We start from the raw sequence: 117,485 nt of genomic DNA on the forward strand, positions 1-117,485 counted from the left end.
ACTGCATGACGACGGGAGTGTTTTCCATCGGTTTACCTTTCACAGTGCTCAGGACAGACATATCAGAGCTGGTGCAAGGAAGGGAATATGACCATCCTTTCATTATGCCACTCACAGTTTTGGGACAGCTGTGACAGTTCAGACCAACACTGAAAAATCTTGAATTTCTGTGTGTCAAAAGCAGTATCAACTACTCTTACACCATGACCCCAGAAAAGTTCTTTTTTTTTTTTCTTATAACTGCCTTATACCAAAAGATAAAAGACCAGACTTGACAATTTGTCTGGAAATGTGGAACAAGGGAGACTAAGAAGGTCAGGGTCTGATGCATCACTGGCTTTTGATTAGGCAGGTGCACAGTGTGACAGGCAACCTTTTCCATGCAAAGCTCAGGTATAGCATCTTGTTCCATCCTGACTAGTAGCCCCTCAATGCAAGCCCTCAGAAAGAGTCAGAATATCTACAAGAAGTAGTCCTTCCTCATGGGACTTCTCACTCCTGATTAGTTCTAGCCCTGAGTTGCTGTATGTCACCTTTATTCTCTACTTTTACTGTTCCATCACTGTGGGAAATCGCTTGAATGCTACGTGGCAAATAGGTAGTGTAATAATAATGTAGTGGATTAACAGAACATGCTAAGACACTCTGGAACACCCTTTCCAAATCCTTCCACAAAGATTTTTCACTCTCAGAACTTTTAGTGGTTTTCACTTCCAGCCCAACTCTTTTTTATATGTGGAGGCTCCTCTCTTCTTCTTTCCACTTTCCCAGATCAGTATGTTTGGTTCTGTAGTAAATGGATCATCTCTGAAGCTGATGAACAATCATCAGCTGATGACATTTTGCTACTGGATATGGAGGACTGACACAACTGATTCCGTAACCATACATCAACTGAACCTGATATACCACGCTAAACAATTCAACATCTTATCTGAAACCACTCCTTCATGGTGATCACAATGTTCTTGGAGTCAAAACCCCCGTGGAAGCAACAAGAGTCAAAACATCTGCTAAAATGGATCAAATGGAAAACCACATTTAAAAAAAGAAGCTTTTTAATCTGTTAAGAGATGTGACCAAAAAAGTGAAACATTTCCAGAAGACATGGAGGTTACTGAAGGACACCATATTGGTATCTACAGAGAACAGGTCCACACAAAAAGGCCTCAGCCCTTCTTTAGTCTGCTTCAGATCCTTGACATGAGTGCTGTCCTCTGCCAGGATGCGGGTGATATACTTATGATCTGGTTTGAGGGTGTACCAGGAATCCTTTAGGGAGTGCTGACCTCCTGTCTTCTCAATGATATCTGCCTCTTATTTCCAATGCAGCTCTGTAAGAAAAATTCAAAGCTGGGTCCAGACCCTCCTGTGGACTGCAGACTGAAGAGGAAGACATCTTGATAAAAATGACATTTCAGACCTGGTATCAGAACACAGATATTAAAGACGTTAATGCACTCCTAAGCAGATCTGAATACTCAGCTGCTGATTCAGGGCAATGATCATGTTCCCCAGCATACAAGACTATAGGTCAAGAGAGGACAGGACTGTAAAGATCAGTGTGGCAAAACTCAATATGAAATTGTACAGATAGACATGTCTGTCCAAGTGGTCCTACCACAAAGTACAGTTAGATTGGTGAAGATCTCCTGCAGGAAGACAATGGAGAACCCTCCTGCTAAAAGCAAGGAGAATATTCTGCCTGTACAGAGACCTCAACTCTATCCCATGGGATTTAATGACGGCATTTGGAGCAGTTTTATTTAGAGGGAGAAGAAAGGGGGGTAAGGAACCTGTTGACTGGCAGTGGCAGTGGTATTTGTACCAGCTGAGCTTTCTACCAGCAAGTTCTGTAGCCAGAGCTGTGGTCCCCGTGGTACAGGGAAGCACCAAAGCAACACCCTTTGCATGCTTTTCCTCCTTGATGAAGATGAGGTTGAAAGCTGCCATGGCAAGTGTCAGCTGCACCTTCTTCTTGGAGCAATGAGTCTTCAGCAAGCAGCATAGCTTGTCCCTCAGCATGATGGGTCTGAGGAGCCTGCAGACTTGTGTGAGCTCGTGGTCCTCATGGTGCCCAAAAACCAGTGGTCTGGGGGATTTCTGTCCTTCTCCTCCTAAGTAAAGGTCCCCAGCCCAGCCAGTGCACCTGCAAGAGAGCAACTCTCTTCCTGATGCAAGAAAAAGCAGCAGAGTGAGTGGAATTTGAAATATTTCACAAAGACTATCTCTGCTTTTTTTTTTTTTCTTTTCTGACTCATTCCTGTGAAAATACACTATAGACATAATGTGGAATAGAATCTTGCTCTGCTATAGACAAGAAAAAGTTGATATACACCCCAGACCAAGGGCAGTGCTTGAACCAGATACAACAAGTGCTCCTAGGCATTATTGCTGATTCTGAACACCTAATAATGGAAGAGCAGGACTGTGAGCAATGCTCTTGAACAATCACAGCATCCAAAAATCTGTAATTTCTCACAAACAGTCTGAGTTTAGCAGCTCATAGAACTAATTTCAGTTCCCAACTTAAGTGAAAGTCAGAATAGTTTCCACCATTTATTCTCAGCACCTTCTTTTTCACTGACCTATTCTCTCTCCACCATTCCTGTCCTTGGTCAATAGTTTCCAGTCCCTTCCTGGACTCCTGTTCCAGGTTTAATATTTTTAGATGGCACAGACATTAAATGCCAGCCCTGGGACACAATGTCGTTTATGGGGAGCTTCCTGCAGTTTCTTCTGCTGCTTTATCTTGTCCTAGGATTAATATACTAAGCTACCTGTCTCTTTGGCATCTGGAGATTGTTTCCCCTCATGGTATGAGGTACTTCTTGCACCTTTTTCCCTTGTGACAATCAAAACTGGCTCTTGCTAGTAGGTGTGTAGCAGCTCTAGTTTAAAAAGTTTGAGAGAGAAAAGACTTTTTGCAGTCTTCATGGCAAAGAGTGGCCCAGTACTTCAGCCTGGATGCACATGCTTGATGCAATTTTTCTTCCCTCCCCCCAACACTTTCCTACAAGTCAAAGCAAGGGGCTGATAGAAGAGGGAGGGAGTCCAGTGTATGTCATGCTGACTCTCACTATCATCCCTGTATCAGGAGGCAGTGATAACAGCAAAGGTTATTGCTGCAGGGGAATTTCTTTGCCCTCATTTGTGATGGATTTATTATTCAGGCTGCCAAGAGAAACACTATCTTCCCTCTGTTTACCTTAGTCTTTATCTCATATTACGAACAGGGATTGTTTTATGGAAAACAGGCAAGACCCCAGCTATGCTGGAGCGTTAGGTGTTTTTGTATGGGTATTTGCATTTAGATGGGGAAAGGAGAAGGAAAACAGGAAGCTTAGTCAAAACTTTTCTGGATTTACTAGTATAACTGTCCTGGTAAATAAGCTATGTAAAAAATCTTCAATGGTAGTGATAACACATCTGTGCTACAGCCCTTCTATTGACATCCTGTATCTCAGTTATCTGAGACAGGATGGGACAAACCAGCACTGCCAACAACTAGTACTTAGCAACCATGGTTCATGCAAGCAGGTCGTAGCATTTGCTCTAATCGTGACAAAAGTCTGAAATGTAAACAAGACCCTAGTGTTGCTGAGAAAAGGTTTATGGTGGATTATATCTCTGCTGCAATCAGAAAACACAGTCCCTTTCCTCATTTCTAGGTGTGTTCCTGATCCCTTCTTTACTGACATTCACATGGTCATCCATCAGCAGGAATGGAGACCTGAGCTGGCTGAAAATTACTTTTTTTCCTTGCATCAAGCTTCTTGATCACTAGTTCCAGTACACAAAAAATTAGGACTGTCCTTTTCAACCAGTCTGCTCCTCAAGAGCTCTAAATTAGGTAATGTGATCACTCTTTCATAGAGATCTATAGGTCATAGGGCTTCAGAGAAATTACTTTCCAGGCATTTGAAAGTTGACCATATATCAGGAAAATGAAATCATTTTTCTTGCATACATCTAATCCTAGCCATGGTCTCCTGGAGATACTCTGTCCATAGTCATGGTTCCTTCTTCTTGACCAACCCCAGCTCAAGCACACCACAAACATGTCCTCGAAACTTTCCCAAATAATTTCATTTGCAAGCCAGTTCCTCCTCCTAAACCTTTCGGCTATGACCACACGTCTTCACAGTTGGCCACGTTTTACGTAAGAATCATCATTCTCCACTTGAAATTAGCCAAATACAGTTCAAGCCCAGGAGCCTGTGGCAGGCCAGCTCTGCAGAGCTCATCACTGCACTTTCTTTCCACCCTCATGTTGTTGGTCAGGCTCTTTGTCATGGCATGATTGACAGATCTAATGAGCAATTATTCATTTTACCTGTGCAACAAGCAATCTACAGGGAGAAGGGGAAGAAAGGCACAAGCTGCAGATTCTCTGTGCTGGAATAATAACAAATTCACTGTTTTAGAGGCATCCTTAATAAGTTTTGATCATTAGAAGTAGGTTTGTATTTCCTAGATGTTCCTTGGTCCTCTCTGCTAAAAATGTCTTCAAGCTGACTACATCAGAGAATGTTTGTGATGCAAAATTATTCTCCTAGAAAATAAGAAATCCACAAATTCACTTCAGTTAATTTTTGTGTTTGCTAGCTCTCACTGAATTTAGCTGCTTTTGGATGCACAATCCAGTTAGAAAATGTTTTCTCCTTCTCAGCAGTCTAATACTACTTTTTTGTAATTACTTTTTTTCTTCTTTTGGTACTTGTATACACACTGCCTGTTTGACTTTTTTATCCTAAGACAAGACATTCACTTTTCTACCCCACCAGTGATACACTTCTTCATTTGGAAAGCCTTTCAGCAGATGAAAAGAAGAAATTATTTAATAGAAGCTATGGGGTGCTGTAGGGTAAAGAATCACCAAGGGAATTGAGGGCTGCAATTTAAGAAGAGGGGCAGCTGTAGGGGAGGAGGCATCCAAGCTGTGGAGATATGGAAACAATCTCCTAGGCAATAGAGTGTAAGCACAAAATTTTAGCAGCTCAGAAGGTCATCAACTTAATTGCAACCAAGGTCACAGTGGGTGAGGGAGAGTTGTGTATAGACTATATATTTATTTCTGTGCTTCCTGACTTACATGCTGGGAAGCTTTCTCTATTTAAAAGAATCAAATAATCTTATTTTTATTCTACTAAGGGCTCTTCTGTTTTGAGTTTTGAAGCCTGATGGTCTTTACCTGAGAGCTCACCAGGATAATCAGATCCACTTTAAAGCTCTGAATGTTTGGATCCATTTATAAAACCTAATTTTGCTGTCTTCTCTTTCATCTGTGAAATCTGTGATTTTCTGTGTCTTACTCTTGTTGCTGGGTTTGTTTAAGTTCTCTCTGCTTGTTATTTTTGCTCTCAGGTCTAACCTGTGACCACACTGTGGTGTAGGACAAGAGAACCTCAAGTTAACAAGTAATTTACCTTAGGTGGCATAATCGACATGGATATGGTGCTCTGTGCAGACTGACACAGTTGGGTTGTTTCTGCAACTGGGACATAACCCTGCCCCTTTAAAGCTCATTTGGTTTTTGACAAGTCATGGCATATCACATTGTCATATCATGTCATACTGCACTGCCATCATCCCCTACCCTGCCCTCTTCAAGTTTCCTTCCAAATGCATCTATTCCAACATCTACTTCAATGGCACCTTCAGGTCCTTGTGTTCCTGTAAGTATTTATCTGATCTCAGTTGTGAGATTTTTTTTTCCCCATTCTGCCTCTTTCTACTTGAGTTATCAAAAGCTGATGATTCTCAAAATCTGCCCTGTTTCTGTCAATTCTGCTTCACTCAGTCTAGTATTAGTCAGTACATGTCCACTTGAATATCATCATATTATCTTGTTATTTCTCCATGATGAAAGCCCTTAAACTTTCTGGTCTTTTTCTTTTACTTTTTACTGTGAACTCAACCCTTTTTTCAAGTGTCCTCTGAGAGTTCTCTGTCATTGTGTCTCCATATTCAGCCTGACTTACTATGTGCCCCTGCACAGCTTAAATTTCTATCTTTTGCTACTGGTAAAGCATCAATCCATGATCTGTTTCTTTTTTTTTTTTTACTATAAAAGCTGTCTTTTCTTCCAGCCTCCCTCCGTCTTCCTAACCCTTTCCACAGCATTCTTTCTCTCCCAAAGCTCTAATTGCCTCCTGTAGCTCTTTGAAGCCTCCATGGGTATCTTGTCTAATAAAATGTCCTAGTCAAGAGCTTTGTTCTCATCTAGAAGCCACTGCCTTATCTGACATCTACTGAAGTATTTTTCCTGCCTTTTCACTCTTTTTTGCTCCATCTAAAGGTATTGCTTGAAGCAAAATATGCTTGCTGTATCTTTTTCCTTTCCAGATTCCTATCCCCTCATGCCCTTCAGTGCTTTTCTTATTGCTTCTCTGTTTCTCTCTTGGAGACTGTGTTACTGTTAAGTAGTCATCCTTTTGTCACCTTTCTCTTCTTCCTCCTTTAAAACTCCCTTTTCCACCTTCACAGTTCCTTTTGTCCCATAGACTATCTTTTATATTATCTTCTTTGCAGACATGTGGACCTCTTGGGCTGGACGTTCTTAAGCACAGAACATTATTTTTACTTTGTTCTTAAAATGACTGTTTCCCTATTCTGCATGCAGGGTTCTAAGTAACAATAACTCTGCCTCAGCAAATTCCACTCCTGTCAGTCTGGGGTGGCAGAGGGCTCTGCATGATCATCTGCTGTAATGTCGGCATATGCAGTATTGGGGGCAGCTGAAAAATAGATGTGGTGCTTTGCTCCAGAGGAGCCTGAAATCTGCTGGTGTGCCGTAAGGCTTGTATACAGTGAGGTCATGAAGTGGTCTAGATGTTTCAGGATGAACCTGTTACAGAACAAACCAAAAAAAGCTCTAGCATAAGCAGAAGTCCCAGAAGTTAATATGGTGTCTGGTAATTGTGTGGGCAGGGCATAGGGAACATTGAGATTGTCACTGTTGATTAATAGCACTGGGATTTCAGGTGATAAATCTCCTGGGACCAGACCATGGGGGGAAATGTGAGTCTTCAGTTATCCTTACCCCCCTCCCTGCCAGCCTCTCAGAGCTTTCACTATAAAGGCAGTAGGATGGGAAGGCTAGGAATTATATTTCTGCATCCTGAAAAGCATTCAGGAGAAATAAATAAATGCTAATAAAGGGAGACCTGAGAGAAAACTGGGAAGAGGAGGGAGAAAAATAGATGGCTGACTGGAGGAGAACCCATCTTGGGTGACAGTTCTTCCAACTTCTGTTCTTTCCTTTACTGTCACTTAGTAACCTAATTTGGACTATAGCTGTATTTGCATCTATCACAAACATGTCCTTCTTGGAACACAACTTTGGAGTCGCTCTAGGGCCTGTAATATGCAAAGGAAAAAGAAAAGGTGTATGAGCAGGTGGCCTACCTTTCCTCTTGCATGCCATGGGGGAGCCTAGAAACTTTTGTGAGCTTTTAGAAGAGGCTTAGGTGCATCTGAGGAGTGAAGCCATGTGTACAACTCATCTGTGTTTGTGGCTAGTGCAAGATGGTTACGACATCTTCCTCTTATTTTCACATCTTCCTCCAGCTCTGTGCTAATCTCCCGAGTCTGCTGGTAACCTCTGAAGCAACAGCAGTACTCCATTGATGAGTCCTGGTGGAAGTGCAAAGCAAGGAAATGGTAAGCAAGACAGAGAGGCAATAAAGAAAATATAGAAAGAAGAGCTGTGGCAGGAAATTACAGCAAGAGTGATAGGGGAGATTTGACAGCAGTTACTGGGCAGCAGCAGTGCAGAAAGGCAGATTTTTTTTTCAGGGTGTGCTCTGTATTCTGTGTTTATGGGACTCTGCAGATCTGAAAACATGGAAAAGACGATGAGCAGAGCCAGAAATTCACCTTTCATTAGGTCAGCTGTGCCAGCTGGAAAAAGTGGACAAGCTGTTGGTTCTACAAGTTCTTCTTTGAGTGTGAAATAGAAGTAGCAGATCTCAGAGCAAGTACAAGTTGAGCATAGCTGCTTTGAATTTAACTAGAGTAGTGTTAGTGAGGCTGGAGGCCGTGACAGAGATTATTGGTACATTATGAAATAGCAAGGATTGTTAATAATTTCCAGAGAGCTCACAAAGCACTTTCACCTCCTAGGGGAATGAGGGAGACAGATGATTTATGAGCTGAGTAGCACAGTAAGATTAGTGTTCAGGACACATGAAATACTGTGACATAAATCCAGTATCTCTACAGATTGCATATATTTCGTCATGCACTGAAATGATGAATTTCAGTTCTCAGTCTTTTCCCTGGTAGACAATATCTGGGTATAGAGACTAGAGGCAGAGATATTGTTTGATGAGAAGTGGGAATTAGTTGAATACTAGGTCCTTAGCTAGAGATGAGCTAGGTCTTTCCTAGTGCATAGGTACCACCACGCACACAGTGATTGTTCAGGTTCAGCTGTGTAGTTATCACTCTACCATCCCATGCACTGGCTGAAGTGTATTACACTGTGGGAAGCAGGAGTGAGGCCTCAGAGGGTTTGTAGGATGTCTTGATAATGAGGATAGTAAAGGTGTCTTGTTCAAGTAGCATCTGGAGTCGCTTGGTGAATGTTAGCCTTGGGGTCCTTCGTGCTTTTATTGATAAGGTGAGTGAGGCTGGGGCCAGTTTGGAAGCTGAGAGGGATAGTTCTTGGAAAAAGCCTTTCAGGGTAGAATCATCCTATTTTAGGCTATTATTTTACCATTATTTCCCATTGAAATTCCACAACAGTATCACGCAAGACAGACAGTAGTGTTTGATTAGCTGGCAGTAGAGGGTTCATTTTCATACTGCAGCAATTTCTAATGTGCCATTCTTTTGCCTCTTGAAAAACAAGAGCTAGAAGAAGAGTGCACTTTCAGATAAAGGTTCTCATTAGTTTTCTGCAGTGGCTGTGATGAGTGTTCTCCTCAGTACATATAATAGTGACTGAAGATCTGGTGCTGTATTACAGCTTTGATGTTTGCTGGGCCATACTGTGTTCAGTCTTTAGGCTTCCTATACATGATGTACCTTACATTTTAGACAGTTTTTTATATTTTATACACTATATAGTATGAGCAATGCATCATTTTTTACATAAGCCATAGTGGCAATGGTCTTTCAAAAGCATCTCAATAGGTTGGGAGCAATTAATGCCTGTGTGATGGTAACCTGTGAGGGTATCCAAATTTTTTTTCTGATTTCATAGGCACAGTCACTTAGAAACTCTTCTTTAAGGTGATTCATTACAAGTTTTGTCCTACCTCTGGGGCACAGTCTTCCTCCAGAAAATAGTCCTTGTTGACAGTAAAGTGAGTGCTGCTGAGAATGAAACAGGGGAGCTGGTAAATTTTGGGGCAGCACTGATGTTGCTTTCGTAAATATTCAGTGCTTGCTTGGCCTGATACCAGTTGTGGGTTGTACAGACTAACATTATCCACATGGATATTACTGCTAATGGATATCCATATCTTAGCAGGAACATTGGAGAAGGTGGTTTGTGGAAGAAATTAAGTGTATCTTCTTCTTGGACACTTTCTTTCTACCTTACTCTCAGGTTTCACACAGACTAAAAAAAGCAAAAGAAGAAATGTTTTACAAGGGTCTGCAAAATGAAATAAGGAGACTGCTATTCTGGACCCAAAAAAGGGTGTTTTGCCCTTCTCTCCACCCCATCCTGCCTGCAAATCTCTTACTCAGTATGAGTAGCTTGGCATGTGAGTTCTTTTTTCTTGTATACAGTTTCTGGGATCTTGAACTCTCTGCTCCTCCTTAATTAATAGCCCTCAGAAGACATATAGTTACAGGCAGCACACTGACAGTACTGGGAGGTGTCTCTAGGCCAAGTTGCTGTAACGTGCTTCTCATTCCTGTTGCTGGCTGGTAGCTCACTGGTGTTGGCTGAGCTCATTGCTTCTCTCCCTGGCTGAGAAACAAGTGGCAGAGTGGAGAGGAGAAGCTGTTGAATGCTCTAGTCTTGGAAAAGTGAGCATCAAGAAGAATTATGTTTCTGCATACACCTATAATTGAGTACCCACAGAGTTGTTTGGTGACATTCTTCAAAGTGCAAAGTGTTCCACATAAGGACACATGGGAAAGCTGAGATTAGACTGCAACATTCAGCAGTTCACAGGGATGCCTGACTTCTCCATTGGGGCTTGCTGATGTGGACTGTGGACTTGGAAAAATTGTCTTGGGACACTAAGTGAACGTCCATGTCATTCCATCTCACCATAGCTGCTGGCATTTTTATGATTGTTGCTCAGTCTTTCGGACACCTGGTATCTGGGGAGAAAATGAGGAAGCCCACTGACCTTTGTTCTCATTGCAAACAGGGTGTGTGTGGGATGGGGAGCTGTGAAAGAAGAGATATCCTGGATAATAATTTCTGCTTCCTCCTGTCTGCTTTCTGTCTCTGTGCTTGTAGCTCTGTCTGTCATACCACCTTCTTCCCCCTGCCCCCTCCCTCTCCTTCAGGAGTTCCCCTGTTGCTCACACCTGATATTCAATCCCAGCAGAGTTATTGCCTTTTGCTGAGATCAAACACGGCACTGGGGAATCATGTGGCAGGGGAAGGTTGCTATAAATATAGTTGAACCCTTTGGGCAGGAAGGGAAGAAAGTGAGAGAGGCACAAGGACAAGGAGGAGGGGCAGAGAGAAAGAGAGTACAGGAACAGGACAAGTTGGAGTGGTCTGAGGAGAGAGAGAAAGGAAGGCTCAGCAGAGAATGCGGAGGCCGTGCTCTCTGCCAGAACACGAGGTGGTTCTAGGTAAGGCCCAGAGCAGCAGCTCAGTTTCAGATGAGCGTGAGGAGGAGTAGAGGAATGGAGAGCTCAGAGAGCAGGACACAGGAGCGCAGCTCGAAGCCAGCTTTGTGGGGGGGCACACCGCAATACGACTATGTCTGCTTTGAGAGATGCTCCCGGTACGGGATACCTGTGGAGGCAGGACACGAGGCCGGGGCGACAGGGGACGACCTGCGCTCCCCGGAGAACTCCCTCAGCTACCCACAGGTAGGGCTGGACAACGGGATATTTGTGGCAAGAAAGGTCTCCCTGGGATCACACAGGCTCTGGGAATCTCAGAGCAGCACTGGCAGAGCACACATCCCTGTCCATCCCCAGTCCTACCAGCTCTCCCCTTCTCTTGCTGACTCCCAGGTCAGGCTTTGACATTCATGGCTGTACTTATACCTAGGAGCCTACCAGTAATTCAAGTCAGAGCTTATTGTCACCTGCCATGGATGCAATGAGACTTGGAATGGGCAAGCTGGGATGGGGAAAATTAACCAGAGCATTAATGTGTTTGTAACAGCAAGGAGCAGCTGCAGCTGCCTTTGGCTGCACAGTGATATTAAGTAGAGCAGAAGAGTGAGTAAAATCAAAGAGAACAGTGAGGTATATAGATGGGTATCTATCTGCACAGCTGTATAGATGAAGTAAAGCTCTCTTGTGACTTTTCTCTGACCATAAAGCACTTCATGGTCATAGACCCATACATGTATATTGGTATTTTTGGTAACTCTTAGTGGAGCTGTAAGTGAGGGATTTCCTAATCCTTAAACTTGACCTGGCTCTTGCTCTGGTTTGTATAAGCACTGGTTCAGAAAAATGTCTGGGACATAGATGTACTCTGGTTATGGCTTTTTGTTCCACTATGCTCTGTATCTCCCTTACCTCTTCTTTTGGGACAGCCTCCTGTAAAGGAGAGGGTTTACAGCCGAGTCCTGGTGTCTTATTTCCTACAACTCTGTCCTGACTAAGCTGACCTAAGAGAGCTGTGGTGTAATGAAGGATCCAGTCAAATTATGAGGAAGAGAGCATGTGAATGTGAAATTCATAAAGTGGATGTTTCTCCTTAAATGAATACAAATCCTCTTACCTGGATGGTGAATGAAGGAGATTGCATTGTCTCCTAAAGATTACGTGATGTAGTGATAGGCAAAAAACCGTATTTGCCACCAATTCAATCTCTTCCAGTAGATAAGCATCCCAATGAGGATTGTTATGTGTCACACTGCAAAAGATCAGAGAATCAGTTCCTTGGCCATATTCAGGGGTTTCTCTTCTGAAACTGCCTAAAATATATGAGAGTTTGCATGTCTCCTACACTAAAGTCTTCCAACACCACCCCACTGGCAGGTTTGAAAGCAGCAGCCCAGATGGACAGAGGTCTGACTGGAGCAGTTTAGGCTTTGTCTGCACTAATGCAGGCAGTGCTTTGGCTGCAGCAGCCACGCCAAGAGGGTGAGCACGGGGGTGGGATGGGGTGGAGAGGTATGTGTGCCCACCTGGGGCTGAGCTCCACTGGGGTCACACCTGTCCCATGGGGTGCAAATAGGGCTGGAGAGCTGAGGTGGGTGAAGGAAATGCACCTTTGTGCATGTGCCATGAACCAGTAGGGATCTGGGGTGTGGGGAGCTGCGAGATGCAAACCCTTTCTCCAGTAGAGCACATCCATGCACAGAACCATCCCAGTTCACACATATCCACCAGATATGCCAGTCCCACACACCTAAAACCACTCTCCAGCAGGCACAGATGACACAGTGAGGCAACACCATCAGCTCTGTGCTTGTGGTTCCTGACACCAGAGTGTCTCTGTGCTCAGTTCCAGAGGCGTGGTGGTCAGTGCATGTAGATAGATGACCTCACATACAAACAAGAAGGCCATCAAACCCATTCCCATGCATATCTTCAGGCAGAAACATCCCAAAGAAAGCAAGCAAGCATCTGTGAAGGCAATTTGCAATCTAAAAATCAGACAGCTGTATTTATAGTTTTACTGAAAAATATGTCCTAGAAATATTTTATATAAACATTGGTGTACACATGTGCATGTACATTTATCATGGAACTTTGCATGCAGACATATTCTGGCTAAGCTAGGCTTGCTGTGGATGTGTATATTTTGCTAGTCATTCATGCACATGCAGGTAAATCATAAATATGCATGCCTGCTTTGTACAAACATGCACACTTATTAGCATGTTATTAGCATGAAGAACGACCTGTTGCACATGTTTTCATCCACTTCCAAGCAGAGTAATCATTAAGATTTCTTTCCCCACTGTCACGTGAAAAAACATTTGACAGAGATTCTGATTCTGTTGTGCTCTTTTCTTTTGCTAGGTGTTGCCTTCTGTTGTACACGGGATTTGGTTTGGTTTACACAGGCCCCAGAATAGTGAAATCTTGGTCTTTGGCCTGGGACCCTCAGATAATTGATAGTCAAAAAACATATAGTCGTTAATAGATAATAACATAATAGTAGTAGGATAATAATAATAATATACTTTTTTTTTGCAATTAATATAACAGATAGTAGACATATGAGAGATGATGTAATATACCTTGATAAAAATATGCATTATCATACACTCTAGGATTTTGTATTGTTTTCTTTCTGCATGAGAAAGAAGCTACAGCTGGTGAAGTATTTAAAAGCTGTGCTATTTGTGACTATAGAAAGGGTGCTCCTGACAGGGAGCTCACTCAGCAATACACAGATGGGTGTAGTGGGAGGGATGTGCAGTAAGAAGTCAGGCAATGCAGGAATACAGAAGAGCAGGCTCACTGAGAGAGGTAGGTGGGAGGGCCTCTGGAGCTTTCCAGCCCAAGCCCCTGCTCACAGCAGGGCTGGCTCCAAAGGAAGGTCACCTTGTCCAGAGCTTTTTCTGTTCTGAACATCTGCAAGACTGAGGATTCCCCAGTCCCACTGGGCACCTGCTTCTGTGCTGAACTACCCTCAAGTGGGGTTGGATGAGGATGTTTTCCTTTGCATGGGCTTTCCTTTCTTGCAAGTCGTGCTTTTTCCCTTTTGTCTGTCACTGTGCCCCTCCAAGATATCTCACTCTGATGTTTCCCTCCAAGCCCTCTCTCCCTTCAGGTAGCAGAAATTGTTAAATTTCCCCTTTGCCACCTTTTCTTCAGGAACAACTATTATTTTGTTGCTGTCCCCTGTCCCTTACTTGAGCCTCATTGGCTTTATGTCTAAGCTGTTGACCAAGACATTTCACTGGCATTTAAATTTACTTTATTATTTACTATTTAAATTTAAATAGAGTGCATTTTGGGAGGTTTCACCTTTGAGGTCAAATATGGCTTCTCTTTGGTGATCCATCAGAAAAAAAAAATCACCTAAGGAAGATAATTTCAGGAATAGCAAGACATCTACAAGGCAGGAGTGAGAGGGATGAGAAGTACATGCCAAGGTGGCCTCAATGGCCAGGAGCAGCAGATCATAAACAGGATGCACTGGCAGAGCTGGGAATGGGGATTTAAGGACTGGAGTGTTCTGTAGGGAATGTATTGTTCAGTCTGAATGGCATGGGAAATATCCTAGGCTTTGGACTGTGGGAAGAGGGCAGTCTCATACAGGTGCTGACTCCTCAGAAAATACCTCCCAGAAACGTCTTGAGATTGTGGTGTATTTTTTCCCCTGAGATTCTGTGCAGCTTTTCCTCTGTTACTCAAACAATGAAATTTCCCCAATTTTTGGAAAGACAAACTCTGCATTGATAAATGCTTCTCTGAAAATGAGCTTTACCTGGTTGTGCTTTCTCCCTGGATGGTTTGGTTGTTTTTTTGGTGGGTTTTTTTTGTTGGTTTTTCTGGGTTTTTTGGGGGATTGGGGGGGGGGGAGGGGGATGACACGATAATTATATGTTCCTCCCGTCTATCCTCAGTGGCATTTATACCTTCAGCTGTTTTTGCACTATTTTGATGCTCTCTCTCATCATTTAGCCAAGTAGGCATGACAGTACCTTTTCTGGTTCAATCCTTAGGTGGTAACTGAGAACTTATAAAATTGCCTTCATTTTTTCTGGTGCTCAGAAATCCTATGTTCCTTGTGTTAGAGAGGGAGCAGCAGAAGAAGGAACAGTCAGAGTCCTACTGTGTTATATTTTTAGTTTTACATCTTCTAGTGGAGCGGATATTTCTTGCCTAACCTAATTTTGCCACAAGGTCATCCGCTGATTTCTGGATTCTTTCTGTCCCACAATCTCCTACCATTTTAGATACTTCCAGAATCCTGGAGAAGCAAAGCACACGTGTGAAGAATTCTTTAAATGATTTGAGACTACCTGGTTTGCCAGGACAGCAACTTCTTTTTTATGTCTGTGGACTAACTCCTTTTTTACTCCTCCCATATCCTGAATGCACCATTTTCCAGCCAGGCAGAAGCAGTGAACTAGGATACCATATGAGGGCTTTCAACATTCATGCTATTATACTGTCACACTGTTCTATCTGGCAGATGGAAGATTCTAATTTGAATCTCATACTTGACATGGGTTTAAGCTGTATTTGACATAAACCCATCCATCATGACCATTTAACAGCAATGAAACACTGGCTAAGGTGATGTGAAGGTGTATTTGTCTAAAATCTGCTAGTACTTGGCATTTTTGTCTGAAAGACACAGGAAAAGAAGAAATGAGCAGTTTGCTGGGTAGGAGTGCATTCTGTATGTGGCAGCTTACCCTGTAGATTAAATTCTTCAGCCTGATGTTTCTCTGTCCTGTCTGTTTTAAGGGGGTCAGAGCATGGCCATTATTCACTGCAAAGAGTCTGCACTGCTTAATTCACCTAGAATGTATTGGTAATCATGTGGTTAACAATTGCATTAAATTTGTGTAGCTTCCCAATACAGTGATGAATGGAAGAATACTTTCAGCTGTTCAGATAGGGTCAATCTGTTTAAGAGGCAGCAGGTGAGCCATCTTTAGAACAGGATGATTTTAAAAAGCACAGATGTGTGTTCTGTGGGAAAAAAAAAATCACTAGGATTTCCAAAGGGAGCTATGTCACATGGCTCAGGTGTCTCTTGAGGAATATGTGCAAATAAATAAAATACTTAGGACCTTCAGTCATATTTGTTATGCTGAAATATTAATTGGTAGAGCACTGAAATAGGTGCTCAGAGAAGCTGGGTAATTTCTACCCCCTGGAGACGTTTAGGAGTTGCCTGGACAAGGTCTTGAGTAGCCTAATCTGGCTTACCTGGCTTTGGAGTTTGCATGCTGTAGGCAGAGGCTTGGACTAGAAACTTCCAGAGGTGCCTTCCAGTGTAAATCTTTCTGTGGGTCTCTGTATCTATTTTATCTCAAGGGAACGGGAACATCACTTTTGCTACCTTGAAAGGTGGAGGCAGGAACTGTCAAATAGAAATGTCTCCTAAGCGTGTGGTAGTGCTTTATCTGTCATGCATCCCGTCATTCTCCAGCTAAAGTGTCTGATTTTGCTGATCTAAACGTGGCTCATTCTCCTCCTGCCACTCAGAAAATCTCAGAGAAGCAGATGTTGTACTGCAGAGGGAGCAAAGGGTCACCTTCTCACAGGTGGGAAGGGCATCAGGTGGTAACCTGGTCTGAAGTAAAGCCAAAACTGGTTCACTGAAGGACATGCAAGGAGGAGAGGCTTATTCTCTGCTTCTCAAATGCACACCTTCCTCACCTACACTCTGAAAGAGTGAGGTGGGATAGCTGCTCTTAAGGGAATCTGGTAAACAAACATGGGGCACAGTCAGGGTTCTTCAAACTCCCTTAAGATGTTGACAAGACAGCACAACTGCCCAGTTTACTGCAGACCCATGTAAGAAATGTCCTTGGTAAGCATGTGCAGCTGGTTGTGAATTGCATATAACCAACTGTGTTTAGTAACTGAAGAAAAAGACTAGATTAAGCAATTAGGAAATTCAGAGGAATTGGAGATACATGAGGGCTTAAAATGCTGGTTTGGGTAAATAATGGTTGGAGGTGTGCAGCAGCCTGTGATATTTCTGAGATGATGCTGCTTCTTTTCCTCCACAGGCACCATCAGTGGCTGTGTGCCCAGTTAAGCATTCCTTGGCAGCAGGAGGAACAGATGCAGGACATTCCTGCAGCCTGTTTGAGAGTGTAATGCCTCTCAAAACCTTCAGAGATGTTTTACAGTGCTGCTGAAATCTGTGAGACAGCCCTGAGGATGGTGGCCTCATGTGAACTACTTTGACCTTCTTTTGTACCTCCAGAGAACTGTCTCTTAATGTTCAAATGCTGTCTCTTAATGTTCAATCTCCCTTTTTTTTCCCAGGACATTAGAAAATAATGAATATTCTGTGGTCATATCTTGTACTCCCAAAAAGGAGGTGAAAAGGTTTTGGGGAGATTGGAAAGAAGGAACTAGAAAGAAAAAATAAATGAGCTGCATCTGTCTGAGATTTTCTGTGTCTCAAGCTCCCTGCTTGGGTACATTTGGGTCTGTACCTCGGACTGTTGGTAGATCTGCCTTGTCATCCTTAATGCTGTTTGTGAAGGAGCATTTGCCTTACCTTTTCCTTGTGATCCCTCTTGTTTTCTGCTCCTCCAGCTTTATGGCCGATACACGGACCAGATAACGGATAACATTTCAGAGAAGGAAGCAGCAAAACTACTGGAGAAACAGGCCCAAAGGAACAATGGAAGAGCCCTGAAACGTGACAGTCAAGTCCAGATCAAAGAAGAGCACTATTCCAAATGTCAAGGTATGGACAATTCATCTTTCATTACCCTATGACAAGATATTGGGCAGGCCAGCAAGAGAGTGGGAATTTAAGCAGTTGTGACTGGGGAGATGCAGAGAGGGAAGCAAAAGGAATCAAACCTCATTGGGTTGAAAAATCTTTTCTAAATGAACTTTCATCCTAGAAAGAGAAAAGATATGTTTGGAATAAAAAACAACCCCAAGTAAATAATTTTTTCCACAACAGATCTCTGTAATGGGAGGAAAAGGACCTCCTTATGTCAGACTTTTGCTGCTAGTGTACAAGATGTTGAATTCCACCCTGTGTGTCCTGCACACACACACAACCCCTTTTTAAAATGTTTTCTAAACTACAGAAGATGTTACAGAACTGTGTAAGAGAGGGATGGGTACCAAGCCTTCAACATGAAGCCCATGATGCTTCCAAATAAATCCTTTTTGTAGTCAGTCCTCAGCATAGGAGAGACAGACACAACTTTATCTATGCTCACTCCATTTTTCTGTTCCACTCTTCCCTCCACAGACTGTGCTAAACGCATCCAGAAATATGTTACCAAGAAGCTTGGAGAGGACTGGATTTTCTTGGTTCTGTTGGGTCTGGTCATGGCGTTGGTGAGCTGGGGAGTGGATTATGCCAGTGCAAAGACCGTACAGGGTGGGTCCCATTCAGATGTTGCAAAAGCAGCCAGTAAATGATACAAATGTTTTACAAAGCCCAGTGACCAGTGTTGCTCATCCTTTAAGATCAGCGTCCCATCCTCAACCCTTACTGCTTGGGAAGTTTGAAGTTCTGGCAACACAGGAGAGTAAAGGTTAGCTAGGGAGAGGTTCTTTAAAGGGATGGCAAGGGAAAATTTAGAAATAAGTGGGCAGAAACAAGGGATGTATGTATGATGAGTCAAAGGCAAACAATTATTTTGAATCCCTTTCCTTTCTTCTCCCTTGAATATACAGGAGCACAGGGAAATTATACTGTGGCCTTTCCTGTTATATTGCTTCCCTTTCTCCCCAGGAATACTGAGAACATGGGGGATGGGGAGAGGAAGGGGCTCTTACATGCCCTCCTGACACTGTTTCTACTTTTTACCTCATTTTTTCTTTTCCAATTTTTACTTATACAGTGCCCTGAATTTTTCTGCTACCTGGGCACATAGTGCTCTTTCTTTTTGCCCTTTTCACAAAGATCTCCTATTCCCTGTCTTATATCCCTTCCCTGCATTTTTCCTGTGATCTGTCTCCCTTTGCCAGCTATAAAAATTACAAGATCTTTCATTCCCCCATCCTGGCGTGCACACATACACCCCCCACTGCCACATCCTCTTAACTGCACTGTTCCCCTGTCCTTACCCTCAGTGTCCCAATCATGACTGGCACACACATACACCAACCTTTTCCTCTTGGCTGCTGATGTCCACCAGACACTGCAATTCCTCACAGCTCCCAGCATTCCTTCAGCCCAGCACTCCTCCCTCTAGAGCTTCCCCATCTACCAGTCTACTGGCATAATCTACTCTGAGGTTTCCTGTCCTTTATACTCCCTGCAGCTGAGTCCTTTGGGATTTTTTTCCTTTTCCTCTGCCAAGTCTCAGCCTCTGCTGAGGCTGTGTGGGGAGCCAGCCCAGGCAGGGAAGATGCACTTGCAGAGGAGCTGCAGCTCAGTTTGGATTCTTAGCAGCTCGTGCTGTTGTACCTGTCTGAGCAATGGTATCACTGCTGTTTTAAAAGCTGCTGGCACAGCTCCCTTCATGCTGCTGCTCTAGAGGGGAAATCACAATCAGAGCTTTTAAACTAGTTTTTATGAAGAAATGTTTGGTGGACCACTTTATTGTCCTCCAGGACCCACACAAGACACTCAGACTGCCAAATGAAAAGACACTGCGCAGTGATTTGTCCTCACAAGTGCATGTAACACACCTCTTTTTATGCCACACTTGTGCACAGGTATTAGTAGTGTCTTCTATCCATTCCTGCAGAATGCCTGCTTTACTGGGGGACTCGTATTCAAAAACGTAACAAGGGCTGTCTTAGGAAAGGAGCATTAGGGTAGCATTTCTGAAGGAGATTTAGCATGGGCACCTTTAGCAAGTGTGTGATTCTCTGATGTCTACCAGCCAGTTTGGAGCAGCTGTGGTTCCTGACAAGTTCTTTGTTCATATGTTTACAGCCTACAAGTGGACATACAGAGAGCTGCACCCGAATGTCCCTCTGCAGTACGTGGTGTGGGTTGCATTCCCTCTTGGTCTTATTCTGTTTGCGGCCAGTTTCTGCCACTTCGTCTCTCCACAGGCTGTTGGTGAGGGCTGAAGGCATGGCAAGATCTGTTTCTGTCTGTCTCGTTTTTCTTGTTCCATTTGCCTGCGGGTTTTGTTCATCCCCGGCTCTGCTGTTGTTTTCAGGGTCTGGGATCCCAGAGCTCAAGACCATTATGAGGGGAGTGGTCCTCAAGGAGTATCTCACTCTCAAAGCTTTTGTGGCCAAAGTTGTGGCCCTTACAGCTGGGCTTGGAAGTGGCATGCCTGTGGGGAAAGAGGTAAATATTGCTGATTCCATGTGCAGTAGTGACCAGGCTCTGGAAGGTGGGAGTTGTCTGTGGAAGAAGAATCTATAAATATTTTCTTACTTTCATCACCATTCCTCTTCTCAAAACTCTGCTCTTTCCAGCAATACCTATCTTTCACTGGCCATTTTCCTTCCACTTTCAAAGACATGATATAGGAAACATCAAAGAACTCAAGTCAGGTAGTCTTTGAGAGGGGAAAAAATTAAATGGAGATCAGAGAACTGAGGAAGATTGGAGGGTTTGGAGCACAAGTCTTAGGAGATGCAGCTGAGGGAAAAAGGGTGGTTTAGTCTGGAAAAAAGGAGGCTCAGGGGAGACCTTTTCACTCTCTACAACTTCCTGACAGGAGGTTGTAGCCAGGTGGGAATTAGTCAGTTCTCCCAGGTAACCAGGGACAAGACAAGAGGAAATGGCCTCAAGTTGCACCTAGGGAGGTTTAGATTGGATATTAGGAAAAATTTCTTGAATGGTCAGGTTGGTGGTCAGGTTCCAAGACACAGGTATTGGAACAGGCAAGTGGTGGAATCGCTATCCCTGGAAGCGTTCAAAAGGTGTGTGGTTGTGGCACCTGGGGACCTGGTTTAGTGGTGAACACGGTGATGCTGCATTAAAGATTTGACCCAATGATCTCAGAGGTCTTTTCCAGTCTTAATGATTCTATTACCAACTGAGATGGCCAAAGAGAAATTATGAGGCCTGCAGTAGCTAAATGGTTGTCAGTAACCAGCAGGCAACCCTCTCTGATTTTCTCCTCCTCTTCTCTTGCAGGGTCCTTTTGTGCATATTGCCAGTATCTGTGCTGTGGTACTCAGCAAGTTCATGTCAATCTTCTGTGGGGTGTATGAGGTAAAGGCACATGTCTCTGCACACAGCTCTTCCACAGGCTGAGCTCCTAAGACACACAGGATAGTATGGATAGGCCACAGAACACAGAGGAAACACATGGTTTGAAGTTCACTGTACTGCTATAGGGCAGTAAAATACAAGCTGAACAAAAGTAGTGCAAGGCCAGACATACAGTCCAAATAACTGGTCAGGACCACCAGTGTTACCCAGCAAGTTCACAGAGACTGGTTAGGAGTATGTGTTTGACAAGTTTTCAATCTTGTGATTGGTACCTTTGCACTGTGATCATTGACTGTATAAAAAAATAGCTGCAGACAAAGATCAATTTGTCTTTAAGCCAAGTTTATACAGCATTGCTAATTATAGACACTGACGCCTACGCTCTTGCTATCGCAGAACAGCCTCTGCAGGCTGATCACCGTATTGACTGGTTGTATAAAAAAATCTATTAACTGCACACATAGATAAATGTAGGAACTCCTTCATGTGCAGGCTCTTAGCAGAAAGTGACTGTGTAATACAACTGAAGGGGCTGTTTTACTTGAGGGGATCCTGTCTGTGCACAAGGACCGGATGTCACTGCTGAAGACCAGCTGACAGTACTAAAGACTGCACTAAAGTGTCTAGAGCCTGCTATTTGTAATAGCAATGGCTGACTGTGCTGCTGGCTGTTGCTTATTTTCATTGTTCTGGGTCCTAACCCCCTGGCTTTGCTCCCTCTAACCCCAGCATGCCCGGCGCTGGCTGCACTCCCTGTTCCAGAATATGCATAGGCAGCTCGACCTCCTGGTGCCGGCTTGCGCAGTTGGAGTCGGATGTTGCTTCAAGGCCCCTCTTGGAGGCAAGTGTCTTCCTATATGTGACATTCAATGTACAGTTCCTTTAGCCTCTTGCTGGGAGACTTCCTGCTGCCAAGGAAGGTTCTCCACAGATACCTCTCCACTTTAGCAACATGAGTTCTTTCTTTTCACGTGTAACTGGTGGCAGCGAAAGGAAGGGAAGGTTACAGGAAAAGTGACACCTATTGAAGGGCTGGTTTCTAATGATGCAGCTTGTTCATCCCTGCCAGCCATGAACATTGTTCCTCCTGGAGAGTACCAAAGGCTGTCCACAAAGTCAATAAGGATCAAGTAGAGAACAGAAGTAAAAAACAAACCTTGCAAGAGGCAACAGGAACAGATTGCAACAAGGGAAATTTTGACTCTGTTCAAAGAAATTATGTTCTTCTCTCCCAAGGGTGGTCCAGAAGTGGCATAGGTGTTCAGTGTCCAGAGAATTTCCACCCTTGGAAATGTGCAAGACTCACCTGGACAAGAACCTGATCTAGCCTTGGAATTAGCAGAATTAACAGCTCTCTGAGCAAGGAGACAACTTCAGTGGTTCCTTCGCAACTTTCCATGATCCCACTTGGAGGAGGAATCTGGAAATTTATGTGTCCCCTATGCATTTATACTAGTCTTGTGATTCACAGAATTTCTTTAAGCAAGGGCACATGATAACTTCTTCCTAAAGCAGTGGAAATATATTCATAATTAATTTGTCTTTCATTTCACTTCCCTCTCTTCCCATGTGCTGCCCTGAACCTCTTTGCATGGTTATTGTGCCCAAAAGTGTAAGGAGTTTTTCAATTCTATGGGGTTTTTTCTAAGCTGGCTTTAGTTCTTCCATGCCCTGCTGTCCTGTTAGCCTTCAAATGGATGAGTTAGCTGACAACTGTAACATGGTCTTGCATCAACAGTAATACTGATCTTTGTTGTGGGTGACTATTAAAAAAAAACAAGGAAGGAACATAGTTTGTCAGCTACAGATTAGAGGTTCTTCAGCTGGTAACTTGAGAAAAGATGCCAGGAAGAAAATCAGACTAAGCAAGAGAGAGGCTGAGAACTGTGTGTATGTGGGCAGTCTAGCAAGATGTAGACAGCCTGAGCTGAAGCCTGAGGCTTCAAGGCAAAATTTGTCAGTCTGCCAAAAGCCTTGAGAGAAAGCAGTTTCAGAACCAACGATGAGACCAGAGTCAGGTGGAACCATTGGTAGTATACAGGAGAACGGTATCTATTTTAATGGTAAAAAATTAAAGCAAAAAAACCCCAAACCCAAAGACCTCTGTGTAAGTCTGTGCTTGTTGTTTCTTTCTCTGTACCTGGAATTAACATAGTCTCAGAGACTGCAGGATTCATCATACACAGTTCACTGGGAGATGCTAGAGAAGAAAAGAGAAGGGTAAACAGGGAGTGATCTAGCTGCTGCCTTTGGGAGCTAAAGGAGATGTCAGACAAAATAGCCAAAGTCTTCTCAGAGAACAGTGAAAGCACAAAGAGACAACAGCCACAACTTGAAACGAGAAATTCTGTCTATGCGTGAAAAGAATTTCTCCCCTTGTCCCAAAAGTGGTTCAGGGTGGCACAGGTGTCAGGAGAGGTTGGGGAATCTTTGCCCTTGGAAGTGTTCAGGGCTTCCTTAGTACCCTGATCCTGAGCACTCTGATCCTTCTGCCCTTGATCTAACCTTGGATTTAGCCCAGCTCTGAACAGAGAGATAGAGAAGCATTCAGAGACACAGGACTAAAACTTGCTGTGAGTCTGTGATAACATTGTAGTGTGGGAACAGAAAATTATCATCGTTTCTGTAGCCCTAGTTCCTCTATTGGATTTACACCAAATTGCCAAATGTGGTTTCCATTACCTGGAAGTCTTGTGATCTTCAGCTGACCTTGGTGGCAGATATAGCTCACAGTTTCACATCATATTGCCCTGGTGCATAACTTCTGGGTGTTGTTGCAGGTAAACACCACCCTGTGTATTAAGAAGGATGGATTTGAAAAGCCAGTTTAGCCCTTGACAAGGAAATGGTGCCCAGCCTCTGAGAAAGACTCTCACTTTTATACCTTCCAATTACTTTTATAATGATGACAGTTTTCACCAGGACAGCACAATGCTTTACTGGGTGATCTGTCACCCACTCACCCACCCAGCGTGGAAAGACCTTCAGGACCAGTCCACACTCTGCTCTGGACGTGCATGTGCCTTGTGCACACTGACTCACGGGGAGGTTTTTGGAGGCATTCTGTGGCACATGTGCATCCTGAGATTCCCTGCCAAAGTAAAAGAGATGGAGCAAAACCTACTTATGCTCCTTCCACCCACTGCAGGAATTTCCATGAGACATTTCATTTACAGTGACAGGAATGTGTATGTTTCAAAGGAAAATGAGATGCTGCCTTCTTCACATGTCTTGAATGTGTGATTCCAGGTATATGCCTGTCCTGTGCCAGGTCTTGCCTTTTCAATATTTTGAAGCCATCCAGAAGTAAGATAAACCTAGCTATAACTCTGAGACTGGTGACAGAGCTGGGTGACATCATGCAGTCTTACATGCCAATTTTGTTACTCACTCTCTGCTTTCTTTCCTTCTTTCTTCTGTTTGTCTGTCTCTCTTTGTCTCTTTCACCAGTAGCAGCCCTATTATTACACGGATGTCCTGACTGTGGGGTGCGCTGTGGGTGTTGGCTGCTGCTTTGGGACACCACTTGGAGGCAAGTGGCTGTTCTATTTCCTTTTCCCCAGGTATCTAAATCCTCTCCTGCCTAGTCCTCTTCTCCTCTCCCACTCTCCTGCACCACATTTTTGATGTGACATTTACTTTGGACAGAGACACCTACCTCTAGCGTTTTCAATCTCCCCAGCATCTCTGACAGTCTTTTTTCCACATGTTGTCCACTTTCTGGAGGCAAGAGGAGAAGGCTCTCTAGAGCAGTGGTCTCCAAACTGGGGTGTGCATACCCCATGGGATACACAAGGTGATTTATTTGGTGTGGGAAGGAAATACTTTTTTTCTATTTTTTTTAATATAAATTTCTAATTTTTTTTAAATATAAAAAGTAAATAAATTGAACTTCACTAGTTTTAAGTATATGTATTGGCAGTGGGGCCCTAATATGTCACATGGCCACTTGTCACATACAGTGCATGAGGTGTAGAGGTGCTCCCAATGAAGAGGGTTGACCATGGTGCCCTCAATCATTTCCTCTCTTTCAGCATATTCCAAAGAATTGCAATCAATCACACTGGATCAAGTGGATTTATGGATTATATTATCTAGTGTTAACTACACTAATCCTCACAAATAGGAAAAGTGGCTTAAAAAGGTTCCTGCAAAGAGGCTATGGATTGAAGATAATACTAATAATGTGAGCAGAGAGAAATGACAAGAAAGTGGCAGAGCTGACACTTCTAGTACAGACCCTTATTCAGTCCCATTACAAATAATACAGTACAAATAATGGCCAGCTAATGAGATCTGAGAAGAAGCTGGACAAAAAAAAAATTAAAACTATCAAAGGCTATTTTAAATATGGATCTATATCTGCTATCATTAACAATGAACCTCACCCTATGTGTGTATCATGCTTTGAGAAGTTAAGTAATGATGGTATTAAGCCATCAGAATTTAAAGACATTTAAAAAAAAGACATTTAAAATCTAGGCACCCAGAACATGAAGACAAACCTCTACATTTTTTCAGCGATGTTTCAAGCCATGTGACATTCAGTTCAGTACTTTACAAAATTTCACTGGACCTAATGACAAACGTGTAGAAGCCTCCTTTGAGGTTTCTTGCTTCACAGCAAAAGAGAAAATGCCACATCCCACAGGAGAAACACTTGTTCTTCCTGCCATAAAACATAAAGCACAGAAAGCAAGAGAGCAGCAAATTAAAATGTGTTCCTTCATCAGTAAACACTGCTGGAAGACACCTAGCAGACATTGCTTAAGGTTTGAAGAAACCAGCATCTGTACAAATTACACAGTGGGAGAGGCTTCCTGTGCAGCTGGATTAAGTACAGATGTTTCTAAAATGCCTCAGATGATGGTATTTTCCAGATTCTGTTTCAATAGTGAAAGGCAGAACTTCTTTCTGTGAGACACTGAAAGGAAGATCTATCACAGAAGCTGTATTCTCAACAGTAAATTACTTCTTCAATAAAAAATGTTTTGTGGAAGAGCTGTGCAAGTGTAACAACTGGTGGAGCAGAATAAGAGAAGAACTGGGTGGTAAGGTTACCTAGACAAAACTACACCTGGGATTCGTGCACTGCAGTGTTCACAGACGAGCTATCGCAGCAAAGAAGTGGGAGCCAGACATGCACAAAGTGCTACAGGATGTCATTGGTGTGGTTCATTTCGTAAAAACAACACCCTGAAACAGTAGAATCTTTACAATACTTCATAATGAGATGGGAAGTGACCAAGAAAATCCTACAGGCATATGATGGTTATCTCATAGCCACTGAATTTAATGTCCAGTTGCACATTTTTCTTTTACAAAAATACAAGTGTTCTGAATTTGCTGGTTTTTTTCTGTGATGAAAAGTCTCTGTCAGTAGATTGCTACCTAGTAGTTATTTCTGAAAAAGTAAACATACTTGATGTACTTCAAGGTGAAAGTGATGTTCTAGCAGTGGGTGAGAAACTGCTTTTCAAAAGAAACTTGTGGAGGTTTTGTGAATCTGTTGCCAAATACAATGTAAGTGTCTTAGCTACAAAACGCTCTCATTATAGATATACTCAAGAAACTTGAAAACAGGAATTTCTACCTGTTTAAAAATCGTCAAGATTATGATTTTCAGTGGGTTTTGAACCCACTAGTTAAGAATATAAAAATTCAACATCTTCTGATTATTTTGCAAGAACAACTGATTGGCATCAGGGAGGATGAAAATTTACTATCCAACTTTCACAAAATTCTTTGCATAGGTGGTGGGTGGGATTGAAAAAATAGTATCATGATTTAGCCAGCACAGCCAGTGATACATTTCTTGCATTTGGATCTATGTGTCTTTGTGAGATACTCTTTTTAGATATGACAGCCATTAAGACCAAGCATCAAAATAAATTGAACATAAAACCAGACCTTTGAATCACCGTGTCACAAAGCGTTAAACCCAGATTTTAAAAAATAAAGTATATTACTATTTCAGTGAGAACAATTTTTTTTGTTCCATGAATAAATAAAACAAATAATCTTTAAAATTACGTTTATTTCATCTTTATCTCATCCTTGTTTAATTTCTATTTTTGTGCATGTTTTATATTGTACACAATATTTTAGTACAGTAGTACATGCGTATTATATTTAAATAAATACACATAGAGGGGAGAGGGTGCATGCTCAAAAACCTTTTATGGGTAGGGGTGCATGATCAAAGAAGTGTGGGGACCACTGCTCTAGAAAGCTAGGTAGAATCCTCTCTCATGCTTCTAACATTACACTTCTTATTTTAACTTTGCTCCCTTTCCAACTCTTTCTAGGGGTTCTTTTCAGCATCGAGGTCACCTCTACCTACTTTGCTGTGCGCAATTATTGGAGAGGCTTCTTTGCAGCTACCTTTAGTGCCTTCGTGTTCCGAGTCCTTGCTGTCTGGAACAAGGATGCAGGTAAGCTAAGAGCTGTTCCTCCTCTCTTTGTACAAAAGTTCCTCTGTTAATGCATTTTTTTCCATCTTCCTCAAAACCACGGTATTTTTATGATGTTTGAAACGTCTGCCACAACATGTGACTTCCAGCAGCACAGAAGGAAGGAGAAAGGGGAGTGTCTTGTCATCTTGTCTAGCCCAACCTATTCCTAGGAGTTGTGGGATGTATCTAACTGACAAATGACAGAATATGAGTCCTCAGCAAGCAAAAGGGACCCTGAGGTGGGATTTTTTTGCTTCTGCTCAGAATAGTGTCCAGGCTGCAAACACAGAGATATCCTATCACAGAGGATGTAGTCCTTGCTGGAAAAGCCATGGTCTGCTTTGGTCACCTCTTGACTGAAAATGTTAAAACAGATAGTCAAGAAAATTGAGATGATTAAATGATTAGGAAGCTACAGGTTTGGTAGGATCTGACTGAAGGTCCTGAAAAAATAAAGTGTCTCAAGTGACTGAAAAGCATAAGAGTGACATTTGTGCAGACAGAAAGAGCACAAGTCAGGCTTGTTCAGTAGAGCATCTCAAACACTCTGGGAATAGAATTCTGGTGCAGAAGGCTGCCATTTCTTTGTAAACTTCTTCCTTATAATACCTTTATCTTTTATTCTTGCATCTATTTTATTGAGCTCCATGTGAGCAGTTTACTTACTTAAAACTGCTATAACATGTCTCGACTTCAGAGGGATGGATTTTTTGGGGGGTTGAATATTCTCTGGAATATAGAAAATGACTACACCTTCTACCTGAATGTAGAAAGTGGCTACATTTTTCTTTACATAGCACTGCCTAAAAGTAAATCTGGGGTATTTAACCATTAGGTCTGTCACAAAAAACCCAAACCCCATATCTGTCCTTTCCAGAGAAAAATATAAGAAACTCAAAGACATAACAGGAGATAAATTCCTTCACTTTGTCTTTTCTGACTCCCTTGTTGATCTCTCAAATCACTAGAAATCACTAGAAATTAGTTTAATTTCAAATGACTAGAAATTAGCTTAATCCTGAAACCTCTTGACTCCTGTCCCTTCTTCAAAATCATCCAGACAGCTTTAATACCGATATTAATGGCTCCTCAAGTTCTTCTTCATTGACTGTCTAGGTTAAAAACTTCCATGATTCAATTGGCTATGAAAAATTGTTCCTTTTCACAGTTCTGTATTTTCTGTGTGTTGTCAGTCTCCTTGTCCTTGCATTAAGGAACTAGAAACGTTTATCTAGCTAAGTCATTCATTATTTTATGATCTTTTATCATTTCTGCTCTAACTTGTCTTTCATGTCTTTTCTTGTTCATTTATTTCCCTTGGAAAGTTACACACCCGGTCTTCTCAGTCTTTTTTCATGCAAGGTTTTTCTATTATTGCCTGCTACCAGGAAGAAGCAGGTAGGGAAGTGATCACATCAGAGTGACAGATGCAAATAAGTTGTGTAGTATCTCACCAAAATTTTTTTATTTCTTAGACCCACAGAATCTTTGCTGGCTTCTCGATACTCATGGCTTTGTCAGCTGGCTTTACACCATTATCTGTACTTTCCAAATAACATCTGGTTATTTGCCAAACCACTCTGGTTGGTTGCTGCAGCTTGAGCCCTTCTTTGCCAGTCATGGAAGGCTGGAGTTCTGCAATTTGCAGGATTCCTGTTTTACCATGTCCTGGACTTTCATCTTATTTGCCATAGGGTTTAATGCCTTGCCTTCCTCCTGCTCCTTCTGATCTCTCCTACACATGGCTCATTGTTATCTTAAAGTTCAAATCTATTTTTAAGTAGACTTCCCCATTAAGTAGACTTTCCCATTCCTTTCTACTGCTAACCTTTTAAGAATTGGACAGATACTCTAGTACAGTTTGTAGCCAATGGAGAGAAAAGGGCTTAGACATTCATTTTCAGAATGGCTTAGTCACTGGGGAAAGAGGATGAAGATAGGTGGGATGAATCTTTCTGTGGCAATCTTTTTCTGTCCTGTGGGAGTAGAGGGGGAACCTAGAAAGTCTCAGACTAAGCGCTATGACTGTTTCCCTTTGCTCTGGTCATCTCTGACGCCCTGTGGCAAAACTCTTTGAAAATGGGCCCTACTATACTTTTTTAATGCTCTGCTATTTAGTGGCTTGGACTATCTGTTTCCTTAAACTAAATTGAGGTGATCCCTTTCTTGGGCTGGTCTAACAAAAAAGAGGACATCCTGCTTTTCATCATCTTCCATCCCTGACTGTTCTTCTACCCCTGCCTTGTACCATCTCTGCGTTTGTTGTTCCCCTTGATTCAACTCACTTCCTTGGCAGAGGAGTAACGCAGGGAAAGAGCAGATAGGTTTTCTGGCAGGTTTTAATGAGGCAAAGGAACTCAGAGAAGGCTGTGATGTGCCAGAGTGGGCCCAATGGGAGAGGAGAACAATAGTACAGCCAGGAGGGAAGAAACAGGGGGAAGAGACAGGGAGCAAGATCATCCCAATTTGGATAGTAGAATGCAGTTTTAGGCTTAGTTATCTTAGGTAATGCAACCCACTGAGACCTCATTAAATCATTACTCTAAACCTAGTTCTGTATGACCAAATAACGAGTAGTCAATGCCTCCTGTTATTATCGTATAATGCTAGATTTTCACTGCTTCTTTTATTTCCTCATTGAACAAATAATTCCTTCATCAAGGGCAACTTGGGATTTATATCCATCCTCATCCAGCTGCACTTCCACCCTGTATTAAATTGCTAATTTATCCTTCACCTGTTGGCATACAGGTGTTTACTGTTTCCACACAATAATGCACCTACAGAGAAAAGCAGGACAGGTTTTAACATTTCATTGTAGCAGGGCAGCACTACCAGGAGAGGTCAGGTGGAGAAGATGGGACTTAGCTGATCTTTTCCATCTCTGATTTCTAAGCCTTTCATTGTTTTGGTACCAGTCAAAATTTTGAAGCTGTAACTCCAGAGAGGATCTGCATTTTGTTTCTGGAAGGCAATCACAACTATGAGAAGTGACACAGCTTCTTCAGATGTGCAGGCACTGCCTGCCTCGGCAAAGAGACCTCTCATTCAGTAAGGATACCAGGGAGAGTTTTTTTTTTAATAGGGAATGGATGGTAGAAGACAAGAAAGAAAAGAAAATCCTTTAAAAAATCAGGGATGGTAGCTAAAGAAAAAAATGCATACATTTTCTGAAAATAAACCTAGGCCATCTAGAGTGCCAGGATTGCAAGTGCTCAAAAATAGGACCTACTAAATCAAAGCAATCTGCTAATCTGTAATAATGTATATAATGTCAGGAAACCACACAGGAGCATGTATAAACTAGTTTCCTTGTCCCTACCCCTAGCTTTTATTACCTTTAACTTCTCAACTCATTATTTTCTTTCCTACTCTACCTTTCTTCTCTCACAGTTACCATCACCGCGCTGTTCAGAACAAACTTCCGTATGGATTTCCCCTTTGATCTGCAAGAGCTGCCAGCATTTGCTATAATAGGGTAAGTTCCCAGGAAACTGACTCCTTGCTCTACAAAGGTTATAGTATGATCTCTGTTAGGAATTCTTCTGCCAAAAAGTTTCATACATCACTTTTAGTCACTTTGGTTGTAACAAAGTGGGTTTCTGTTTGTTGGAATTCTTCCTTCAGAAATGGTGCCCGTGTATCACAACAGCTAAGGAAGGAAATACAGGTATTATCAAGCTGTTTGTTATTTCCTTGCCATGTATCTTTTTCAGAAATTAAGCTTGGAGGTAAAAAAAAAAGTAAGTCTAAGTTGGTCAAACTACTGGGAATAGACTTACTGAATGGCTCTTTAACTGTTTTGACATTATCCCCAAATGAACAGATCCAACAGGTACCCTTTTCACATGACCAAAATGGGACAAAAGATTTAACCTGAAGTTTCCTTTTCACAAGGTCAGAATGATTATCCTTTTTGAGAGAGGTTGGTATACCTGACATGGTGACAAGGGTAGCCAACCGTAATTGGACTCAGTGAGAACAATGGTTAATTTGGAGGAAATGAAAGAATGAACTTTAAAAAAAATGAAAATTGGGAAATACTAGAGAAAAGATGAGTATGGAATTACTGTGAGGAAACATCTTTGGTTAGAGCTTGAGAGAGGCTCCAGGGAAGTCACTGCAGAGCATAATGAAAGGAAAACACTATAGGAACAAAAGCCTGTGCTGGTGTTGTGAACATACTCTGTTGCAAGACCTGCATTCAAGACCAGAAAAATATTTGTGGTTTTCTAGCTTCTTTTAGTAGGCTGCCCTCCTATTAATTTACTTGACTATGAACTCAAGTGGGATTTTTGAAGACATCAGATATATTGAAAAATCTATGAATACACAGGAGTTTTTGCTAGTAACAAGTATTCACTTAGTTCTTCCCCTTAAACAGACTTGCCTAATGAACTTGGCGGAATCTATTGGTTTAGATTGGCAAGGAAAAATTGTAATCCTTGTGATTTACAGCTGGTTGTTAGAATGCAAAACTTCTTGTCACCGTGTTTTGGACAGAGTTGACAGAGCTGGCTTTTTTCAGCCCTGCTCATAGGCTGGGAAAGGAATATATGACAACTGCAAAATGCTTTCAAATGCCTGGGTGTCCAACGTGGTATTTAAAATAAAAAACAACCCTAAAGACTTGGATAGTCTTGGGTAAAGTCCCGATGCCAACTTGGAATGCTCCAAATTCTCCTAACATTAAGTCTCAAAGCTGAACTCTGTTTCTACCCAACATATTTTTTCACTTTCAGGTAGGGCAAGCACTGCCAATAGGTAGATCTTGTTTTTCTGTGTCAGCAAATGTTAATTTGCATAATCTATACAAGAGGAGCACTTCCACTTTATTGATAAATTGATAGACATGAATGGAGAGATCTATATTTTAATATAAAGTATTACAAAGCAATTCAGTTCACTGTGGAGTCTTTAGGCTTATATTGCCTAAGGGACTGGTCTATTTTAAACACTGTTCTAATCAGTGTTGGCTTAAAATACTTAAGAGTAATTCATTGGACATGTTTTTTTGTGAAAATCTTTCTATTTAGTTTAAGCGTGTTTCTCTGCAATTTTTAAATTATAAAGCAGGATTATTTTCAACATACAATGTTTTAAGTACACTAAATTAATCATTGAATGAGATTTGGCAAAAACATGCATGACATATAACAAAGCAAAAGTCCATTAATTTTAGAAATTAATAGAATGAAAACATTAACAGTTTATCCTCTGTATTATGTGGGTTAATTACTTGCCACATATAATAAGGCTTCCCCTTACCAATTCTAAATGCAGTCTTTTTTTATTCTTCCTTTTTTTTATTTCACATTCGAGTATTAGGCCCTATTTATCCAAGTCTTATTAAGCTACAGAGCCTAAGGATCATGCCAATTCTTAGACAACTACACTTTTTTTCTTACTTTATTAAGATCAGGAACATAAGCCCCAGTGATTAGGATCATAGAGATTATATACTTTGCTTTAGGCACAAGAATTCCTATTACTATTAGTATTTGTTGTAGGCATATAATTTTACTGAATCAGACTTATAACCTCTTCATTTTTACTATTTGCTCTTCCAACCTGATGTTTAAGTACTGACAATACTGGTCTTTGCCCAGTCGCTCTTCACAACCCCCCACTGAGAACTGTCAGTCTCTTTTTATGGATTTTTTTAATAGATTTTTATAGATGAGATTCCCCCTCTCAGCAAGAGAAAATTGGTAAAATGGTAGTGTGTATGACAAAGAGGTCCAAAATAATTTCTCCCCTTTCATCAGATAGGGAGTATCTTCAAAGGAGCTGCGGTAGGAGTAATCCTCTAGGTGACATTTTAAAGGCTTCACAAACAGCTGAAGATTAAACCACTTAAACTCATTTTCTTGGTTGATGCTTTGTGTATTATCTGTTGTTTGTCATGCTTTTATTCCTTTTTCTCCATTTTAGCATATGTTCTGGATTCCTTGGAGCCTTTTTTGTTTATCTCAATCGCCAAGTGGTCCTGGGCATCCGACGTCATAAAGCTCTGAGCCAGTTTCTCACCAAATAGTGAGTGCTTGTGAAGATACTCTCTTTAGAGACCAGATTCTTACACTCCACTGGTGCTGCATAGTAGCAAATGTTTTCTGGGAGATAGTAGAACTATTTCAAGTGTAAGATTGTAAAAGTATGAGAAACTGCTCCTATATGAGAGTAAGATCTCTGCAACCATCAAGAGAATTTTTCTCACACTGTATTTTCTTTTTGATCAGCCTCAATAGTTTCAAATGGCTTCTTGATTTAGAAGGAATACTCTGCAATATTTGTTAGGAGGACAAGGGAAACTATTCATTGGACAGAAGATGTTTTTAATTAGAAAGTCAATGATCATGCTTCTTAAAATCATGCTGTTTATGGTTTGTTTGGGTTTTTTAGGATCTGTGAACAATTCTACATCATTTATGTTTCAGGAAAATTAATTACAGCTGAAATCTAACTATGTATTTAAAATATATATTTTTTTTTTTCATCAAAGTCTTGGCAAAAATGTAAGGAATGTGCTGCATACTTATGAACCAAAAGCTGAAACTGATAGTAACCAAATGGTGTGAAATGCAGCATGGAAGAGAAATGCAAAATAAAGTCTTGACAATGAAGTTTTCACAGGACACTTGAAGATACTGTTTTCCCCTCTCTAATAAAGTCCTAACCTCCAAACTTTATAACCTGAAGTGCTGGATAGCTGTAAATGTCTTCAGTCTCTTTACAGAAAAAGATCTGATGCTATAAGAATTTTTGAAGTTGAGAGGTGTGGAGGACCTTATTTCTTATCAAGTTGCAGACCTGAGCAGAAGAAAACCACTAGATAAATAGAAGTTCAAACTAACTTAGTTTCTTATGTGGAAGAAAAATTGTCTTTCTTCATCATGTAGCCTTACCCACAAGCATCAGCAGTGCTATCAAATCCATTTAATAGAGAAGTGGAGCAAAGCCTAAAAAGTGGGAATTTACTTTTCACTTATTTCTCAGAATTTTTTAAGTCCTTAGACTGAAACAAATTAAAGATTATATTTTGTCTTCCTTTGTCAGCCAACACTTCCTGTAGGAAACAGTAACTTGCCAAGGGACACATGACGGGATTTAGCCCAGCATGTGGAAGCAGTTTAGGCTCATGTTGTCTTAGTGCTTGTGAAGTGTCACAGTTTACCCAGAAACCCATCCCACGACTGGACACAGCAGCAGGAAAACACAGATGGCTTCAGCCTCTGTCCAGCTGTGCCCCACTGGCCTGGCACTGCTAGAATCACTGGCTACCAAGGACACCTCCCCCAAAATTGTGACAGCCAGAAATTCAGTGGGAAGAGAAGCAGTTTTTCCCATAAGAATTAATGCAACAGGGGGTGCCTGCAGAAATGTATGAAAAATCCCTACATTTAAATCCACTAGGACAGGATACATTGCATGGGGGGTGAAGACTGTCATAATCAGGACAACTGGGGAAAGTAGAGGCTTTTGGCAATAGGTGAACACATCACTGCAAACACACATTCCTCCCACATATTCAAGTTTGTGCATGTTGTACATCCCTCTCTTCCTCCATCCCTCCCATTATATTCATTCTGATGGGAAAGAGGGCTTTGCTGACAGGTGAACTTTATGAATTATGATGATCAGTGGAGCAGGGCATTAAAACGCCAGGAACAGCACTCCAAAGCAATGGATACAGAGAGGCTTCACAGTGATAGCATTCCTAGTCCTGGATTGATGGTGCTACAAGAACAGAACGTGAGGCCATATTGACATAACTTTTTCCTTCTTTACAGCCGACTGATTTACCCTGCGGTTATAACCTTCTGTATAGCATCTGTGACATTTCCTCATGGATTTGGGCAGTTCATGGCAGGAGAGGTGAGACTGGAAAGTGTATTACCAACTCTTTTCAGTTCTGTGGAACATTATCTCCTTATCCTGAACCCCAATAACCTTGTGTCATGGAAAAGGGAAGAATGAGATGGAAGGAGGTTGGATTGAGGGGGCACTATATGATCTCTGCTACCTCCTTCATAGAAAACTTCAAAAAAGATCCACTCTTCTAAGAAAATAATAAGGAAGGTGTTACCCATGTGTAAAAGTAATTATCTTTTCACCTGTTTGAGTAAAGTTCTGTCTTTCTTCCTGAAGATTTAAAATGTAAATTAATCTCATAGTCATGAATTACCACAGTAAAAATCTCCTCCGCTTCCTTGTAACAGAGGTAGAATATTTACTCCATCTATCTTATGACTCATACCTGTTTTTTTACTGTTTAGTTGATGCCACGGGAAGCCATCAGCACTCTCTTTGATAACTACACCTGGATCAAACACAGAGGGGACACAGAGATCCTAGGGAAATCTGCTGCCTGGATCCATCCTAAAGTCAGCGTCTTAGTCACCATCCTGCTCTTCTTTCTTGTGAAGGTAGGAAGCCCAGCTCACCATAGCCCTTCTTCACTCAGACTGAATGTTCTTGCCCCTTTGTAAAACAGTTTGTGAAGTGCCAATGAGGAGTTGCTGGGTATTGAATGAAGCACTACAGCTGCAATGGATTCCTACATCTTTTGATGTGATGCTCGTCCACCTTCAATGCAACATTACCAAAATTATTAGGGAATAGCTTCCTTAATTTAGTGGCCTCCTTTTCTGCTCCCGAGGTCATCCTCCTCAAGCCTCCTGCTGAATGACCTTTGGTATCCACAGTATAGTAGCTGGTAGGGAGAACTAAATTGGGAAAGATTTCTCAAGTTCCACAAAAACAAATACTTGACTAAAAAGCTCTCCGATAATTTATGTTTGATCTAAATGAAGTCTGATACAGTTTATTTGATATTCCTGACTTCAGATAGGAGAGAAATAGGAATATGCAAGCACAATCTATAGTTGTGTGATGCTTAAGGATTTGCTAGCAGTACATCAAAACTTGATGGAGAAATGCAGCTGGAAACAGTTTTGCTCACTTCTCAGAAAGCAACAGCAGATTAAAAGTTCTGATCTGACATGGTCTATGGGAGTTCATGGTCTGTGCCACTGCTCAGCCTCTGAAAGGATCAGCTGTGTAACTGACACAGGACAGAGAAAAAAAAAAAAGACATTTGAAAGAAAAAAACCCATCAAATTCCATGTAGCAAGAAAGAGGTTTTCCTAAGATGAAAAAAATCTATATCTAAAAGGATAAAAATATCATAGAATAGGTGCTAATTCTTTTATTATTTATTTATTGCAAGGGAGCAGAAGAGCTGATGCAAGGTCAGTTGAACATTTCAGTAGATGAAGAATGGCTGCCAGTGACTGATTGACACAACTATTTCCACCTAAAGTAAAACACTATCAAATTTCTGACAGGTAGTTAAGGGTTCTCCTTCTGTGATAATTCTTATTACAGTGTACCAAGCAGAAAAGGTCTTGTTTACTTGAAGGGAAGAGGGGTGGACTAGATGTTGTGTCTGGCCTGAGTCCATCTGTTTGCCTTTGGGAGAGCTGTATCCTCAGTCACTAGATTCATTGGCATTGTCCTAACTAAAGGCATTCCCTACTCACTAGATAACTGCTAGGAGCAGTCAGTTTTCTTCAGGATATATTCAGCATTGGGATAGACCACATCAACAAGAAACTGCTGTTTTTACTCTGGGCAAAGGCTTGGCTTGATTCTCCAATGCAGTATAGTCAGTTTTCAGCTGTATTTGGCCAGGTTTGGTACTGCAGAGACAGAGCTTGGTTAGCAGCACTATGCCTCTGCAGCTTTCTGGTATCTGTAGCCAGGCTGGGCACAGAGTGGGGCAGCAGGAAATGCTATTGCTGTTCAGTAACAACTGCACCCTCTGCCTCTGTTCTAGTTCTGCATGGCTGTTATTGCCACCACGATGCCAATCCCCTGTGGAGGCTTCATGCCTGTTTTTGTACTAGGTGAGTTTCAGTTTTGCATTGCAGCATATCCATCTGGCAGGTGGAGAGAACAGGAGAGACACTGCCTACACACCCAGTAGGGTTCATCTGGTGTATGAGGAGTCATCACTTGATGTCTGTGAAAACCTGATTAGCAGTCAACAGACCAGCCTCTGGGTCTCTGCTTTTAACATCTCCCCAACCCCCCATAACCAAATGCCAAGTAGGAAATCCCTATCCTTTTACATAAGGAAAGCCACACCTGGGGAGACAGTACACAGTCTGAAAATATGTCTTCCAGCCTGGGAATCACACGTACTGCTGTGCCTGGTGGTCCCAAGTGAATGAATGAGGGGTCAACTGTATTTACCTTAGTACCCTTTCTTCCTCTTGGAGTCTAACTCCTGTATTTTGTAACTGAGAACTACTCTTTAGTCCCCAGTGTCATTTTAACGTAAGTTTTGGCTTTGTTTCTATAAGAAAATATCCAAGTGATTGCCCAGCACATCTGCACAGCACAGACTGGATGTTCCTTAAATGTTGACTCTGTAACTGTCAGTGATATTTTTCAGGTGCTGCATTTGGACGTCTCATCGGGGAGATCATGGCATTGCTTTTTCCCAACGGGATCCTTTTTGATGATATTCTTTATCAAATCTTACCTGGAGGATATGCTGTCATAGGTGAGCCTCCATGTCTTCCTTTTTCTTCACCTGGTCCCACTGCTGTAATTGTCCTGGTTGACATGACATGCTGTTTCTATATGACAGTCTCCTTCTCTCCCTATTCCTTCTCCTACCTGGGAAAGGTGCAGCGGCTTTGACAGGAGCGGTGAGCCACACTGTCTCCACTGCTGTTATCTGCTTCGAGCTGACGGGTCAGATCTCTCACATCCTGCCCATGATGGTGGCTGTCATTCTTGCCAACATGGTGGCCCAGAGCTTGCAGCCCAGCCTCTATGACAGCATCATCCAGGTGAAGAAGTTGCCCTACCTGCCAGACCTGGGCTGGAATCACATAAGGTATAGTAGGTGGAAACAGGGAGTGGCAAAGAAATAAAGCAGGAGAGGGTTAAGACCTCAGGGGAATAAAAGGTTATGAAAAGGAGACAGTATTACAAAGGAATTAAGAAGGCAGAAAAGGCCTGCAGTAACCAAAAACAGGTATTGGAGTAGAATTAGGTTTCATACACAAAAGTGGAGAAAAGTCCTCTTCTTTTTTTTTTTTTTTCACTGAAATCACACGTTTGAACGACCAGCAATGTTACTGAATTTGTATTAATATTTCCAAATTGCTTCAGCGTAAAAATTTAAAAATCAGTAATCTCATTTATCTAAATTCAGTGAGGTTTGGATATTTTTTCCCCACCAAATGTTCTAAATATTTGGATATCTTGCTTGAAGCAAAATTCAATTATTCCTATATATGTCTTCCTCTCTCTAGTATACATCACACACATAGGTATGTATATAAAAACCACCTATAAATGTGTGTATTTATGGTGAGGGGTAATGGAGTGGAATACAATTGTAATGGAAATCCAGTTAATCTCTGTTTATCCTCTTGGAAAGTCCTCTGGTTACTCTCACAGGAGATCATTTGGCAGCTGTATTTTGAACAGTTTTTAAAGAAGTATGTATTTCTGCAGGGAATTTATCTGCTTGACATTTTTAATATGTTAACTCTTCCTCTTATCGTCCATAAATTCACAGCAAATACAATATCTTTGTTGAGGATATTATGGTCCAAGATGTGAAATTTGTTTCCTCCAACTGTAAATACCGAGACTTGCAAGCGGTACTCCAAAGCACCACAGTGAAATCTTTGCCTTTGGTGGACTCGCCAGGTAAGCAAAGTGGAGAAACTGGTCCTTCCTGAAGACTGCCTCAGCTTGGAGAAACTAGCTTTCAAATTGCACGGTGTGAAGCAGGCAGTGTGACCTGCCACATAAAAAAATAAATCCTAAAATTCTCCCGCTGTGGATGATGTATGGCAGAAGGCTGTTTCAGCTGGCCAGACAGGTAAGCTGGAGCGTGGGCAGTGAAGCAGATCCAGCACGTAAGGGAGGTGTGTGGGAAGTCTGTAGGCTGAACTGTGACAGCGGGGTCCTCCTGGGATCCTGCATGAGCCAAGAGCATGCCTCTGCTGTGGCACTGAGGGGTGGCACAGCTCAGGACAGTGAGCTCCCTTCCCACAGCCTAGGAGCCACCACAGGGCTGGTCAATGACTCTTGCACAGCGCTAGATAGTGTGAGCCCGAGCACTCGGAAGAGGCTGGAAGGAGGAAGGTGTGGTGTGTGGAAGGGGACCTTCAAAACCTTGAGGTGGCTTGATGGCTTCCCTGCTCTGTGTTGTGCAGAGACCATGATCCTCCTGGGGTCTGTGGAGCGATCGGAACTGCAGGCTCTCCTCCAGACGCACATCAGCCCAGAGCGGCGACGGCTCCTCAACAGAGAAATGCAGCAGAAGCTGAATGAGGCACCCTACGATGGAGCCTGGGCAAACCTGCCAAAGCTGAAGCACGAATCTTTCGCTTATGTTGATGAGGATGAGGATACAGATGAGAAGGGAGAGGTGAGGGAGAGAAGTGGGCAGACTGCAACACGGAGACTGCTTAGAAGCAGTCAGGCATTCGAGGAGGCTGAGAAATAAATGGCATTAAGGTGGACTTTATTTTCTCTCCTTTCCATAACAGCTGCCTCAGCCCCCAAGTCCCACTCCCAGTTACCCAGAGGAGCCAAATGGCCCAACAAGTCCTCTTAAACAAATGTCTGAAACTTTGGAGCCCCAGCAACACTCAGGTATGGTAACTTCTGTCATGGCTCAACCACATCCTAGCCACCCTGGGGAAGCTTTCATGCTAACTCTGTGTACCTGCTCGTGCAAGGTGCTGGTTTCCCAGGCACTGAGAGAAGTAGCTTTCTCTGCCGTTCCTGTATGAAAGACACTTTGTTAGTGCACCTCAACATCAGTGTAATGTACCTGGAAATACCTTCTGTCGATCCCTCAGAGAGCATGGCAAAACTAGGCCCACTAAGGATGGTCTCTCTCTTTGCAATAACAACTCCTTGGACGTTTTCTGGAGAGTCTGTATGAAAGGGTTCCATCTCTTGGCTCCTTCACCACGTGAATGAGTTTCCCTGGGGAAAGCACAGTATCAGAGAGCTAAACATCTGCACTAAGTTTTTGAGTAGCTTAGGCTTAGCTCAGCCATCTCCAAAACTGAAGGGCTCCTCCCTTGGACACTCATGTCTTTGATTCAGCTGCATTAATGTGATGGACAAACACTGATGTATTGTGTTCTTTTGTGTCGCACCCCAGTCTGTATTAGCTTTGCTTTCAAGACTGTACTCATAACTCATTTCTGATTCATAAGTATATTTGATGCAGGATGGTGGGTTGTTTTTATCCTTTATGCATCCTGAAATATGCAGAGAGTGAGTAAGCACAGAGATGTAGCCCAGTCTTGAGAATGAGGGCTTTAGCTCATGCTTTTAGGCACCCAAAGGTTACATGTAACAGAGCATATAGCACATTCTGGTCCATTAACACCTCTCAGGTATGACTGTAAACTTCTAAGGCATAAAAAAAATCCACTTTATGCTTCCAGAGCAGTGGGGTGGTGGGGCAGCCATCCACCTATCTTACCAAAGCAGAAAAAGAGCCACATATGAAAACAAGGATGGTATGTGAAACATTTTATGTGAAGCTAGAACTGAGTGACCCAGGAATGACAAGAGGAAGTGAAACAGGAGTGAATTCATGAGACCTTCCCTTCTTTTTCAGTTTGGCTCACAGCTATCCAGCTATCATTGTTTCTGATCAAACTTCCTCCAGAGCCTTGTTCACAACAGCACCAGGCTCTGTCTCCTCCTCTTTGCTAACTCCCTGCCTGGGAGTATAATTCTGGTCTCCTCTATTCCCATCATTCTACTGCTGGCAGAACCCATGGACTCCTCACCCCTTGGCACCTGTCACATCCAGTTTGTTGATATGTTTTGTTGCATGGGAATATTCATTCTGGAATGCCCCAGACACCATCTTACAAACTGGCTCAGTTCTATCGTATCCCTCATAGTATTTCCCAGCCTGCCTCGGGTAAGAGGATGGGATAGGTGTGGGGCTTTGTATTTTTGTCTCTCACTTGTTCTTCTCTCTTATCCATGTGTTTGTTCTCATGTTTCAGGCAGTTTCAGGAGTCTGAGGCAACTGATCCAGCACCTCTTGTGCCATTGCAGCCGTCCACATGAGACAGAGAGCACCATCCAGGTTAGGGCTACAGAGAGCCTGGTAGTACCCTGAAGAAGGAAGGGAATGCAATGGAAATAGAAACTACTACTCGAGACATTCAGTATTTGGCTAAAGCATGGACACAATTACGAACTCTGACAACATCAGTGGGGAACTCCCTCCAAGGAGAAAGTGTGTGACTACTGTAAGGGAGTGTGAATCTTCCTAAAGAGTCACCTGTGCTCAGCTGTCAGGCTACCACCATAACTGAGTTTGGGCATCTTTTCTCAGTGAAAAAAATTACTGATATTTTGGCTAAGCTGCAATAAAGTGCAGTTCTATTCCATTTGGCAAACAGTTTTGGACAGATGGAGAAAAAGGAAAAAAATGCTTTTGGCTCTTGCCATGTTAAATGCCCTTGGTTAGCTGACACATCTGCACAAGGTTTGGGGATGACAGACAGAGCTTATGGGAGACCCATCCACTCCAGGGCAGTGGTTGGACCCCATGTGGGATATCCTAAGAGCATCTAAATCACTATTAGATGGCCATGTTTAGGCACCTGAATTGCTCTACCAGAACTCCATGGTGAATTGTCACTGGCAAGGGAAGCACAGCAAGGGCAGAGTACACTGTATAATGGATGAGTATAAAGGCAATCTAAGCCCTTGGTAATACACTATCTGGAACAAAAAGGGGACTGCATGGGGTGAGGAGGCTGTGCAGATTTCCCCCTTCTGTACTCTGTGAAACTGTGGGTGTTTTGGCTGTCCTGAACAGTGTTTTCTCCTACAGGAGCCCGTGGAGGTCATTGAGACAATGACACCAGAAGAGGTAAGACCAAGTGCAAAAAGGGAGTCAGGTCAAGTAAGCGCTTCTTTTACCCATTTCCTATCACTTGCAATACTCCAGGAACCTCAGTCATTGCCACGTAAAGCCATAGCCAAATCCATTTTCTTTTTGGAGTGGCACAGTGGGCAAGTCTCACCCATAACAGAAGAGATTGTTTGGCTAGATGTGCTGATAAGACTCTGACTAATCTGATCTAGCTTTGAAGTCAGCCCTGCTGCAGCAGGGTTTTGGACTAGAGTTCTCCACAGGTGCCCCCTCATCTTAATCTTTCTTTGGGCCCATGTTGTTTCTTCATTTCTTACACAAAGGATCAATTATCTTGCAACAACAAGGGGAAGATGAAAGGAAAGAAAGAAAAGAAAAGAAAGAAAGGAAAGCTAAAGATGTTCACTCCCTCTTTAAGAAGGAGAAGCAAAACCCCACCTTCTCAGAAAATCTCTGAATTGCCGTGTTTCCACAGGGACTGGAAATCTGGCAAGAAAGGGATGGGAAACCCGAGGGGTGAGAAATAATGGATGAGATGAATGATGTACACAGGAAGGAAGAAGCATTAACAGGAGGAGGGGACTAGTTTGGGTACACAAGATAGCAACCCTGCAGGTAGCTGAAAGAGTGATTCCTCTTCTTTCCTGTGTCAGATAGATGCTTGGGAACAGGAGGAGCTGAACAAGAACGTGTGCTTTGACAGCTGCCGCGTAGATCCCTCCCCTTTCCAACTGGTGGAGAGAACTTCCCTTCACAAGGTGAGTGCAGATGTCCACTGAGGTATACATCATTTTTCTCCACTCTATCATTCCAAGTTCAGTCTATGACTTATTTCTTCCCCTTGTCTCCACCTATAACTACTATCACCATTCAGCTACAGAAGTGAGCTTGTTCCTGTAATCTTCTGTGTGTACCTCCAATCTCCTGCAAAATGAAAGGCTTTGTGATAAGAAGTCTGAGACCAAAAAAAATCTGCTTCATTAAAAGTAGCACTGTGTGCCTTGCTGCTGGGGCATTACACTGAGATTTACACTCTGCCCTGTCAGTGTGCAGCACTGGAATGAGCACTCCTGGATTTCACAGGGTGTTCTGTCAGGGTGTAGAATATGCCTGTAGCATAGGCTCTTCATTGAAGTGAAGGACAAGGAAAGAGGAAGCTGGATCATACAACATCTAGAGTCAGCACAGGATGACTGGGAATTAAAGCAATCGTATATCAGGAGGAAGATAGGACTGGGCTTTCACTCTCTGGAAAGGGAAGCAAAAGTGCACAGTGCATGCTTTTATCAATACTCATTTAATGTGAATAGTCAGCATAGGCCTTACATTAAATTAATTAATTACTGTTAAGATCTCAGCCTTAAGCAAAACAGGAACAGGTTAGCATATAGTTCAGATGAGTTTTCTAAAGGGGTGGCTGAAGTAATCTGAAAACCACTAGCATTTATCTTTGAGAATATAAGCCTACAATAAATCATATCTGAAGGCTGCTCATGGGGAAAGTTTTGTACCTGTCATACAAAAGAGGAAGTGAGAAACTCTAAAATAACAGACAAATTAACTTAACTTGAATGCACAAAAAACCCAGGAATAAATAATCAAACTATCTGAAGTATGAACAGTTAGAGCTAAATGTAAGACTACTGCCAATGGCAAGAATATCACAGTTTATGGTGACCAAACCATATTTAACCAGTCTGGTTTTCTTTTACATTAGAGTAAAATGTCTTGTTCTTGAGAAATCAGATTTTTCCTAGTTTACACTTGAACATGACATTCAGTATCTCAAATGATGCTAAAAAAAAAAGGTCAAACACTAGCTGTGACAGAATAGAGCTCAGCTTCAAGAACTTGAAGTCTGGAAATACACCAGAGATGAGCACTGAGAATGTGGAAAGTTTTAGAAAGCCAGATCTGTGAATAATAGTAAAATAATGGGGTCTATTTAGGCTGAAGAAAAGAAGACTGATAGCAGTGTGATATCTGTCCTTTCAAGGAGACTTTGTAAGAGAAAGGGAGTAACTTGTTCTCAGTGTTCTCACTGCACTGGATAAGCAGCAACAAGCTTAAGTTTTCACAGAAAATATTCTGGGACAGGAAAAAAGAAATCCTCTATTGCTAAGGAAAGCACTGGAATAAATAACCTAAGCGGGTTTTGACTTTACATATTATTATATGGTAGTTCAGTTTCCAGCACCAAAATGAAATAGGATCTGCATAGGTCTCCAAATGCACAACACAGGGTGCTGTATGGGATCCTCCACCAGATGCAGGATGAGAATGACCTTGAGAATGTGCTCCCATCACCAACACACTCCCAACTACAGCTGCACAGCAGAAGGTGCAAACCATAGTATTTGGCAGATACAAAAGGGAAGGAAGGGAAGACGTAATTTCTCACTGGGATAACTGCACAGTTGTGTGTCTTTCTGATTTCCATTTCCTAACCCCAAGTCCCAGCTCCAGCACCAAGTACTGTGTTACCATTTTCCAAAGTCCCTGCAATGGTCTTTTGTGGTTTTGCTCCTAGACGCACACATTGTTCTCACTACTGGGCCTCAGCCACGCCTACGTAACCAGCATGGGGAAGCTGAGGGGAGTGCTGGCTTTGGAAGAGGTGAGTACAGATCCTTTGCCAGCCTCTTAAATAACTGCAAGTGTCCTGTGGATCACTGCAGTAACTCACAGGTGCTGCAAGTTCCAGCTGGGAATATATATAACTGCAAGTGCTACATTTTCAATCCAGGGTTGAATTCTGAGTCAGCTCTTTGGAAGCTTTGTAGGGGAATGGATGACTGCATTTCAGAGAAGGCAGCAGGTGTTGTTTACAGGGATGTTAGAAGGTTCATCTTTATCATGAGTGTAGGGCTCTTAACTGAGGCTTAATAGCCACTCTTAACTGAGTGACTATTACTGCTTCTGAAATTGGTGTGGAATTTCTTATTTACCATGGAATTTTTCATTACATCACCAGCGTAAAAGATTATCGCCAGAGGCCCCAGCAGCAGAGCTGTGACTCTATTTGTGATCCCTTTAACATGGGGAGTAGACGAACTTCTCCTGGGTAGGGCTGGGCCAGCCTCCCTTTCATTTTTTTTCTGAAATTTTTCTCCTTTTCCAGCTCCAGAAGGCAATAGAGGGTTCCACCCGCTCTGGGGTTCGTCTCCGACCACCCCTGGCCAGTTTCCGTGACATCAACCGGACTTCCACCAACAATCAGACCGGGCAGGGCCCTCAGGCGTGGAGCCGGGAGGACAATGGCACGGTGGCAGCACAGCCAGCAGCAAACCTGGGCACTGAGAGCCCTCTGCCTCCCTGCTCACACTCCCCACAGCCCTCACACTCACAGGAAGAGGGGGAAGTCCCCAGCTCCGCTTACGCCACGGATACTGAGTTGGAAGAGATGGAGCTGACAGGGCCAGTCGCTGAAAACATCTCAGACATCCTCAAGGACATAAACCTACGCACCACTGACCTGGATGAAGATGAGGATGAGGATGAGGATGTTCCCTTATAGCTGGTGTGAGGGTAGTAGTCCATCACACTCTTCAGTGAGCCAGTCTTCTTGTGTTCGCTCCTCAAAGAGAAGCTTTTGGATGTTCTTTGCAATCCCCACAGAGGGATGATTCAGCTGGGAGGAGGGACATCAGACTGAGCCCTTCTGCTGCTGCTTTCTCTCTGTGCAGACTGTTAGGCTGCTGGACTACTTGGGCGTGTGCAGGTGTCAGATGTGGACTGCAAGGTGCCTGTGGAGTGCACTGTAACAGGACATGGACGCTGCTGGACACAGTCAGGATCAATGTGCCATGTGGAAAGTGGAGGGGGATCAGCTCTCACTAGCTCACTGGTGCCATCCTTCTAGTCACACCAGGCCTGCACAAAGCAGTGTAACACAGCCAGACCTCCAGCCCAGAAGCATACTGCTGCTTCTATCTGCCACCCTGTCCACGTTGCTGCAGCTCCTTTTCACTGCCTCTTATCTTGCACCCCCCCAAAACATTCCCATGTAGAACATTTTTATTCTTTCTCAATTTTTACTCTGGGATTTTCCTGGATGGGGATGCAGTTAGGAGCTTCTCCTCTGTCCTGTAGCTGAGCCATGCCCTAAAAACAGATGGCAGGAAAATATTTGGTATATGTCTCATGTCTTGAATTCAGCCAAGACTTTAGAAAACACTGGAAGGGAGAAAAGCTTGTTTGTTTTCCCATAATCTCTGGATTTTTTAAGCAGAATGGGAAAATCTTAAGTGAGGGCATCCTCAGTGCTGGGGGAAGAGGAGTAAAACAGCATATATGTACCTATATTTCAAATAACTGTGTTTGTCTCTCTGAATCACTGTTCACAATTTTCCACAGCTATAGTCTTAAAATATAAGAACTCAAGAAAAAAAATAATTATGGAGTATTAGCAGGCTGCCAAGAAATACAGCAGAGGGAAGACACATTTTCTACACTTTGAAAACAGGTTTCTTTCTGAAAACTCCTGCTCTCTTTCCTGGTAATTCTACCCTGCCTACTTTCCACATATTTCTGCATACCTCAGATCTGAGAATTCCAGCTCTCACTTTTGCCAGCTTGTCTCTGTTGTGACTAACAGCAGAGACCTCAACCCTTGTCTGCAGCATCCCTCTGTATTCCAGTTCTAAATCTGGAGCAGATCTGCATCTTCAAAAAGACGTCTTGTCAGTTCGTGTCATGCATGCAAAACCTTGGCATCCAAAGATAAGATGCTGCTTTGTTTAATTCACCGCTCTTGTGAGGTTTTCTCAGTAAACAGGCAAAACCAAATTCTGTGTATTCTGCAGCTTCTTCTAGCAGTCTACATCTCTTTCTACCATATTTTTGGTGTCTCATGGCACTTAGATGCAATCCCAAGCAGCCTATTAGATGTGTTTCCACTTAACAGCAAGAGAGAGGAAATCCAGGCTCTGAAAATATGTTCTTGGGGGTATTCTTATTCCCTTTCCTGGTATTAGTAAATCATTATCTAACTTAGAGTGACCAGTTTCACTTTAACACGTAATTTTCCATACACTGTCTCACGAGCAGGTCAAAAATACCATTACCTCTAACCCAGTCACCAAAGGAAAATTCCCTCCTGGCTTTAATTCCAAGGATTGACCTTGCACCAGCTCCTCTCTGATGATGCTGATGGGCGGGAGAATCTGTGACAAGCTTACAGTAGAAGGAAATTTTCCCCGCTAGTCTCTTGGAGAGAAGTTTATTTTTGCTGTCTGGAATTCAGAGCCCACCAGGTCTGTTCTGTTTTTGGCACATGATCCCCCTTTATAAGCGAACTGGGGACAGCCCTTCCCTGCCTTCATGATCGTCGGAGCCACCCTGTCCTTGTGAGGAGACAGTGCTGATCTGAGGGCAAGTCTCTTGCACACGACAGCTGCTTCCCTCCACCAGAGGGGCACGTTTGTGTCTGCCAGGCATCAGCACAGCCTCCCCACTACCTTTGTGTCACCTTCTGCTGCCTGCAGGGAAGAGGCAAAACAACTGCTTTTTCTTTTTTCCGGGAACTGTGGTAGTCCCTTATATAAGCAGAGGAGAAAGGACATTCCTTTTACAAAAGCATAAATATGCAGTGAGTGACAACACAGACCAAATCTGATCTGAGGGTCCAAGCACGCTCAAGAAGGATGAGTTTCTCCAAGTCATCCCCAGCCTTACTGTGCAGACTTATATTTTACAGCTTAACCACATGCTTCCACTGAGACAGATGAGACAAGGAGAAACTTTAAGGCTGGAGTCAGTACACCTCCCCCTCCTCTCTCCTGAATACTCTCCTCCAGTCCCACACTTCTCCTACGGTGTGTTACAGAAGATCTGGGAAGTGACTGGCTGAGAAAGCAGATGGGAGTCTAAATCAAAGCCAGCGAGCGTGTGAGTCACGACAGACAGACAGATTGTGAGCTGGGGGAGATGAAGCTGGAACAAAAATGATGCACATGGAGAGGCTTGGGGAGCTTGGAGTGAAACACTGGCTAACCTGCAAAGCTTCTTGAGGCTCGTCACTTGAGATTACAAGAAAACACACGTGTGCCCATACATGCACACACAGGCATCTCAATTCCTATTGCCTTTAGCTGTCCCAGGGTTACTGTGAGGAGCTGGATTGCTCTCTGGAGGGCAGCTGAAAGGTGGGGGCAACTGCTGCTCTTTGTAGACACTGAAGATCCATTCCAGGTATTGCCTCCACCCATGGAACAGAAGCAGCATTCATCTGCACCATTTTCTCACCTGTATTCATACATAAAAATGCACTGGGAGCCAGGATGGGACAAAAACACACTCTGCAAAGACGGTTTGCAAAGGCTGAATTGTTTCCACTTCCATCTTCTCAATAAAATCTTCACTGAGCTGATGCCAAGTACATTAATGGGTGCAAAATGTGCAGTAAAATAATGCTAAACCTACCTTTGTCAAGGGAACTTTAAGCTTGTGCCCTCTCAGGCTATCCCACTACACCCCCTCAAAGTTTAAACTTGAAACCTTTGTCCAGCAAAGTCACACTGATCTGTCACTCTAAAACCTGCATCTCCCATCCTATCCAAACAGCACAGACTTGATTACCTACAGGGAAAAATCATTTTTTCACAGCCCAAAATACCCCCAGAATTTGTATCAGCCATGAAGCTGTCCCTTTCAGATAGAAATTCACATCTTGCAAAAAATCGAATTCTTCCTTTCACATGGCACTTAAGGGTGAAAGCAGAGTCTTATTTTTAAATGCATCAATATAAAGAATTGAAAGAATAGGGAAGACTTAAGGTTGGTAAAACGACAAGTAGGGCTTTAGGTAGTGATGACAAGGCTAAGAGACTTGGCTATGAGTCACATAAGGGAGAAAACACGTGGAGATGGACTACTGAACAAGAAAAATCTGCCTCAACAAAGTAATGTTTTTGGTTGCTGAATTATTTGAGACTAAAAAAAATCTAGTTTTCTAAGCCTATGGACAAAAACCAGTTAGTACAGGCAGAAACAGAGAGACAGCTAGAATTCATAAATGTAACATCCCCCTTCTCCCCAGTTATGCAAACACCATGCAAAAGTGTGTGTTTTGTGGCCAAAGAAGTGTAAGACCAGCAATAACCAGCCAAGCAAGTAAAGATCCCTCTTTGCCAAACTAATCCAAACCCAGGAAGGGTATAATTAAAAACACACCATTAAATATATGGTCACAGCAAGCACTAAGTTATTCACTGCCACATAAGCAGGTGTCTGGGCACAGCTCTCATAAAAATTTAATCAACACTAGAGACCAATAATTAAAATTTGCACATAAAAGCCATGCCTGAGCATTAGGGTTAGGGTCTTCAGACATGTGATGCAAAACTTTTTAATGCTCAGTTTGTGGGAGACAAGCTTAAACTGGTCCTGACCATGAGCCACAGGCTGTTCTTGTGTGTCCCCCTGCCACCAGACAGACAACCCTGTGCATGTGCACTCACACACACAAACATCACCTCAGGCAAATCATGGCTGTGCAGTAGCAGAAAACCCTCCAACTCAGTTTCCTGTGTCTTGAGCCACATCTCCCCTTCCCACAGCTTGCTGGATGTCACCAAGTCCCAGTGCAGCCTCATGGTAAGACAAACAACTAAAGACACTGCTGTGGACACTGCTGGGATTAGTGTGATGGCTAAATGAGGCAATCTCACCCAAACCTATTACTAGTTCAAGCAGCAGCATTTCAAATGAGCATCTGCTCCCATCCCAGCTTTTTGTAGTGTGCTGCTAGTGCAAATATCTTGTGCTCTGTAGTAAAACCAGTTACTGAAACGTATCTAGACAACTTGAAGAATTGCACCTGATATGGAGGACAATGTCCAGCTGAGGAAAGTCCAGTAGCAAATTCATAACAGAAACAGAATGTAGAGAAATGAAAATGTGAATTGCCTCCTTTATATGAACAACAATCGAAGCACTGCTAGTATCTGATGATTTACTGAATGGCTACTCAGTGTGAAGAACAGAAGGTAAAGTTACAAGGTATACTGAGATATATTCAGAATTAAAGTCACATAAAGTCACATAAAGTTAGAAGCTTTTCAGTTTTTTCCACACAGAAACAAATGCAAAAGACAGTAATGGAAGGTTGATGAGAAATACATTTAAAAAAAAAAAATCTGCTTTTCTCTCCCTTTCTGTAGTGCACTTAAGCAAACGGGCTGTGAAAAGAAATGGGAACTGAGATGGCTGGATTATGACCAAACATGTCACAGAATCTTATGCTTAACTCAAATTTGCAATTTCTCTGGCACAGAAGATAGGAGCTGTCTGAGGAACCGTGTAAAAAATACCCTTGCAGCCGGCAAAGTGCAGATCCAGTGAGGTGTGCAGCAAGAATGCTCTCATGCCCTTTTTAGTTACTGTTTTCATTAATCACTTAGAAGTAACATATGAGAAATTGTAGAACAGTAACATGAGAGAAACATATGGCAGGTTTGCCATCTAGTCTAAACAGAGAAATAAGCAGAAAGTGGAGATCAGAGCCTCAGGCAGATACCATAGAATGAGGTTCATGCTGGGGCTAAGCAGCTAAATGCAGTGGAGATGAATTTAACTGAGGGGTAAGTCTAGCCTAGTATGATGACAAAAGAGTTCTTTTAGGTGAAGCACTCAGCAGCTGGACACCACCTTTGCAGCATAATGTGAAATTAAGAAAAAAAGACATTTTTCCTATGCAGAGGTATTGATGCCATGATGATTTTTTGCCTTTTCTTTTATACCCCTGCTATACCTTTTTACAACTTCTGTATTCTTAGTGATTTTTGCCTATATTCCTGGCCTTGTTTGTTCAGCTAGGAGACTAAACATTTTAGAAGCTTTGTAGTTAGGGATCAGTGTGCCCCAGACCCCAAGGTCCTCTCCAGAACACATTTGTAAACTAAGATAGAACCATCCAGGGGAAGGTTCCTTGGGGAGGGGGGCTCATTCGAGCCTCTCATTGGGGAATCTTTGATAGATATGCTAATTAGTAAGACCTAAAATGTTATACCTGATCTTTTGGGGGGGGTGCATTGTGGTGTGCATTGAGGTGCATTCGACCTAGATGTGGGCACCTAAGGATCCTTAAAATAAATCCAAGGTAAAATCCCTTTTTCCCTTCTAACCGTGTCTGACTCTTGATTTTAAGACCAAGAAAAGGCATCAGTATGGCTTCCAGGCCCAGAGACATTTCATTCCTCCAGGGACTCAAGTCTTAAACATATGTGGAATAACTGATTTCATTTGACACACTACATTTCAAAAAGAAAGTAGTGACAGTTTAGAGGCCATTTGGAAAAAACCTACAACAACAACAACACAACCAAAAAACCCAAACAAAAACCAAACAAGCAAACAAAACAACCCAACAAAAAAGCTGAACAAAAAAACAGCAAACAACCAAAAAACCCCAAAAACAAAACCAAAAAACCACAAACAAACCAAGGAGAGAGTAAAGGGGGGACTTACAAGGATTGACAAAAATAAAATTAAAAGAAACCTCAAAAAAACAGCCAACCAAAAACCTGAAGGAGTTAAGTAAGTGTGTCTTATGCAAGTCACAATTAATTATATGAACATAGTTATGCAGACATACATACCAAGTGGTGGGGGGCAATCTACTCAGTAGGAAAAGCAGCTAAACTGGAAAGAAGCAAATTAACTTCAAATAGAACACAGAAAGCAAAGATCAGTCAAATAGCTCTGTTTGTAAAATATGTTATGCCTTAAGCAGGGCAAGAGACACTGCTTAGCTCCTGGAAAAACCAGAGCTTGAAAAGCAAAAGTATCTTGACAAGGAAATAACACCTTTTATGGCTAGAATTTAAGACTCATATGGCAAACAAACAGCTACTGGATCTGCCTAATGTCCTACATCAGAAGCAGATGACACAACAATGTTGGAAGTGCAGAGATGTTTCTTTCCCTCTGGGTGGACCAATTCCCCACTCTGCTACGAGGACAGCAGGCTGAGAAGCATTTAAAACTGAAATGTGAACCCAGAGTCATGCTACCCAATGTCAGTGCCTTTTACAACCTAAGCATCAGATGCCTTTCTGTGTACTGTCCTAAAGGGCTGTTGTGAAATTTCTGTCCAACTCTGTGCCAGATGTGTTTGCATCTCACCAGTATTGGGACGAAACTTGTACGTATCACCTGGAAAATGCTTATTCCGTAGAACAGGGAAACTCACTCTGTCCTAAACTAGAGGATTCTGTTGATGTGATGCTTTCTATCCTCAAATCCGGCCTGGGATTCATGTCCTGGTAGTCACAGACACACTTCAGATTTTAGCCCTGTAAAGTCAAACATGTGATGTTCTCATTTTCTTAATGGGAAATCAGGTATTTCCTACTCTGGGGTGCTTCTCCAAGCCACCATGGATCCTTTTCGATGTGCTCCATCAGACTATCTCCTTGAAACCCACCCCCTCTTCCTAGGATCCTCCTTCCTCAGACGCAGCTCCCCTGGAACCAGTCCCACAGAAATAAAACACTTCCACCAGCCAGGAGGGCAAGACCACATTCTGTTTAATAACAACTCCATAAAGGACTGTACATGCTATTTTGAGCTACCTCCCCTCCTTTACTGTGGTTGCTGCCACATACAGGCATGGAGGTGTGTAGTGCCATATAGTTCTCTAAGTCTATATGTAATGTGTGCACGTGGATGTAGGTGGTTGCACGTGGATGTATTTATATATATCTTTGTAGAAGTGTTATCTCGTAAGTCACATTATCAAAACATGCGAAGTATATCCAACAAAAATTTTCAGGCAAACATGTTTTGGAGCTGGAAGACCAAAGGCAAATCAGACTCGTTTTAGTTATTAAGGGCTAGTGTGGGACAATGTAAGGATGAAAGCTTTCAGTAGTGGGTCCCTTTTCCTTTTTGTTTTACTTCCATTCAGTACCTTCTCCCCAAACATCAATGCACCCCTGCAAACACTAGCTTGAAAGAATACATATAATCACCATGCAGCCTCCCCACTACAGAAAACATGTACAGGCTTGGGGGAAGCCCTTGAAAATTGCTTTGCAGCAACCTCCATTGTCCCATACGCTTATGCTAAAGTAGTTTCAGATACTGAGAATACAACGTCTGAAGAGCCAAGCCTTTAGTTATTTTTACACATGCTTCAGGAATCCATTCCACATGCCACCCCTGAGACTCCCATCCACCACCCTTGTACCTCCCAAATCCTCTGCCTGTACCCACCCACGCCTGAAAAGAGCTGAAACAAGAGAAATCCTGTTCCCTGTAAAAGTACCATGAAGTCCCAATTTTATAGTGTAGGGATTCCCAGAGACCTCCAATCATGCACAACATCCACAAATCAGAGAAGAAAAATTAAAGCCAAACAAGAATATATACCTGCAAAAGAGCTTCTGGCTTGCTACATGGCTCAAGCATGCAGTGTCTGAAGTGAAGGGAAGTCCACCTACACCTGCCTCATGGGAACATGGCAGAGCTCTGGAAGAGGGTTCTTAACCTTGTGGCCTCCAATCCAATCATGACTAGATTTCCATGCCCAATGAAAATGAATCCAGAAGGCCAATGAATCTGGACTACATGCCTTTATCTTATTAGAAGCAAATCTTGATGCACAATCTTGTTTCCATAATGGACAAAAGCCTTTTTAGATGTTTTTGTCTTGCAAGCATGGACATTTGATCCCTTATGGGAAAGCAAAAACAAGACTAGGTTTCAGAGGGCATTTAAAATGTCCCCAGCTGAAGGAGATGAGGAAGATCCTAGCAGGAGCTTTCCACAGAACACTGCAACCCCTCTCTTCCTAGAAGACAGCAGCTACTACATATCAGTAGGTAACTCCTGCCCATGGCAGAGGGGTTGGACTTGACGATCTTTAAGGTCCCTTCCAAACATTCTGTGATTCTGTGGTATCTGCACTGAGAACATTCTTGAACAGGTCTTTACAGTTTTAGTAAACACGCTCTCAGAATCACAGCCTGACTAAATTTTTCCTCTTCCAACAATGTGTACCTGCACTGAAAAAATACATCATATATTTATTTTCTTTTGTGCAGACCAATACTGACAATCATAGAGCTTTTCATTTCCAAGGAAAAAATAACACTTTGATCTGCCTATGCTGGGAAAAAATGTCAGTGCAAGTGTAAATAGACCCTGATGTTTCAAGTGCAGATCTTCCACGGCCATTTGTTAACATAACAACCTTCATGCCTTAGCCCAGTCAATTCATGGAGCTGGCTGTGCTGCTGAGAGAGGACAGTGTCCCCAGGCTCCATGACATATTCTGAGACAGAGAGAGACACTGATCTGGCACAGAAGTCCAGCTGTTCTGCTTCTGCACAGGCTCACTACTACTTAGCCTGGGAAAAACCTGTGGACAAAAGAGGCACCTGACATTGACTTTACAGCTTGCAATCATATTTGGGACTGTGCTTTAATGACTGTAGGCTGTCCTACACATACATTTAGTTCTAATAGGCACTATTTTACTCACATTTTCCCTGTTTATTTTTCCTTTCCCTGAGCCATGGCATAGAAATCTTTCCCTGTCAGATTGCTACAGGGGAGGAAAATCAAAGATGAAAGTATTACTTATTTACATTTTCCTAGTTGTAAAATGCTGATAATCGCTGTATTGGACTTAATTATTCTTTCTTTCCTTTCTTTTCTTGTTTTTCTTTTAGAAAAAATCAAACATTTAGTTAAAAAGATATGCCAGAGTTGTCTGCACAAGGAACACTGGAAAATCCACCTGGGAGAAATTAGAAGGAAGAGCTTAGACTTTGCCAATGTTGCTCTGCTTTTTATAGCATTTAGAGGCAGGTTATCTGAGTTTCCTTTTCCTTCTAGGCAATTATCAATACAACAGTTAAGGCAAAGTAAGCTGAATTTAGGTATTTTGGGTTTACAGTGAGATCAGAACTCACATTAACTTCACTTGGGCACGGAGTAAGTTCTTATTTGGTATATTTCTCATATGATTTCCCTGAAGAACTAAGCACACTGTGAACTGTTTTTTCACAATGAAAAAGAAGCTAGCAGGTACCCAAATTCAGGGAGGTCTCTTTCCTATCACTGTCTTTAAAAAAAAAAACAAAAAGAGCGTGGCTTGGACTAAGGAGTACCATAAGCTGCAACAATCCTGGACCTACAGCTTGTATAGCAATTCTGTACCTCAATCTGCTGGGAGTCTGCCATGAAGCTTCTCACCTGTGTTGTGTAAACAAAAGGCATGAAGCTTTTCTTGATCTTTTTCCAAGCCTTTCTCACCATGTCTTTCCCTCTCTGGCACACACAGTTGTCCACAAGCCCGTACTGTTGCACACTACCTTGCCTCACCACCATCCCTCCCACCTCTGTCAAACAAAGAGATCAGTTTTGTTCTCCAGTTCTCCTCTCCGAGGCTGCAATTAACGTTTCTCATTGTTGCTGTACACAGTACAGCACACACAGACTCTGCCTAGGTGTGAAGTACTCTTCTGGGTCTCACACTAGACTGGAGCTGGCCTGAAAAAACATCATTTCCAACAGCTATTCTTCACTCTTGAAAAAGTCTCCCCTCTTGCAGTTACAGGGTAAGACTTATCAGTGTCTTTAGCTGCCACAGAGTGTAATCACTGAGTGCATACACGATATGTGCATGCTAATTTTATTAATTTCATGCATATATCAAGTTACTCATGTCCTCCTGCCCAATTTCCAGGGTTTACCTCAAAGAGGCCTGTGGAAGGCAGCAGTGAGGGAAACAACAGGGCACAAACAACAAAGACCAAATTGGGTAAGAGCATACTAGAAATTCCAAGGAAAACACCAAGGAAGAAAATGGGGAACATGTCCTTCCTGGTACCCCAGCAGGACTCATTCTTTTCAGACAGACGTATCAAAACCATCTTAAGCCAATTCAAGTTGCATCTGCAACCAGTCTTCCACATGACCATCTACATTTCACCAGCCCTCAGAGATGCCTGCCTCACCAAGTGAAGCAATATGAAGAGCTCATCCCTCTGAAACTTTTATTTAGGTAGGGGACTGGGTTAGTTTTCAGTGGGGCCAGTTCCTGAGCAGCCAAATGAGTGTTAGTGCTGGTGCTTTTTAGGCAGTAGAAGTACAGAGCTGGTGGTGGTGGAAGAAGGCAGGCAGGACAGCTCCTCTGAGCAGCTTAGACTCATCATGAAGATGCCATTTCAAAGCGCACTTTCCCAGTTTCTCTAACCTGATATAAAGGAAGGCCAGCTGCTGAGAACAGCACTCTCTCTCCCTCTGCTCCCAACTCTTCCCTCTTCACTTTTATAGCAGGGTAAAGTCCCCGGCTTGGTGTGGGTCAGCTGAGCATCAGCACCTGCCCAAGGGTTGTGGGAGGTGAGCACGGTCAGAGCAGAGCTCCTCCTCCTTCAAAGCACCTCACCACTGGATCAGCTGAGAAGCATGGCTAAACTCTGTTCTCTGCTGCAAGCCTGTCCTGAAAGGTGATCTTACAGTTTTTTAAAGGGGGAAAGCAAGTGGATGCCTTGTCAGCAGCTTTCCAGAAGAAGATGATGATTTAGAGGCACAGAAACTGAAAGAAGCGGATTAACTTCTCTGTCCCAGAGCCTGAGGTAATGGAATTGGAGAGAACTCAGAAGGCTTGTAAAGAAAGCATCAGATTTATATAAAAGAAAAACTTATGAAATAGTATAACTAATCAGGTATGAGCAATCATGGGAAAAGGAACAAGAGAGAATTTTCTTGCAGTGGAGGATTTTAAATTAGGGTCACTTCTGTTTAAGCCTTCTTTGATGTTTAGCACAATAATTTCAACAAGTTCCTACCGAAGACAAAGGTTTGGGGTAAAGATGGGAATCTTCTACCTCCACTACTTCAAGAATATCCAAAATTTTCTGTAGTGAAGCTTTGCTTTATACAGGGTTTGTGGAAACAAACAGCAGAGCTCAGTTTCTTAGTAACTGCAGATCAGGGATACTGAGCTTGCCCTTCCTTCTTATTTACAGCCTCACAAACACAATTTGGGCTCTGACTATTTGGCTGGACTCTGTCCAACTCATCCCTCCTCACCAGGATAAAGGGACTGCAGGCCAAATTTCGCTCACAGAGCACCTGTGCCTCCCATACGCTTGAATAGGTGTATCTATATAATAACAGCTTTTCTGGGAAACATACAGTAGGTTCCAAGTCTCTCTCTCTGATATTGGATACACACATGCAGCAGGCCTGTTACATAAGAAAAGGCCAGATTATACAAACAATTTTTCACTTTCAAAGAGATTCAAACTGCCTCTCCAGTTCAGCTCAGGCTGCTCACTCGGCAAGTGCGGACAGGAAGACCTGCTCTCTCTGGTCAAACTCCTAGAAAATAGCTCTTTTGGATTGTGGAGAGGTATGGAAAACAGCCTTTTTCTTTCTTTCAGAAAAAGGCTGAGATTTTATTATTCAGAGAAAGTTAAGACATTTATGAAAAAAAAATTACAGAATTTAGTAAGCTGGAAAGTTATTACAGAGAGTGCTCAAACCAGTCTGTATTCACAGAAAATGAGGCTATCTACAGGTTTCTAGACAGCAGGTCATGGAACTATACAGCAGGGTATAATTCTCTATCCCAGTTCCACAGAAGCTAGAAGAATCTACAGATAGGTTTTCTCTTCCTATTGGACTCCACAGAATTTTCTATAAGGTCAATTTTTTCACACTTTTCTCTATGTAGATAACTCCCTGTCACTGCCTTCCACGGAGATAAGGAATATCTTTTAGACATCAATCAAACATCTTAGTAAATGTACCACATGTCCATATTAAAGAAAAAGAAGCCCTGGACAAGTGGACCTACTTGTCCCAGTCCTGTAAACAACAAAGAGGGATCATTAGAAGCTACTCTGAAAGTTACTGTAAACATCCAGATTGGTCCTGGAGAGGCACATGGGAACAAAATGGTTTGGAGAAAGAAACAAGTCACCCAAATCTCCCACAAAGGTACCCACCCCAACCATTTTTGTTTCCCTGAAGACCTCTTTGAAAAGAAATAGCTTTAAACTAACTCATTTACTCATCTGCTGAGGTGCTCTTGGCACTTGCCTCATCTCCCTTTTCTGGCTAGTGTGATTTCCCAGACCTGCTCCATGGCTAGACCCAAGCCAGTCCAGGACAATGAGCTACCACTGGCCCTGCAAGAACTATAGGAGATCATTTTTATCAAGCCCTGCTGCCCGGGGGAGGTTAGTACCTGAACGTGCAAACATCTCTGAAGGGATATTGAAACATCATCATTCAGGAGAAGAGCCACCTCCTTAGAGAGATGTAAGCAAGACCAAGGAAATGCATAAAAAAAGACGGGTCTCAAAAGCTTTTCTCACTTATCTACACCAAATTACCAGTCTTATTTAAAACGTCCCAAAGGTCCTTCATTTAGAGGTGCAATGGACAGGGAAGACAGATCTGCTTGAAGCAGACTTGGCTGGAAAGACTTGTGTATTGAAAAAGGAGTCCCTCTTTAGGCAGCTGCCTGTGTCGGTGAGAAAAAGCTGAGTGGGGTGAAGTTCTTCCTGAGAGTCCCATTCCTACTTTTCACAATTCCTGGACATCGTTTGCTTTGCTTGCCAGGAGCTATCTGAACTCTGAGACTTGATGATATTCCTTCGGTCACATTTTATTCTCCTTAGACATTCTTCCCTGAAAATATGCAGGAACTAAACCTGAAGCAGGAAAGGAGCATGTACCACTCTCCCGTCATCCAAAAAACACACCAAGCCTGAAGAGGAGGCAAAGAAGATACAAATGTATCATGAATTAAACAGAGCAAATATGAGTCAGAGTAAGCGAGAAAGAGTTGCTCCTGGAACAGTATGGCAGTGTCCAGGCAAATTCCTTTCTCTAGCTCATCAGATCCAGCATCTGATCTACATCAGCTTTGCTGATGTTTCCTTGCAAGAGGTCTTGCAATTAAAACTCTGCACTTGGGTAATCTCTGCTGGTTCTATTCAGTCCTCCAGCAAAATCAATAACCTTATACAGTTTTTGCTTTTGTCCCTGTTTATTTTCTGGTGAGAGCTGAAAGGAAACAATTTCCTTTCAAAACTTCTCCCTCCCAAAAGGAGGTCTGTAAAAAAAGGCGAGGAATTGCAAGAGACCAAATTCCCCCTAATCAGAGAATCATGTTTTTTTAACAAAAAATATATAACCCATACAAATAGGGAAAACTCCTGAAATCAGCCTTCTCCACACCTGAAAAAGAGATGGGAGGGAAAAACAAACAGATCAAGTACTGAGCGTTATTTACACTGCTTGGGGGTAGGAAAACAAAAGAAGAAAACATAGGCAGGAAGAAGAAGAAAAATAGGAGGAGAAAATTTTCTCTCACCCCTTTTCCTCCAGCTATATTTGGCACTGCAGGAGTGGCAGAAATGGGAAAGGTGCAGTATTTCTGTTAAGCCATGACTGGAGTACAGGCCTTTCCCATCACTAACTGCTTTGTTATGAACACTTATCCAGCATATAGAAAGGTTAAAAAAAACGCACAAAAACTGAAAACCCTAATGTAAACTACGTATCTGTGATCTCATAGCTGTACACACTGTTCCTGGATCTGCTGCCTACTCTCTGGGTCTCCCCATACTGCTGGCAAGAAAAAGACAGGACACAGCAGCAGCACCAAGATGCACCAATATGGACATGTTCTCAAGCCCCCTGCAAGAGTCAGCTTTTTATGACTGTCTCTGTAGCTGAAAAAGCGCTTTCCACTGGCTTCCAGTGCCCACTGCCAAAAAGACACACCACTCGTGCCAGCTCCTGGGAAGGTAGAAATGTCAAAGAGAGAAACAAATAAATGAAAGAGACTAAAGCATGAATATCTGAGAGCAGGGTTAGATTCGTATCTGTATCCATTCTTCCAGGCCACAGCAGAGCCATGCCCACAGAGCCACACTGGCAGCACAGCCCGGGCCCACGGAGCGCAGTCCGTATCCATCAAACCTACAGCTTTGTATCGGGGTGCTACTGAGGATCTGGTTACACAGCACATCTCTCATCTCAGTACGACCTGTATCGAACACGGCCTGCTCCTCTGCATCAGCCACATCCAATGGCAATACTAGTGCAAGCTACATTTGCAAAGCCACATCTTCATTTTAAACCAGTTTATATTCATATATTCTATCAAAGGGGGTCATGTCCACAGAGCAACATCCATTCTGCCAAGATGAATTCTAGCCACAAAGCTGCTCCCTACACCAAGCCTGTCGCATCAGCCACATCCCCAGTACCAGAAGAGTTTGTATCCACAGCCAAGACTTTGTATTAAAAAGATTTAGAAATTATTTACCAATCCAGATCTCTCCAAGCACATCACATGTTGCCCAGAGCAATGAAAATCCAAAATATGTGTCCATGGGGGAGGGGAAGAAAAGGTTTTTATGTCTCAATCACTTTGAGATTTTCCTCTTGTTTAAAAAAATAATTAAATGTCAGGTATGGAAGGTGTGTCTGCTTTGAAACATGGGGAGCTGGAGAGAAGAATCCCTGTAATTGCATTCCTTGCCACCCCTCTCTTTGTTCAGCAATGATGAGAACTTCACAGAAAGCATCAGTTGTTTGTTTCTCCCTCTTCCTCATCAAAGGACTGCACCCCAGAGGAGGTGACATCTGAGACTTTGCGGCTCAGTGCAGCATGTTCCACCTCCTCTCGAGGAGACAAAGATTCCAGGTCCCGGCACACTGCATCATCCTCCTCTGGAGAGGGCTTCTTGTTTAGGAGAGGAGCCTTCTCCAGCCGTGGGTTCCCTTCATCCTCAATGTGGTCCTCCATGTACGTGCTGGACTCAGCTCCACCCCCACTCTGAGCAGTCTGCAGGGGCCACACGTGGACCAGCCCCGTGCTCTGGATGAAGTTCTGCTCCTGCCGCTGTTGCTGCAGCTGTTGCTGCTGGAGAAAGCTGCTCTGAAGCAAAATGCTTTCCTGAAGGTTTGTCTGGGACTCATCAAAATTCTGGCCTAGGTAGGAGCCGGTTGCTGGGGAGGCGATGAGGGACTGGTCACTGGCCTCCCAGGCATCGGATGAACCTAAGCAATACATGCCCTGCGAGACGTAGGAGTGAGGCCAGCTATCATACTGCGTCTGGGCCATATGCTCTGCAAGCAAAGGAGACAAACAACACACGGTCAGACACTCTCCCTAGGCCGAGCTGGCTCATCCAGGTAGCCTGTGTGCCTGTGCAAGGCACAGGGCAGATGAAGCCTTTAGAGGGAAGGACGGCAAAGAGAAAACACAGTTCTGGGCAGGTGGGTGACCTTGATTATACCCACAGCTGACTGTAAGAGCTGGTAGCTTTCCACAGCTGTGCTCTAAAAAGGCAAAAGGAACTGGGCTTTGGAGCCACAGTGTTAAGATTAGATTCCTTGGACAGCTCCACAAACAGGGATGACTCTAGCAGATCTGACTGGGACTACGTAACAATAGAACAGGGCAGAGCAAAAGAGAGCACCATGACAACAAGAGCAGGAAAGGGGTGTCTTAAGATTAGCAAGAAGCACTGGAGCTCACCTTGGCTCTCCATCAGCTCCTGATAGTTCTCAGAGTAGTTGCCTGCTGGATTGTCCTGATTTGAGTTTACACTCACATCCTCACCATCCATGGAGGACCAGGCCATGAGAGTCGCTTCAGAAATAGCAAATTGCTCCATCACTCCTGTGCCAAAGGAGACAGGGAAGGGAAGCAGAGATGTGTTAAAGTCTCCACTTCTCACCATCGTCCTTTACCCCATCTTCTGGTTACACTGTCCCACTCTGGTCCTGTCTCAGCAACACCCATCACCCACAACTGGCCCTCACCCTTTCCACTTTGCATTCCACTGGCAATACTCCAACCATCAAAGTCTCCCTCTACTTCAGCCACCTGAAGCACCTATAGCCTCTCCTGAGTGGATTTTTCCAAGCTTCTGCACTTTGGTCTCTCAGGGATTCCACTCCAGGGCATCCCAACCCAATCCAATCCACGTGCCAACACAAAGGCATGGCTACCTGCAAGGAAGCGGGCCTCCTTCTCGCCGTCGCTGAGGTCCGAGTAGGCGTCGGCGTCCTTGCGCGCGCTCTCGTGCGTGTGCTGCTGCTGCTGGCTGTGGGCTTTGCCCCAGCCCTGCCACTCAATCATGTGTGCCACGCGGCCCTGGCCCATCGCCGTCGGCTTTGTGACGTGGTCCTTCATGCTGCGAGATATCCCTAAGGGACCAGACATTGGAAAACAAGGGAGGGCTATTACACAGCTCCAGCGCTTTCTGCCATGCTCTTTGCCTCTCTTAGAAGTGGAGCTTTTCCCCTCCTTTCCTGGACAGGATGCATGACTAGGGCTGGGTATCTCCCACCCTTCACTGCATCACTCTCCAGGGGAGTTTCTCCATCTTTCCTTGGACCAACTCTCAGAAGGGGGAAAAAGGGGAACCCTAAATATGAAAGACCATTTCCTTCCTTGCCTAGAATCCATTTAGGTTAGAGTTGGGCATGAAGGATGAAGCCTGAAAGTGAACAAACTAAGAAACAGAAAATGGGGTTAAACCCAAGACTGAGGGGAAGCAACTGAAGATGTCTGAGCAGGGGTGCACAGTGAGAAGCCAACAGGAATAAGACAAATCTGTTCTTTGAAAGGGCAACAACTGTGAGATTTCTGTATTTAGAACCATGGTGGTGGAGACTCCTCTAAGGCCATGAAAAGGTGAGAGCCAGAAAGGAGCAGTTGTGAGAGCAACAGAGAGATATGGGAAGAGGCACAAAGGCCTGTGGAGAGAAGCTGCCAAGGATAAAGTCAAATTTTGAGGACCTCACCAGAGAAAGATGATTTAGCCAAAGCCCCAATCCCATAAGCATTGGAGTTGCGTTTCAGCTTGGGGAGGATGGAGGTCGTATCTTCCATGGAGAGCTGAAAAGAGAGAGAATATGAAGAAATGATATACAGGAAGGAGAAAAGGAAGTGAATTGAAGTGAGAAAACAGTAGGTAGTTGGAAGATGAGGAGCAGAAGCAAGCAATAAGAACAAAAGAAAGAAAGGAAAAATTAGAGGCTATTTAACCAGGACTGGATATTGCACAGCATTGGGACTGAGGCAAGGACAGAGGAAGAGGCAGAAAGAGGCTGTGAGAAGCCTCCCATTGGCAGCTGCCCATCCTCCACAGACATGCTGCACCATTCCCAACTCTTTGTTAGAGATGCAAGACGTAGTTGAGGGACAATTCAGGGATCTTGCAGTGGGGAGTTGTCAGTGCAATAGGCAAGACACAGCAATGTATCATATATGCATCATACTACCAATCTTTTTATGTCACTTTGGGGGTTTTTTTCTTCCTATATGGTCTTAATAAAATGAACATGACTATATCAGTGATGGGTCCTGTTTCAAGCACCTACATCTGCAAAGAAATGTGGTCTACAGCTCTGCTTAATTTTCCTGACTGTCTTCTCTATGTTTACCCTCAGACCCTGAATAACAAGGAGAGGGCACTACTGGGACAGGCAGCCGTCACAAACATCATCACAAAAATAATCTCTCAAGATGAATTCATCAAGTTTCTTCAGAGATGCCAGGCATTGCATATGAGGCTTAATTTTCACAAGGGCTAAATAAGCATTGCTTCTGCTCTTCATTTCAACCTCTCTGAAAATCAAGGCCAGAATGTTTCAAACACAAAGTTACTCAAAAGTAGTGACTATGACATTGGAAATTTTAAATCCTGACACAAAGCAAGCATTTGGTCAGAGGTGCACACTTCATAAAAAGCACATGGAGCAATAACTGGGCAGTGAAATAACTGGAGGCAAAGGAAGGCATTGTAAAGATGTTGAACTGCATAGAATTCCAGTCAATTGCCAAAATATGAGAAGTGCGTTTTTCTGGAAACTGTATAAATGCAGCAGCTAAGGCATCCTGTAACCGTGGAGCCAGGAACGTGCCATGTGTAACATGAGCTGAAGAAATCAGAAAGCAGAGGAAGAACAGTAAAAAGTGAGAACACAGCCCTTGTTCCATGATGCATTTCCTTTGGTGATGAAGCTCGTTGGGGAAAGTCCATCTACTGGTCATTCCTGTCTGGGTGCTGCTGCTCAGTATCCACCCACTTGTTCCAAGATGGCCTGGGGGGCTGTGCTGTGAGCTGCTTCATGGAACCCATCCAAAAAAGAAAGTAAATTGCAGAGGGCTCCTACTACTGCAAGGTTGGAGAGCTGTGACATGAAGGCAGGAATGAATGGGAAGGGAAGGAAACTCATGACCCAGCTTCTGTACCAAAGAAGATCTATGGAATTACACTGGGTAAGAGCTGCATTATGAAAGAGCTCCATGGATTCTGCATGGGTTGGAAAATGGGAAACTGCAAGTAAGGAAACTGTCTTCTACTTTCTTTAAGGAAATACGACCTTGTGTACTTTGCTTTCAGCTAGACAGAGGTGCAGCAAGGAAAAAACAAATGACAAATTTCTTCCAGACAGTTCCTGCATGCACCATTATTATCCCACACAACTTGTTCCTATAATTGATCCTAGGCAAAAGATCCCAAGCTGTAAGTGCCACAAAGACAGAGATATCAGCAGGGTGAGAATTAGTTAAAAATATGTCCCCTTGATATTCAATGTCCCAAGTGCTTTCAAATCACAGAGAACCAGAAAACTACAGGTATTTTAAAAGTTTTCAAAGTATCTGGAATTAGAAAATATTTATCCTACTCAAAATGGAGCTGCTAATCCTGCCCTTAAGTGTACAAAACTATAAAGTTAACTTACGTGAAAGTATTTTTTAAGTACCCTTAAAAAAAGTCCAGTAGAACAAATATTTATTAATCCTTTCTCAGGATGCTGTTTCTGCATTAGTGAAAAAGAAAAAACATTGGAACATGTGTAATTAAAATGTTTGCTTGTTTCTCATCTGCTTTTTAACTGAAGTTAACTGGTACTCACCATCTACCCTAGGAGACATTAAGAATACTTTTACTTCTGTGTGCAACTGAAAATGAGGGAGACATTTCTCCCAAACTACTGGAGAAGATCAAATGATGCTCTTATCAAGGACTACTGATTTTTTAAAACATGCTGGGCAGACACCTTTCTTATGTAGCAGTGCCCAGAAATCTCAAGAACAGAACATACAAAATGGCACACATTTGCCCCAAAAAGAATGAAAGCAATTCAATAGCCAACTGCAGACTGAAATACCTGCCAGACAGCAAAAGACTCAGAAGCAAACAAAAATCTATCACCATCCTCTGAATCGTAGACAACTCCCAGAATTTCAGTGGCACTAAGGACTTTCAGTCATGTTTCCATTCTGGACTCCACTGTATCCAATGTCAGACAAATCCTGGTCTTCCTGTGACTAGAAATTTGACAAGTGACACAGTGCATACTCACATTGATACCATCCCAGGAGAAATCTGTCCGTGTTTGCTAAAGAAAGCAAAGAATGGCACCACATTAGTGTAACAAAGAACTTGCAAGCAGCCATGCAACTCCACTAGTTTGCCATAATCAACAGGCACTACTTTCTGGTATGTTATAAAAAACGTGTGTCTTTCAGGCTGGTTTCATTCCATGCTGGTGATTATGGTGCCCCGTAGGCGTCACGGTGTTTGAAGGTGGAATAGTGAGTGGGTGGAATAGTGACAGAGTAAGAAAGAGAAAAGCACCTTTTCACAAGGCTCCCAAGTGTGGGTTGCACCACTTTGAGGTTAACACAAGGAGGAGCTACACCACCTTTGTATTTTGAGTGTCCTACAGCAAGCAACAGAATTCTGCTGAAATTATTTCCTCCTGCAGTGTTTCGGTTTGTCCATTCTGGCTCACCCCCCCTTGCAAACCAGAAACATTTGCCATATCAGCCATCACAGTACCAACTCCCAGTGTGCTTCCCTCAGATGGGAGGACTCACATCTCAGCATCTTGGGTTTGGGGATGGAGACACTCAAGGAAATTTAGATGACTCATGTTATACCTATGGTATCCATTCATATAAATCAAAATGTTCACTGAGGTGTAGCTTATGCTCATTGACTTTTAGATCTGCTTTGATTTGACTGAATTCTCCATACAAGATCAGGCCCAACAATTTCTGCCAAGACTCCATGAAACTCTAAGTGTCTTGAAGTTACATTCCAAGCCAGCAAGGTAGACAAACAAAATAAAAATACCTATATATATACACCTATTAACATTTTCCAAGGTTTTGCAAACTGTATGTCATTTGTTAAGGTTACTTGTGAACATTATTTGTGATTCTTCAAATACTACACATTCAAAATAGATTTTTTTTTTAATTAAACATCATTGCATACCCTGAACCTTACAAAGCTGAAAATTCAGGTATCTAAGAATGCAGAAGCTGCAATAATTCAATGAACCAGCCCTTAAGATACTGCATGGTAAGTCAATTGGCTGTGAGTTACAGGTGAATGCAGCTCTAAAATTCAACATGAAGACAAATGTGCTTCTTCAAAAGATTTCATGGCTGTGCTGCTGAAGCTGGGACAGACACAGTGCTGGACATCCCAGTGCAAATCCCTTGTTCAAGGAATGCAGACCTACAGGCTTCTCAGAACTGTTTTTCTCATGTTGTGTTCCACTCTCGTCATGAGTGGTTAAGAAGCACTTTCATTTGCAAATTCTCACTCACTATGGATCATGTGAAGGGACTGACTCAGCTCTGTTCAGAGCAAGCCAAACTACACAGGTATGATCCTCAGGAGCTCACTGGCATTCTGGTCCACTCACAGATGATGCACAACACCCATTTCTGAACTCAGAATTCAAACTTCCTGATCCCCTTGGCCAAGTAGCTCTGGGCCACGCACTCACCTCAGTGGAAGGTCGATGGAAGCTGCTGCCATGCAGTGAACTCGTGCTGTCCATATTGATTTGGTCCACATCTTTCAGTCCCTTCCAGTCTACTGCAATCACCTCGTTTCCTGTGGGAACACATCTGGTCAGGCTTCTTAATGCCACTACAATTTGTTCTAGCAGTCTTAAGCCAACTCAGCTAAGCAAGCAGGAGAATCATTGAGTTTAAGGCCACAACAGACTTAAATCAGACATTCATTTTTTAATCAGACCACCTGTACATCATCAACAATTATATTTCACACAGATATCTCCATATGAAGACTAGTCACTTGTGTTTTTCTCAAGCATGATGTATGCTTGGCTAAAGTACAGATTCATCCAGTCATGATGTGCGACTGAGAAAGAACCAATTCCTTTAATATCCCCTTTCAATATCAAACCATCATCCCTTAAAAAGGCATTTCACCGTTATGGTTTGAATTGGTTGACATCAGCTTAGAGCTGCTGGCTCCTTTGCTTTGCTATTCTCAGCAAGATTAAAGACCTTTCTAATACACTTCAAATTTTAAATATTGATAACCAGGTAACCAGGACTGCTCTGTGCAATCAGCAATTTACTGTGCCTTCATCCTCAAACTAGGTTTAGTTATTTGCTCCCATGTCACAGAGGAACAATTGTACTGTCCTTACACCTGAACCTCCTAGAATCTGTCAAGAAATGTAACTCCCAAATGATCATCTCTTCCTGGGATCAATTCAGCTGTGTCTGGTCTGTTTGGGTTGAATGTCAATGGTTCTACTTTCATCATCTTCTAACTTGTTTTTACTCTTTATAGCAAATTTCTCCTCCACAGGCATATGCAAAGCCCCTTGCTCATTCTAGCAGCTCTGGCACATTTATAGAGTGCTCATCACTGCACTTCCCAGGTAGAAATCTTCTGACAGGTGAGAGATGCTGCACTCCACCCCACAGAGGCCTGCAAGAGCTATGGAGGCACTTAAGGGTGGGAAGCCTGAGGCATTCATCAGCTAGAATTCAAAATGCAAAAAACCTGATTTTGTCCCCTAAAACAGCTAAACATAGCAATACAAAAAACATCAGAAAGACAATGCTATTTGCATATTGTGGGGTCCACCACACCTTCACATCTCATATTTCTGATGTGCAGGAAGATCCCTTTCTGAAAGAACGAAGGGATGTTTTTTCCTTCACATCCAAAGTATGTTTCTGCTCATCAGGATCATTAGAACCAAGTGCTTTAACAGCATCCTCCACATGTTTCTAAGTAGGCTGAGTAAAGCTGCTGTTCTCTGAGTTGCAGTTCCTTGCAAGTCAGGGAACTCAAAAGAAAAAGGATTCCTGTACAGTATGCTACAAAGGTGAGCACAGAGGTCAGACACAGCCAGACTTCAGGAGAAGGCAGGACATGGCTATGATGAGCATGACAAACACCATCCTCCAGGGCTGTGATCCTCCTAACTGGTTTTCCTGGCAAGCACATGCACGTATTGGGCCTCACTGAGCTCTTGCTGGCTTCACTGCCACTGACTGGACTGGCAACCTTCAGTCCAGCAAAGCAAGAGAGGGAAATTTGGGGATTTCTGTACTCAAGCAAGAGGAGCAAGGGCTTAATGGGCCACTTGTGAGCTGCCTGTTTCCACCGTGGCTGGGAACCTCTTATATCTGGGGTCCAAGCAAACATTGTAGGACTAGAATTATCTCTGGCAAAGGGAAGCTGCAGGCAGAGCTGTGAAAGCCCAGCTGACAGTCCCAGGTGCACCAGCTGTAAGGTTTCGCTGTGGCTTGGAATGGAATATGCTTGTACTCAGTCCCCCTGACCAGGGAAGGGGTAAAGGGAAGAAGGAGGGAGCACTACCAGGAAGTGCAAATCTGGAGAGGAAGGAGTGGAGGGGTTGGCTGTTTTAAGGTGAGCTGAGGGACCAGCACAGGTCAGTGGGAGGAAAAAACTGGCGCAAAGAGCAGGGTGGGAGCCTGCCCCTGCATGGTGGGATCCAGCTGCCTCTTCCTGTCTGTGCTCCTTCCCTCCACCTGCAACCCTTCACACTAGAAGGGGAGAGCTGGGGCATTGTTGCCACAGAGATGAACAAGACTGGGATGCTGGAGAGGCAGGAGAGATGTCACCCCTCCAGAGCAGAAGGCAGCTTCTCAGAACCCTTCAGTGCAGGTAACAGTGTCACGCCTGTTTCATCTCTGTTTACCTGAAGCCTTTCTCCTGTACTCTCAGCTCTTTCTGAGCATAATGCTGTGGCCCTTCTGTAAGTCTAGAGACACCCTGGCCCACATTGCAAACAGGCTGCAGCACCATTCTGGGCACGCACTGCAAAGACACCTCCACCCCAGCCAAAGAAGGAGGAGCCTCCTGCTCAGCACAAGTGACTTGACAGCCCCAAAGTTCAGCAAATGACACTCAGCCTCTGCTCTCAATGCCCCAAGCCCACTGATGGTTTCCTTGGAGTGTTAGAACATGGAAAATATTCATAGAACCACACAATGGTTTGGGTTGGAAGGGACCTTAAAAATCATCTAGTTTCACCCCCCTGCCACGGACAAGCACACCTTTCACTAGACCAGGTTTGCTCAGAGCCTCATCCAACCTGGCCTTGAACACTTCCAGGGATGGGACATCCACAGCTTCTCTGGGCAACCTGTGCCAGTACCTTGCCACCCTCACAGTAAAGAATTTCTTCTTATTATTGAATTTAAACCAACCCTCTTCCATTCTGAAGCCACTGCCCCTGGTGCTATCCCTCCATGCCCTTGTAAAATGTCCCTGTCCAGCTTTCAGGCCCCCTTTAGGTACTGGAAGGTGCTATAAGGTCTCCCAGGAGCTTTCCCTTGTCCAGGCTGAATACTATTTTGGCAGACAGCAGCATCAAATGGCTGAAGAACATCAAACAATTATTTGTCTCAAAGTCCACACCTGTTCTGTAATAGTAGAACTAAAGACCTACAGAATTTATTTACTACTGTTTCTTTCCAGTTGAAACACCTCATCTACCTAGTTCAGGGAGAAAAAGTGAGTAATATATGATTTTGCATGCTCTATAAAGACTGAATAATTACTGAAAATAAATTCTTGGTCTAAACAGTTTCATGAGTACTAAGAGAGAAATATATTAAGAGAAAACTCTTTAACATCTGTTACATGCTTTTAAATGGAGTCATATCTGCTGAAAAGTTACAACATCACAGACAGGTTGAAAAGAAAATGTATGTGCTCTAACTGATGTTGGGCCTGGGGCAACATTACTTTCTCTTATTGAAAGTTGGGTAAAGGTTAGTGGCTTTTTTCCTCTTCTGCTAGAAATAGCAAGAGCAATATTAACCCATGTTAGATCAAGACATGAAAAAAACGAGTTCTGCTCTGACAGATGGAAGGAAGGAAACACAGAAAATCAGAAAAAAAGTAGGGAGAGTGAAGTGGGAAAACAGAAACTGAAAGCAATTCTTAGCAAATTAGTATTCTTTTTATCCAGTCTCTTGTCAACCTCTTTCTCCCTGCAATTAGCACACAGCTTTTTTTTTCTTTTGTAATGGTACATTTCTTCTCCAATATAATTTATTTTCTCTTATTCATCTTCCATTCCAGCTTCTGCTAATCATCATGACTGTTCCATTTGTAATTCTATGATCAATCACCTCTCACAGAATAGTATTTGCTCTTCTCCGTATAAAGCTGAAAAGAATTTTTAAATGAGTGGGTCATAAAGCTAATTTTAAAGTGGAATTTTTACAAACATGCTATCAAATTTCTCATTTAGATGTCCTGAAATGAGGTGATGAAAGTTGAAAGATAACTGGCTTTCTGATTTCCTTGTCACTGTCTCTGTATGGTGTGTATAGAAAGAATATAGAGGGGATTGATTTTCATTGAACTTTTAAAAGATGTCTTCATTTTATTTTAAAAATTATTATTTGGTTTGGGGTTTTTTAACATCATAGATTTCATTCTTGTTTTGGAAGACTCAGTAGATGCCTGAGGAAAAAGTAGGAGGCTGATTACATGAAGCAGAGAGGGAAAACGAAAGCAGTCGAAATACATAAATACATTAAGCCAAATTCCTTCAGATCATGGTTGCTTTGTATTTTCTAACACAAATCAGATAAAAACAAACACTGCAAAAACACTCATAAGAAAAAGATCTCTCCATTACAACTGACATAACATTCCAACTCGAGTCGTTTCAGCCTTTGGGGGGAAGTATCATCCCTCTTTCTCTCACACTACTCTTATGGCAAAAATCAAGACTTACTTTTAAGTCAAGCCTTTCTAAATAATAAAGATGAAAAACATTTAAAGAGGAAAACATATGGGGGAAAAAAATACCCTTTCCCCCACTTTCTGTTTTATTTTGCTTTTTTTTGAGCATCACAACTTTGGACTCTCAGAAATTAGGAAATGTGTGTAGTAAGCATTCCCAAGCAAAGTGATCCTTTTGATCAATCCTCCAGAAAAATCAAAGAAAACACCTGGATGACTGCACCTCACCTTGCTGATCACCTTGCTGAGTAACAAACTACTTTTTTACTACTTTTGTAGCTCATTTTGCCACATACCTTAATTTACCATGGAAACACTGAGTTTCTTAGTTGGACATATTTTCAGTTTCTTTGCATTTCTGTGATCATAAGAAAATCACCTTGCTTTGAATTACTCAAAACTTAATCTAAACAAGCCCATTATCCTTGGGTTTCCTCTTGACATTTTCTGGATTGCTGTTACCACTGTGCATTAATTGATTCTATATTTGGTACCTGTACCAGTATTTTGTTCATTTACCAAAGTCTATGCTTGAATCAGGCTTCTGCATCGATGGCTTTAAGCTGCATCTACAGCCTTTAATAATCTGTTGTGTTGTAACTTCTGTGCTGGATGTTAAACATCATCTCCAATTTGTCTTCTCTATTTTGTTCCACACCAAGTAGACGAACAGAGTTTGAGAGTCTTGAATTTTGTTTTTCCCCTCTAAACATCATGCTGGTGAAGATCTACACCACATACCAAATAAGTATTTGTGTTATTTGCTTTCTGATGTGTCATGCCAATTAACACAAGAAACATTTCAATTAAGCAATGTCTTTCCAGCACTGCTATTATCCCCCGTTAGCACACTTTCTTCTGTTTCTCAAATGTTACTTTCCAGCAGAGAGCAGAAACCTTGTCATTTGATATTGGTAGCCAACGTTAATGTTGGCAAAGATGAATATTTAGAGTAAATGGTCCAATTATTCTTTTCCATTCCTTTTTTTTTTTTTTCCCCAAACAACTAAGAAAACAACAAATGTAATTGCAGTAATTATGATCAGTCTTTAGATTGTTCTTTCCCTGATACCAATTTTCATGATACTCGTGGGAGTGTGTATCTTTGTCAAGCACAACATCATCGTGTCTTGTCAAATGTGGTTGAAATTAAAGCAGTTGAAGCTACCAGGAAGGACTGACAGATGGGTGGCTAGAATAACCACAGAAACATTTTTCTTCCCTGCCTGCTTTACAAAGAGCCAATCAAAGCTATCCAAAAGGTCATCAAGGAAAGGAATAAACCTTTGTCACCAGAGCTGCCCCTGAGGTGAACCTCTGAAGGAAGCACTCAAATTCTCTCAGGTAAAGCTGAGAAATCTGTCAACCCAAGTTATTCACATAATTCCGTAAGAATTCTAGCTTGTACTGCATAAGGAAACATAAAAATTAGTTATCTGCTGCTGGCACCTGCCAACAGGGTCACTTGTGGAAGAGAAACTGAAAAAAAACCCCTGTTTTTGTGGAGGAGACAGAGCTGAACAGGTTGGTGCTCATCAAGGCACAGAAGTGCCTTGGTCTCCACAGAACAGATGCCTTTCAAATTTCTGATGAAAAGTGGAAACACCTAAAGCTCTGACATGCCTGTAAGATTAGGAATCAGCTGGGCAGTTCTCAGGATCTTTGCTTTGAACTTGGGTAATTTGAATTTTCCAGACCATTCTGCCTCTCCCTGCAGGTAGGTCGCTTTTCAGAGCTGTTTAGGAGATAGAATTAATGAACAAAGCTGCAACACTTACATTTTTCTTCTTGACTGGAAACATTTTCAAACCAATACTAAAGGCTACTGCATATCTTCAAGTAAAAGGAGATGAACAGAGAGCCTAATGCTAGACCACAGGCAGCTCTGCTCTGAGAAGCCACCATGTCACTTGGGCTAAGGAGGTACTGCAAAACGAAACACATCCAATTAACACAAACTTAAAACCCCCCAAACCTCAGAGCCCTGCCTCATTTGCAGAACAAGTATCAGCCAGCATGAACAGCAGCGATGGGTTTATCCTCATTCTTCACTGCTTCTCTGAAGTGCAGAGAATGTGTCCCCAGGGGCCTTGCTCAGCACAGTGAGTGTGGAAATGTCAGTATGAACCAAGGTAGCAGCCCCTTCTGGCTGGCCCATAGCCAGCCTTACAGAAGTAATATGCAGCAGGCAATTTCAAACGTTGCTCTCCATACATGTTTAAATTTTAATCCTTCTGTAGCCAGCATGTCACATGGGCACTGTCCTGGAGCATTAGAATACTAGTAGATGTGCCATCTTCGTGCTGTAGTTCCATCCTTAACAGTGGGGAAGAAGAACCACGCCCAGAACTCCTCAAGAGTCAACCAGCAGATCACAACACACCTTTCTCACCTCAGGGATGCTCCTGGTCCCCCTTTGCGGGGTGGACAAAACAAGAGCCTGCTCCAAACACCAGCACATGGGGGCAGTGGCAGCCCGGGAGTTTCAGGCTCCACTCTCCTTACCTGCCCCGCCTCAGCTGTGGGGTATCACGCTGGCAGCCCCAGAGGGTACAGCCAGGAGTGTACAGCCAGGTGGCTACTCCCTTCTCCACCACAGCCATCGCACACTTGGTCACAGCCCTCACCAAGCATTTGGTTTGGAACAGCAGCAGTGGTCAGAGCCAGCCAGGAGGCATTGAGGCTGCTGACTCCCTGTCACCCCTCTCCCCAAAAACCTAAGTGCACACCTCTGCCTTCTCATCCTTTGTCACTGTATTTTCCCCCACAAAGGAGGAAGATTCTCCTTAGCCCTCCTTTGGCTGCTTATGTACTTACAGAAACATTTTTATTGCCTTTTATGGCAGTGGCCAGACTAAATTCTGGTTGGACTTTGGCCTAATTTTCCCTCTGCACAACCTCACAACATCCTTGTAGTCTTCCTAAATGGCCTGCCCCTTCTTCCAAAGGTGATACATTCTCTTCATTTCCTGAGTTTCAGACTAAGCTCTCTGTTCAGCCAGGCTGGTCTTCTTCCCCACCAGCTCATCCTTCAGCACATGGGGATGCCCTGCTTCTGTACCTTTAGGACATCCTCTTGAAGAATGCCCTTCCTGGACTCCTTTGCCCTTTAGGACTGCCTCTCAAGGGACTCTGAAACTCTCCTAAACAAGTCAAACTCTGACCTCTGCAAGTCCAAGGTGGCAGTTCTGCTGATGCCCCTCCTTACTGCTCTGAGAATCAAAAGCTCTCTCATTTTGTGATGGCTATGCCCAAGACAGCCTCCAACCACCACATGACCCACAAGGCATTCTCTGTTCACAAACAGCAGGACCAGCAGGTGCCTTCCCTAACTGGCTCACTCACCAGCTGTGTCAGGAAATTCTTACACTCCAGGAAACTCCTAGTCTGTTTCGTCTCTGCTGTATTATATTTCCAGCAGATATCTGGTAAGAGAAACTGTTCCCAATCCTAGAAAGCCACCACCAGGGCTTCAGGTGTCCTCACCAGACAGAGCTCCACAGTTCCCTAAGCAACTGGGGAAAATGACAAAGAGCTGCTGGCACTGAGTCTGCAGGGGTTGAGCTCACCAAGCAGAGCTGCAGGCACTGAGTGCCCAGCCCTGCACCTGCTCAGGTGAGGCCACACCTCACCATCACATCCACCCCTAATCCCACCCCACGATTTTCCCTGCTGTCCCTGAGGGCATCCACACCTGTACAGAGCAACCTCCATGGGGTACTCACTGTTCACAAGGCTCCTCTAATCCCCCCCAAGGGCTACCCACTCCCTCTGTTGTTTGTCCTCATGTCAAGGGAACAGTCATCAGTCTCTGCCAGGTACACAAATCATTTGTTCAACCTCCCCCTTAAGCCCAAACATGGGCTTAACAACCCCTTAGACCTGTGATACATGGTTGTAGGACCACTCATTGTCAGAAGACAAGGAGGAACCCTCGTGGCCAGTTTCTACTTCGAGCGAATTGCATGGACCATGGGGAATATCAGCTGAAAAAATCCTTCATCAAGCAGAAGGCACAAGTTTCTTCCCAGGACTCCCCAAGTCATGCCTTTTCTGCAGTCAGAGGGAGACTGGCACACCACACATGCCAGTCTTCTGTCTCCTCCAGAACTTACTATTTTGATTCCAACTGCACTTCTCACATCTTTACTTGTACAGTGTCTATCCCAAGACCCACTAAATTCTGGGTCCTCTTGATCAGTTGTCCTGTTTCTCACCAAGCTGGCTATGTCCAGCTCCAGGAGGAGGAAAACCCTAGACCCCAGTAACTAACAGTGCTATTTCTAGTCCCATGCTCTGGGCAGGGCATCACTGGGCAGCATCTACCAGTTCCTGGATATCATGGGAACACAGGGGTGCTCTGCTCACTGTTCGCCCTTGATTCCCTGTTTTCCAGGTTTTAGCCTCTTAGTCTGTTCTCTTTCCTTATTGCTTTCTTCTTCCTGCCCCCCCCCCCCTCAGTGATTGGGTTTTTTGTCTCTGGTTTCTTTTCTTCATTCTTTTCTTTTGGGAAGTGGTGGGAAAGGAGTTATTTAGTATTTGTTTGGGATCAGTATCAGCTTGTCCCTGAAGTGGATGTGTAAGAAAGAGTATTCAAATAGGGGAAACAGCAGCGATATTTTCCCAGAATATTTGTCCTAGCCTGTCACAATTTACACCTCAAGTACTTCCCAAGACAGACATTGCCTCTGTATTTAGTCATCTTTAAAGGATTCATCTGTTCACTTCTAAAATAAAAAAAAAGCCTTTCAGCACTCATAGCATCCTATGTCAAGTACTTCCACAACTGAATTCTGTGTTACATGAGGAAGCCCTGACTTTTGCTTGAAACTTGCCACTTGCTAGTTTCATTTGATGTTTAGATTCTGCTTTGAAATTGATAATGAAATAGGCTTCCCTCATCATTTTCTCCATGCTGGTCCTATCCCAGAGAAAATTCATGATTTTATAGATACATCATATCCTTAACCATCTCATTTCCATAGCTGAGAAATCCCTGTCTATTTAAATGGCTCCTTTCATATTAACCACACAATACCTTTGATTGTCTTTGCTGCCCATTTCTTTTCCAGTTTGATTATGGCCTTTCTGAAATGGGAATAGACCATTAGGGACAACACATTATATTCAAAGTAAGGGCACCATATGAATATATGCATAGTAAAATGCTGTTTCTCATTTTATTCTCTTATTCTTTTCCTAATTGCCAACATTTGGTTGGCATTTTTAGTGGTACTAAGCATTAAGCTACACATTATGACCCCAAGATCTCATTCCTGCATGGTAATAGTAAACTCAGAACCTCCATCATTGCAAATGTAACACTAGAAATGCTTTGCCTGTGTGCATCACTTTACATTTATCCACATCAAATTTCACCCATAATTAATGTCATTTGATATTGTGAAATCAAATGACCTAGTAATTCAATATTGTGAAACCCTTTTTCAAATCACCACATGCAGTTTTCTTCCTGCTCCCCCAAATGATTATTGTTATTATCATCATTTGTTACCTCATTATGTAACCCCTCCCCCCCTTTCATATCATTTATGGATATGCATAGATCTGAAAAAATATCCCTATGAAAAACTGATGTTCCATGCTAATCCTTGTTTCCTATCTTTACCCAGCTACTTGAGGAACTTCTCTGATTCAACAGAGATTCATGTCTTTTAACAGCCTGGGGTGAGTGACCTTTACAAATGTGCTTTGCAAATCCAAGTGGATTATTGCCACTGGACCTCCTTTGTCAATATTGGTTGTTGACCCCTTCTAAGACTTATAAATTGTGATATCCATTGACAACAGCAGGGTTAACTCTTTCTCAGTACATCTTATCTGTCCATGCATGTACTAATTCTGTTCTTCAGAGTAATGTTTATTAGCTTGCCTATCTTGTTTACTAACTTACAGTTTTCCAGATCTCAAAATCATTTTAAAAACTGGCATCACGTTATCTACCTTTCAATCTTCTTGTACCAAAGTAACTGGAAAACATTACAGATAACAATCTGCAGTTCAGCTCTTTCAGACTCAGACTTCCCCAGAAACCTTGCATGAATACCATCTGACCACTTTTTCTTCTACCTGCTCTACAGCCTCACTGAGGCTTTGATTTGAAGCTGATCCGATGCATCTCCAACAAGGAAAAGCTCCACTGGATAAAATTCCACAACTTTTTCCACAATGAACAGATACAAAATTGTTGGGATTGTGAGGCTGGGGGCAGAGGGTGGTGATGTTCTGCTATGGTCTTAATCTCTCTGAGTCACCTGAAGCCTCTTTCGTAGTAACACCCTGCACTAAGTCCTCCTAATCAATGCAAAAGTCAAGTTACTTGCCTTTTACAGGTTCTTTGAGTAGCTCCTGAAGCAAACATTTAATCTGCAGCCTGTCGAGGATCCTGCCTTCACAGCCTCTTTGATCTTCCTCTGGCAGTCACAGCTTTCTGCGAATGTAAGTGGTCAGTAGTATAAACCCTAAAATTCTTTTTCCCATGTGGAATGCCAATCCACATGCTCACCATTTGAGTCACCAAACTATTTTCTGCTGCATGCTTTAGAGATTTTGAACAGCAACTTTCCCCATGAGCCACGTCTGATCATCATCTGCAAATACATCCACATTCATTCCAGAGTATAAAAATTATGTTTCATTTAAAAGTCTAGTATACTCCTGGACTTGGGAATACGTAGCTTAAACTGACAGAGAAACATCCTGATCATCTATTCTGACCCCCTTCAAATAAGAGAGGCTAAAGGTATTCCCTTTGTTAATTATACTTTCTGTTGCTGTGCTGGAACTAGAGCATTTTTTTAAATCTTGATTTTATTGTGTTCATGTGACAGAGGGCTCAGTATAACTCTTAGTAAATTATCCCAATAGTTCAGTATTTTTACTGTTTGATTTTTGCCTCATTTCCAATCTGAACATATCTGTCATCCTTCTATCACATCTTAACAGTTTTCTACTAGGCTGAAGAGTCAGATGACTTTGAGGTGTTTTTTTTCTTCTGTCAAACACTTAAAGACTGTCATCAAGTCACTTCTGTAAGTTTTTATTCACGGCTGTGTGTTTATTTTCTTGCCATTCTTCAGTTTTGCAGTATTTCCCAATGTGATGATAATAGAATTAGACAAAGTAGATGAAAAATATTTTTTTTCACAAGTGCCAAATGCAGAGGAAAATATGCTTTTCTCTCCTCCTATTCAATATTCAAGATCAAGGAACCACATCAGCTTCCTTGGCTGAAGCATCTCAGTAGTAGCTGTTGATCTACTGATTACCACTTCCAATATCTGTAAGCTTATTTAGTGTCACTGCTTTCTAACATAAGAGATCTGCTCCTGTAAACACCATTCACACTCTGCCATTAGACATATGAACTGATATTTGGTTAGATTGGAACACACACTGTCTGTCAGTTCTCAAAACGAATCAAACTGTTCCATATCAGTGATTCATCACTTTCATTTTCAGCAGTTCTTCCAGTCATTCCAGATACTACCAAGTTTATCAGTATTTTCGATCTCCCTCAGGATTTTGAGCAGTATGTTACAATCACATGGGGCTTGGCAAAATTACAGCCACAAGTTCAACAATGATTCTTTGCTTGTTACTATTTTGCCATCTATTGAATTTAGATGCACTTAAAATGTACCGTACTCACATATTGCTAGTCAAAGAGTAACGTGGTGCTAAGCTGGTTGCTAACTGATTAGAGATTTTATCTTTTACCTATCTCATATTTTACCTCCATTACCACGACTGTAAGTAAAGGTACTTCTATCAGACAAATGCTTGGCTGCAGGGAGTCTCATAAAGTCATGAAATTAAGTTAGCTTGACAGGCTCTGTTTTGTATAAGCCCATTCTCACTGGTATATTGTTCTTCCAATATTTTATTGGAAATTTAAACAAATTGATAAAATTAAATACATAGGTCATCTCACAAAACCTTTAGAGCTGTGCTAACACCCCAGCTTTTCACTTGAGACCTTCCTCACTACTTCAAGACTTTATAAAATAAAGTTCTGACTTTTTATCCCAAGTGCTTAAAAACTCATGAGTGTGAATTATCTTGAATTGGTTTTTTTAAGTATCAGTCTAAAATCACAGTTGTTTGCTGTTGGAGAGCATAACCTTATTAAATGAGCTGAAAACTATTTTTTCTACTTCCCCCCAAGAAAGCAGGCCTAAAATACCTATTGATTAGCTCACTTTTTCTGCTTCAATACACATCAGTCTATAGAATTAGGACTCCCAGTTCTGTCATGCCAATGAATTAATTACTTCCATCTTTTCATCAGCTCCTCTGTAATTTCTCTCATAATTCTTTCAATATTGCTGCCCATAAGAGTTCACGAAGTCAGAATGCTCTTCCTCAGTTCTGTTCCTCAAATCACATCTGTTGCATTGTACACACACACAAAAGTCTTAGGTCAATCAGCAACGTGCCAAAGACAGTCTTCTGTTACTAATGACTGCTTTTGACACACACTCACCTTGCACACGTGTTTTTTTAGGACTCGTTCCTTATAAAGCCAGGCTTACACAGTAATGCTCTTTGCTAGCCTCTCCCCACCACAACTTCAAAACCAGTCACCTGTATTTCAGAAACCCTGACGAGAGAGGGAGGTCTCAGAGATCACCTGGATCACCTGTTTTGTACATCCTTCAGGACAACTGGCTGCTAGGTCTGGGAGATGGTCTCCATTCAGAATCTTACTGGCAGAAACAATTTCTTATCCCTGAGCTCCTTACTTGAGTTTCTATAAGTGATCACATTGAGAACTGCTCCAAAGAGGAAAAGCCAGACTGGGAAGAAATACAAGTAGTGAAGTGAGACCAACCACAAAGCAGTCTGATCTGGAAGGAAAGGTGTCCCTTTGTCCCTCTGTTCTGTTTGTCTCTATCCCAAGTAAGAGAGGAACAAGATACCCAGATGCCCCTTTTCATGTATTCCCACTCTTTTACTCACATCACCTACAGTTTCTACGTGGAGTTCTGTGCTCCTTCCCCTTCCACCTGCGTGCATGCAACTAAATGAAAATATCCCTACTTTCATGACTCAGTTTCCTTCTGCATTACCATTTCCTTTCTGAGGCTTCTCCCTCTCTTTATTCCTTTTCACTGACTCACTCAGATGTTGAAGGTGAAGGAGGGAGGAACTGGACACCTTGATACATACTTGATATGTCTGAGGTACATATGCAGAGTGGATGTCTCACTTTTTCACACTCCAAGTGTGTAGACCACACTTGCCATTCCAGATCTCACTCCACACACCTACAGATCTGTGGGGGGCATAATTAAGGAGAAAAATGCAGGGGATGTTCACTGCTTGCTCCAGCTGCTTTACCCCTCTCCTGTCAGCCTCCTACCCTGCTCCCACTCTGCTGAATCTAAAGTGGCTGGATTAGGAGTGGGTGGTCTTTGGCTCCATCTCTCCTGCTGTGGGTGCTGTGAGCCACTCATTTAACCTCAGCATAGAACACCCAGTGGGAAAGCAACGTAGGAAGTATGTACTCCTCCCTCTGACAGGACAATGAGCATTCCTTGTAAAGGGGAGCCCAGCAAGCCAGGTACCTGGCTTTGGCACACCACATCTGACACAGAGGCTGAAAAATTAAGAGCACTGCCTTTTCCAGACTGCATGGTCAGTTACTGATACTTGGTGCATGAGCTTAGCTGTCACTTGGGCTGTTTCTTGCAAAACTGCCAGACCAAAAACACATGGAGAGGATTTCAGGTGACAGCTGGGGTTATCACGGTGAGGAATTCTGTGACACACAGCACTCCCAGTAGTTAAAGGAAAGTGGTGATGAGGGAAACATATAGGAGTGTACTAATGACATGTAGAGACCTGGGGTCCTCTGGAGGTGCAAGACTGAAGCAGTGGGTCCAGCCCAACTCAGAGAGGCAACCACTCCAGGCTTTAGCTCCTAAGCATAGGATCTAAAAGCATAGGATCCATGAAGATTGGAAGGTGCCTCTTCAATGCAAACTTCCTTTTCAAAGCAGAGTCAGCTACGAGGTTAGACCAGATTACTCAGTGCTTTATCCAGCCAGGTCTTGAAAACCTCAATGAATGGGTACTGAAAAACCCCTCTGGGAAATCCCTTACAGTGCTTGACACTTTTCACAGTCAAAAAGTTTTTTCCTGACACCCAGTGTGAGCAACTCTAGTTTCTTTTCTTCCACACTCCTAAAGTACTATTAGTTTTTAATGTCTTGGATTATTTTCCCACCATCTTACGTCACATTCACAAAATCTGTCTGCTGCAGCCTTCTGTGTGAAGACGTGAGAGAAATCAGAGAAATCACTGGAAAAAAAGAGAGAGCAATCTTGAGCTTAACAGGCTTCAGCTTTCTATTAATTTAAATCCATTCAAGGAATTAAGAGAAACCTTGCCATACTAATCAGAACAGCCAGTGTTAGGAGATGTCTCAGCTGCAGTCAAAGGTACACTTGTAATGAATTCAGATACCTATGCAGAGCTGAAACCCTAAACTTTGCTAACTCAGTTACTGACAGCAATCAAGCTGATCTTTGGCATTGAGTTGGTTGGTACTTAAATATCAACAAGTTCCTAGCTGGATTTTACAGCCTTAGCTGTCCAGCAACCTCAGTGAAAATTCTCCTGTACATTCCCTGAAACTGAGATGTGAGTTGCTAGGCAGCTCTCTAGGAACAATGACAGAGTATTGCCAATACACAGACCTGACCTTGTAGCCATTACCAGAGGAAGAAGCCTCCAGTTCTCATTGTGTAATTGCTACCATGCCAGGTTACACGAAGCACATGTATGACATTGAGATGTGACTGGGTTCAGCTGTGGAGAAGATAATTGTATATCAAGTTAGGCTTTTAAGATCACTTTTCAGCTTTTTTCATACCTTAGGAAATCATAATATGATCACTGCCATTCTGGTGTCCTCTGTAAGATTTAAAGGTGCTCTATGACTATTTCAAATTATCACATATGGAGCTGCTCTGTTACGACCCTCTCAATTACTTTTCCCCAGGGAGAAATAACCAGAAAACTCATATTTAGGAAAGAAAATGTAAAGTTGCACATCACTAAACATGTGCAAGCTATGACATCTAACTAGATCATAGTAAAACATCCCTGCGGGAGATGAAGAAATCATGTGGCTTGCTTAAAATTGGAATGGAAAAAGGCCCGGAGCAAGCTCAGGGCACAATCCTGCACTGGCCCTTGTGTGGTGAATAAACTAAATGTGACTGATTATGAGCTTTCTATCACTAATTAAAACCTCTTGAATTCTGAGTTCAAAATCTGCTCCATACAAATTCCAAGGTAAAACCGATACAAGCATAGCACTCCTTTCTCTAGGACCTATCTGGTCTTGGAAAGGCAATACAGAGCCTGTATGCTGAACTAATTCTGCAAAAATCTAACCAGATACACTTGGGAGAGAGAACACAAAGCTCTGCTCATGCTAGGGTGTTAGCTTCCAACCACATCCTAGAGCTCAGACCTAGTACTTCAAAGCACTCATTTCCCAGAATATGTCTGAAGAATCCTCTCAATAACTTCAGGAAGGCTGGAGCCAAAAATCTAGTCTGCCAGGTAAGAATTGTTCTGAACAAGATTCCTTAGGTGGAGGAGTCCAAATAAAACTCAAGGATCCCACCTTCACTAAATCCAGCCTCTAGGACTGAGAACAGAATAAGCCCCTTCTAAAGCAAAGCAGTGTAAAAGTTTCACACGAAGCAGGCATCAGGCACTACTACTACATTCATATCTGACTCCCATAGAGAGCAGAATCATAGTTGTGCAATCCCCCTGAGCACACGCCTTCAAAACATGAGGGCAAGAAAAATTCCTCAGTTAACTGTACAAATAGGTCCCTAAAGTCCACCATGCTATCACCATCAAGAATGAACATATATCACGCCAACTAAAAATCACTATCATATGAGAAGTCGAATATCCGTACCATTAAGGTCTTTATTGAAGGACTGCAATTTGCAGACAAAGTGAATTTTCAGCTGTCATTATCCCATCGACATTTTAATGCATAAATGCTATTTTATGTTTTCATCTATGCCCACGTAAGTGTATGACATTTATAAATATATATATAAACATAAATATAATCTCATATGAGAACGACACTTGCAACAGCTCAGTTATACAAGAGGTTTTTGTAACACAGATTCCAAGTCACGAATCATAAAAACGCTGTCATGCCCAGGAACAAACACCTGTAGTTTGTATGACAGCTTAACCATATTTTGGAGTGGAGAGTGGATGTTACTAAATGCATGTTTGTTCTTTATTTCAACTGCGTTGTGGGAAGAGAGACCAAGAATTAACGCTGCCAGTTCAGACACACATCGATAAAAGGCATATTGATAATTACCCAGCTAACAGGATAATAATGTCCTCAGCAGTGTGAGTGTGTGGAGGGTAGGGGCAAGGCAGGAGATGAAGGCAATCCATGTCCTGATATGCTACAGAGACAGTGATCCAGGTGAGCTTGAAGAATCTCAGGGGAAATATTGCAGTGATCTTTGTCATGTGGACATTACAGAAGATGTAAGAGATTTCTCTAGGTCATGAGGACATTTGAGACTGCTAAGAGACATAGGCTAGATACGGGAATTAATTCCCAAAGTAGAAACTGGATTCTGTGGTTTAAAGTTTGCTGCTGCAGCAGTAGATGGTTCCCTGCAAGTGCTCACAAAGGGCTTTCCCACTGAGACAAGAAGTGTCACAACACCAGGCTTTGACAAAGTCCCTCAGATTTACTCTGGGGTGACACAGTCCCTCAGTCTGAGGCAGTGGTGCAGTTCTGAAGTCCTCAGAGATCTCCTTTTTCCACAGATGCCCGTGTACTCTTGGGACAGACAGAGTGGACCAGCCTGGGAGAGAGACGTTCCACTAAACAAACTGTTTTGCTCTCAGAGATTCATCTGGCATATTGAATGACATACCCCATGTAACTGATAGCTGTACCTGTGGTTTGCACAGAAAAGAAAATTTTCTGAAGGGAAGAAAGTGTGCCCAGAATGCTGTGTTTACCTGTAGATACCTGTGCTTAAAGATCAAGGGACCTCTTGGTATCTGCATGTGTGTAGGAGGGGAGAGCTGGGTCACATAGCCTGAAGGCTTGGGATCCTCTGGTTAAAAATGTTCATGGCGTGGCCCAGTGGAAGGATGCGATCCCTCCCCCCGTGTCCCCTCGCAATGGCTCTGGGAGAGGGAAGGGATTCAGTTTCGTTTGCTCTTCTCCATTGAAGTCTACGCAGGGGGAAGGGGCAGAGAAGAAGACGTGCCAGATCATGCAACGTTATGTATCCTCGGATAACAATAAACCCTTACCGAGCAAAGGAGGCAGCCGCCGGCCGCCTGATCCCGCTTCGGGAGGCACGGCACGGCCCGCACCCACCCCCTTCTCCGGAGGCGCCGCACTGACCCACATGTTCCGCGACCTTTCGTCACGGGTGACACGGGCAGACGACCCCCGGCCCCGGGCACGTCCCGCCGCCCCGCTGCCAGCACCTAGGCCAGCGGCTCCGCGGAGCCCCGCACGCCGCGGGAGACCGAGGTGGGGAAGGGTCGCACGCAGCTAATGGCGCTGCATGGGCAGCGGGGAGGGGGGCTGCGAGGGGCGACCCGCCACCCGCCGTGCCGGGGGCTGCCGTGCCGGTACCGGGGCGGGGGCCGCGGCTGCCCGAGCATCCTCTGACGCCGTCCCCGCCAACGCCTTACCCACGGTGCGGGATCCGATGCAGCCCATCACTCCGGCGGGGCTCCGGGGAGAGGCGGCAGCCTCAGCAGCGAGTAGGCGGAGAAGGGAGGGAGCGGCGGAGGTCGGAAAGGAGCCGGTCCCTTCAGCGGGAAACGCCGGGGTGGCCCAGCGGGGACCGGCGCGGGGTCATGGTCAGGTAGGAGCGCGGGGTGCCCCCGCCGGGGCGAGGCGGGCGAGCGGGCGGGGAGCCCGCGGGCCAGGCTGTCATCTGCCCCCGCCGCGCCTCCGCGCTTTGTTCCGCGCCCCGCGCGGCTCCCCGTCCGCGGCCGCGTCCCCGCCGGTGCCGCCGCGGAGCCCCCGCGGCCCGCCCGCCCCCCGCTCCCGGCTCCCCGACGGGGGGCGGGCTGAGATTGGGTAAACAGCTCGGCCCGGCAGCGCCGCCGATTGGCTGCCGCCCTCCGCGGCCCGGGGAGGGGAGGCAGCGCCGGCCGGGCCGGGCCGCCCCTCTGCCCGCGGGGAGCGCGGGACGGGCCGGCGGCGGGGCGGAGGCGAGGGTCCCCCGGCCGGCGGGCGGGCGGGCAGAACGGGACAGGTGCGGGCGGCGCGGGATGCGCACGGAGCGGGGGGCGGTGCGGGGCCCCTCCCGCCCGCCGGGGGAGCGGGGCGGGGCGGGCACAGGTGAGCGGCGGGCGGTGCCGCAGGCCGGGAACGGAGGGGGGAGGCGGGTGGGCAGCGGACACGTCCCCGTAAGAGTAAAGCAGGTGGGGACGGGGAAAGGTGGGTGGGCAGCGGGCGCGTCTCCGTAAGAAGCAGTAGCAGCGAGGGGCGCTAGGGATGGATGGATGGATGGAGGGATGGAGGCGGGGCGGGCGCGGTTTCCCGGTAACTACACTTGCGGACCGACTCGGTTACCGGCAGCCCCCCAGCGGCCGCGCCGCGCCTCTCCCGGGGCGCGCCCGGCGCGCTCCCGCGCGGCTGAGCCGGCCCGGCGCGGTGCCGGTGCGGTCCCGCCGCAGCCCTGCCCGCAGGCACTGCGGGAGCTGCCGAGGGGCAGGCGGCCCGCCGAGCGGCCCCAGCAGCGATGCGGCGGGAGGACGGTGGTTCACCCCCGTCCGATCTGCCCCCGGGGCGGTCTGTGGGGCTCCGGGCCGCGGGACTCCGGCGTGCGGCGCCGCCCGGCCTCTGCCCCTGGCCCCGCATAGCCGTGAAGGAAGCAAGCCCAGCCCTGACGATGATCGCTGAGGCCTTTCCCACGTCCTCCCCGCTAACATGGCAGTGAGGAGGGATCTCTGCAGATGGAGGTGTGCTTAGGTCAGCTCCCTTCACAGCCCAAATTCTTCTCACCTGATGGCACCAGCAACAGGCACTGTCCTCCTGGCCCGCTTCCCCAGTACCACGGACTCTCCCCAGTCTGCTCCTTCCACCTCCACTCTCCGAAATGCTCAATTTCTCCCTGGCCCTTTGTGCTTCCTTCACCCAAAAACCCTCTTTGATCTAGCCAGCATCCTTCCACCCATCTCTAGTAATGGCAAATTGAATTTTGCTGACCCCATGTGAGCCATTTTGATCTCATTCTCATGCCTGGAAAATTCAGTTCTTGTCAGCATTGCTGAGAAGTCGCTCAAGACAGCTGATCAGTCTTCATTAACAGCAGTACCGTGGAATAGGTAAGTTCATTCATCTTTCCATTCACAATTTACAGTCAGCCTAAGGAAGGGAAAAAAAATAAAGAAAAAAAGGACTTCAGACAGAACATATTTTGCCTGACCCTCTGAAACAATAAGCAGGAAGTCTACTCAGATAAAGTCAATTTACAGAATAAAATCTCTGTAGGAAAGACAAAGGCAGAAAAAACCCCCAAAACACTGTCTGAATATATGCAGCTTTTTTATCTTTTTCCTTCTTCATGATATTGAAGATATTACTATGTATGGTGAACATGACACTGCTGAAGTGTAAGAGATCATAGTCTCCTCCTCTCTGGTGCCTGAGGCCAGTCTGCTCTGGTGCTGCAATGCTTATCACTGGGTACAATGCATCAGATCTCTGCTGAGGATGAAGTTTTTCCACAGTTAGAATTCTTTCTCTATTTCACTCATTCTACCTCCCCCATATATCTCCAAACCTATCAGTTTTCATCTCGTTTTTCTGAATGGCTTACTAAAGATACTTTTCCCAACGTGTCTACACTCTTCTAACCTAGGTTGTAAAAATACTGGAAAACAATAGGTCTGGCAGTATGTTAACCAGAGGTGTTCCACCATCTCTAAAAAGCAGACCTCCAGGGCTAAAAATGCAAGGAAAAGAGAAACAAAAGCAGACTGCACTGGCAAGAGTGGTATATTAAGGCACGAGTCCTGTTTGGGGTAAATGTTTTGTAAGTTAGTGGCTGCCCAGCTGTTGTCATCCACAGTCTCCTGTGGACTGATCGATCAGGACAGCTGTCCTGGGCAGTTTCACCAAACCCCACCAAACAGCATTTGCACCTCACCCTGGCCTGAGAAGATGTATTCCTGACACAGCTGTGGGCAATTTCTTTTCCTCTGTTCAGAGAGTCTGATTTCATTTTAATCCCCTTCTCCTTCTCACCCACCCACCCAATCTAAATCTGTTCCTCTGTGAACCTTCTTTCTGCACTGAGTGAACTCCACTGTGGTTTCCTTTTCAGTGAAGATTTCAGACAAGTCAAATTGACTCTTCTTACTTTATTCCCCCTGAGCTTGTCTATCACTTTATCTCAAGCTCAAAGTCATATCCCAAGTCCTAGCAAAGGCACATTTGGCTTTCATTAAGCTACAATATCATCTACATCAGCCTGTCCTGACTTCTGCCTCAGGGTGTGATTCCACAGGCAAGTAAGCAAGTCCTAGCACTTACCCTGCCTGAAAAGTTGCTTTCCAGTTCTTCATGGGTTTTTCTTCTGCTGCTTTAGTGAGGTGGTAGTTTACATAGGACCTGGCAAGCACCCATGCTGGTGCCAGACATGCACAGAAAAAAATAACTGGACAGAAGGATTATACCCAAGTGTCGATTCATTCACTCCACAGAACTATTGGTCTGTCTTGTGGCTGTCTCACATGTCTGAAGCCACCAGCTCCCTCATTTTTTTAATTTGAAATCAATATCACTTAGCTGCTAGAAGCAATACCTGTCTTGGCACCTACAGCCATGCTTCATCTGTCATTTTTAATGTAGTCAGTTTAATGAAAGGATAGACTTCACCATCTTTTGGTTCTTAATCACACCTTTATTTATTATGTTTACATAATATTACGTGTTATTTATATTTACATAAATCTCCATATTTAAAGTAAATTTCATTCTCATTAGAAGTTGAGAGGACTTTGTTAAGACAGCTTTCACCCTGTTGCTCAGCTCTTCTGTACAGTAGGTTCTATGCAATAGGGAATTAATAATCAGTGAACAGTTTATAGTTTTTATCAAGTCAGTAACAAACTTTCTAAAATCAGTTAAAATATGTTTATCATATAGTACCATAAGAAAAGTAAGTATTTTACATTTTGAAGAAATACATGGTTTAATGAGAATATGATTTCTGAGAATTATCTCGTAGGAGGGAAGTGACAGGACTAAATCTCTGAACAAGGGACTGAAACAGAGCATAAATCTAACTGTCCCCCACACTTTTTGTCCTTGCTCTTCCTGAGCAACTGCTCACTTCCCACTGCTGCTGCAAGGAACTGGAGGTAAATCACAGAACATAAATGGTTTTGTTTTCTTTGAAATACACTTTTTGACAGGCTCTGGAAATTTTCTCTGAGCATTGTGGGTACTTTCTTAAACAATGAGGCACAATTTTATGTAGGAAATTGAGTACGAAATTTTCTTGATAAGTGCTATTTAAATGCTGGTCTGAAAGATCTTTGTAAATTTAAGTTTTCATACAGGTTTGGGAGAGGGAGGTATTTAAATATCTAGAGAGAAACATGGATAGATCTTTTACATAGCTGGGTATTTCAGAAGGAAGGAGCAGTAGGAAACAGCCCCTTGCAACCTTCTAATTTATTTGTATGATGGGTGAAATTATGTGCCCCTCTGTTTATTGCAGAGCTGAAAACCTCCCCTTCCCCAGCCTCTGTTGTGAGGGGCATGCTGGCAAAAGGGAAGGAATGTTTGACTTGTTGTGTTCTGTAGGTCACTGCTATTAGCAACTTCTGTTTGCAAAACAGAGCTTCAGTGCTGCCCAAACTAGGTCAAGGATGCTGCTGGAGGAAGTGCAACATAAAGATCCTCTGACTTTCTTCTTCCTCCATTCCTGCAGTTTTGCCATGAATGCAACAGAGAAATTGAGATGCCATAATCAAAAAGCATGTGGTGAGGACCCCCTCTTTCTGGGGTTTTATGCCAAGGTGAATTTGGAACAGACAAGGATCCATGCCTCCAATGGTCTCTTCCCCCCATGCCCTGCACACAGACAGAGTGGTCACTGTAAGTCTGGGCAGGGATGGGTGGGGAGGAAAACATAACTCCAGCAAAGCTAAAGATAGTCACCTTGTGACTGATAGAGTCACTAGCCTGATAGAGGGGCTGATAACAGCACATAGCAGAGCAGTTTTAGAACTAGTCTAGTTTTTAACAACTTATTCTAAACCCACCCTGAGGCTTCCATCATAACCCTGAAGACCAGCTTACGCTGTAAATTGTTAACTGTTTGTGTTTTAAGAGACAGCTGTTCAACAGTGTTCATGTTTTCCATAAGTCATTGATGAATCTATTAAACCTGTTTTACCAGATGTTCCCTATATCTCTATATAGATATAAAGATCTTATAAATTATAAATACTGGAACAGCATCTTCCAAAGAAACACTGCTTATAAAATACAAAGCTATTGTCACTGTCTTACCTGCTGAGTAAATTTATTCTTTTCATCAATTAATTATCACGGATGCAGATGATATCACAGTAGGTAATGTGCCCCTGTCATCTGCCTTAGCTACCACTAAAACCAGCTAAAATGAAAAAAAAAGCAATATAAATCTTGCCAACTGACGTCCCACTTTCAAGTAAACATCACCAAGCACCAAATAATGCAAACTGTCTTCCTTTTGTCTATTCCTGTCCTCAGAAGGTGTCATTGGCAACCATGTCTATCCTCCCACGAAAAGACTCTGGAAAATGAATGTCCACCGTCTCCTTCTGCAATTCTTTTTAAAATCCTTACGCAATGTCTTGTGACCAACTACTATCACAGAAAGACATGGAGAAACTTCCTACATGTTTCTTGCAAGATGTGTCTTCAGCTGTGGAAAATATGCAGAGGCCTATGAAGTTCATGAGTAGGAGATGTTTACAAAAATAGTATCTGTATCAGATCTATAGAGGCAGGAATCATCCTCCAGGGGCTGTTGCTCCAATATGCTTCACTGCTGGCCTCCTGCCACTGGCAGTTTGGATTCCCCAGTAAAAGCTACTTCTGGCAGAGATCTCAGTAATTGCTTCATAGAAGTAATGTAGTAGATGCCATAAGAGTTAATTCTACATCAAGCTGTATTAGCTACTGATAGGATTTTCATGTGGACCGAAAAGGAAATGAGATAGCAAAATGACTCATGCAGTTCTTCTTTCTTCAGAGCTCCTTTGCTGCAGAAGACAAACAGAAGGGTTTTTTTATGAGGTTTTAAAGACTGAAAAAAAGCAGTGCCAATGTAGTTCAGATCCTGAAAGTGGTGCAACTTATCTCACATAAGGGAAAGGCTGGGTCCTTGTAAGCTGGGAAAATATTTGAGGTTGTGTGAATCAACTGAAGCGACAACAGGTGGAGAGAGGTAGGATATATTTGCATTACATATTGTGATATAAGCTCATGCTTATCTACACTCACACCCTAGCAAACTTGATCTTGTTCTGCCTGCACCCAGAGATCATAAAAAACTTCAGGGGAGCACATTAGTTCAGTGCTGAGATAGAACTAATCAATCCACACCCTCAATAGTGCGTTTATCAAAAAATCCTCCTGGGAATGTTGTACCATATTGCTGAACAGACATCCTGGTGAGCACCAAAATATTTTCTCCTCTTCTCTACATGGTGAATTCTCAAATTGGCCCGTGCTGCCATAGTAGAGACATGCTTGGGATATCCTGGCATCATCTATTGGAAACTGAGCATTTGACAGTGTCGCAAATAAAGGACAATCTTACTCAGAGGAATTAAATACTTTGATGTTAGCCAGATACCTTAAAAACACACTTATTTCAACAAAAGGTGAAATTTAAAAAAATATTTCTGAAACAAATTTGAATTTCTACAGTGGGGAGGTATGTCTTCCCAGCACATATAGCCCAGGCAAGCAGTGGACCAGCTGTAATCTAACAACAAACAGGACTCCCACGCATGCTTTGCTGCAAGAGCCCTGTTATGTGACCTCACTTAATTGGGCAGTACTTTATTAAAATGCCATCAGCTTTGTGTGTAACACCTGGGTTTGCAGTACTGGTACACAAATAAATGTTCGATACTCAGTGTTCACCATTCTTTTCTCACCTTACCTTGATATTTGCCTCCCATTCATTTTTTTTAAGAATTTGTATCTTCATGTTTTTCAGAACAACAGTAATGGTTTGCAGGTTTTTAGCAAGTGTAGTATTCTCTCAGCATCTTCATCCATGTTTGATTTTTATCCAGAGTCATGCAGAAGTGTCATGCTGAGTTATAGATATATTAGGATCTCATTTTGTACAGTTCCCATTTCAAGACTTTACAGAAGACACAGGAAAGGAATTTACCATCTGGAACTGTGGTGGTGCAGCTTGCTCTGGTAGCATCTCCCCCACGCCTTTGTAGCACACTGACCTACTGCATGTGACCATGCATCACCTGCCACTCGAGCAGGAGACCCAGCACTCTCTGGAACTGCAGCTCAGCACCAAAGAATTAGCAAGTCTAGGCTGCCTCATCTGTCACAAACTTCACCCACTCAGCAACACCATTCTGGCAAGTATCTTTCATAAATCCATTCTGCATCCTCGTATGTCCTTACCTTGTGTCTGAGCCAGCTAAATGCCTGCTCACACAGAGTGAGACTGGAGGTAGGCTGGGCCATGCTCTGAAATTCCAGTTTCTTCTGCCATGGCCTGGGGCTTTTCCAGCAGCAAGTGAAATGGGAAGATCAGTGAGTTCAGATAAGGCACTCTTTCCCACTCCCTCCCTGTCAGGAAGAGCTCAGCAGATGCCAACAAATGAGGAGGAAAAAAGAAAGAAACTTCCAGGAGTGTAAAAAAGGAATTTGTTGAACCTCTGGCAGTCATACTGAGAATGCGAAGGTTCCTCATCATCAGGTAGGTAGTGACAAGAGGGGAGGTCTGAGGAGGTTGCTTTGGAAAATCAAAAAGGCTACTTGATATGCATTCAAAAAGGACACACCACCAATGACATAAATGTGAGAATGTATATTAGGGTGCAAATATCTTTGGTGCAGTGTGAGTCTTATTTTGCCTTTTTTAAAACACTTACTTCATCCTCTGCTGAATGTCTTGTTTCCCAGCAGTGAAGCATACAGCAGCTCCTTCTCCTAAATGTCAGTTGAATCTATACTAGTGGTGTTGCTCAAACTGCATTTTTAAAAATAATCTGCAAGCAGTTAATGTGCTTTTTAAATTCCCAGTGTTATGTAAAAAGGCACAATATTTTTAGCCTTACAAAATATCAGTTGTCATCTCCTCACTCTCTCCCTTTCATATATTGGAGAAGGGGGCCTAGAAGCTAAGAGACACTGTGGATACTAACTGTTTTAAAAATAAGGTGGGGAGTTTTTTTCTGCAACATGGTTCTGGAGTTTTACAGATCTTAATAAAAACATACAAAAATACCCCAAACCTTAAAAGCAAGTCTGAACGAAGAAAAGTACTTCTTATTTTAAAAGCTACTGGTTCTGTCCTCGCTGCCGAATTTTAATGTCTGGAATAATGACACTATAATGTATCCTGAAGTAAAATATCAACTTAAACTGTTCACTCGTGCACTGACATAATGGCCCTCATATTTTAAAAAATCTCCAGAAATTACTCTCTAGCATAGAGCACACAGCTGTTGTGAGTAGGCTCTGGCAAATCAACATTGACTCAAACTATTTTTGGAATCAAGTCAGGCCTGCTGCTGTTTCTGGAAGATGTGAATACATCTACCTGCTCTGCTGTGCTGCAGTCCATAAGGAATATGGTGGGATCCAGAATGCTTCCCTCTGTGCTTATTTGGAGATGACCTTTCCATTCCCATCTGTTTACAAGTCTTCTGAGGTCTAATGTTTTTACCTGCTGGCAACCACCTTGATAAGCACATTTGGACCTTGCTGCTTTCTGTGTTCTCTACTGAAATTTGAGGAACAGGGTCTCAGAAGAGGCTGCCTCACTGCTTTTTCTTCTTGCTGTCATGCAACACTTGACATCCTGATGACACTTCTGGCTGGGAGGCATCACCTATCAGAAGCAGCTCAGGAAAGAAGAGGCTCAGACTTGTTGGGATCATAGCTGATTCTTGAAAGAAATCCACCAATGCAATTCAAGAGATGGCTACTAGAAGATCTTGGAATAATTATGTTTATTGTTGCAGCATATGGTCTGTGCAGGTACTATATATCAATACTGGGCTAAGGCAAAGGCTCTTAGCTTTCATCTGCTCTCACAGAAGGCTGCTCTTCCTTTCTATCTCCCCAAAATTTGTTTTAATCCACAGTAGGTAAGATAACATCATATTTTCCTATTTACCACTTCTTCCTCAGTTTACTGTCAGCTGGGAGAAAGAGTTGAAATTATTGTAGATGAGGAGAGTTCTGTTCTCAAGGTCCCTGGAGTCACATAAATAATTGCTATGTTTAGGAGAGTGGAATTCTTCAGGCACCAACTATGTAACTTGAAATTCCATTCCTTGCTTGGAGGTGCAGGGATTTGGAGAACAACAATTTCTGAGTCAAAAGCAAACACAAGTGGAGACTTGGACTCTGGTATAATCTGCTAAGACAGCAAAGCAGGATGCAGCATACTGTAGGCTTCTCATCAGTGTAGACTGAAAGACAAAATGAATTCTGAGGCTAATGAGGGAGTCATTCCAGCCTCAAAACCAAGCCAGGGGCCTGAGAATATGCAACATTAAAGAGTAAAAAAGTCTACAATTTAGTGTCCCTCTAATCTTGACCGCAAGCTAAGGTCATTAAGTTGAATTTAGGCTTTTGGCACCAAAGGGCTGATATCTGTCTGCAGTGATAGCATCTAAGAAGTTAGAGGCAATGAACAGTATCAACCAGACCTTCATCCATATTCTTCACATATGAACTGTACCCTCTACCTTTCCCAGTCTTCTCCTTCAGGAAGACTCACTTGGCAGTGTGTAGTCTAGCCCCTGTGGAAAGCCTCCTTCTGAAACTTCAGAGGGAGTGGATACAGACAGTATCCCATATGTGTGTTTAAATTTGGACCTCTCGGCAGATTTCCTCTTTCTTGGATCAGGAGAAAATAGGAGCTGTTTTTTACTGCATTGGAGAAATGCAGGCTGTCCAGTGTGTCCCTAGCAAGTGACAAGTGGAACTAAGGCAGCTCATTCCCTTTTCAGGGTGTTACACCTGAGGTTGCACTGCTTGTCTGTACTTTGGATGTAATATGTGTCTTTTGCACGGTTTCAAATTTGACACACCCTTACACAGATCCACAATATTTTCTGCTTTACTTCAAAACCAAATATAGCCCTCCTTTTTTACCAGACCTCTTTTTTTTTATGTATTCTTAATATAGAGGCTTGATGACCACCTTGGGAGGAGAGAGTTTTGGAAAGTGTGGCCACAAAGGCTAAATAAACAGGAAGCAAAAGGATAAGTGCTGGTAGGACACAGTAATCCTTCTCATGGCATTGAACACTATGTACCAAGGTGTTGGGAAGAAGGCTGTTGGTGGGAAGCCCAGGAAAAGCAACACTGAAATAGCTTTGTAAACATCTCGTTCATTTCCTTTGGCAGCAGCAAGTCTAACACTGTCTCTGAAACTATCAGTCACTCTGTAGAAAATGGTTTAATAAGGCTTTCCTCATAACCTGAGCCTATTTTCATTAGCAACTTGATGAGATTCTGCTGGCTTAGTTTCCAGGCATCTTTCACTACCTGCTGCTCCCAACTTCTAGCCAGCACTGTCACAGACATTACCCAGGACTCAAGAATCCCAGGGAAGAAGTATATTTGCATATTAAGCTTAAACACAGATGACCTTCACGTAGATTGCAAGTGGCCAAATGCATATCTAAAGTGGTTTACATGGAAACTGAAGTATTTTGGGTAATGTTAAAGGCTCCAAATGACTTCTTTCATGAGCCATGAAAGCAAAGGGTCAGGAGGTTTGCCAAGTACTGTGGTCATCATGTTGACCTTAATCAAGGCAACTGAAGAATGCCTTGGTTGACGGAAATACATGTCCAGAAATGTGCAGATAGTCATTGACGTACTAATACAAGATGGAACACTTTTTGAGGACCTCTCCTGCGTTTTGAGCCATAGCTGTGGCTAGTGATCTCTCAATATCACTTGGACTAGCTACAAAGCACTAGCAGTGGTGGCCTGTAACCACTACTACTACCCTGTTCTCCAGTCAGTGGCTTTCATACAGTGCTCAATAACTTTGCTGGATACAAAAGGAACTTAGCACAGATCTTTAGTAAGGCCTGTTACACCTTATATTTTCTACCTACTGAAAATCATACTCTGCTTGGAAACCAGCTCTCTCCCATAAGCTATCACTTGTCACAGACTCCTAGCTGCCACTGGAAGGACAGTATCTCCACTGCAAGGCCCTGCTAATTTTCCTGAAAACCCCATGAAACAGTCAAAGATTTTTGTCTGGCCATTCTTTTATCAATACCATCAGTAAATTAACTAGCAAAGGTACTAGTAGCCACATGTACTAAACCTGGGAACTGCAGGATGCTTCATATAGCCCCACACCTTTTGCTTTTGGATAACTGGAAAGCAAGGGCTTGGGGGGGCTGCACCTCTTAAAGCTGTACTCAAACGGTGTTTTACTGTGCAGCTTGTGGATAACATTTGGCCTTTTTTTTGGGGGGGGGAGCAAGCAGACTGTTGGACCATATGCCTGTATTGTCTGGTTGGTTGGTTTGTTGCTTTGCTCCAGGGCCTTGCTTCCACGATCATCTACACTGTGTACATACTAGGTTTTGCCAGGGCTCCAGTCTGGAGTTAAATAATTACTTGGTTTTATGAGAGGCTGGTTTGCTGCAGGATCCACACCCTGTAGATAATGCAGGCATGGACTACACCAGGCTTCATTCTTCCTGACCAGAGCAATGTGCTTGTGTGTTCCTAATGTGCTCACAAGTCCAGCATGCCCTGGCATATGCACAGCACACCTTTGTAGGCACACTACAAAACATGGAGTTAGCAGTTTACAAAGCCTGTCCCTGCTTACTTGGCTACCTCAGTTTTTATGCAAGAAAATAGTAGCACTGGGGCAGACAGGTGCCATGTAGGGACTGGAGTGACCAGGATCCTGTCCCAGGTTAATGCTACTGAGACTGTAGCTTGGCATCTCTCTCCCTCCAGTTGCAAGCAGCTGCACCAGGTGCTTCCCTGGGAAGCCACAACAGAACTTCTAATGTACGACATAGGAGGAGGCTCAGTATGAGATCAAGGGAATTTTGTCTCTCCGCTTTGTTACAGGGAGGATGGGGCGGAACAGCCCTTTTCCCAGGAAACAACACCCTCCCCCCAACACATACGCACGCTGGAATTATTCCTGGGAATTTTTGTCTTAATTGCCCCGGATGGAGCACCCAGAAGTACCTATGTCTGATTACACTCGTTTGTAGGAAGGAGCATGGCTTGTTTGTGCCGTGCTCACAACTCTACGTAAGTGAAGAAAGGAGACTTCTACCATGGGAGTGTGGTACTTGGGTGGAAAGAGGCTTGCAGCCCACACAGGAACTCTTTAATTAGCAGCCTGAGAGATGTGTTTCTTTGACAGTTCTGACAAGCAGTAGTATTTGCCACAGAACAGCCAAATAGGTCACCACTTGTCTTGCTGGTGGCAAGGGGTGGGGCACACAGTTGGGGAAGTGGTAAGGATGCCTTGGTATGTGAAAATGGCAGCTTTCCGAGCAGAATGGACTCTGGCAGCCATCCATACTCAGCCACACACATGGGCATGCCCCAGGAGCCATCTCACAGTTTTCCAGAGTTGCAGAACAGGTCATACAGCACCTGAGGGAAGAGATATCCACTGGGACAACCTGCTTGCATCCCTTGTTCTTTGGGCACAGAGCCCAGCAGCAGAGAGCAGGAGGTGTGGGAGGGCTGTGTGAGGGGAAGGAAGCCTGCCAGTGAGCCAGCCCCAGGAGCCATGGAATTGCAGGCCACTGCCTGCTGAGAAGCAGCAGGAAATTTTGGTGGAAGGAGATAAGGAAACAGCAGTGGTAACTCATCTGGAAGCTGCACCTCCTGCCCCAGAGCCCCTGTCATGGCTCTGTCTAGGAGAGACCTGCCAGCATTGCTGGAAATGGAGCTTTTCCCTGGACAGACACCACCCCAGTGCTCTGTTCTCCTGGCTGCTCTGGTGGCCAGTCATATCCTGGCATGACCAAGGTCATACCCCAGAGATACTTTGCTCCCTCTTATTTGTATATGGCTGATTTGCCCCACTAAAAAAAGTATTTCATGACACAGCAAGGTTTTGGGGTTTTTTTTCTGTTTACAGCCTTTGGCCTATTCTAGTGTTTTAGTCAGGACAATCTGACTGTACGTGTGTGGGCGGAATGCCTTTTGAAGTACGTACATACGTGCGTGTGTACCATGCCGTACCTCCACAGTGGGATTTGAGCACCCACAGTGGCCCTTTGCAGAGATCACAGCTCTCCATAGCTGCTGAACAGCTCCCCTTCTTGGGGAGGGACACTTCTGATGTGTGCTTTGCACTGCAGAATCAGTTCTCTTCAAAACACTCTAGCTGTATGTGCTGGGTACCTGGTCATTCAGGGACATCTCCAGAACCCATGACCTTTGCAAATAGCATTCCTGACTGCGTGCCAGTTGCACAGAGGCAGGGAGATGACGAGGCTTGTAAGGACTGCTGTCTCATGAGGCTCTGGTGTCCCCAGTACAGCTCTGTGTGTGGCACCCAGCTGTCAACACACATCCCACAATGGCGCTAAGGCACTCCAGCTTGAAACTGCTGTTTGGTCAGGAAAAAAGACAGCTCTGCACACGTCATGGCCTCCACAAGGGCTGTGAGCAGCAGCCTGGCAGAGGACAATCTGTTCCAGATGTCGTCTTTCACATGGAGAACACCCTGCCCAAGGGAGGGAGCGAGGAGCACACCAGGAGAGGCTGTGCTGTGGGAGCACAACAGATCCTAAGAGACCTCCTACTAGGGTGAATTACATAGACTCATAGAATTGTTCAGCTTGGAAAAGAACTCTAAGATCATTGAGTCCAACTGTAACATCTGTTGGCTCATGTGGATGCAGGCAATTTGCTGCAGGTGGTCCTGCCCTGGACAGGAGAGGGGACCAAAGCAGATCCATTATATATTCCCAAGCCTTCCAGTCAGCCTAGACGTAGCTTTTAATACAGCATGGGGAAAGCTGATTAAGTAGCAATTTAACATTAATCAATAAAACGTGGTTAGACTAAACAGAAGTTATGTGACTAAAGAAGCATCAGAGATTCAACACAGATACGAGTCAGAACTTTTCATTGCTTAGGAAAAACATGGGATCCTGCATGGTGTCACTAATTGTTAACTAACTCACGCTGAGATAAAATGGCACTAATTGATCTGTTGATATGGATGGAAATTATACAGATGCAGACATTTTGCATTATTAACACAAGTAAAACACCCTGTCCAGATTCCAGATTGCTTTCCTCTGACCTTAAACACGTATTTAACACAAAGATTTCCATCTGCAGCTACCTAAACCATACTCGGCTATCAAAAAAGATTTTCTGCCCAACAAGTTTAATTCCCTGACAGTGTTCTTACAAATAATTCTTCCTTTTGTATTCAAGGACTTGTTTTTTCTTCTTACATCTATTTTTATTTTCATTTTATAGGCACCTAACCAGTGCTAGCACACACCTCATCGCAGTGCAGTACATGAATTTGCCACACCACTTCCAAGTGGTCTTATTCTTTATTTACTCGTTGCATTACACAACTGAATTGCCAGCAAAGATTCTCTGTAACTGTCTCCATTAAAACTTAGATTAAACTCCACTAAAACATCTTTCTGAGATGGCTGCCTTGAACTAAGCATTTCTAAGCTTTGATTTGATGGCCAGTAGCAGGCCTTGCTTCCTGTCACTTGCCTCAAAAGAAGCACCCAGCTAGAACTGTATATTCTAAATCCCTGCAGCACCTGCTTTGTAGTGGGCTGTCACTTCACCCATGGTGACAGTAGCATTCTCACCACACTATACTCCAAAATACCAGGTCACTTTTATTCGTGGCATGGAACAGCCGAAGTGATTTATGCAGAGGACTGCTGCTAATTCCAGAAATAACAAGGTCTGGCACAAGCTAAGTATACCTGCTGATCCACCCCCACACCCAGATAGATAAATGCCTCTTCAGGACTAATATTTTGCTTCAGCTAATGAGTGTGACTACAACTGTGTGCATCTCAAGGCTCTAATTTTCATGTGCAGCAGAAAAATGCCTACTCTTTCAAGCCAATAATTGCATGAAGGACGATTGTTAGCATAAGGAGATTGTTATTTTCTTTCTGGAGGAATCAGAACTAACAGGGAAGTTAGTTAATCTCCATTTCCAATTACAAAAGCACAAACTTTAAATTCACTACGTGGCAAGCACTAAATCAGATTAGTTTCCTCCGGTGTATTCTGATGTGTTCTGATTTGAGAATTCTAGCTTTCAGACATGCAACCTGCAAAACATTTGTTTTGTATTTGTTTCCTCGTAGTGAGGAGTTAATACAAAATGTCTAAGAGGGCTGCTTTTCTTTTTCTTATTCCCACTTTCCTTGATCTGCTTTCATGAGCTTTTAACATCAACACGCTGGTGAGAAAATCAAACCTGCAAGCATCTGGATTTATGGGGATGTGACCAGAAAATATGAAAGCGTAGATTTTTTTTCATATTCACTCGGCACTTTTTTGATCTTGGTCTGAGGCATTCTTTGTTTTCTCTGAAGTCAGAGCTAGCCCAGGGAACAGTGGCAGAGTTCTCTGACGTCAGGCTCATTGTGTAAGGTGCGTTGTGATGTTCCAGAATTTGGTTCGCAATTATGCACTGAATTCTTTTTAGCTCTGCACTGACATCTTTACCTGAATGAGAGGGAAGATGATTTTCTGCACTAGAAAAGTAACAGTGTAAGAAGACCCATCACAGACACATTCTTTATCCTATATAATTACTTTGTGTGTTAATTATGGGAGGTAACAGAGCTGATGCCATGCCTACAAAAGCAACAGTAAATAGGATTATTTAGCACCCACAGAAGAGCTATATATCTCTTAAGAAATTCAGAGCTATAGCAGTGGTTGCAGCTGTGTAAGGAGTGAGATGCTCAGTGCTGTGCATTGCTATGGGTAGCATTTTCATATTCTATGTACACTGAAAAATCTCAGACATTTTTCCAGCCGTATCATCTGGTTAAATAAAAGATACAATCCCTTTGTACAAACTTAACGCGTCAAATTAAAGATTTGTTTACACTGGATTTAAACCTTGGATGAATCTCTTTGCATAGCTCTCTAATGTGAGCGTTTTGCAGTAGTGCAGACTGGGAGTGTCACTGGTGGGGTTCGTGGCTTACCCACCCACAAGTAAATTATCAGTACTGAAAGGTACCTGTGTTGATAGGTAAGTCTTTGTAGCAGACAAGCCCCAAGTCCCCTGGGCATTACCAAATACAGTACTTCTCCAGGGAACTTGCAACAGTAGGGGTATTAACCCCAATATTAAGGCCAGATTCCAAAGTCAAATACAATGATTGCACAAAGCACAGGAAGTGTGTTTATTGGTGCTCCTCCTCCCTGAGAGGCTCTGAAGCAAGGAGAAGCAGCAAAGGCTGAGGTTGAAAATTACGTTCACTTGGCCTGGGTCAGGCTGCCCCTGTTCTACAGCGGGCCGAGCCCCCAGCGAGCACTGGGATAAAAATAAAACCGATGTGCAGCACTCGCAATCCAACAATGCAATTCATGTGGATAGCGTTTGATATAAACCAGCTAATAGCGCTTGCCTTGCAGCCAGTACAAGGAGAACAAGTCGCTTTTCTGCACGGTGGAGTCATCTGATGTTTGCTTTAATTTCTGGCAGATCGGGGCAGCGTGAGTCAGATGCTCTCACAGCTGGCTCGGGCGGGGAGGAGGCCAGCAGGGACCCTGACTCACCCGAGCCGCCGCATTCCTTCCGAAAACCCAGCTCAGCGACTGGAAGTGAAATCACGGGCTGGGGGCAGCTCCAGGGTTAGGGAAGGCGGGAGGAGCAGGGCTCTCCGTGCGGGTGGCAGGCAGCGAGCCCAGCCCAGGGTGGGCGCCGAGGGGGCCGGGAAAACCCCGACAGACGCGTCTCGTTGGCGACCGCCGGCGGGCAGAGCGCTCGCCCCCTCCCCGGCCGGCAAGGCCCGGGGCTGCTGCCCCGGCAAGCCCCGGCCCCCGTTACCTCATTGCCACATTCCCCAGCGAGTGAGCTCAGCTGTGCCGCGGCCTCGCGCCTTTTATGGTCAAACAACTTTGCCTGGGCGAGGCTTTTTTCGCGAGTTGGGAGGAAGCGCCGGGGCTCGGTGCTCCTCCGCCTCTCGCTGCTGCTGCTGCTCCCGGCGGGCGGGCCGGGGCAGCCGAGGAGTCCGGCCCTGACAGCCCCAGCGCCGGGGGTGGCATTTCCCACTCCCCAGAGGTGAGTCTCCTCGCTCGGCTTGGCGACACAGCCTTTGTCCTTCGCCCCGGGGATGGCGCGGGGCGCGGAGGAGTGCGGGTTTCTTGCCGCTCGCTCCGGCACGGCTCTTCGCCTCGGACACAGCCCTTCGCCCTCGGCGAGGCTGACTACGGTCGTGGCTCGTGGGGGTGCTTGACCGACCACAAAAAAAAAAAAAAAAAAAAAAAAAAAAAAAAAAAAAAAAAAAAAAAAGAAGAAGAAGAAGCAGGGTCGCGTGTGTGTGTGTGGTGAGTTTTGTTCCCTCCCGGCGGAATGGAGGCGACTCGGCGCTCCCGCACAGCCCCAGCGGCGGGGGAGAGGGAGAGAGGGAGGGGGTGCTGCCGGGCTCTGCTCGGGACAAGCTCTCTTTTGTGTGCGCACGGATGAGCGAGACACCTCGCGAGCCTTTTTCCAGATGTGCTTGAGAGAGGAATCTGGGGCCCTTTGTGCATGAAATTTGCCTAATGTATGAGTTTCTGTCTCCCTGGGAGTGCCCTGAGAAAGTGCTTGCAAAGTCGTAAAACTTTCTGATGTTTTAAATATGTTTGCATAGCTCTTTGGAGTTTTCTTCGTTTTTGGTTTTTTTTCCCTCTCTTGCATAGAGAGGAGGCAAGCACAGTATCTGCGAGAGAACTTTGTAGCTCCGAATAGCCCCCTCCCCCAGCCCGGTTGCTTTAAGGCTTTTCGTTGCAGCTTGCATAGCTGATAGACTTTGCTGTCTTTGAAGCTTTGTAGCTTTGGGGCAGGCTGGAAGAACTTTCTGGATGGAAAGCAGCATAACTCCTGAATCCATTTAATCTGTTCTTAATATTCTTGTTTGTTTGCTTGTTTGTGGTTTTTTTTTGTTGTTGTTTTGGTGGGGTTTTTGGTGGGTTTTTTTTTTGTTCTCCTCTGACTCCCTTCAGTTGGGAGGAAGTTGGCCGATGGGGGAAGTACAGATATGATGTGTGGAGCTGCAGTGTTGGGTTGGATTTTACAGAGGCTCCCAGTGTGACTGCTGCCAAACTGCTTTTACCAACAGAGGTGAAAAATGTCACTCGGCTCTCTGCTTCTTCAGGTTCCTCCTGCTTTTATTGCCCCGGGAAAGAAGCAGAGCTGGTGAAAGTGGTGTCGTGGGATCAAAGAAGTGAAAGCTGTCTGGATGCATAACAGGTGGCAGACCCACCATTGGGCCTTCTGGGAGGTGACCCTCTTGCTGAAGGTGTCCCTTGGTTCTGTCCTCCTACTTCTTGCTCTCAGAAGGAAACAGTGTATGAGGCAACTAGGTATCCCGACTGTGTCCTTTGGGGACGTCTTTCTTCATAGCTCCACTTGAGTCATAAATGCTGTTACAGAAGGTAGAAAAATCTCTCCCCTCAGGGAAAATGTGAGGATGAGAAAGATTTGAGATTAGTTCTGTTGGCGTGACACTCCCTCTCCCACAGTTCTCACAAACTGCGCCACAGGAGCCGTGTGAGCTGCGTGTTTCTGGTAAGGCTTAGGTGGCATTGGCAAGGCCCCAGGGCTGGGGGGATGACTCTCTGCAAGGCCAAGCTTTCTCAGCCGGTTTGGTCTGTGTGTGGGTGGACTGATAACCAGAAGTGAGGATGGGCAGGGGCAGCTGCTGGATGGAGACAGCCCTGAGCAGAAAGTGCCCTAAGTGCGATGCAGCATACCGGGAAATGGGCTGCTTTGGGTTAAGGGAGATAGCAGCTGCTGGTTACAAAGACAATGGTTTTTTCTGCAAAGCAGCCGATGTCCCCAGACTGTGCGTTGACTAACCCCGTGATTAGAAGTGACATTGTCACTGTAGTGTTCTGCTCATAATGCTGTCAAATCTGGTAGAACTACTGCCAAGTGGTTCATTACACCCTAGTGAAATAGTGGAGCATGAGAGAAAAGTCTCTAAAGAAAGGCTGGAGGCCTTCTTAACAGCTTCTGCAAGTTGGTGGGAACTGCAGAATGGAGGGAGTTGGTCAGTCCCTTCTGACTTGCAAGTCTGTCGACCCCTAAAAGTTTGGGGAAGTGAGGACAGCCCTTGCTAATTACTCTTCTGCCTTGGCCCTTTCCCATTCTGAATCCAGGGGAAATGCTCAGCACAACTCTTTGGCTCCTGCTTATTGTTGTGGGCTCATTCTCCTTTTGAAAATCCCAGAAGGGTTTGTCCAAGTGTATGCATCTTATCAGCACTGCACAAAGGGAAGGAAAAGTTCAGCAGCATGGACTTTGTTTGTTTGTGTTGCCACACGCTTGTGACCTGGGGAAGCTGTGACAGGTTTCTGCTCTATGGTGCCACATTGCACTGACTCATGGGACTCAGTAGAATGGGGCATGCAGGTCTTATCAGCAGCCAGGGGTTAATCGGGGGTGGGCGGATGTTTGTGGCACCAGGGCTGTCTGTGGCAGCAGCTGTTATTGTCCGTGTTAGAGGCCGGCAGTGTGGAGGGGCACTGATTGGGACATGCCAACGTGAAATGCTGGCACGGAGCCCCTGTGCTGACGGCAGCCCTATTGTGCTGGGGTGTTAGGAGGGCTATGGGCATGCCAGGCTTTACAACAAAGCGTCTGGCTCCATGGAGGCTTCTAGCACGGGTGAGATTGCTGGCCTGGATCGCAGGAGCGGGGGAATCCTAGGGATGCGCCTCTCCTCGGGAGCCCTGCCGTCCCCCGGACAGCCGGCCCGGCGGGGTCTCCTGCGGCTGCCGGAGCCGAGCGAGCGGGGCCGGTCCGGGGGTCAGCCCGGCGGCCGGGGCTGCCCGCGGGGGGCGGCGGCGGGGCGGCATCCGGGGAGCGCTTCCTGGCGGGGGCGGAGCGGAGCGGGCGGCGGAGCCCGGCTAGGGCACGGAGGAGACACCGGCTGGCATCGCCCAGCACCGGGAGACCCTCTGCCGCCCTGCCGTGCGGGCTCCGGCGGCATGGAGGGGCCTGGAGGTAAAGGGTGGGGGTGCCGGGGGAGAGGGGGCATTGCTGGCGCTGTCACAAGCTGAGCTCGAGAGGAACCGGCTGGCGTTATCGGGTAAAGGGGGAGAGGAAATGCTCACTCCATTTCTAGGGGCGTCCTTTGGGGTGCGAGGGATCACCCTCCTTCTGATCACCACAGGTGCAGGGCTCCGGTGCGGTGGAGATCTGGGTTTTCTCCATGGCAAGAACCCATTTGTGGTTAATGCCATCCTTAGTTGAAATGGTGAAGTGTGATGGCTCATTCGAGCTGTCTGCAGTTTCTGTTCCTCCTTTTTCCTGTGCTGGTCTTGTAAGTGCACTGCTTAGGCACCTCAGCTTCTGGCCTGACTTAAATTCCCGTATCCCTTTGTTTCACATATTCTTCTCCATTAATTTCCACTCTGGCTCAAGGATGACTTCATACAGGTTTCCTCCCTCTTCTCTCCTGCTAGGTGCTGAGAAGATGGCCTCCCCAGGTGCTCCAGGGACCCGCATGACGTCCACAGTCAGCATCAACATTTCTACCCCTTCCTTCTACAACCCACAGAAGAAGTTTGCACCTGTGGTTGCCCCTAAACCCAAGGTGAACCCCTTCAAGGCTGGGGGTGCGTCAGAGTCGTCGCTGCCCCCACCTCCTGGACCTGGTGCCCAGCGTGCTCAGATAGGGAAGGTGGGGGAGATTCCAGTACCACCCATGTCCCTGCTGGCAGAAGGTAGGTGAAGGCTGCTATGGCAGATGTGAATATGCATTTCTGTATTCTTGGGGTGGGAGGTTTGTGACTGGGCTGAATATGAGAACAGGGTCATAACTGCTGTAAGTGATGGATATTCTTGCTGTAGAGACTGGCAGGTTCCATAACAAGATAAATGGATTGGAAAGGGATCTCAGTCTAGGTAGTAGCTCCATTAGGAAAGGAGGGGAGAGGCCGTCCTGCACTGCACTGAGGCTGGAGGAACGCAGTGTATTTTTCACAGTATTCCCTGGGTGCACAGTTGTGTAATTGCAGTCGGTTTCTGGCCAGCGTGTCGGAGAGCAAGTATGTTGCAGAAAAGTTGACCCTGATAGTGATGAATCACGCTGTTGTCCTTCTTGTTGACTGGTCCCAGCTCAAGTTGGTTATCTCTGACTGTCCTTGTTGTGGACTCTGCAATTGCCATCGTTGGTGCTGGAAAAGAGAAAGGAGAAATAATTGGATGAAAAAATAGTGGCAGCGGTGATAAACAGGAAGTGAGACTTAGAGTTTAGTTTGTATGGCTTGTACAGTTTTGTACTTTTTCCTAGTGGGTTGGGTTGGGTTTTCCTGTGTAGAGTGACTTCTTGTTTCACTGTGGTTTTCTTATTTCTTTCTTTCTTTTTTTTGTGTGGCCTTTTTTTATTTCCTGCAGTGCTAGAGTGGTTTTTTTGTTCCATGTTTTCTTGCTTGGTTGGTTTTGTGTCCTTCAAGATGCAGGTTACTGTTGTATGACTCTAGTTTGAACTCATGATCAGCATGGGGCCACCAGAAATTTCTGTAGGGACCCTTTGCTAATGATTGATGCTGCCTATTTTCCCAAGGCTCTGTCAAGGAAAGAGTGTGCCTCAGTCAAGACACATGTGTTTGGAGAATGCCAACTGCTGGTTTAAATTTCTTTTCTTTCACTGTTTAGCACAGACTGCAACACTGATGTTTTCTAGGTTAGCAGGCTAAGTTGGTGGGCAGATGACCTGATGGTAGGAGGAGGGGTCCTGGGCTTAGAGGAAAGAAATGATTAAGCCATTTTTCCCATTTCTCAAGTCACAAGGACATGCTGGTGCTTCTGTCTCCTGAAATTATACCAGCTAACTCTGGTGACCTGTTTCTTGTATGTTGTTGGCTGGAATTTTGTATCTGTGGAAACCACGGTCCCATCTTAGGATTTATCATTTTCTGCTGCAGTTGTCTGGATTAGGGATGTGTCTGTCAGAAGGCCTCAGACTGACACAGATATTACCGGAATTAGACAGGTGGATGTTAAAAATTATTTTTCAATGTACAATGTGTGTGTGTTGGGTGTTGCTTGTTCTGCTTCTCCTATCCTTAAAGTGGGTATTATGGAGTAACTAGACAGAAAAACTAGCAAAAGAACCATTTGTCATAAGCTGCTGTGTCATCATTGGGTAAGGCCTGCCAGCAAGACAGCTGAGGTACAGATGAACCACCAAAACTCAGTCATGAGAGAAATGCATCTGATTTGATCCTTCTCTGGTGCATATCTTCAGTCCTTCTGTGCCTTCCTTGTACACTCCCCAAACAAAACTTATGATACAAAGCTATAGCAGTTCGTCTCTTTGTCTTAAATGACAGGATGGCTAAGTTAGTACTCCTGTAGGAATGTTACATTTAGTATTGATCATTCTGTAAATCTGGTATAACAACTTCGTGAGGAACTTTCTTGTCCTGTGAATAATTCATAAAACAGGCTTTTAGTGCATCTAAAACAACGTGACAACAGATGAGGGGTTTGTTTCTTATGGTTTCAATAAACCAAAAGGCAAGCATGTACAAGCTTGATCCCAAACTGTAATTTCAAAGAAAAAAAAATACATAGTATTATTCCCTCCCCCCAGCAGAATTTCTGCAGCACAAGAAGGCTTGGAAGAGGTGTTGCATACCAGGGCAGTTTATGCATTCCACAGGCTAATAAGATTTTGGCTTTAATCTTCTAAAGGGGCAGTATTGTCTCCCTTAGGTTACAGATGAGAAGTCCTTATAAAGCCTGTTGACAACAGCTGGATATGAAGATGAGACAATTCAATTACTGCTGTTAAAAGTTGCACTTGGAATAGCTGGAGTGAAAAGCTTGGTCTTATACCCTACTGCTCATTGGGGCTAGCTGGGAAGAGGAGTGGGTGTCTAGAAGAAGGCACGTGGAAGTTACACCTCCTCATCTTTGATGTTCTTTGCTGTGTGGTCGATAGGAGGACAGTTCCTCCCCTACATGGTGAAGGGAGAAGGATTCACATTTATTTGTCTGCGTTGTAGTAGAAAATGGTTGGTTTTGCTTGTTCTGCATCTTTGGCAGATACAAACAGGTGGAAGCAATGGGGTTTTCTAGAAAACTGAGGCACTGTGGTGCTTTCCAGCCTGCTTAAAAGGGTTTTGGAAAATTTCTTGTGTCCTAATGTATATTGGTGTGAAGACACATTAGCCTCTAAAATCAGAGCTGGTTTTATGCCCCAGGAAAACAAAGCCATTTCAAAGATTCTTCATACACTTAAGGGGTAACTGGTCCAGCTTGCTTTTTTTCCCCCCACTTGTTTCTTGTAGTGCTTACTATCCTGCTGTGAGATGCCAGCTTATTTTTGTGTAAAAATACAGGCTCTCCAAGGTCCTGGGCTGTCCACTGGCATTCCATCTATGCTACCCTGTGTTCAATAATCTGAGCCAGTTAACTGGCAAGAGAAGGGTATGCTGGGGACCAAAGAAGGGGACAAGGAGCAGGAAAGAGCATAGCAAGACCTGTTTCCCAAATATACAAGAACTCTGCTCAGGGACTAATAGCAGCAGCTACTGAGGAAAGATGAAGTGATTATGAAAAGCTTTGGACAAGGTGAAAAACAGCCTGTGGAGTTCAGTCATCCTTGTTGGGTGCAGAGGTCCCGTGGATACAGGGGAACCAGTGTGCCCTCACTGCCCAGAAGGTCGATGGCATCCTGGGCTGCATCAGAAGGGGTGTGACCAGCAGATGGGGATGGGATTCTGCCTCTCTGCTCCACTCTTGTGAGACCCCACCTGGAATGCTGCATCTGGCTCTGGGGTCCTCAGCACAAGAAAGATGTGGACCTGTTGGAGTGAATCCAGAGGAGACCATGAAGATGATCTGAGGGTGGGAGCACCTCTCCTAGGAAAACAGGCTGAGAGACATGGGGTTGTTCAGCCTGGGGAAGGGAGGGCTCTGGGCGGAACTGACTGTGGCCACCTTCTACCTTAAGGGGTTATAAAAAAGAGGGAGATGGAGATTTTGTGTGCAGATAGTATAAGGACTACTGAAAGAGGGCAGGTTTAGATTAGGTTAGAATTTCAGGAGGAAATTCTCTACTCAGAGTGGTGAGGCACTGGAACAGGTTGCCCAGAGAGGTGGATGCCCCATTTCTGGAAGTGTTCAAGGTCACACTGGATGGGGCCCTGAGCAACCTGATCTAGTGAGTGGCATCCCTGCCCATGGCGGTGAGGATCGAACTAGATATTCTTGAAGGTCTCTTCCATCCCAAAACACTCTGTGATTCAGTGATCCTGCTTCCTGCAATATCTTCAAGAACTCTTCTGGTTAGGAATAAGAAGTGATCCAAAGTCGCTTTTATTCTCGTTCTTCCCCATAGACCTGCCGCTGCCACCTCCTCCTCCACCTGGGGAGGATGCAAGCTTCTCCTCAAACTGTGCATTTCCACCACCCCCACCGCCCTTTGAAGAACCTTTTCCACCAGCCCCAGATGAGGCTTTTCCTTCACCTCCTTCTCCACCTCCTCCTCCTCCACCAGTGTTCGATGAAGGACCTGTGAGCAAGGTTCCTGCCCCACAGGTGAGTGAGCTCCAAGGAAGTGTGGTTTCTGTGATGCTCTGTGAGTTGGGACAGCTTCTTGCTATTGTCCGAGCTCAGCAGTGGGAAGCCCTGCGATCTGGGAAAGCAGGGAATGCTACTACCCCGTGGCCCAGCACAGGTTAGGGTCAGCTGGCTGGGCTGCAGCTCTGCGGGGCAGGACCTGGGGTTCCCGGTGGACAGTGAGGCGAATGCGAGCCAGCAATGCGCCCTTGTGGCAATAGAGGCCAACCACACGCGGGGCTGCACTTGTGAGAAGGACAAGGACGGTGATTACTCCTCCCTTCTGTGCTAAGCGAGGCTGCATCTTGGAGGGCTATGTCCAGTCGGGCTTTCCATTGGAATAATCCCTGTGGAATACTGAATGAGATGCAATCCAGTGAAAGGCCATAGCAGCCTTTGGGGGTTGGAGCAGAAGAGGCTGCCAAGGCAGGGTTCTGACTGAGTCTGCAATACCTAAAGGAGGGCTGGAGAGAAGACAGATTCTTCTTACAGAGGCGCACCAAGAGACAGTGGACAGAAGTTGTGGCAAGGGAAATTCCTCTTGGACAGAAGAAAACCCTGTTCCACTCCAGGGGTGGCTCACTGCTGGCGTGGGTGCCTAGAAAGACTGGGGAATCTGCATCATTGGGAATGTTGTGAAATGACCTGGATGGGGCCCTGAGCAACCTGGTGTTGCTTGGGAATTAGCTCTTCTGTGAGCAGTGTTGGACTACAGACGTCCAGATGTCTTTTCCCACCTAAATCTGTCTGAGCTTCCTTGGGCTGTCGATTTTCCCACTGTTCGTAGACCTTTGAGGCTGTGTCCTGTTCATCCTCACCAACTTGTTATCCATTCAAAGCAAGGAGCAGATCTGTACCGCAGTGCAAAGTACCAAAGTCTGCTACTGTAAGGGAATGAAACACCCATTTCTCTGGCTGTTCCTGTAACATGCTCTGCTCCCTTTCTCCTCATGGATGGCGATGTAGGTACGTGGCAAGATGAGCAGCGTTGATCGTGAGATTGACTCACTGTCTGTAATGTTGGATGACATGGAGAAGAATGACCCCTTCAAATCCCGGGTGAGCTGTCCAGAGTGTTGCAGGTGGAAGAAGAGATGACTGGTTTGCTGAACAGAGGTAGTGAGAAGGGTGCTACTGAAGATTAAAATGTCCGGATAAACCATAGCATGGAAGTGTTGGTGAAGGACCAGAAAGCATGGATCTTGCATCTTGTCAGTACTGCTAAATATGTCACATTGTGGAAACTCTTAGGATGCTGGGTCTGGGGTAGCTGCTGACTGGCTCACTGCTATAGATGGCATATTTTCTCTTCCACCTTTCTGCTAACTGCCTGTTTTCTCTCTGCTGTTTCTCTTTACAGATCACTGCAGGATCCACAGGTTCTCTGGAGAAACCACTGGCCACAAAAGCCCCTGTGGAAATACCATCTGCACCCAAAGATACTCCTCATTCCTTTTCTTCCAAGTTCACACCAAAGCCAAGTGGAAGCTCATCTTTCAAGCACCCTGGGGTGGATTTGAACCCCACCCCAACCCCATGGGCAGCCCCACAGCAACGCAAGGAGCCCCAGGCACCAGTCCCTCCACCCCCCTCTCTCCCTTCTGCTCAGCCTACCCCTAAATTTGCCCCATCTCCTGTTGCTGGCTCTCCTAAGTCTGTGTCCAAATCAGGTGACAGTGTTCCAGTGGCTCCCTCAAATTCTACAAGACACCCTACTTCCCTTCAGACTCAGTTCACAGCCCCTTCACCTTCAGGCCCCTCCTCTCGACCACAGCCCCCTAATTTCACCTATGCCCAGCAGAGGGAAAGACCCCAAGTGCAGGAGAAGCCACGTCCAACAGAAAAACCTGCTGCTGCAAAAGACACGGTAAGGGAAAGAGCCATAGGACTGGTGTCTTTGGACAGGCACATGGGGAGTGAAGTTGGGAGGATGAGGGGGGCATCTGCCCCAGGCTATGGGAGGCTGTTACCCATCTGAAAGAGAGATGTAACTATAGAGATAGTGGTGGAGAGGGGTAGGACTTCATGTGGAGGTGAAAAGGATCAAGCACAGCGGATGGAGGATTGTTCCTAGAGATGAACAGAGGGGACCTGTAAAGGCAAGAGAATTAGGTTTATTAGGGACAGAGTGGGAAGGAGTCTGTATGTATCCTTTGGGATTGAATGTTTCCTCTTCCTGCAGCATAGACCCACAGGTTCCAGTGCAGATCCACCTAGGGGGAATTCCTGTCTGACAATGAAGGAGGTAGAAGAGCTGGAGAAGTTGACCCAGAAACTAATGAAGGATATGGAGCATCCCCCCCCAGCAGAGGCTGCAACTTCTGGTGCGTTCCCTCAATGGCAGCGGTAAGATTAAGACTGTGGTGGGTTTTAATCTCTCCTGACCCCTTTCCTCTGCCATTGACAGAGCTCTGTGGCTTCTGCCGGAAGCCCCTGTCACGAACCCAGCCAGCTGTGAGGGCCCTGGACCGCCTCTTCCACGTGGAATGCTTCACCTGCTTCAAATGTGAGAAACAGCTGCAGGGGCAGCAGTTCTACAATGTGGATGAGAAGCCCTTCTGTGAGGACTGCTATGCTGTGAGTCACTGGGGTGAAAGCTGCTGGAGAGAGCTGAGCTCGCTGTGGTGGTTCTCTCTTGCTTTCTCTTCCTCCTTCCATCCTTGCTTTCTGTGGTGAAGCCTCACAGGGGTGGGAGATTAGATTCATGTGTTTTATTTGTTTTCTTTGGGCTCAGAGCACCCTGGAAAAGTGCAGTGTCTGCAAGCAGACCATCACAGACCGGATGCTGAAGGCCACTGGTAACTCATACCATCCCCAGTGCTTCACCTGTGTGATGTGCCATACCCCCCTGGAGGGGACCTCTTTTATTGTGGACCAGTCCAACCAGCCTCACTGTGTGGATGACTACCACAGGTATGGAGGGAGATGTGTGCATGTGGTGTATGAGAGAAGGCAGAGTCCCTCACACCTGCTTCTTTTTTCTGCAGTACAGGGTTGGGTTGCCCATGTCCTCTGTCGAACGTGAAGTTAAAAATGAGCCAGCAAAGTATTAAGATGTCTTTCCATCTAAACATTTATTATCCCTCTGCTGCTAATGCCATTGAACAGCACTGAGAAACCTGCCTTGAATGTCACCACAGTGGTCATGGTCTCCTCCATGGTTTTGTGTTGCAGGAAGTATGCTCCACGCTGCTCAGTCTGTAGTGAGCCTATCATGCCAGAGCCTGGAAAGGATGAGACAGTGCGTGTTGTTGCACTGGAGAAAAATTTCCACATGAAATGTTACAAGTGTGAGGTAAGACTGGTGGCCCCACTCCTCCCATGTCCCCTATGCCCATCACCAGCACCTGGGCACCTTTGTTGTCTATGCTGACCAAACACTGAAGTTGTTCTGAATGAATCTGGAGCGTTTCTGAAGCACGTTCAGAAAAAGATCAGACATTCCCAGACCATGGGTTCATGAACAGGGACTATGCAGGGTTGTTATATTCTCTAACACCCCTAATATAGCAGCTGTATGTAAGAGGGGAATGTGCTGTGATTGCTCTCCCCACAAAACAGTGTCTTCCATTCGCACCATCAGGGACAGAGCACTGGGCTGTGGGCGATTAACCTGACCCAGTGGGGCCTTTCTTGCATCCTCGAATGCCTTTACCCTGTTCTTGGCCATCATTGAGCTCCCTGTCTCTTCTTTTCCTGTTTAGGACTGTGGGAAGCCCTTGTCCATTGAAGCAGATGAGAATGGGTGCTTTCCCCTGGATGGGCACGTGCTGTGTATCAAGTGTCACACCGCCCGTGCAAAAACAGCGCGCTGAGGAGCTCTGAGGAGGCATTCCCTCGAGAGCCCCACTCTCAGTACTCCTTCCCTCCCTGCCATTGTCCTACCCCTCTGCCTGACAAGGCAGACTGCTACCAATGGAGACTATGCCAGCACAGTTCTTTACTCATGTAGGATTCACTGCTCCTAGACTTCACTCTGCACACCCACCAAGAAAGGACCTCTTCTGTCACTGCTTCCTGGCCACAGTGTATTCCAGGCTGGGGGCTGTGATCAAGGTTAGTGCACAATTGCTGTTCCCTCGAGACTCTGGAGGATAAAGATCAGACCTCCACCACCGCCTGGTGGAAGAAGCAAGAAAGACCTGGTGGCAGGTGCTGGGAAGGGCTGAGAGCATTCTTCAGTTTCGTGGAGCCAAGAATAATGATTTGACTTGAGAAGGTGGAAGCCTGCATCGTGGCACCACTTCTGTCTTTTATTTTATATCTTGAGACACCTCGTTATCAGGATGCCTTCCTCTGCCTGCTCCCTCACCTGGGTTAGTGTGTGGAGGCAGAAAGTAGTGGGAATCTGTTACTGTTGCTGGAAAAAGCTAACCTGCTATAGCTTTTCTGTCTCTAAAGGATTTTACTGATTAACTGTCTTGTCATTTTTTCCTTAGCCAGATTAAACTGGCAGTGTTTGAAATACTACTCTGAGTTTGGAAACTTTTTTTTTTAAAAAAAATCTTTTTCCCCTTCCCAAAATGATTTGTTTCCCAGTGCGGTTTCTGGACAGCCAGGCTGGGCACCAGAGTAGCAAAGCAGTCCAAAGAATGCATGTTTACAAATAAAGACCGTCGTAAGGACGGGCAGCACATGGTGAGGAGGCGTCTCAGTGCATGGATGAGGATTCAGCAGACTGAGGAATGTCTCCTGTTCCAGTAGGGTTTCTTTCACTGCTGTCAGTGAAAGCTGCAGTGTAATTGCAATGTACTGTCTGGCTCTAAGTGTTACTGCACCGAGCCCCATTTCCTGGACTAGAAACTGTCTCAAACTGAACAAACCTTTTGAATAACAACACTGTCCAACCACTGTTTGCATTCAATAAAATGTGTGGTTTTTTCCATTAACCTGTGTCTGCTGTATTTGTTCAGCCACCCATGAGAGTTGCTGTCTTTGGCAGTAGAACTGCCATTGTAGAGCTTTTTTACACATTGCCAAATGTATAGCTGCTATTCTACCCAGCCTCCAGAGATCAGGAGTCTGAACATGGCCTTTCTCTCTCCACCTCTTGGTCTGCTTTCCAGACTTCTATTTTTCTGTGCCTGAAGAGTAGCTCTCATTTAAAGCAGTGGAAGACTGCAGTTCAGTACAGCAATACAGTAGTCTGCTTCCATGGATCACTCAGAGGTGGGTTTTCCAGTGAGATGCAAGTGGATTGGAGTAAAAGTGGACGCTTTATTTGCTTTGCCCTAGCTATTGCTCCTCAGTGTTTGTGCTTGATGTTTACAGTTCTAAGCGTGGTACTGTGATGGTCACTGCAGGTGAAACTCCTTTTTGTGGTGAGCACCAGTGTTTCTGCACTTCAAAGACATGAAACCTACTCTTGATCTCTTGCCAGTTTGGGGCAAATCTTTAATGACTCCTTGCAAATTGATCCAGTAAATGTCTTGAGGTTTTCTATAGGATGAGCAGAGAATAAACAAATTGTACAATTATTTTTCTTACCCTAGTTGTTGCTAGTTTGTAGGCATTGTTTGAGAGGTTGTTTCTAGGCCATGTTATTAAAAGCTTGTGCCCACAAACACTAAGGAGTGCAGAGGAGAGGAACAATGCTGGGGCAGAGAAGCACTAACTGTTCCTCCCAGAGGACCGTAGCCTTGGTGTCTGGGTAGGAGACCTATTACATGGAGTCAATGGGAAGGGATCACCTTGTGGGTTAAAGGGACGCTAGTCCCTCTGAGGGGCATGGGGTGCATGGAAAGAGCATTTGGGGGCTGTACAACACTTGTTGTGGGATGTGTAGGGAAGAGAGCAAAGGCAGGAAAAGTGAGTGATCAAGGATGGGAAGCACCATGGGAAAAACTGATGGGAAAAGGGCACAGGAGGTGGCTGCACGTACACAGTATGCTTGTCTGGCCATGCCCTGTGTGTCATCAGTGTGGTCTGTCCTGTCTTCATAATAGCTTTTTTTTTTTTTTCCTGTTCCATGTGCATGGAGTCTGTTCTGTGCAAGTGGATCTAAATGCCAGCAACTGGACAGATCTGAGTGCATGCATATTGTGGTGTTGTGTGTTATTGCCAGCAAAATCAAGTCAGAGTAGCTGGTGAGTAGGGTAAGAGATTTGGGAGCCGGGACATGGCATGGCTACAGCTCTGCCTAAATGCTGTAAACACGTGTGAGAGTCAGCTGCTCAGGTTCCCAGGAGCTACTCTTGGGTCCGGAGACCAGCTGAAAGAGAAGAGTGTGCATCTGTGCATGAGGACACTGGGGTCCAGGGGATCCTGGAGCCAGCTGCTGCGTAGAGCCAATGTCTTAGGCTAACCCTTGGAGGGCTGCGGCGTGTGTGTGCATGTCTGCATGCCCACCGTGCAGCACGGCTGCAGGCCTTGAGGATTTGCCAGCAACTGCGGAGACCAGCTCAGGCTCCAGGGCGTGGAGCCAGCTGCAGGATGCCTGGTCTCGGGCACTAGAGGGATCCATCCTATAGGTGTATGTTTCCCTCTAACAGGTTCATCCTGATCAGCCAGAGCCAGGAAGAGGATTAGGCTGTTTGTGCTGTGCTTGCATGTCTGCTGTGCTCTCTGCCTCCGGCCAGTCATGTGCAGTGTGTGTGCATTTATATACGTGCATGCATTATATGCTTGGAGATTTTCTGTGCATGAGTGCCTATTGGGAATACATGCTCAGGCTTGCTGCTGGCTGTGCCCTGAGGACATGGAACTGAACAGCCTCTTCTCTATCAGGCCAGCTGATTCAGCAGCTCCTAACACTTGAAGTTGAAAGGGACCTCCCTACTCAGAGCCAGGTCAACCAGAGCAGGTTGCTTTTTAATACCTTAAAGGATGAGACTTGGATAATCTGTTCCAGTGTTAACAACTCTCACAGTAAGTTATTTCTCACCTTCAATTTACTGCATTTTGGTGTGTTCTCACTGCTGCTTCTTTCACTGGATACCACTGAGGAGTGTCTGGCTCCTTTTTCACTCCTATCAGGTATTTATACAGAATAAAAGCCACCCAAACATTCTCCTCTTGAGGCTGAACAGCCCCTAAGCTCTCTCAGCCTCTCCTTGCATGTCAGATGCTGTAATCCCTTCAAAACAACAGTGGCCTTTTACTGGACTTGCTCCACTGTCTGTGTCCTCCTTTGTGCTAGGGACCCCAAAATTGGACACAACACTTCAGGTGTCTGACCAGTGCTGGAATAAAGAGAAAGAATGGCCTCCTTCCAGTTACTGGTGATGCATTTGCTGAAATGCAGCCCAGGTACTGTTGTGTTTCTTTGTTAAAGGGTTCAGGTGCAACTTGCTGTTCACAATGACCTGCAAGTCCTTTCCTGCAAAGCTGCCTTCCAGTCCCCAGCTTGTACTGATGCGTGAGGCTATTCCTCCCCAGTGGTGAGGCTCTGCATTTCTCTTGGTTCAACTTCCTGAATCTCCCCTCTTCTCAGTTCTCTCCCCTATTAAGGTCCCTCTGCATGTGCAACCATCTGATGTATCAACCACTCCCACTTCTCTATTATCTGCAGTGATAGGCCAAAGTTTACGTGTGCATGGCACAAGCTCATACTCTTGTGTCGGCCTCATCAGGGCTTATCTGCTAGCTTGGGTATCTGCCAGGTAGCAAATTTACTGGTCATCTATACTTCACATTAAAAAATGCTATCACTAAGACGGATACAGTAAAAACTCACAGTAAGAGCTTTGCGTGTCAGCTCTCCCTCTTGCTATAGCTGCAGTGACTTGAGTAGCCATGGTCTGTGTCAAATAGAAACCAGCCTTCTTGCTTCAGGTTGCAGTTCTTTAGATCTCTGCTTCTTAGCCCTCCTGTTATGATTAAGGAAGACCTTCCCAGGCACAGCAGTGTTAATTTATAGCCTTAAGACTTTAGAGCATTATACAGTTATGGAGACACTGTTATCCCTAGCAAGTCACATTGCTGAATGTGTAGCACTCAATTTCACCAACCCAGACTTGAAAAATAAATCTTGAGTTAGCTACTCTTCCCAGGTGGGA

The 117,485-nt window shown here is 44.3% G+C and overlaps 3 protein-coding genes and 1 long non-coding RNA gene across 9 annotated transcripts; 3 read left to right on the top strand and 1 right to left on the bottom strand.

Annotated features, from left to right (window-relative positions):
• Positions 1-16,570: 16,570 nt before the first annotated feature.
• Positions 16,571-48,886, top strand: CLCN1 (chloride voltage-gated channel 1). The gene is made up of 23 exons (XM_069018134.1): positions 16,571-16,615; positions 17,356-17,509; positions 18,032-18,163; positions 19,673-19,801; positions 19,905-20,038; positions 20,837-20,914; positions 24,368-24,446; positions 27,223-27,348; positions 30,763-30,847; positions 33,304-33,405; positions 35,160-35,244; positions 35,646-35,795; positions 37,208-37,277; positions 37,829-37,939; positions 38,065-38,278; positions 38,969-39,102; positions 39,615-39,829; positions 39,951-40,056; positions 41,442-41,524; positions 42,281-42,319; positions 42,976-43,080; positions 44,853-44,939; positions 45,444-48,886. The coding sequence occupies exons 1-23, from the start codon at positions 16,607-16,609 to the stop codon at positions 45,837-45,839; spliced, it is 2,823 nt and encodes a 940-aa protein (XP_068874235.1). The 5' UTR covers positions 16,571-16,606; the 3' UTR covers positions 45,840-48,886.
• An 11,537-nt stretch (positions 48,887-60,423) lies between these two features.
• Positions 60,424-85,444, bottom strand: FAM131B (family with sequence similarity 131 member B). Its single transcript, XM_069018147.1, has 7 exons — positions 85,142-85,444; positions 67,127-67,236; positions 65,687-65,722; positions 63,116-63,209; positions 62,318-62,515; positions 61,842-61,985; positions 60,424-61,429 (listed from the first exon to the last, which is right to left on the bottom strand). The coding sequence occupies exons 1-7, from the start codon at positions 85,167-85,169 to the stop codon at positions 60,885-60,887; spliced, it is 1,155 nt and encodes a 384-aa protein (XP_068874248.1). The 5' UTR covers positions 85,170-85,444; the 3' UTR covers positions 60,424-60,884.
• Positions 85,445-86,403: 959 nt separating this feature from the next.
• On the top strand, positions 86,404-92,075 carry LOC138111799 (uncharacterized). The gene is made up of 3 exons (XR_011151458.1): positions 86,404-86,788; positions 89,404-89,570; positions 90,210-92,075. It is a non-coding gene; the product is annotated as an uncharacterized lncRNA (long non-coding RNA).
• Positions 92,076-101,593: 9,518 nt separating this feature from the next.
• ZYX (zyxin) lies at positions 101,594-114,377 on the top strand. Of its 6 annotated transcripts, none has more exons than XM_069018194.1 (10): positions 101,594-101,991; positions 105,381-105,641; positions 109,268-109,467; positions 110,455-110,547; positions 110,849-111,355; positions 111,671-111,812; positions 111,896-112,065; positions 112,223-112,401; positions 112,663-112,783; positions 113,193-114,377. In XM_069018194.1, the coding sequence occupies exons 2-10, from the start codon at positions 105,392-105,394 to the stop codon at positions 113,301-113,303; spliced, it is 1,773 nt and encodes a 590-aa protein (XP_068874295.1). In that variant the 5' UTR covers positions 101,594-101,991; positions 105,381-105,391; the 3' UTR covers positions 113,304-114,377. The 6 variants fall into 6 exon arrangements, with proteins under 6 accessions (XP_068874295.1, XP_068874303.1, XP_068874287.1 ...); XM_069018202.1 differs by lacking the exon at positions 101,594-101,991 and adding an exon at positions 102,235-102,257; XM_069018186.1 differs by lacking the exon at positions 101,594-101,991 and adding an exon at positions 103,186-104,580.
• The last annotated feature ends 3,108 nt before the right edge of the window (positions 114,378-117,485 follow it).

The sequence above is a fragment of the Aphelocoma coerulescens genome, chromosome 1 (genome assembly GCF_041296385.1).
Source record: "Aphelocoma coerulescens isolate FSJ_1873_10779 chromosome 1, UR_Acoe_1.0, whole genome shotgun sequence".
In the NCBI taxonomy this organism is placed as follows: Eukaryota; Metazoa; Chordata; class Aves; order Passeriformes; family Corvidae; genus Aphelocoma; species Aphelocoma coerulescens.

Coding starts and splice junctions, on each gene's coding strand:
- CLCN1 (XM_069018134.1), top strand. Junction 37,940..38,064: donor TGGAGGATATGCTGTCATAG/GTGAGCCTCCAT, acceptor TACCTGGGAAAG/GTGCAGCGGCTTTGACAGGA. Junction 41,525..42,280: donor AGACAGAGAGCACCATCCAG/GTTAGGGCTACA, acceptor TTTCTCCTACAG/GAGCCCGTGGAGGTCATTGA.
- FAM131B (XM_069018147.1), bottom strand. CDS start 85,169: ATGGGCTGCATCGGATCCCGCACCGTGG. Junction 67,237..85,141: donor CATCGGATCCCGCACCGTGG/GTAAGGCGTTGG, acceptor GTGTTCCCACAG/GAAACGAGGTGATTGCAGTA. Junction 61,430..61,841: donor GGAGCTGATGGAGAGCCAAG/GTGAGCTCCAGT, acceptor CTTTGCTTGCAG/AGCATATGGCCCAGACGCAG.
- ZYX (XM_069018169.1), top strand. CDS start 104,625: ATGCGCCTCTCCTCGGGAGCCCTGCCGTCCCCCGGACAGCCGGCCCGG. Junction 110,548..110,848: donor ATGACCCCTTCAAATCCCGG/GTGAGCTGTCCA, acceptor TTCTCTTTACAG/ATCACTGCAGGATCCACAGG. Junction 111,813..111,895: donor AGCAGAGGCTGCAACTTCTG/GTGCGTTCCCTC, acceptor TGCCATTGACAG/AGCTCTGTGGCTTCTGCCGG.